This window comes from Cynocephalus volans, chromosome 3, assembly GCF_027409185.1.
Source record: "Cynocephalus volans isolate mCynVol1 chromosome 3, mCynVol1.pri, whole genome shotgun sequence".
Lineage (NCBI taxonomy): Eukaryota > Metazoa > Chordata > Mammalia > Dermoptera > Cynocephalidae > Cynocephalus > Cynocephalus volans.
Genome location: NC_084462.1, coordinates 142,331,479 through 142,455,519, shown reverse-complemented (window position 1 = coordinate 142,455,519; position 124,041 = coordinate 142,331,479). Strand labels below are relative to the sequence as shown.

The following is a 124,041-nucleotide window of genomic DNA, read 5'->3' as shown; positions in this document are numbered from 1 at the left end:
ACTATAAATGAGCCCCCCCCCCCCCCCGCTATACTGGAAATGATGCCTTAGTTCTTAAGCATTTAGGTTTTCAGGTCTTAATGGGGAAAAAAAATAGTGTTAATATAAAGAGAAAGTCAGGCCTTATAAAAAAAAGTATATAATTCTATCCAGAGGAAAAGTGTAGGTTAAAGAAATCACGTCGAAGAAAACCCTATATAGTATCAATGATACACTTATGCTTGTCTTCAAGGACGCAATTTACAGATACTTTCATAGTTTGGTGTCTTCACAATTTGATAGATAATGGGAAAATGTGGTCTTGGTCCATTCATTGTGTTTAGCACTCAAGACAAGCTCAGTCATCATGGGTCAGAACAACCCATTAAGCATCTTAGAAGCATCAGCTACGGCTGTGAAGTCTGAGTGTTGTATGGTTAGGAGTAGGGACCCCAGGGTCAAACATCACCACTCACTACTTGTGTGATTTTGGGGTTACCTAATTTGTCTGGTGCTCAGTTTCCGTATCTGGTAAAATAAGGCTAATAATAGATTTTAACCCACAGAGAGTTATGTAGATTGGATAAAATCAAATCACTTGGCACAGTAACTGGCACAGCTTAAGTGCTTAGCAAGATGAGCTATTATCTTTAGAGAAGTTGCATTCACGATGTCCATTCTTTTCACAGGCATTACATATGACCCAACCAGTATTAACATTTTTGTTGTTGAAATACCTGCTGCTGTTATTTGTTTTTCAAATATATTGTAACATTGCACTTCCTTAGAATAAAATTAGTAAAGTTCATTATACTACAAGGCCTTTGGTTATTATTTGGGTATTAAGTATTCATTCAGCATTTATTGAAATAGTGAATAAACAGTGGTTCCATAATAAACAGTGCCAGGAACCACATTACTTGCAGCAGATACAAAGTCAAATAAAATGTGATCCTCAAGGAATTTACTAAAATATAACTTGGGAGACCAACAAGGACATCAGTAACTATAGAGTGTGTGATAAACAGATATGCACCACGAGCTGTAGAAACAGAAATGGGATACAAGTCATTCTGGGGAAATTAAGGATGGCTGCAGGCTAGTTTTAAAGGACAAGTAGAAGTTATTTGGATGAAGATGTGAGAGAGGAGGTATTCTAGGTAGGGAAACATTCATTCAATAATTCATTTAATAAATATTTAGAGAATACTTAGAATCAGGTGCTTTATGTACCTTATTTAATCTTAACCTTATGAAGTAGATTGTTGTTATTCTCATTTCAAGTATAAGGCATCTGAGTTTTAGAAAGGTAAAATAAACGATGAGATCTAAAGTTGAGCCCGTATCTGTATGTCTCCAATATTCATCAAAACAGATCAGCTACACGGCTGATTCGCATAAAGTGAAATAGATTATGAAAAATCTGGAGCTGCTGCTTTAGTCAGATAAAATGTTTAGCCAGGCATTATCATGACATGCCTGTTTTTGTGTAACAGTAATGACCATTTGCAATTCATACTTAAGTTATTTTTCTCACCAAAAAGTAAAAACAAACAAAAAACACACAGTCATGAAACTCTCACTGTGCCACATTGCCCAGATACCACTGGCCAGAGGGCTCTGAAGACAATGCAGAGGTGCAGTACTGAGTATGTTGGACTAAAGAGGAGGTTAAATGGCCTTAGGGAATTAGAAAACTGAGTTCTAGGGCAAGGAATTAGAATTGCTAGAACTTGGTAAGTGATTGGATGGAAGTGAGAAAATGGGGGAAGTAAGGAGACCCAAAACGAAATGATGAAGGTGAGTCCAACTTTCAAGCTTAGTGAGTACAAAGTCTGAGGTAGAGTAAAATAAATAAGCACAGGAGAAAGAATAGCTTTGGGAAGAAAGATAATGAATCCACTTTGAGATGTGTTTAGGGGCTGGTGGGATTTTCAGGTGGATATGTCTAGTTAGTAATATAGGGTTGGACCTTGGGGGCGAGGTCAAGACAGATCTGGGAGTATTCTACAATTAAAAAAAAAAAAGATAGTCAAAGTCATGAGATTGGAAGAGAATGCCAAGGTTTAGATATTATGGGGTTAATGAAAACCAAGAAAACTATCAGGAGGGAAGAAAGGAACTATAAAAATAAGATGATTGATGTCTCTCATGGCTGGTTGAAATTCATATCACTGCTTTATATCACAGATCATGATATGCATATAAAAACAAATCATGTGAACGAGCACGGTGTGAGTAGAAATTTTGGGTGTGGTGACACTGAGTTATGAGGATATTAAAGACAGGGAGTGATTAATAGTTACACAAAGTTTCATCTTGAAATTTCCTTTAATATAGGAAATTTCATATCCTAAACCATTTATATCCCAGAACCATTAAATAAACAATACATAATATAATTATAGTTTTGCTATTAGTTGGTTTTAAGCTTTATCATAAGATACAGTGTATTTCTTTTAAGTTACAGTTCTGAAAAATTTACAGCAATTCCTGATGGGGAGTGTAGGGTGAAAGAATAGTTTCTCAGATTTTGGTTATGATTAAGAATTTTGAATTTCCTTGTATAGCTGTTAAATTTTACTGTTATTTTGCATCAATAACTATAGGGGTGTTTCAATTAACATTTTCGAATGTTATCATTACTGGGAACTTATTTTATATAGTTTAAAAAGAACACAGAGTTATTGGTAGACTCAAAATCAGTAAATTGGAATATTTAAAAGGATAAAATTTCATTTTAAAAATTATGCTACATTCTGTAAAACTTTGTGAATATAATTTGACTGAAAAATTAAATTTTGAGAAATTTTCAGAACAAAACTGTATAAATATTCACAGGCATAGTTACAATTTGACTCTACAAAGATTAAGTTACATCTGAGTTGAGTACAATGATTCTCCTTATTTTGGCACACATAATTGAGAATTGACTATGCAGATTTCCTAGTCTTTATCCTTGCAACCTATATTAAGGTTGGAAAATCAATTAACCTCTTCTATTGACAGTTGCCAAAGAGATGATGTCTTATTATTACTAATAATTTCTAAAGCTAGAACTGGAGTTTGTAAATGTACTAACCGTTCAGTATCATGTGAACATTATTTTCACTTTCCTATAGAGTGAAAATATATCTTCACTTTCCTGTGGAATTCCTTTTCCAAGGAATTGCTATGAGCAAATTAAATGAGAGAATTTCTGTTTGGGAGGAAAGTTATAATTACATAAGAATGGAGAGTTAAGTGTTATTTGCCTAATGGTGGAGGTACCCTCCTACAGTCTTTCTAGCCTCATGGTAATATTACTGTAAAATAGAAAAGTCCACATTGTTTAGAATTACTTCCTACAGTTTATATAGTAATGTCTTTTTAATTGTATACAATATAATATATAATAATATAATTTTGATCAAAGTTCAAAATTCGAAGTACTGTTTCTACTGAATGCATATTGCTTTCACACAATGGTAACGTTGAAAGATGGTTAAGTCCCCATTGTAAGTTGGGGACCATCTGTATTTAAAACGTATGAAAACTTGAGGTTATTTACATTAAATAATTATTTAGGGGAAACGAAACCACATTTAGCAAATAAAATGTATGCATAAAAAATAAATAACAATAACAAAAACCAATGTTGGTGGGATTGTATGTTAGAGGTACATTTTTGAAACTTGTCTTGGCTCTATATAAAAAAATTTAAAATGCAGTTCACTTTGACACAGAAATTTCAACTCTAGAAATACAGCTTACGGAGATCTCACCTAAGTGTGCAGCAATATTTGTACAAAAAGGTACTTAGAATATTAGTAATAGCAAAACCACAAAATGCTCTTCAATAGGGAACAGGTTAAATCAATTAAGTAAAAAAAGAGGTATATCTATATTACGTCTATACAAAGATGTCCAATTTATATTAAGTAAAAAGTTAGTTTGTACAGTATGATTTTATTTATGTAAAAACTGGATGTAGGTGCTATAACGCTAGGGTTAAGGGTTCAGATCCCCATACTAGCCAGCTGCAAACAAAAACAAAAACAAAAACCTCCCAAAACAAAACAAAACAAAACAAAACTGGATGTAAGCATGAGCATGCTTTGTACATGCTTATTTCTGAAGGATACATGAGAAACTATGATAGACATTAACCTCAAGAGGTTAACTCGGGTTTGATTGGAAGGGTAACTTTTTCTTTATACCTTATACTCTTTTGTGCTGTCAATATATTTTTTTAAACCATCAATATGTATTATTTTTATAATCTTTAAATCATTAAAATTACAAAAAAAAACCCTAAATTGACAAAAATCCTCTTCTCCACCCCCCCACAAAACCACCAGGGCATTAAATGGTTTGGGCACTATGTTACTAGTAAAAAGGTGCAGTGGATTTTTGTTTTCATAATAGTACCTTTACCCAGAAAATAATTTGGAAAATACTGCTGTTAGTTTTTCTGAATAAAGTAATTATAGTTTTGATGCTATCATACAGAGAGAAATGCTATATTTTTAGTGTTATAGTTGAAAATTAGTGTAGGTTATTTGGTGTACCAGTAAATTTTGAGCTCTGGTAATATAGACTGCTTAGATCCTGGACCACTGCAGTATTAAATCAATGGGTTATCATTTGAAATCCTTAAAATTAATTCATTTTATAGTAAATGAGAACATTTACTGAATTTATGTATACATTCTCAAGATTATTAGATTTTTCAGTGTTGCATATAAAATTCAGATTTTTAGTATATATGTAAGTGGACATATACAGATATATATATATATATATATATGTAAAATATTTGTACACATATAAAGTATATGTTATGTATAACATGCGAAATAAAATACATGGAATCCTTTTTCGTGGAACCAGCAATTAACTAACTATCAAGGTTTGATAATTAAATTATAGTATTTTCCCTAGGTTGAATATAATACAAACATTTCATATGTGGTTTATATTTAGCAATATAATTTTAAAGTATAATCACTTCCATAAAATTTATGGCAGTAGTTTTTTAAAATTTTATTTTAATAGAGCTGCTTTTTATGCTCTTAGTTTAAATGAAAACCAATGTATAGAAATGAATAGTAGAATTATTATTATTCCTACTGAATTTTAAAAATTCTGGTATTTATGAATTTCAAGCCAAATATTGGATTCATATTTTTATAGAAATTTTCCTCCAAGACTTTGTAATTGACAGAAAATGTATATCCCAGTAAGGAGCAGCATGTACAAAGGAGATGCATTTACTTGTATAGATAATCATATAGTAGGAAACAATGGATCATTTTTATTTGTGACTTTTATATAAAACTTGCCTATAGATTTTTTTCCTGTGAATTTTTTCCCCTATAACTTTTTTTCCTGGCATCGTAATAATAAAAAGAATAAAAGTTTAGAGGCAAGCTTTATATGCTCTGCCTAATACATGTAATAAAATCACATACTTATAAATCAAACACATTTTTTAAAAAATTCTGAATGGTCCAATTAGTGTAGAAGGATACACTCTGAATTCTGTAATTCAGTATCCCTGGGCAACTTGTTCCTGTATCATTGGGCTAGAAGGGTGGGCTATGAAAACTTAAAAGCTATGTTTACTCTTATGAAAAGACTTCCTTTATTCACCTATGCCTCCTTTCCCCCTTATGCAAATTATTTTAAAATATAGTACATCTTAAAAATACTAACCTGAATGTAATGTTGAATCTTTCAGGAAGAATTTTTATTCCCTTTTCTCCTGATGCACAGAATGAATAGTGCTTGCCTTAAGAGTCAGTGAACAATCTTTATGAACAAGGAGGGCCTTAAGCCTATTTTCCCCTCCTTTTGATTATATCACCAACAGCCCTTCCATTACTGCCTCCTCCCAAAGAGAATGACTCCTTCCATTCAGACACAAAGGCATCCCTACCTGAGAACACTCTGAAATATTTTGTCCTCTTGGCATGATCTCTGTTTACTAGACCAGTACTTTCCTCATTTTTTATCAAAGCATGAACTCAATGACTGATTTGATAATTTGATATTGGAGAACTTAAACTCTCCAGACCTCAGTAATATTAAGAGATTGGGCTACATTTCTAAATTTCCATATAACTCTATATTCCTGCTGTTCTATTATTTTTGCATTAAATTTATTATGCTAAGGGTAGAAATAAAGACAGTCTACAAAATTTTTTTATGCAAAAAATTTTTCAAAGTGCATAAAATTTCTAAATAACATATTGAAACCTAAGAGTGAGCTTCATTTACTGCTAAGCAGACCTAAACAAAGTATGGCTATCACTGGAAAACTAAGCTCTGTTAAGTATTGACCACTTTTCCTCGGACAGTAATTTCTGTTAATATTAACATCAGATAATGTGACATCTTAATCAGTATTCATTAAGTTCCAACAATTATCTTCTGTGGGCTCTTTCTTTAAGGTCAATTAAATAAAAATGTTAAAGCCAGTTGTGAAGATTTCTGCCGTGTAATAGTCAAATTATTTTATGTTTAGCCTGTTTTTGATTAAAAGTAGCGGTCAAGGATGTTGAAGCCCTTGAAGGTGATTTTGAAGATAGAGAAGTGCTGGAGCTACACAGGCAGCAATCAGAAACAATTAGAAAAAATGGACCAAATGCTTCATTTTTTTTCTCTAGGCTGCATGGCAAATTACATTTAATATTTCAGGCTGTTGCATTTTAAAATAAGGCCTCCAACTAAGCAATTTTCAAGACAACTCCAATCAAAAGATATTGCTTAAATTTTCTTATTGCTATAGAAGTGAAAAGTGATTGTCTATGTTGATTAGCCTTGAAGATTGCTTTGGAAAGAATTTGACAGTCTAGTAACATTGCCATTATGATTTACAATCTGTCAAGAATTGAATACTACATTGAATATCAGGATAGTTTAAGGCTTCCTTTTTATCTGCCAATTTTATTCTACTACTTTAACATAAAGAGGATCCTTATAAACATGTATTTTTAATGCATATCTAATTTATTTTTATGATTGAGATTATTTGCAATAGAGCAAACAAAAATAGGCATAATATAATGAATATATCTGAAATATTAATTGATGCCTATGTGCAAAATATTGTGCTTATCAGTTTGGCAGATACAGAGGTGAAAAACTTCAAAGAGCTTATGGTTTAATGAATAGAAGATTCACAAAAAAGTAATAAAATAAAGCAAGAAAAATTTAGAACCAATTGCATTTTAGTTATGATGACTTGAATATGGCTGATATTATTTCATTTGCTTATACGTAAGTGCTAAATAGAGGTTATATCTACCTGATACCACAAAACCTGGAAAGTTAGGAAAGTGATCCCACAATAATATTTTACATAAAGAGAGAAAGGTTATAGTTGAGTGAAATTACATTACACTTGGAAATATATAGAAACATGTTAAGTACTGAGAAAGACCTTTATGCTGGTGAGATGACTCATTTTTTTATGGGCCTTCTCATTCAAAGGCCACGTTTTTAATTGCTTTAAGTAGTTTTAAAATAGCCTAAAATATACTGGCTGTTTTAAATCAGCAAACAAAATAAGTTTCAGTGATAGGATTAATTTATCGTATAATGGCATTCTCATTTATTCACTCATGAATTCAATTAGTGAACATTTATTGTGTGTTTTCCAGGTGGTAGGCAATTTGTTAGAGGACCAGCGAGGCATAGAAGACTAACAGTACCTCTTGTCAGGAGCTCCACTGGTGAGAGTGCTGGGGCAATACTAACCTATATGATCACTTTAGAAAGAAATTTAAAGATATTTATCAGCAGCTATCTAAAAATGTACATACCTTTAAACTGTTAATACTTTCTAGTGAAAAGTATTCAAAAGAAAAATAATTTATGCATATTTCTAATACTGGAAGATTGGAAGCAACTTGAGTGTTTCAAGGTTTGATAATTAAATTATAGTATTTTCCCTTGGTTGAATATAACACAAACATTAAAATGATAATTATGTTAGCTCTGTAATACCATAGAAAATGCTTAGATGTAATGTGAAAAAAACAATAAAAAATGTATAAAGTATGACAATTTTGGAAAAATATACAAATAAGAAAAATGATACTTGTATTAGCATAGTGGCATCCTAGATGAGATGATCATCTCAATGCCTATTTTCTAAACATCATGTATTATTTTATAACAATAAAATATTTTAATGTATAAGAGTCCTGATTGCAACCTTTGGATATTGCTGCTGGGAATATAAAATGATGCAGTTGCTGTGGAAAACAATATGGCAGCTCTGCAAAAAATTAAAAATAGAATTATCACAAGATTCAACAATTCCATTTCTGAGTAAATACCCAAGATAACTGAAAGTAGGGACTCGAACAGATATCTGTACACCCATGTACATAGCAGCATTATTCACAACAGCTAAAAGGTAAAAGCAAACCAAGTATTCATCAACAGGTCAATGGATAAACAAAATGTGGTACCATACATACATACAATGGAATATTATCCAGCCTTAAGAAGGAAGGAGATTCTGACACATGCTACAATATGGATGAGGCTTGAAGACATTAAGTGAAATAAGACATTCACAAAATTATTACACAAATATTCTAAAATTACATTTATAGGAGGTACCTGGAGTAGTCAAATGCATAAAGACAGAAAATAAAATTGTGGTTGCCAGGGAACTGAGGGGACAATGGGGAGTTATTGTTTAATAGGTGCGAGATGAAAAGAGGTCTGGAGATGGGTGATGGTGATGGTAGCACAACCATGTGAGTGTTCTTCATGCCACTGAACTGTACACTTAAAAATGGTGAAGATAGTAAATTTTATGTTACGTGTATTTTACTAAAATTAAAAAACTAAATATGAAAATGATAAATTTTACGTTCTGTATATTTTACTGCAATATTTTGAAAAAGCAGTCTGGAAGCTATGGATGGATTTCTGTATATGTATCAGAAGTTGAAAAAGGAGCTAGTTTGTAGAGTGAGAGTACAGTTCCATGAAAAACTGAAATGCATAAAGCAGTCTGAAAAATAATTGTAAGGACAAATATCAGCAAATTATATTCTGTATTAGACCGAAATTTGTGATTTGAAACTTGTTCTACTTGAGTATTTTTCATGCCCTTTTTTTTTCCTGAGCTCATGTCTGTAGGTAGTAGTAAAAAATGTAATTGTCAGACTGAAGTGAACTTTGAATGGTCAGTCACAATATTAGAGGTGAAAGAGATGCTTGCTTTAGAGGTAAAGAAATGAGAGGTCCAGATTATATGGGGACATCAGAAAGTTCATGGAAAGATTTGTGTTATCTTTCAATTCTACTTTCTACAAAGAAAGATCTGTCTTCTCTAGAAGGATCCTGTGACTTTATTACAGTGTTATTTAGGCTTTACACCACCTCAAGCAGGCCACATTCTAATCTTTAAAAGTAAGCTTATGAAGCATTAAATTATTTCTTCTCTATTAGGATATTCTTATATCAAACATGAATTTCCTATGCTGTAGCTTACATCTACATCTTTTCCCCCTGCTTTTGATTTTTTAAAATATATTCTCAAGGAATTGTTAGCTTCACAGCTTTCTCTTTTTCTCAAGCCATAGTTTCTTTGATCCTGAGAGGCTGCATTTTTTTAACTTTTAAGAATAATCTATTTTATGAACTATTGCCCAAATATCCTTCCTACCCCACTCTTATCTTGAACTGTATTTCCTCAAGTTACTGTAATTGTGGGACCCAAAACAGGAATGATATTATCTTCTTAGATATTCCTTATTATCTTCTAGATATTATGCATTGCTCTAAGTCAGAACAACTTTTTTTTGGTTGCAAATGACAGAAATCCAGCCCTTCAAAAAGGATTTATTGGCTCATATAATTGGGAAGTCTGAGGGTTCATCTTAAGAAAAGACTGCATCTGGAGTCTCAAATACTGCTGTCAAGACTTTCTCTATCTCTTGGTTTGCATTGCTTTTTTCTTCAAATAGATTTTCTCCTGGTAGCAGGCAAATGGCTGCCAGAGGCTTCAGGCTCAAATCCTCCCAGTTAAGCAATGGAGGAAATAAACCAAAGAACTCTCTCCCAATGTCCATATCTCAATTTTAGGTTCTGTGCAACTTCAATACATAGAGTTGGGGAGGAGTTTCCCAAAGGAATCTGAAAAAGAGAGTGAGAAAATGAGGTAGAAAAAAAGAACAATTCTCGTAGTCTTCTATACCAATGTTTTTCGACTGTATAGTGAAGCAACTTTTTTTTATTCTTGATACCTGAATGTTCTTGTTCAACTCTGTTATAATGTTTTAAATTATTTAATGTGCTGCATACTTGTCTCCTTTTGGCTGCCCAGCATTTGAATCCCTTTCCTTTGTGGAATTTGCAACTGTGAGAGCTTTAGTGGGAAAGCAGCCACGTTTCCCACCACGAAAGTTGAAAAATACAGATGCTTTTCTTAGACTCTTGTAACTAAGGTTCTGGAAGGCAATGTGACTGTCTTCTTCCTGGGACTTTCAATGTAGAGCATGGGAAGCAAAGAACAGGAGTAGTAAGAATTGATTCTGATGGCAGCAGGAACATCCAGGGCCCAGTAGCACACATGTAGCAGCACTCATGTCTGGGACAGCAGCAAGGCACAGGCACCCGCGAGTTGTTCCTGTGGCATGACACTGCCTGTGATTGTGGCTACCCAGCTCCCCTTGATCTCATTCTATAAGCCTGGTATTCCAGTTTTTCCTTTATGTGTAATATCCAATATATGCAGAGTAATTTTTCTTTTTTTACCTTTTAGCCAAAACCACTGATGGGTACACTCTGCTAATTTTTAGCCAAGTTATTCTGAAGTACAATTATTTTCTCTAGGATGGAAAGGATTGGTGAATTTAAGTATGATTCTTTTTTCATCTTCTTGATGTATTTAACAGCTTCAAGTTCTAGAGTTTATTCTTCCATGGCCCCCTTTTTATGTTGATGTTAAACCACTTGCAGTGACCACCTAGTATGGCTCATTCAGAACCATTTGCTGCCTTCATTTTGCCATCATCCATTTTATAATCTTCCCTAAAATCTACATTTTTCCTTTGCTCTCTTTCCCATTGAGTTGTATATAATTTTAATTCAAAAATCCTTTATATCTCTTTTTTGGGAATGTTCCTGTATCAGTTAGGATTAGATTGAGCTGCATGTAACAGGGAAACTATAATAACAATGGTTTAACAAGATATAAATTTATTTCTTGCCATATAAAATAAGTATATAATTAGTATAATATGTATATGCATAATTAAGTATATAATAAGTATAAATAAGTATAGCAGGGTCAGTGTGGCAGTTCCATGGACTGGTGGGGCAGTTCTGATCACTATGTCTTCATCTTTAGGGTTTTTTTCCTCTTGTTCCAGCCATAGGTCCTCCATCATATTCCTATTCCAAGCCACAGGATGAAGAGAAGGGAAATTGTTCTTCCTTTCCTTTTTAAGGACATGTCCAGGAATTTTCCATATAGCACTATCACGTATATGTCACTGGCCAAAATAAATGGCCGCATTTAGCTGCAAGGGAAGCACTGTGTTGAGCTAACAATCAGGGTGCTCTTATTAAAGGATAATGACAGGTCAGACCCTGGGAGGCAACTAGTTGTCTCCTCCACAACTGCTACTTCTTCTGCCTATCTTTCAATAATTTCTCATCTTTCTACCTAATACGTAGCTTATTTTAGTTTTAGGACTACTTTGTACATTTTTAGCCCAGCTAATTTGTATATTAAAATTTTGTAACAAAAAACCCTAAAATAGTGCTCCTAATCTTAATTCTTTTGTAATTATACAGTTTTTATTGTATAGTCATTTTATTGTATAGTCATTTCAGTTGCTTATAGTGGGTTAAGTTTTCTTCAAAAATTCATATTAATTCAATTATTTTCAAGATATGATGGCTCCAAAATGAGTTAAGTTTTTATAAAATGCATATTTTAAAAGTAAACTAATTCATATTACTTGTGGATTGTGATACGAAAATGAAATACAGAAGACTCTTAAGACCTTCCTGAATCCCCAAATTCATGAAGACTTTGTGAAATAAATTGGTGGTTGGGCTCACTCCTTGACAGTTTTGCTCGTACACTTGAGTATCTGTAAAATGATCATTAGAATCACGAACACTGAAAGGAATTTACATTTCAAATTCCTAATTCTTTTTTTTTAAAGACATAATTTTTGAACATATAGAAAAGTTTTTTTTTTTTTTTTGTCGTTTTCGTGACCAGCACTCAGCCAGTGAGTGCACCAGTCATTCCTATATAGGATCCGAACCCGCGGCGGGAGCGTCGCCCCGCTCCCAGCTCTGCACTCTACCGAGTGCGCCACGGGCTCGGCCCCTAGAAAAGTTTTAATAATAGTGCAGTTTCCTTCACCCAGCATCTCCTAATGCTAACATTTTACACATGATTTTATATAACAGAACAATTATGAAAACCTGGCAATTAACAATTATAAATACTGTTAACTAATCTATAGACCTTATTTAAATTTCACCAATTTCCCCACTAATGTCCTTTTCTGGTCCAAGATCCAATCCAGTATCCCATCCCTTACACTCAGTTGTCATGTCTCCTTAATTTCCTCAGTCTGTGACAGTTTCTCGGTCTTCATCATTCAATGCCCTTGATCCTTGGAGATTTATTGGCCAGTTATGTTGTAGAATGTCCCCTAGTTTGGGTTTGTCTGATATTTTCTCATGATCAGATAATGATCATTTACATGATCATAAGAATCAGATATAATTTTGTGGTATTTTTGCCAAGAATAATATTGATATGTCTTATTATTGGTGATGTTAAATTTGGTCACTTTGTTAAAGTTTATCAAGTCTTTTCATTGCAATGTCACTATTTTTCTATTTGTAATTAAGAAGTATCTTGTGGGGAGATCCTTAGAGCCCATGGAAATATCCTGCTTATACTGTCATCTACTAATTTTATTATCCACAGATGATTCTTAACCTCAGCGATTATTACTTTGGTGTTTACCATAGTCATCAATATTTGTTAAACTTCTATTTACTGCAAGAGAAAAGTATGTGTTCTGATTAGAAACAAAAATCTGTAAATGTGAACTTGATTGGAAATTCTTTTGATCAGTAGGTAAAGATACAGTTGAGAAGCTCAGTTAAAGTTACAGGGAAAATTGTGTTTAAATGTTAAATTATTTGTGACATTTTCTACTTCAGTAGAGAAGAGCACAGTTACTTGATCCACCTGTTTTTATCTGTGGTGTCAGTGTGATTCCTGATGGTACCAAGGAACTTACTTCTGTGTTGACTGTTACTTCTATCCTACTTTCTCTTTTTTCAGAATAAACCTCCTTCACCCATAGCGAGGGATGCAGAGTGTTATTTAAGCAACAAGGAAGTAGAACCCTCTCCATCCCAATCGTTTTGTTTTGTTTTGTTTTGTTGTTCTGTAACTAATTTAAAAAATATAGCTCCCAGAATTCAAGACTACGTTCCATGTTACACATCACAACTCCAACCTAACATTAACATCTTGCTGTAGAAGAAAAAGGTGTCACCTGTCCAGTTCAACACCACAAGAGTAATGGGTTATAAAAGAAAACAATTAGATATTTCAGTTTTTCCATTAGCATTTTTTCCATTTTGAATTTAAAATATAATCCCCAATATCATACATGTTTGTGTCATGTAGATACTATTTATGTACTAGGGTCTCAGCAGGAAGCATGTGGCACAGTCAAATGGGGGCCACTGAGGAGTTTAATGAAAGGACCATTCCAAAAGTGTGGATAGGATGAAGGTAAACAAACCAAGATTTGTGAGGCACCTGAACCCGAAACACCTATAGGCCTGAAGGGAAGAGGAAGAGAGTCCACAAAAATCCGGAGTTTAGGAGAGCCCAATAGGAACTGTGTGGCCCTGGAGAGGAATGCAGTTGATGCTGAAGCCCAAATCTCATTCTTCTCCCACTCTTTGATCTACTTCCAGCATCTTCCATTGACAACCCAACTGCTAGCTAGAGAGACAAAGGAACCTGGCTGATATTGTCATCAAAGGTCAGTCTCTTGAGTCACCGAGGAGGAGGAAAAAGGTGGAGAGTACATCAGGAAGGGCAAATGGAGACCGTCTGGCACATCGTATTTCAGTAAAAGTGCAGTTAATTCTATTTTGGGCTGTTAATTTTTTAAGATAGCTGGCCTCCTTCATTTAGGTTTTGTGGCAGTTTCCTGAAGTCTTCTAAGTTTGCAACTCCTAGGGGGAAATAATTAGATCCTGGGGGTTGATTCTGATGTTTTCTCTATTGCACTGATATATTCAATTGAATATTTGATAAGAGACTGGACCTAACTGATTTTTTGGTCTCGTGGAAAGTGACATATACATCTTTAATAAATATAAAAGAAGAATAAAACTATACTGCCATGAAATGGAAGTGATCTGGTATGTAGTAGCTCTTTGACATTCCTTTTCTTAGTTGTGTATCCTGTTTTCTACTATAATGTTATTCATGTGTTTACCTCTTTAATATACAGATCATTTAGCTATGGTAAGCTTAATCCCACATATAAATGAGTGAGTTTACATCAAAGGAATAGTGCCAATTTTTAAAAACATACAAGCCCATACGTTTTTAGTGTTTTTACACAATTTTGTACTTTCAAATTAAAGTAGTGCATGGATTTGATTTTAGAAGTAAAAAAAAAAAATCTCTTTAGTTCTTTTTTCCCCCTAAACATCCTGAAAAGACTCATTATAAACATAATAAATAAAACTACAAAAATTCAGTGGGAAACAAACAGTAGATAAATATTACTAATTGATAAAAAGTACAGTAACTTAAATGTTTATAATCCAGTAAGGGAATTCAAGCTTATTTTTAACCAAATAGGAATAAAGTTACTCTAGAAACATTATTTATGCTTTATTTTCATTCGATTGTCCCCATCTAGTCTCAAAATAGTATTCTTAATTGATATTTTGAATATAATTAAAAATAACTGATCAAAAATTTGAAGGCTCTAATATTAAAAACAAATATCTCACTTTTTAAAATTGTTTTTGAGTTACAAGAGAAAAGTGGTGTCCAACCAAAACTAATTTTTGAAATTTTTGTTCTCCGCATAAAAACAATACTCTTTAAAAAGTTTGGTTTCTATTATCTATAAAAGCTGTTTTTGATGGTTTCTCTTCTAAATATTAAGGTGATTGGAATACTCATGTTGTTAAGTACAAATTTCCATTCTTATTTTCCTACAAGGCATTGAAAAAAAAGTCCAGAAATAGCATTATGCTAAAACAATTCCATGATACTAGAAATCAGTTTCTGAAATCTGTTATAGGTGTCATTTAAATTCTTGATAATGTCAACATTAACCCATTAACACTAGATCTTAAAAAAATAAATGGGTATTTAAAACATTTAAGAACTGAATTATTAAAGGATGACAATTATGTGATTGACACTCTTACAGTTGTTTTTTTTTGGGAGTTAACAATGGCCCAAACTGTGAATACTAAGAGATGTTTGGCCTTTACTTTTATTTAGTTTCTATTTATAGAGGTTTTAAAACATATCTGTTTCCATAAATATACTATGCCTTCATTCAAAACATAATTTAACAATATAGTAATGGCTCAATTGATATTAGAACCTTCAACTAACTAGAAAAATTATATCGGCATCAAAATAATTGAGGGAACACACAAAAAAAGCAGGTCAGAATACAAAAGCACACATCAGAGATCTTGGCCATAAAAACTTGCAATATTATATCCTAAGTCCGGGAACTTTTCTTCAGCTACATTTCTCTAAAATTGTAAAACATGCACAACTATGACCTTGAAGCACTATAAATCACTGAAAATAAAATTTTATTTGCTTAATTTTCTCTGAAGCAGAAAAGTATATCAATACATTTAAGAAAAATTTTCCCAAAATGTATGAAACAAGTTTTCTGATTGACATTCAGTTGATTAAAAAAGTAAACCATTCCATCATTACAGAGTACTCATTCCAAAGTACTTACAGACTATGGGTAACATGTATTATTTAGTTTAGTTTTCTATTTCAAGTTTTTATAATTGCACATTTGTGCCTTGGCCGCTAAATTTAAATTAGCCTTTTTTTTTTTCTGAGGGCAGGAAGTTTTACATAGTGTATTGATTGTTATAGACTATAATATTAAGTTGTTACAATTATATGAGACTTATAAATACGTTGTATTTTTACATGCAAGCAAAATATGAGTATTATAAAATTCAACAGATGTACGCCATTTTATTCAAAAACTTCAATGGTGGCAGTTTAAAGACTATTTTGTTGGCAGTAATGGCTTAATACCTAAAACAGGACAGAGTCCTTCACAAGGTAAATTAACCAGGGAAATATGCCAATTTTGACTTCATTTCCATCCTGTCGAATGTCTGTATTCATTCTCTTTAGGTTTAAAGCTCTTCATTCTACTGTTCCTCAACAGTCTTTATAGAATTCGAGCTTGCTTTTCACCTATCTTTTAACAGTTTAACATAGATGGCTGGATCAAGTCTATTGTTCCAATTGTATGTAGCTTAAAAGGCTCTGCAGTATTTTGCTCTTTCCATTGTATCTGGCTTCCCTGAGTGCTCTGCTCACTGCATTTTACTCCTACTCTGTTTTCTAAACCCATTTATGCCTATTCTTTCCAAAGACATTTGTTCATCTGGGAGCTCAAATTGACTTCTCCCATTCTATTTCCTTAACTAAAAATGCACCATTAAGGTTGATTGAACTCTTTTAAAAAGCACTTCATAAAAAATGAAAGGCCATAAGAAAGTAGGCTACTAGTGTTTGTAAATACCTGTTTTAAGCCAAATTGATAGGAAGGAATAAAAAATAATGGGAAACTTAAAATTGTTATTAATATACGTTTTTACAGATTAGTCTTTTTCATTATTCTTTGAGAGACACACTTGTAAAACATTCTGGGAGGGAGGGAAGTGGGAGGGCTAATGTTATAATTAAAAATGAAACAAACCACTAAAATTATTGAAAATATTTTCTAGAAAAAATAAACTCGTGTTTTACAATAAGCAAGATCTAAAACGTACAGGTCATGACTAAAATCTACAGCTTTTAAATCATAACACCTTAATTACTTTTCTATTTAAAAAATAGTTATTGTTATTTTTATGGTTTTCGAAAATAGTAAGATCATCATCAAACTTTTCTCCTACTTGTCATGTTTAAAAATAACTGCTGGTATGAAATATTTTAAAAATTTAGAAGTTAATTAGAATTATAGAACTAAAAACCAGAAGATGTAGAATACTATTTGTGAAAAATACCTCACATCTATGTCTATTGTTTGATCAAAATGTAACCTATTTAAAAAACTTATTAAAATATCCTAATGTATTTTTATTCAGAACATATGAAAATACTGTTATTATTAATGATACAGTATAAGAAAAAATCTGTTATAAATTTAAATTTAGGATTTCAGAATCACTGATATCTTATATGCAAAATAACAATGTTGATGAATTGGCTTTTTGATTTGCCTAAAAGAGTATACAGTTAAGGTAAGGCCTAATAAAATATAAAAGATAAATAATTTGATTTCAGGTAATTAATATGAAATGAATGATTAATAGTAAAAATATGAAATTTTGCAATCTAAAAATAGACTATGACTGCATGCAAAATAAGTCTATCAAGAAATTTCCTGGAAGCAAAGAAATAATACTTTTACTATAGAAATTATATATTTTTACCTAAGCTAAATACACTGGAAAAGAATGGATAGTTTATAGTCTTTACATAAATTAGGGTTCTACAACAGCTGATTGTAGCTCATTAATTAGCACATTGGTAATAATTAATTGCCAATTCATTTGTAATTAAAAAGCAATAAATTTGGATTTGAAAAAAAATCTAGGATTAGGTGTGTTATATACTCTTTTCCTTTTTAAGCCACAGCTTCTTTATATATAAATAGAGTACATGTCATGCCTACTTCATAGGGTTATTAGGATAAATAATTTAAAATGTGTGCCAGTAGTTTGTAAATTTAAAGCACTGCATGTCTGTTTTGTTGCAATCAGTTGTAAAGCGTGTCACAAATAACTTGTAACTATAACTTAAAATTTCAGTTTGTGAATTATTTACTTAAAAAATAATTCAGAGCAGATCTAAAATTACTCCTGTAAAAACATCTCATATTCAATGGCATTTTCATTTGTTTTGTTCAGTAGGAAAGGGATGGAGTTACAGCGATTACCTTATGAATTGCACAAAACCAACAGCTTAACCCGTGAAGGTATTCCTGGGGTACCTGTATATCACATCAGTGTCATCTCCTATCATAGCAGAAGAAAAGTCAGAACTGCTGTGCCAAATCATGTTAATAATCATTCCCCTCATTGCTTTTATATGAAATTGTTTATTGTATATTTAAATTAAAAGATTCTTGAAGGTTGGGTCTCTGTGTGTACGTATTCTGTAGCACCTAGCAATGCTTAAACAAATGTTTAGTATTATTCTTACTATAACTATCAAATGATGTATTAAAAATTACTTTCAAGAAGCAATTCAGATGTAATTAAAATTTAGTTAAAAATTTATAAGTGAATTATAAAATATATCGAAAATATGCCAAAATGTTAAATGGATGCAGTATAATCAGTTATGTTTTTTCTGCTTTATGTTTTTCTATCCTTAAATATATTTCTCCAGTGGAAACCTGTTACTTTTATTTTTCACACTTGGTTTATTATTTTTAAAGATACTTTTTATTACTAAAGTAACACATTCAGCATTTGATTTATACATAAACATACAAGAAAAAGCAGATAATACCACTTTAGTAATAAATAGTGATGAGCAGACTGTCACCACACTATAAAGAAATCAACTGTCATGGGCCACAATAATCAACCACATTGTATATTGACAAAATAAAATTAAATAAAAAAAAAAAGAAATCAACTGTCAAAACTAAAGGGCAACAAAGACATCTTCTGGACATCTTAAGAACTGCATAGTTGTTTTTCAAACCTCCACCTAAGTGTAATAGTTGCTCAAAAACCACACATAAGAAGTGCAAAATCAATCTGTAATTAGGTTTGAAATTTTAAATATTACATGATTAAATTACAAATATATAGTATTTAAAGAAGAAAAAATACAAAATTGTTGCATACATATTGAAATTATACTGTTTCCAAAATACCTTTCAAACTATTTCCAGATAGATTATAAAGCATAAGTATTTGGGTAAAAATAATTTATTTTCATGTAAGGAACATATAAAATCGCATGAAAATACATGCAGTGTTGAGCCAATACCTTAAAATTTTAAATAGAACACTTCATGAATCATAGAGCTTATATCAAAATATGATTGATAATTTAGTAATCAATTTAAACAACTGTATTCAACAAATAAAGAAGCAAATTCAAATCCTCATTTGATTACTTTGTGATATGTTCAAGTACTATGTGATTTAATAGTTTAGAAAAATTATTTCCAGTGAAATGTAATTATTAAAGGTCAAAATTTTAAATGTGTCCACTCACTCAGTTTGAACATGTTTTCTTTTTAGCCTAAAATTGCTTGTAAAATTATATTACTTCAGGCACAATTAATGATTTACATATAAAGTGGGATTCTTTTCTCTTAGAGCATGAATGACTAGCTGCATACACAGTTAGCCACATTTAGGAACTACTCTTGATGCCTACAATTTGCATTTCTGAACAATTTTGAGGGCAGACCTGGTTCGAAGGTATTTTTTTAAGTATGGTCCTAAAAACCAATCTGTAGTTTAACTGCAGAACTCATCTTGCTTCAGTAGTAGTTCTATTTGGTAAGAAATGTATGCTTTAGTTTTATGTAACCCCATATGAAAAAAATAAAAACATGCTTAGTTCCTAAAATTACCTTAATATCTTCATATGACAGGCCATAATGAGATTTTATGACTAATTGCTTCCAATACCAGAACTAAGCATTTGATTCTCTGGACTTTCTTTCATGTCACTTTTGCCTTTTCAAATGGTTGTATGAAATAATATGTCATGATTTTTATAATATAGAAATTCAAACAAATATTTAAGATAACCATAAAGAAAGTTTAAGAGAGGTGATATTAAATCAAATTCATCAAGTGTGAAGATAGATTATTTTCATATGGAACTGACGTGCTTTAGTAACATAAGTAACATGATTATCTTATTTTTTTGTTTACTGACCACTGTCTGCTAGTTTTTACACAACTGCTAAACAGAAGTAGGTTTCTTAGGTTATTTTCTCTCATTTCTCCTTAGGCAGTTACATTCGATTTGATCTTGGAAAGTTGCTCCCAGGAATTCTGTAAGAAATATGATATTTATGAGTCAAATAATGGTGACTTAATTTCTTAATGAATCAGCTAATTTAAGATAATTCTGCAGTAAATAATTTCTGTATTTTTTATGTGTGCAAACTCAATTTTTGATTCTATTTTTGGCTATTTAAAGATTGGGATATCCTGAGGTGGTCCACAACTGATTATAGCAGGGGAATCAGTGCAGCAAGAGCCAGTCCTAAACTAGACCTACTGCTTGGGTAGGTCATTCTAACACATGACCAGGAGCACGGCTACAAAGAAGCTGGGGACAGGTAATACTTGGAAATCTAGACAGACAGGTGTTGAGCAGCAGAGTGGATTCTTAATGAGAAGTAGCAAGGTTCTTAGGTATTGGGCTGGGCTGCAGGGATAGGTCCAGAGCAGAGGCAGGGGCAAGTGGGAACTTTAAAGAAAGTTTTGGGAGTTCCCGGGCGTGTGGCGTGAGGTGGCGTGAGGCGAGGCAGGGGTCTGGCCCAGTGACACATCCTGTGGCCTTCGCGGGAGTTTGTGTGCAGGCAGGTGAAGAAAATAGAACACAAGGAAGAAAAGAAGATATTTAAGGACACATGACTTCAGATAGTAGATGGCGGCGGCTGCGGCGGCTGGCGCGGAGTAGCTGAGGTGGAAAAGGTGGCCACTGGGCCTCAGGCAGCCGGGAAACTTGTGGACCTTCCTCTGGCCATCTCTTAAGGGAGGACTGCAGCTGCTGGCCGGTCGTGGGGGCTCAACGCCACTTTGCCCCCGGCAGGAGAGGCTGCCTCATTTACAGGCAACAGCTTTGAAGTGTGGAGCAGGAAAAGAACTGATTCTTAGCTGCAAAAGCGAGTCTTGAAACAGGGAACACGGCGCCAGGGCTGCTGTGGATGCAGCCAGGATCCCGGAGGCTGGGGCCTCACTGAAGGCGGCCAGCTGCCCTATTCAGGATTCGAGGTTTCAGGCCGGCATTAAAGAAGATTCCTGGGAGCGCCCGAGCGGCGCTGCGACTGAACAGCCCGAGGCGGCAGCGCCGAGAACACGGAAGGCAACAAACCAGAGACAGAGCGAGCGCCCGACCTGGCACAGCACTGTGAGTGATCCCTGGCCCACGCGGCTCCCGCCTGCACCACCAGGCCACTCACTGCCCCGGTGCTGCCTCCATTTTCCCAGGTGCGGGCAGCTCCGCCCTGCTCGGCCATCACTGAGCCCATTTGCTTGGCCTGGCGCGGGGCTTTCCGGACCCTGCGGGCCGGCCTCCTCTCCCACTCCCTCCGCGGTTCTCTGGCGGGGCTGGGGGTGTGGGGCGTCCCGACCAGTGTTGGGAGGGCTAGAAAGTACGGGCGGGCCGACTGTCACTCCACCACACCCTGGACTCCGGCCCCGGTAAACTTCCTGTTACTGGGAGGCAGATAACATCTCTGCGACCACCAGTTTGGAAAAAAGCCTAACGAATTTCTGGTTGGGAATAGTGTGGTAGGAGAGTTCCCAGGTCCGCTTGAACCTGCCGGAGAGCAGGTTGCAGGCAGGCACTAGACTCGGTTTATACCGGGGGGATACAAAGGTGAACAAGACCCGAGAAAGATCTACACAGTGCTACAAAGGCACCCAGAGAGACTGGTTGTCTGTGCCTAGCAGAAACCTGATAGACTTCCTGGGCGAGGCGGTGCTGAGCAGGGTCTTGAAGGCCCAGCTGATAGACGAGGGGTGCAGAAGACACGCCCCAGCCCAGCACAGTGTGCACAGAGGGGGGAGACTCGACAGAAACCACACACCCGGTGGGGTCGCCACTGCACGATCTAACAGCCTGGGCCAGAGCACACGGAACGGGGAGAAGTCCTGTACAGAAAGTGAAAGCTCAACAGAGATCACACACCCTGTGGTACGTGATCCACCAGCCCAGCAGAGTACAAGCTGACCAGAAAGGTGGATCCCCGGAGAAGCCCAAGACCCGAGGCAACCACACACACAAGACACTAGAGGCCAACTGAGCAGTCACGGCGGGAGCCATACCAAATTGGCAACCACAGCAACATCCTAGTTAGTCATTAGTCTCAAACCGGTGGACTGTGAAACCCCCTGCCACAATGAATAAACACCAAAAAAAAGACACCAGAAATACAAAAAATCAAGAAAGTACACCACCAAAAGTTAATAAATCTCATACTCTAGATCCTATAGAACAAGAAGCCCTTGAAATAACTGACAAGGAATTTCGAGTGATAATTCTAAGGAAACTGAATGAGATACAAGAAAACTCAGTTAGACATCATGATGAAATGAGGAAAAGTATACAGGATCTGAAAGAGGAAATATACAAGGAAATCAATGTCCTGAAAAAAAATGTAGCAGAACTTGCTGAACTGAAGAAATTATTCAGCGAAATAAAAAACACAACGGAGAGTTTAACCAGCAGGCTTGTCGAAGTTGAAGAGAGAACCTCTGAACTTGACGATGGGCTGTTTGAAATAACACAAGCAGACAAAAAGAAAGAAAAAAGAATCAAGGACATGGAAGAAAATCTGAGAGAGATATCAGACAACCTCAAGCGCTCAAATATCCGAGTCATGGGTATTCCAGAAGGGGAGGAAAATGGAGATTCCATTGAAAACATATTCAACAAAATAGTGGCAGAAAACTTCCCAGGTATAGGAAAAATCACAAATCTTCAGATCCAGGAAGCTCAACGATCTCCAAACGTATTCAACCCAAAAAGGCCTTCTCCAAGACATGTCATAGTCAAATTGGCAAAACTCAGAGACAAAGAGAGAATCTTAAAAGCTGCAAGAGAGAAGCGTCAAATCACCTATAAGGGAGCCCCAATCAGGTTAACATCAGACTTCTCATCACAAACCCTAAAAGCTAGAAAGGAATGGGATGATATTTTCAAAATACTAAAAGACAAAGATTGCCAGCCAAGAATACTCTACCCTGCAAGGCTATCCTTCCGAAATGAGGGGCAAATAGTATATTTCTCAGACAAACAAAAACTGCGGGAGTTCACTACCACAAGACCACCCTTACAAGAAATCCTCAAGGGAGTACTGGGTTTGGTTCCCGAAAAATAACTACCACTGCCATAAAAACCTAAGAAAAATCTAAACCCGCTAGTACAATAAAAATGGCATTCATGAAGAGAAAACAAGCTAACAAAAACACTATCTACAACCTAAGGAACCAACAAACAAAGAAACCAAACAGTAAATCAGAAAGCAAGAAACAAAAGACACCTAAGACAACCAAACAACCAATAAAATGCTAGGAATAAATCAACACCTTTCAATAACAACTCTTAATGTTAAAGGCTTAAATTCCCCAATTAAAAGACACAGACTGGCTGACTGGATCAAAAAGCAGGACCCAACTATATGCTGCCTACAAGAGACCCACCTCACCCATAAAGATTCACACAGACTAAGAGTGAAAGGATGGAAAAAGATTTACCATGCAAACAGAAAAGAAAAACGAGCAGGAGTGGCTATTCTTATATCTGACAAAATAGACTTTAAACTAAAAACCATAAAAAGAGACAATGAGGGACACTACTTAATGATAAAAGGACTGATCCATCAAGAAGACATAACAATCATAAATATGTACGCACCCAATGTTGGAGCAGCCAGATTTATAAAACAAACTCTATTAGACCTAAAGAAGGAAATAGACACTAATACCATAATAGCAGGGGACATGAACACTCCACTGTCAATATTAGACAGATCATCTAGGCAAAGAATCAGTAGAGAAACACAAGACCTAAACAAGACTCTAGACCAATTGGAATTGGCAGATATCTACAGAACATTCCACCCAACAACCTCAGAATATTCATTCTTCTCATCAGCACATGGATCATTCTCCAGGATAGATCACATATTAGGTCACAAATCAAGTCTCAATAAATTCAAAAAAATTGGAATTATCCCATGTATCTTCTCAGACCACAATGGATTAAAACTAGAAATTAATAACAAACAAAACTCTGGAAACTATGCAAACACATGGAAATTAAACAGCATTCTACTTAATGACATATGGGTCCAAGAAGAAATCAAGCAGGAAATCAAAAAGTTTATTGAAACTAATGAAAACAATGATACATCATACCAAAACCTGTGGGATACTGCAAAAGCAGTATTGAGGGGAAAATTTATTGCATTAAATGCTCACTTCAGAAGAATGGAAAGATGGCAAGTGAACAACCTAACACTTCACCTTAAAGAACTAGAAAAACAAGAACAATCCAATCCTAAAGTTAGCAGACGGAAAGAAATCATTAAGATCAGAGCAGAACTGAATGAAATTGAAAACCAAAAAACAATTCAAAAGATCAACGAATCAAAAAGTTGGTTTTTTGAAAAGATAAATAAAATTGACAAACCATTAGCATGGCTAACAAAAAAAAGAAGAGAGAAGACTCAAATAACAAAAATTAGAAATGAAAAAGGCGATATTACAACTGATTCATCTGAAATACAAGGAATCATTCGAGACTACTATAAAGAACTATACGCCAACAAATTTGAAAATCTGGAGGAAATGGATAAATTTCTGGACACACACAAGCTCCCAAAACTGAACCGTGAAGACGTAGAAAATTTGAACAGACCAATAACAATAAAGGAGATTGAAGCTGTTATCAGAAGGCTCCCAACAAAGAAAAGCCCAGGACCAGATGGATTCACAGCAGAATTTTACCAAACATTCAAAGAGGAATTGACACCGATTCTTTACAAACTATTCCAAAAGATTGAAACGGACGCAAATGTCCCAAACTCATTCTATGAAGCAAACATCATCCTGATACCAAAACCAGGTAAAGATATAACCAAAAAAGAAAACTACAGGCCGATATCCTTGATGAATATAGATGCAAAAATCCTCACTAAAATACTAGCAAACAGAATACAGCAACACATACGAAAAATTATTCATCATGATCAAGTGGGATTCATCCCAGGGATGCAAGGTTGGTTCCACATACGCAAATCAATAAATGTGATACACCATATTAATAAACTCAAACACCAGGACCATATGATCATCTCTATAGATGCTGAAAAAGCATTTGATAAAGTTCAGCACTCATTCATGACAAAGACCCTCTATAAGTTAGGTATAGAGGGAAAGTATCTCAACATAATTAAAGCCATATATGACAAACCCACTGCCAATATCATCCTGAATGGGGAAAAGCTGAAAGCTTTTCCTTTAAGAACAGGCACTAGACAAGGATGCCCACTCTCACCACTCCTATTCAACATAGTGTTGGAAGTACTAGCCAGAGCAATCAGAGAAGAGAAGGAAATAAAGGGCATCCAGATTGGAAAAGATGAAGTCAAACTGTCCCTGTTTGCAGATGACATGATCCTATATATCGAACAGCCTAAAACCTCTACAAAAAAACTGTTGGAATTGATAAATGATTTCAGCACAGTAGCAGGATACAAAATCAACACACAAAAATCAGTAGCATTTCTTTTCTCCAATAGTGAACATGCAGAAGGAGAAATCAAGAAAGCCTGCCCATTTACAATAGCCAACAAAAAAATAAAATACTTAGGAATTGAGTTAACCAAGGAGGTGAAAAATCTCTATAATGAGAACTACAAACCACTGCTGAGAGAAATTAGAGAGGATACAAGAAGATGGAAAGATATTCCATGCTCTTGGATTGGAAGAATCAACATAGTGAAAATGTCCATACTACCCAAAGTGATATACAAATTCAATGCAATCCCCATCAAAATTCCAAAGACATTTTTCTCAGAAATGGAAAAAACTATTCAGACATTTATATGGAACAATAAAAGACCACGAATAGCCAAAGCAATGCTCAGCAAAAAAAATAAAGCTGGAGGCATAACACTACCTGACTTTAAGCTATACTACAAAGCTATAATAACCAAAACAGTATGGTACTGGCATAAAAACAGACACACTGACCAATGGAATAGAATAGAGAATCCAGAAATCAACCCACACACTTACTGCCATCTGATCTTTGACAAAGGCACCAAGCCTATTCACTGGGGAAGGGACTGCCTCTTCAGCAAGTGGTGTTGGGATAACTGGATATCGATATGCAGGAGAATGAAACTAGATCCATACCTCTCACCGTATACTAAAATCAACTCAAAATGGATTAAGGATTTAAATATACACCCTGAGACAATAAAACTTCTTAAAGAAAACATAGGGGAAACACTTCAGGAAATAGGACTGGGCACAGACTTCATGAATACGACCCCAAAAGCACGGGCAACCAAAGGAAAAATAAACAAATGGGATTATATCAAACTAAAAAGCTTCTGCACAGCAAAAGAAACAATTAAAAGAGTTAAAAGACAACCAACAGAGTGGGAGAAAATATTTGCAAAATATACATCTGACAAAGGATTAATATCCAGAATATATAAGGAACTCAAACAACTTTACAAGAAGAAAACAAGCAACCCAATTAAAAAATGGGCAAAAGAGCTAAGTAGGCATTTCTCTAAGGAAGATATCCAAATGGCCAACAGACATATGAAAAAATGCTCAACATCACTCAGCATCCGGGAAATGCAAATCAAAACCACATTGAAATACCATCTAACCCCAGTTAGGATGGCTAAAATCCAAAAGACTATGAACGATAAATGCTGGCGAGGCTGCGGAGAAAAAGGAACTCTCATACATTGTTGGTGGGACTGCAAAATGGTGCAGCCTCTATGGAAAATGGTATGGAGGTTCCTTAAACAATTGCAAATAGATCTACCATACGACCCAGCCATCCCACTGTTGGGAATATACCCAGAGGAATGGAAATCATCAAGTCGAAGGTATACCTGTTCCCCAATGTTCATCGCAGCACTCTTTACAATAGCCAAGAGTTGGAACCAGCCCAAATGCCCATCATCAGATGAGTGGATACGGAAAATGTGGTACATCTACACAATGGAATACTACTCAGCTATAAAAACGAATGAAATACTGCCATTTGCAACAACATGGATGGACCTTGAGAGAATTATATTAAGTGAAACAAGTCAGGCACAGAAAGAGAAATACCACATGTTCTCACTTATTGGAGGGAGCTAAACATTAATATATAAATTCACACACACACATACACACACACACACACAAATCGGGGGGGGGAGGGAAGAAGATATAACAACCACAATTACTTGAAGTTGATACAACAAGCAAACAGAAAGGACATTGTTGGGGGGGCGGGGGGGGAGGGAGAAGGGAGGGAGGTTTTGGTGATGGGGAGCATTAATCAGCTACAATGTATATCGACAAAATAAAATTAAAAAAAAAAAAAAAAAAAAAAAGTTTTCCAATGTTTCCATAAAATGACCATTTCTAAATATGTAGTTTAATGGTCAAAAGAAGTTCAATAAAAGATTATTAATTTACAAATAAAAAAAAAAATAAATAAAAAAAAAATAATAAAAAAAATAAAAAAAAAAAATAAAGAAAGTTTTGAAGAATTTACAAAATTTTCAGCCTTCACAATTTCATTATAGAATTCATGTGCTGTTCAATGTATAAATGAACTGCTCTGCATATTGAGTGAGTAGAGTGAGTTGGGAGAGAATGAAAAGAAGTTCCCATGTAATTATTTCAATGTTCTCTCACTGGTGAGCACTAGTACTCTTTGAGCACTGTTTGTTCTTGATATTCAATTTGAGGCCTTTTTGAATTATGATTTAAATACACTGGAATTGGGAAAAGTTTGATGAATGTAGGAAAAGAAGCATATGCTATCTGACAGCTTTCCCCAATTCCCAGAGTAAATATATAATCGTATATTTACAATATTTCCTTTTTTTTATAGATGACTAGCAAATATGAAGAGTACTTTTTTTAAATTAACAATTAGAAATGACATGGAAACACAGAATAACTTTACCTTCCCTCATCTTGGTTGCTCTGGTACGTTTGTGCAGTTGGAGATGCAATATTCTGAGGTGACAGGAGGGATGAAGAGAGATTTATGCCTCTGAGTTGCTGAAAAGCTATTTCTGCATGGATGCTCCGAGGATTATTTGTCACAATCCCTGCATTCTTGTTTTTTTTGTCTGAAATTAGAAATTCAGAGTTAAAATTATGAAACAATGAGAAGGATTAAGTAATGTAAGCATTCAGTAATAGTTTGGTTGTCCCTCAGCTGAATGTACACTATACATGTTACATAACAATAATTAAAATTTCCAAATAAAAATATAGAATTGGAATATATTTATAGCACATAATGAGGCTTAAATTTCTGTGAGCTAGTAAATCAATTTGATCCTCTCTAGGTAATTTAAAAATATATAAATATCCAGATATGCATGCTGTAATAAATGTACAAATAAAATGGCCATACTTTTTAAAATAAAAATTGGGACAGCACAGTCAGAGATAAGGAAAGAAGTTATAGAACTTTTCCAGAAAAATACTAAAAAAATAGTTCCATAACAGATCTTGAAGAAAAATAACTGAGAAGGAAGTTATGGAGATAAATCGAGGGTTGAACAAATGTGGAAAAAAAAAAATGCATTCCTGAAGATGACATTATACTGTTAAGGAGGCTAGTAACAATTTGGTACAATTGGACAATTTTGCTGATAGTTATACCTACTGGACAAAAGCATAACAATCCTCATTACGATTAAAACCTTGAAGCCATAAAGTTGTAGAAGTATAAAAAATAAGTTAGACAAAATATAACATCTTAACAGGGGGAATTATTCTGGGTTTCTTTCAGCTGGGTTTCCTTTGAAAACTTTACTTTAACCACATGGATCAATTTACTACTCTTAGTAGGCTCTTAGATCATTTAATAATTATTGTGATGTTCAGAGTTTTATTGTCTAACAGTGGTTTGAAGATAAAGTGGAAAGTTAAAAGGAATGGAAGAGGTGAGCCCTCAGAGGAGTAGCTACCCCTCATTTTGCCAAAATAATAGCCACTGAAGATCTGGAATTAGGGAAAAGGTTTGTTTCAAATCTCAATTAAAATGAATATAATAAGCCATTTGTATGCCCTGTCCTTTTAACACACTACCTCATGTAAAGCTCTACCTCTTGACTACTCCTCTGGTACTGGCTTCATGAATATTTACTTGTGATTTCACGAAAAAAGTATGACCTCTTTGTAAGATATCCTTCAGACCTCAAGATTCTGTTGTTATATTTTTAAACCTCTGATTTCTACTTTTTAGCAGGCTGTACTAGTAAACTGGTTTTAGTAATTGTTTGCTATGACATACATGAAATGAAATAAAAGCTTTGAAAAGCAATAAATCAGGAAATAATTGTGCAAGTATCACCAAGTTTACATTGTAAGTGAACAGATGTTTAGTTAAAACATATTAGTAATTAATTAGAACAAGAAATACTACAGTTTCTGAATTCAGAATGACCATAGGAAACTTGAACAAACATGCAGTTTTAGAAAATGTAAATTTAAAACATGCAATTTTAATATTAGAAATCAAAGTGAGATTTTTTTTGTTTGTTTCAAATGAAGTATTTTTTATATTCTCTCTAAACTCTTTGTCTAAATACCTTCAACTTCAGGAGTTAAAGTGAAATCAGATGCCAAGTAATGGCTAAATCCACCAGGAAGAACTACATTTGTTATCTTTACGGGAGGAGCTTTCATTTGGCCAGATGATCCACCATCCATAAGAGAGCTGGTAACAGGAATAGACTATGTAATAGTAACAATAAAAAAAGTAGTTAAGAATATCTCACCTCCAAAATTCAGATCAATAGGTTTAGTCCTTATCATAAGCTCCACCTTACCATCAACTTAAAATTTTTTCAGTCATAAATTATATGCTTGCTTAAACTCAGAAATGGTACTAGGTAAAACCTGTGAAATTGACAGACCCTTTTGGGCAGTTAACCTCCCTCAGAGCTTTATTTTCTGTTTTTGTCAGGCTGCATTGTACTCGCTGGAATCTAGTGCTTGATGGCACCTCCCCCTTTCCAAAGAGTCTTAACAAGGTAAGTGTAGAATTAAGAAAATGAGAATGAAGTCTTTTCCCATTTGGACTGGAAGGTAAGAGCTATTTCTTCTCCATCTTTGTATTCCTCATGTCAGATGCCTTGCAGTTAACTAGCTTTTCAAAAACAAACAAGTAAATAAAATGGAGATTAAGACAAGCATCTCATAACAATCAATTTTAAGGAACATAGTAAAACTTTCTAAATAGTATTTACATTTTAGGTTTAAGAGGCTTTTAAAAAAATTTTCAGGAACCACCAAATGGAGGATAAAAGTATTTTAGGCAGAGAAGTCTTGTTTTCCCTAGAAATTTAAGCCTGCTCTGTTTCATTAAGACTGACTTTGACTTTGTTTACACTTAAAAAAATATGAATTTTTAGAGGGCCAGCCCGTGGCTCACTTGGGAGAGTGTGGTGCTGATAACACCAAAGCCATGGGTTTGGATCCCTATATAAGGATGGCTGGCTAGCTCACTTGGGAGAGTGTGGTGCTGACAACACCAAGTCAAGGGTTAAGATCCCCTTACTGGTTATCTTTAAAAAAAATAAAAAATAAAAAATGAATTTTTAGCATATGATTTAACTCATTTAAAGATATAGGCTGTTGCCATTTATGTAAAATTACTGATTTACCTTATGCACTTCACTAAGTGTTACCAAGAATGTAGCTTTGTAATGAATGCTAAGGTATCAGTCCCAAATTCTCTATTTCTTTTGTGAGAGTTTCCTCCCATCTCTAATGTAGAATGTTGTCAATTTTTTTTCTGAAACCAAACTACTAAAATGTTTTGGTTTAGAAGACAGTTTTAGATTTCATTTACTTCTTCCTTACCTGCTCTTAAGAACAGCAGCAATTAAAATAAAGAAAAATACATTAGACTGAACTGATAAACTTAGAAAGTTTTCTGTTCTTGTGTCTCCTAAACAGCTAAAAGAACTACTAGCTCAATTTTGTTCTAGCCATGAAGATAAGAATTATTGTTGAATCTTAAAATATATTCTCTAAAATAAAGACTTTAATACCACCTTTATTTTACTAACCATGTATAGATGAACGAAAAATAATTTTAAATGTTTACATACAGAATAACTAAGTGGAAAAATAGGTATATTTTTATATATAGCATTGATTCAAATGTCAAGAACATATATCAAGAATAACTCAAGATGACATCATGGTATAGTAATGGGAAAATCTGAGCTCACTACATGAGAAGTAGAAAAGAATAGCCAACAAGCAAACCTTCTAGTGAAATATTCATCATTGACTGAAGTTTGAGTTTATGTACTTTTTCTGCTGAGTTAAGCCAATTTTTAAAAAATTGTATATAGAAATTAAAATATTTAAAATTGTTCTAAGTGATTACTTCATGTGTTTCAAATTTAGCCAACATTAGAATATAAGTTCTAAATTTTAATGTGATGGTAATTTTTGTAGGTCTGTCCCTGGAACCCTCACATATGTGGTACAGTAGGAAGAATAATGCCCCTGCACCAAAGTTGTCTACATCCTAATCCTAAAAACTTGTGAATACTTTACCTTAATGTGGCAAAGGACTTCATAGGTATGATTAAGTTAAGAGTTTGTAAGATGAGGAATTATCATGGATCTAGGTAGAGGGAATTAGAAGGGTCAGAGTGAGAGAAGGGATGTGATGATGCAAGCAGAGGTCTAAGTGATGTCACTGCTGGCAGAGGAACATGAGCCAAGGAATGTGAATAGCCTGTAGAAGCTGGTATTGGCAAAGCTGGTATTCTTTCAAACAGCTTCCAGAAGGAATGCAGCCCTGTCAATACTACTGATTTTAGCCCCTTAAGACCCATTTTCAGACTTCTGACCTCCAGAACTGTAAGCTAATAAATTTGTGTTACTTTAAGCCACTCAATTTGTTGTCATTTGTTGCAGTGGCAATAGGAAACTAATACATGTGGCATGTTTTTCAAGAGGTGACTTGCTCCAGGAATATAAACTAGTGACAAGAAAAGGATGTTTAAATCATTGAACTAAATTTTATTTGGTCATTTTCTTTCTTCTGAAAGACTGGAACCTGTGACAAGAATTTGAGTAAATGACATTAGATGGTACTCTTAGTTATATCATATAGATCAGTGGCTAACATTTGTTAGAAAAATTTTTATAGATGTAATTCACAAATGAATCAATTTCCTTTGCCTAACTAACTAATCTTTATTATATTAACATTGTACAACTTTAAGTTTCACAGATCTCTAGCTACTTAGACCTACAATAGAAGACCCTTGGTTAATCAAAAGAAGTCAAAATTAATCAGAAAAGTTAAGGTTAATCAAAAAGTCAGGGAATCATTAAGAATCATAAGTGTAATTCATATTCATCTTTTGAAAAACTTGAAAGCATATAAAAGTACATGCATTAACCAATCTTTTGAGGAAGAGCCAAGGCCTTTTCTGTAAGCAAGGGTCACATGATTGATATTTTCTCTGATTGTGCTTAGATAAATCATACCCTTATGGTTCTACCTACAATTTCCAGTTTGGGTTTCCTTAAAGTGGCAAGACTTTAAAGACATGCAAAGAAAAGCTGAACACAAGAATTTGTCTAGATTTTTGAAAGTAATTTTCCCAGGTATTTTCTCTGAATTTTTTATTATTTTCTTCCATATTTTACAGTTTTTTCTTCCACACCTAATTTGACATTATGTTTGTTTGTGTTTGTTTGTGTGTGTGTGTGTTCATGATTGCTCTTTATCCAGACTTTCCAAAATATCACATTTGATTTTCACAGAAGCATGGAAATAATAATTTTAAAATTGCACTTATGATTCACTTGTTTATTTAAGATAACAAGAACTGGCATAACAGGACTTTAGAAAAACACGGACAACTCTTGATAAGTATGTGAATCTACTGCTGAAGGGAGAAGTGGACTATATAGGAGCCTACTAGTATCAAAAGTTTAGTGTGTTCTGGGCATGTTTGTTTTACAGAGGGAATGGAGAGTGTCAGTTAATCCAGTAAATTATGCACAAGCTTATTAGAAGGACATCTACAATAGTCTTACCTCTTTTTTCTTCAATATAAATTTTGTAAAGTAACCTTTGTCCACTGACTCTAATGTCCTTGGTCTCTGGCTTTAACTTGCATCTGAGGTTTACTTACATTCTCTACCCTAGTCCAGGTTTTCATAATATCTCTCTTGGATTATTCTAAAAGCCTCTTAATTACTTTTCCTACCTCCTCCAGTCTTGTCTTCCTGAAATCTTGAAAACACAACACTAATGTTACTTCTCTGTTCAAAAACCATAGATTTTCTGGGTTAAACTTAGTCTTTAGAGGATTTTCATAAAGAAACAGGGTGGTCAATGACAGAATTTCCCAATGATATGCTTTTTGTGGTTTCTTCTTTCTTTCATCTCTTTCTTGCCATGGTCAGATACATTCTAGGGCTGATAGGTAAAAGGCCAAATTATCCTACCAATCTACAAGAATAGAGGCATACATCTCCCTTGCTAAATGAACTACACAGTCCAGAGAGCTGAAGTCCCTCCTTCCCTTCTCTGCCTAAATGGAAACAGTTTTACTGTTAGTTTTTATTTTTAAAGGTGATATGTTATAGTTACCTTCTAACATCATCTGACATATTGAGCACACAGACATTAAATAATTTGCCTCATGTCAAAGTGCATTATTTGGAAAAGGAGCTTCCCGGCCTTGTTTGTGTGTGTGTGTGCACACGTGCATGCACATGCTCTATTCACCAGATCAAGCTGCCTTTGATAGTTATCACTAAATAGATACTAAGATAATCTACTAAGACATCATGAGTTTAAACACAGAAATCAAAATGCATGAGATATAACATTCATTTGCTAATAATTTATATGATTCAAAAGAAAGTGTAAATAATATAATTATTACCAAATTTTTCTTTGCTTGTAGTTCAGAGAAGTGAAGTTCAGCTTTTGCCCTATCATCTGAATTCACAGGAATTCCATCTAACATCTGTAAATTAGGCAGTCGAAATATGAGCACGTGGCGATGTAGCATTTTTCTACAAATCTGAATAAAGTTAAAATAACAATTTATTTTTAAAAAAAACTTCTACCTCAAAAATTAAACTTCATAGAGAAGGAAATTTAGCACAGGCAGCAAAGATGACAGATAATAGCTAATTTATAGTATTAGATGCTACATATATGAGCTCCCTTTTTTGAAAGATTCCTCAATTTCCTGTCATGACAAATGAAGATAATTTTTTTTTAACTATGGCTACCATTCAGAGGTTTAGTGTCCTTTAAAAGTAGATAGTATTGTTAATTAACTACAGGCAATCCCAACTCATGAATAGGATTATCTTATGAAAGTTCATTTATAAGTACTTAGTTTGAAACCAATATGATATTCCATAGGCACTATATAATTTAAGTCAATACACATTTACTGAACTGTATGATCCATCCCTTCATAGTGTCAACCTACTCTAAAAAATATTTGTATATGTGCATAAGAAGGTGTGTAGAAAGAGTTAACATAGTAGGACTGAAGCTGTTAACTTTAAAAGGATCTGGTTGCAATGATGGCTCTTGTCTTGTGTTTGGTACCTGGATTTCGGGAGTGTTCCTGCCATTCCATAACTGATAAGGGCAGTTCACTATGCCTAAACTATTAATACTAAAAATATGATTAATGCTCAATCTGTTTTCCTTCTGGGAGTCTGGAATTTTGGCACATGAGAGGGTGCCTATGTGATCAGCCCTCAACAAAATCATTGAATGTTAAGTCTCCAATGGGCTTCCTTGGGTAGAAACAACACACAAGTTGCTGAGTTTTTGTTGCTGGGTATAGAGTGTGCTCTGTGTGACTCCTTGCGGGTATAAAGAAACCTGCACAAGGATGCTTCCAGACTCTGCCTGTGTCTCTTTCCCTTATCATCTGACTGTGTATCCTTACTATGTCACTGTAATAAGTCTTAGCCATGAGTACAACTACTGTATATTCTGAGTCCCTTGAATCCTAACAAATCCCTGAACATGGCCATGTGTGAACACAGGGATTACTGACACAGAAAGTATGCATGCGTTGTTTGTAATAGCAAAAAAAGGTAAAGAAACTATTAAAGGGGAATGAATAAACAATTTTAAAAGAAAGTAGCAGATAGCTATATAACTATATGAGAAAGATCTCTAACAAATATAATTGAGTAAAAAAAACCCAAAACTGACATACATTCTAGACCACAACGCAAGTTTCATAAATATCAAATAACATATAAATAGACTTTCCTCTGACTAAAATATAACAACATTACAAATAAATGACAAAAGGACATCTAAAACCACCCCCATAGGTTTGAAATTAATACACATACACATACACACAACCCTCAGTAATTCATGAGTTAAAGAAGCGATCTTTGGGAAAGTAGGTTTTAAGAAATAAAGAACAGTAAAAATACTATATGTCAAAACTTTTAGGATGTTGCTAAAGCAATACTTTGTAAACTAAAATTTATTGATTCAAGAAATTTTGAAAACTAATGAACTAGGTATCCTACTTAAGAGTTTTTTTGAAAGTAGATTCCAAGAAACTAAAAGAAGGAGATAATAAAGGGTGGAAATTAATGAAATAGAACACAAAGAAATAACACACTTGATAAAACCAAAACACAGTTCTTTGAAGAAACTAATAGACAAAGCTTTAGCAAGATTTATCAAGAATAAAAGAGGAAAAGCAAAAATCGATAATTTGGGGTATAAAAAAGGTGACAAAAATACAGACATAGAGGAGATTTTAAAATTTCATGAGAGTACTATGATAGCAATACATTTAAAATTTAGATAAAAGAAGACAATTTTCTAAAAAAAGATAACTTCTCAAAATTGACTTTTGAAGAAATAGAAAACATGACTAAATTTATAACCATTAAAGAACTTGAGTAAGTAGTTTAAAATCTGACCTCAAAAAATATTAAGCCCAGAAAGTTTTAGAGATAAGATCTAATTATCCTTCAAGGAACACTTGAGTCTTCTATTATACAAACTAATCCATAACTAGAAAAAGAATAAGAGCTCCCAAATTTATTTTATAAGGCAAGAATAACCTTGATAGACTTGAAAAGAATAATATATGAAGATAAAATTACAGGATAATTTTACTTATTTCCATAAAATATTAGTAAATTGAATCCAGTAAAATTTAAATATGACCAAGTACTCATTCCAGAAATTTAAGGATGGTTTAATGCTAGAGAATTTATTAATGTAATTTATTGTATTAAGAAATTAAAGAGAAAACTATATTATCAATTAATCAAAATCCAATGTTCATTTATGACCAAAATAGATACTAAACTGTAAGTAGGAAGGAACTTCCTTAAACTGTTAAATGTTACTTTCCCATAACCTACTGCAAACATCATATTTAATAGTGAAAACTTAGAAGCATTCCTTTGAAGTCAATAACTTACTATGAGTGCTTCTATTCAACACTTCACTAGAGGTCCTAGTCAACACACTAAGAGAAGTAAAGGAAATAAAAATATAAGGATTGGAAATAAATAATAGTCATTACTTGCAGGTAATATGATAGTCTATAGAGAAAACCTGAAAATTTATAAACCATTAGAACTAAAAGGAGGGTTCAGTAAGTTCCTAGGTAAAGAGCAATATACAAAAAGGAGAATTTCTACACTCCAACAATTAGAAAAATGTAAAAAGATATGATTTAAAACAATAATTAAAAAAAAAAAACAAACAATAAATCTAACCAAAGATGACTAAAACTTTTATGGAGGAAATTATTAATGTTTATCAGAAGACATATAATAAATGTACATACATGTTTAGACGGGAAGGCTGAATACTGTAAATATTAGGGGAGACTGCTTGTTGCTCTTTCCCTCTTGGTGGAAATAACTCTATGATGTGGCACTTCTGGTCTCTCTCACCTCCTTCATTCCCTCTCCACCACCAGAAGCAGAGTGACTTAACTGGTATATGAGGGAAAATTAAACTGGACATGCTTGGCTCCTATCTTTCCTCTTGGGAAGCTGCTTTCCTCTTGGGAAGCTTCTCTGGGAGGTTCTGCTCCTCCCAGAGAATCTCTCTTCCCACATGGAAAGGCTTCAGTCTAGTATTTCTTGTTTCTGGGTGATCATGATTGCCTCTTTCTGGGATCTGTTGGCATGCCCATTTTGCTTTCTCACTAAGCTAAGCAGATATTTTCACCTCTCCACTGTCATATTTCTCAATCTGTTCAGCTATTAGGTGAACAAGAATGCTACTCATCAGATCCCCTCACAGGAAAGGTGGGAAATTTCTCCTAAAATTATTTTATAAATTGAATGCAATTCTAATTAAAACATCAACAAGATTCTCACATAACTTGAGAAGTTGTTTCCTAAAATTCGTAAAGTGTAAAGGGCCAATAGCCAAAGACAGTGAAGAAAGAGAAATACATAATGAGAAAGAGAAGGAGGCAGAAGAAAAGAATAATTTGAGGTGCTTACCCTACCAGACATCAAGTAAAATGTAAGTAATTAACACAGTATAACACTGGTACAGGGGTGGACAAATAGTCCAATGAATATAATGTAGAGCCCCGAAACAGACCTTCTTATATAGGATAATGGCAGTTTGCACTATAATCTGTTGGAAGAAGACACTAATCAATAAATTTTGCTGGGATAACTGGCTATGCATATGGAAACATATAAAATTAAATCCCTTCCTCACACCATATAAAAATAAATCATATACAACTATCAGTAAATTAACTAATATATTAGAAAGGTAATATACTCACTGGATTGCCATACACTGTAAGCTCTCTGAGAGAAGAGATAACGTCAAGTTTTTCCAGTTCAGCAATATCCTATTCAAAAGTTATCAATAAGTTATTATTTGGTTAGACCCAACATCTTCAAATATAGAATAATTTGAAGTAATTATACATAAGTGTTGGATTGCAGCTAGCTCACAATTGAATTCTCTGAAGTGAACTTGATTGACAATATTTGTATAGTTGAATAAAGGCAGATCTGGGTACTGTGGATTCCAAATACGTGACTGGTAAAGATGACAGTCTGACATGGAAAATGGGCCTTAGAGCAGCACTTTCAAAAAAAGACCAATTTTTTTCTCAGAAGAGTTATAATCTATTCTAGGACTCACATGATATTTGGTTAATTCCTCCAGAGTATTGACCCAGAAGTGTGAAAAAGGTGAATACGGTCTAAACCATTTCAAAGGTACATATTTAAACACAACCTTAATAATAAAGAAACGTGATGTTGAGTGGACTGCAATCTTGATATACTTGCTGGGAATATATGTAGCTGAAAAACTGTTTCTCTAGTTAAATGTTTTGCCTTCCCTACTGCATAGAATTATTTATCCATTTACCATTGTTGGAAATTTGCAAACACATTTTAGTTTTTGAAAAATTATTTCTAAAATGGTATTTTTGACAATATTTAGCCAACAAGCTCAGCTTAAGGTTGTTGATAGTTCACAACGATACAACAAAGTTAATGATATGTCCATATTCCTATTTGGAATTAAAAATGTACAGCACATATAGCCAATTCATCTAGTAACTATAAAAATATTTAGACCTATTTTAGATCACTTGGAAGTGGAACTTTTTTTTAAATGACTGATCTTTACTATTTTGATTTTAAGATTATAATAAAGGAGGGCTTTTAAAAAGCTCTAACATCCAGTTACTACAGAGATACTCTGCATTTTTACCCACAGGCAGTCCTATTTGTGGAAGCAAAGTCTTACTGGAAGTCATGATCGTGTGAAAAGCATTATATTATTTTCTCAAATTAAACAGTGTATAGCAATGTTCACTAGTGAAATATTTCTAACAAAATGTTCATTTATCATAGAAAATGTTAACATGAGATAAAGACTATTAAAGACTCCTTGGAGGGGATAATGCTGGTATAAAGTTTTAAAGAGACCTCAAGCAAACTAATATGTCCATAATTGGAAGGAGAGGACTGATCGCTTCCCATTTTAATACAGGGTATTTTTTTACTGTGATGTGCTGGAGTTACCTTTTACTGGCTTACAGAAGTTGATTGGTAAATTTTCAGAAATTTTGTGAGATGGTGTTTTAGCTCGAAATTGGCTAGGGTAAAAGAAATTACACCATGAAAATTGGCAAATGCTACTATTTAGGCCACCCCCCTGCCCTGCCAGGTGTTAAACATTAACCAGCACACTAATGGTTGTTAGTTTGTACATTGTCAAAATAGCACTTAAGAGAGTCATTGTAATAGTTAGGTCTGGACTGCAGCCTTCATTTAGGACAATAAATAACAATAGACTATTTCCTGCAGTCATTTCCAGCTGATTATTCAGATGTTTAAGAGTAGACAGAGTAGATGGGTATCAGATTGGAGAATCATTTAGACACAAGAATCAAACAGGACTGTAAAGCTGAATTAAATAACTCATCCTTCAGTTGTGTTTCGGTGATTCTTCCCACAGAAGGAAGACTAGGCAACAATTTTCCAAATCTACATTATTGAACATGATGGCTAAATCAAAGTGACACAGCTGAATCTGTTATCAAGGACATGCAGCTTCTGAAAGACGTTAAAGCAGGTCAATGGGGGACTGCATATATTTTCATTTTAAGTATTGTTGTTTTGATCACTTTTCTAGGCTTTTTCCCTCTTATGCTATCAATCTTTACCAACCCAAAGATTGTAATCTGATTGCCCAGTTGCAGAAATTAATGCTGCTATCAGCCTGCCCATGTTGGTATGAAGCTAGAGATGAACTCTCTCCCAAAAAAGAAAATTTGAAGGAGTTGAGAATTTTGAAGAACACATGTTTTCAGTAGAATTAAGCAGAATCTCCTTAATAACTTAACCTTGTTATTCCTCTTAGTTCATTCCCCTCCACCCCCCAGTTAAATGTATGGTCACATTAAGGTACTAAAATATTAATGGTGAAAATAAGTTTAATGGGAAAATGATCAATCTAAATTCAATGAAAAATACAATTTCAAGGATAAAAATAAACAAAGATCTGATCATTAAATAATCAATAATGCTCACCCCTTCATTCAGTGATAAATATATATGCAGAGTCTTCAAAAAGTTCATGGAAAGATTTATATTATCTTTAATTCTGTTTTTCCATGAACTTTTTGAAGTGCCCTTGTATAATCTTGCATGATTTATTATACAGGTTGTCATATAGCTATATTAGATTTTGATTATAAATAAGCTTGACTGGGGATTCTTCTGCTTAAGTTGCTAGGGAGGAAGTTGCTATACCAGCTGATCTGTCATCCATTCACTCTCTTAAGAGGGATTGGAGGTAGGATATGGTGGGGTGGGGACACTCCTGGGGAAAGGCAGATTACCTGAACTAATCTTCTAAGTATGTTGGTAACCAGTTGTCTTGTCAAATAGAGCGATGGTATTTGCTAGGAAGAAGGTCCTCATTTATGATATTGTCTTAGCAGAACTCTCTGATTAAGGACTGCTTATAGTAAATAAACCTAGCATCTATAGAATTACGAGGCATGGATCCCTATAAAATATCACATAAGCTCAAGTATTAAATGGAGATGTTTTATAAATGAGACACTCCCGTGTTGCATGTGATCACCCCAAAAAATCCCACTTGGAGACCTCATCTTCTATTCAAAGCTCGATTGCATGTATGAGATATGGAAAGGAAGGACCTGAGAAGGCACTGGAATGTTCTAGGTCCTGTGTATCCTTGAAATTATTAGTAAAGAAAGCTTGATACCAGGTAAGATTTCTGATGTGTATAAGTATGATTTGACAATCCTTTGTGTTGCTCAGTTGCTGTCAGTGGAAAGATTTTCCATAGCATAGCAGTTTTCCTAATTTATATTTCTTCTGGATAAAGCTTTGGAAGAATTGTTGCCAGTTTTGGCAGGCTTTTCTTGATGAATGTTTGAATGTGGATAAATTAGTCACATACTATTTTTCTCTGAATGCATATTCCCTTGTTGCTATATAGAAAGGGGCACTGGTCATGATTTCCTTTAACCTCGGACAGGACTTTTATATCACCCTAGAAAAGTCTTCCTTAACTCTAGCATATGGAATCACAAACAAGTATATGTATCAAGTATCTACTGAATACCAGTCACTAGGCTATACTGATACAAATGTGGACAAGATAGACTGCGTCCCTGTCCTTGGTGAGTAGTCCAGAGTTCAGTCTGTCTTCAAGGCTGTCTTAGAGGTATAAGCAGAAGTAGTAAAGTTGGCAAAAGGAGGGCTAACAGACCATCACCAAAATGCTGAGAGAAATGTGAGGGATGTATAAGGTTATGTCTCCAACTGTCTTATTTGTATACTATCTCGGGAGAGAGTCTAAGCAAGCTCATTTGGGGCAGTGGCCTAACCGTAACAGGTGAACTCTGAGCAGGTAAAACTAACGCAGGATCCTGTCTAAGGCACACTTGAGTGGGGGAGAAATGTCATATTAAAGCCAAGTCAAAGTCCATTATTAGGAGTTGATTTAAATGCCATGTAGACGAAGAACATATGCCAAGTTTAAAGGACCAGAAGAAGTATGGAATTGAGATTCAGAAACAGCTCAGGTCAAGGGCAGTCAAGGAACAAAGGAGATCTCTCAGAGAGCCTTAGAACATTTAGAACTAACCTTTATTAGTGGGCAGGTGCATGTGGGTTTGTCCAGTCTATAAGTCCAGAAACAGGGTGAACATCTCTGCATCACAGAATATTTATATGCCTTGAAATATACATGGTATATAAATGATAAATAGCACATTAGCAAAATTTTCATTGGTGTGTTTGGAAGCTTTATGTTAAGAACTCAGAGGAATTAACGGTTGTAAATCTCATAACAAAAAACAAAATAATATTACCTGTATTTTATTATATCCTAGGAAGAGTTTCTCTAGTTTTACCAAAGGTTGTAATTTGCTCAGTTTTCGCAGTCTGTTTTCCTCCAGGTGAAGTGCCAACAGAGAACTTGGTTTGGCAAAAGCACTGTCATGAAATGCTCTGATGCGGTTATGGTCCACTACCAATTCTTGAAGGACTACTAAATTGTCAAGCCCTTCAACTTGACTAATTTCATTCCCTAAAAAAAAAGATAAGTCATAATACTTCAAGTGAGCCAAAAAAATCTACCTTCATTTAAATATTTTTATCAAACTTTTTTAAAGCTAAGGTATTTTTTAAAAAACTTTTTCCAAAGAGAAATTGAAATGTAACTTACAGGCAGGTGGCATCACATCAATAATATTTGTTAAAATTTCTCCTTTGTGTTTGAAAGATTAGGTTGTGATGTATGCAATGTACTGAATTGACCCTATCTGTCTGCTCAGTGATTAAATACTAAAATAGTTGGTATTGGAAAAAGTAGATGTATGAAAGTGCTGCAAAAGATATACTTCCTGAGTATATCTGATTATTCTAATAGGTATTCTAATAGGTGTATCTAATTATTTCTTAAACTAATTCATTGTATTAAGTTGGTAGAATACACATTAATTATGCTGTTCTTACTATATTTTTGCACACATTAAAGTATATTGTAATCACACTAAACAAATTAGAGTTTATTTCATTATTTAAAACTCTAAATCCTTCCTTATAACCGAATATTTCTCTCTAGTGTAGCAACCAATAGCTTTATAAGTATTAATGGTAACTTTTAAAAGGACTCTTGAATTTATACTATGCTTTTATATGTATTTTCTGTTAAAGTCTCAAAATATGATAGGAAAAATACTATTTCTTCTTAATAATCAGAAAACTGAGGGTCATAGAAGTTAAGGAACTTGCTCAAAGACATAAAAGTGGCAACCCCAGGCCTAACTTAGACTTTTATATTTTAAACTCAATGATCTTTCTAGTATGTCATTCTGTGTTTCATTCAAAATTCATCCTTTTTGTTACAGGCTGCAGTGTGTCCCCCTCATATTCATATGTTTAATTCCTAGCCCTCAGTTCCTCAGAATGTGACTGTATTTGGGAGATAGGGTCTTTAAAGAAGTAATTAAGATTAAATGAGGTCATTAGGATGAGCCCTAATCCAATCTGACTGCTGTCCCTATAATAAGTGGAGATTAGGACACACACAGAGGGAAAACCATGTGAAGACACAGAGGCCATCTACAAGCCAAGAAGAGAGGACCTCAGAAGTAACCAGCTCTGCTGATAACTTGATCTTGGACTTGCAGCCCCTGGAAATGTGAGGACATAGGTTTCTGTTATTTAAAACACCTAGTCTGTGGTACTTTGTTATGGCAACCCAAGTAAATGAATACATTGTTGAGCACATGCTCCCATAATCTTGGAATTCTCTTTGAAATTTAACTTATTTTATCGAATTGTTAGAGACACCAACCATTGTTAAGATGTGTCAATATTTTATGTACACTAAGAAAGAAAAAAACTCAGCTAGGTAAACTATGACATGCCATCAATTAAGACATGACTAGATTTCAGACATGTTAAAATATGAAAAGTGGGTGTTTCAGAATTGATGAAATATGGTAAATTTACCTTATTTTGTTCTATTCTTGTAAAGAAATCAATAACATCACAGCCTTCATTAAAATTGCTTACAGACCTAAATCACAGACTTTGAAACATTAGCAAGTGCCTTACTTATAAATGAAAAGTTTACTAAAGTGAGACTGAGAAAAATGACTCTGTTGTGTTATTATTTTTACAAAATTGTGCACTTAGAATGTCACTTTAAATATTTTAAGTATAGTGGTATAGCTTCAAGTGCTGAATAGGGCTGATCTACAGTAGCATATTTTGGGCCATTATTTATTTTAGAATGTTCATTAAATACACTTAAGAAATAAAACTCTAAAACAAGTGTGTTGAATGTGATTTCAGGAATTTTATACTTCTATAACTAACAGCATTTATCACTGTTTGAAAAACTCTCCCTTATGCAACTAATAAATTTTAGATAAATCTGACCCTTAATCCTTAAGATTCTAACTTGCTTTCCTACACCCCCACCTAGCCGTTTACCAAAGACTCCATCTTCCCCACCTTCTTGCAAATGTAATGTAACACCTGAAATGCAGGTTTGTAAGGCTTCTAATGGACACTGGCAGGGCCTCCTTGTATCACTGCCTACACATGTGTACTCCCCTACAACTTTCACTTCCTTCCTACTTTAGACCTTGATCTCAAAATTAACTCCTCTGGTTCAAGATCTTTAACCTAACTCACTTCTTTATAAACCTCTAAATATGATCATACTCTCACTAGCCACAGTCCAATCTCTTACTCTCTTTTCAGGGACAAGCTCCTTGAGTATATGATCTCTATGAGTTGCCTTACTGCCTATCCAGACACTTCTCTCTATATTATTTTCATTTTGACTTTTGCCTTCATCACATTTCCAAATATGATACCCTGAAGGTTACCAATGGTCTCCTTTTTGTTGAATCCAATTTTTCCCCCCACAGGCCTTATTCTTTTTATCATTTGACTTTGAGGCCATTCATCCTCTCTTTCCCTAACATTTAGATTCTGCATTTCTTGGTTTTCTTTCAAAATTTCTTATATGACTCCACTGTTGGTTATTTTCTCCTGTCTTCTTAATGTGGCACAGGATAAGGGTGTCTCTAAAGCTCTTTTTGGCCCTTCTTCTTTCTCTATACTTCCTAAGTAAGCACACATATTTATGACTTCATCTGTCACTTCCACTGGGGTCATTCTAAAATATAAATCTCCAGTTCTGACTTACGGTCTTGTACTACTACCTGAAAAAGTTTCCATTTTTATGTTTCAAAATTGTTACAACACACATTGATTTTTCCCTGTCTCCTATGAGCAACCTTTCCCAATGACTTTATCTAGCTTTAGTACCTTCTCTTGCCCAATCTCCTAATGAAATTATGAAAACATCTTGGACTATTTTCTCTCCTTATATATATAATTAGTCACTTAAGTCCTAATGAGACAGGATAGGGCTAGGCCTGTGAACTAAACCAACTCCATTTTCCCCACAGAGGACATTTTATTACTTTTCCACTCCTCAGTCATGAGACCCCAAGGTCCTGATAAAAGTAATTACAAGTAATGAAAGTTGGGCATAACCACACTGATAAAATAAACTGAGATAAGAGAACAGATATTCACTGAGTTGCAAAACACCTTCTCCAAGGCTTGTTAAAAATACAACTGTTAGCTTTGTTTAAAACTTACTATTATCTACGCATTCTTTCTTTTCTAAAAATTAAGTTACTGATTAACCTTAAGGCCCCTTTGAGAGTTCTCATATGTGCAGAAAGCTTCAAGATGACCATTACAACAACCGTCCTGGGGTAATGATAATGAGCAACACCACCATCTTGGACCTACTGAGCAGGCACAAGAACCTAAGCCCTAACTGAGCATGCACCCATGATGCAACCAGGAAGAACAGAATGGACCACTCCAGAGGCATGGAATGATGACATTGGCCTACACCTCTTGTCCCCTTGCCCTATAAAAGACCCTGAACAGCTCTCCTCAGGAACTAGCTTCCCTGTAACTCCCTTAGGCATAAGTCTTTCTCTTCTTTTAACAAAACACAGCTTGTTTTACTGCTGGGTGTACTGTTCATTTCTATGACTTTGGGATCCAAGACCCTAATTTGGTAACACTAATATTTCCTCCTTTTAAACTGCCTTTTAGACTTACCTCTTACCACTCCCACTGATACCAGTCTAGTCTAGGCCCTTACCATGTCATTCATGATGAATAGGAAATGCATGTGCTTTGGAGTCAGATAGACCCGGCTTTGACTCTGTACCATAACACACACTGGCACAACTTAGGTGAATTATTTAACCTCACTGAATCTCAATTTCTTTTTTGTATTTTTTTTTGGAAAATGCATATAACAATACTTAACCATGTATGGGTGCTGTGAAGATTAAATGGGATAACCTTGCCCAATGACTTCACTAATGGCAGCCAAAATTATCAGAGTAAACCGCTTCATTTCCTGCATAAGGCTGCCCCACTCCAATCTGCCATGCTATCCATGGCAAGAGAACATACTCCCCCTTTACATTATTAGATTAAAACAGACCTTCCAGGGTTAGGTTGTCTGCTTTTTTGTATGTCAATTTATCTTTTGATACTTTTTTTTTTTTTTTTTTTTTCTTTTTCTGTCTTTTTGTGACCGGTAAGGGGATTGCAACTCTTGGCTTGGTGTCGCGCACACCGCGCTCAGCCAGTGAGCGCACCGGCCATTCCTATATAGGATCCGAACCCGCGGTGGGAGCGCCACTGCGCTCCCAAGCGCTGCACTCTCCCGAGTGTGCCACGGGGCGGCCCTGATTCAATTTATCTTTTAAAAGATGTCATTGTTGTGCTCAATTTCTTGTTTTCTTTAAGGCTAAGTCTCCATGTTCTTGACCTAAATCACAAGTACCTTTGGTAGGCAAAAACATGCATTAAAATTCTTAAAAATATGGTCTAGAAAAGCCTGTCTTTAATTTCAGAAAAAAGTTATTATGCACAGATCAACTATCCAGATACATCCCTGCAAGTCTCACTGTCTCACTGATGCATCTCCTAACCTTTCTCCTGTGTCATTAAATAATTATTGTTACACTTATGTTCCAAACCCTTTGTTTTTCTCATGCCGCTTTTGTAAAAATGTACAGTTCCTTCCTATTGTTGACAACATCCTGTCCAAATTTCTCTGCCTGGCTTTCCATAATTCATCCTGCTCTACATTTTAAACTTCAATTCTTCACTACCCCACAAAATAAAAAATGTTCCTATAAAGTAATGAGTCTTACTTAAAACCAAATTAAATAAAACGAAGAGCTCATCTATCAAAATATCTAATATATCTAATTCTCTAAGAGACCTGCAGACACTCTGTTTACATTAAGTTGGTCTCTTTTCAATGTTGGCCCACAGACACCACAATCATGCCCTGTGACTCTTTTTCTCTCCCTGCTGTTTGCAAATCTCTCAGTAATACTCACTTTCAATTCATATTCTGTCAGTCCTTCAAAGAGTCCTAGATATATAGAGGAGTGAATTTTTCAGTTTCTCTTTTCTCTGAACTTCTATAGTACTTAAGTTAGTAACACATAGTCAGAACTTTGTGTTATAATAGTTCAATACATCTTTGTTTCAGTACATCTTTACAGATAGGCCTTAAACTACTTTAGGTTAAGAAACTCAATTATATAAAATCATATTAATATAGTACTTTCATATCTTCCATAGTACTTAGCACAATTCTGGGCTTAATAAATACTTGTGAATTACTCACTGGTTACTTTTTATTGTTTTTTTAAGTTGAATATGATAGAAAAGTAAATTATGATGTAATAGTGTATATAACCCCAGAATATTGCATTTTCTTGGAAATATGTAAATAACTGAAGAAAAACCCATTTGTGATTACTAAAATATATTTGTCAATGAATCTGAGTAAATGTTGATGCTTATATTTGCTTATGAAAACAGGATGATAATCAAGTCAGTTTTAAATAATAAAGACTTAGACACTGACAGTGTTACTCACCCTGTAGAAAGAGAAATTTTAAATTTCTTAGCCTGTTAAGTTGTAGCTGGATTAAATTACAAATTCCATTGTAGCCCAAATGAAGAACTTCTAAACTGAGCATCACTGGAGGTAAATTTTCACTGCTCATTGTATCTCTGAAACACAGAAGTAAATTTGAGGCCGTAAACTTAATTTCAAACCAGCTATATCATAAAAAAAAAAACAGTCTGGTATGTATTTACTATAAATTGAAGTTAAGGAAAGATAAATAAATAAGTTTATTAATATATCAGAATTAAGCTATATGTAGTCTCTATATTTTATATAACTTTTTTTATTCCTTAAAAAATATTTTTGTATGGTAAAGAATAAAGAAATACAGAAAGAGTTACAATTAAAAGCAACAGCCAATGCAGTTAGGCCAGAAAAGGAAGAAAAACACATCCAGATTGGAAAGGAATAAGTAAAACTGTCTTTATTCTCAGATAACACAATCCTGTATTTATAAAATCCTAAGGGATCTGCCAAAAAACTACTTGAACTAATAAATGAGTTCAGCAAGGTCACAGGATAAAAGATTAACATACCAAAATCAGCTGAATTTCTACCAGCAATAAATAATCTGAACATGAAATTAAAAACCAGTTCTATTTACAATAGTATAAAAAAGAATAAAATACTTCAGGATAAATTTAACAAGAGAAGTGAAAAATTTGTACATGGAAAACTATAAAGCATTGATAAGAGAAGTTAAAGGAGATCTAAATAAATGGAGAAATATTCTATGTTCATAGATTACAATATTTGATATTACTGAAATGGCAATTCTCCCAAATTGATCAACAGATTCAATACAATCTCTATCAGAAGCCCAGCAGGCTTTTTTTTTTTCCCCAGAGAAAATGACCATCTTATCCTAAAATTTAAAAGAAAATGCAAAGAACTCAGAATATCCAAAACAATCTTGAAAAAGAACAAAGTCGAGGGCTTAAATCCTTGATTTAAAAATTTATTATAAAACTACAGTAATCAAACTAGTCTGGCACTGGCAAAAGGACAGACATATAGATCAATGGAATAGAATTAAGTCCAGAAATAAACTCTTACATTTACGGGCAATTGATTTGCAGCAAAGGTGACAAGGCAATTCAAGGCAGAAACAGATAGTGTTTTAACAAATGGTGCTTAGACAATTGGATATCCACACGCAAACAGATGGATTTAGATCTCACATCTTACCTCACAACATACACAAACAACAACTCGAAATAGATTATAGGTCTAAATGTAGAGAAAAACCATAAAACTTTATGAAGAAAACATGAGAAAATCTTAGAGACCTTAGGTTAGGCAAAGAATTCTTAGATATAACACCATATTCATAATCTTAAGAGAAAAAAATTGATAAATTGGACTTTATCAAAAGTAAAATTTCTTCAGAAGACACCATTCAACAAAATAAAAAGACAAGCCACAGATTGAGTGAAAATATTTGTAAATCATTTATTTGATAAAGGGTTTATATCCAGAATATTTAATATTTATTTAAAATATTTAATATTTTAAATAAAAGGCCAAGCAACCTAATTAAAAAATAAGCAAAAGATTTGAAAAGACAGTTCACCAAAGAAAATATATGAATGGCTGATAAGCTTTTGAAAAGCTGCTCAACGTAAGTCATTAGAGAAATGTAAATTAAAACCATAATAAGACATCACTTCAAATCTACTAGAATGGCTATAACATAAAAGATAGGCAATAACAAGTATTGGCCAAGGATGTGGAGAAATTAGAATGTTCACATACTGCAGATGGTAGTGCAAAATGGTTCATCCACTTTGGAAAACAGTTTGGCAGTTTCTTAAATAGTTAAATATTAAATTACTGTATGACCCAACAATTCTACTCATGGGTATCTCCCCAAGATAAACATAATAAAAATATAAATGCCCACAAATTCTTGCCTGCAAATGTTTATAGCATTATTCATACCAGCCAAAAAGTGGAAATAATCCAAATGTTTATCATCTGGTGAATGGATAAACATAATGTGGCATATCCATATAATAGAATACACAATATATTCAGCAATAAAAATAAATGATCTATTAACACATGCCACAACAAAGATGAACCTCAAAAACATTATACCAAGTGCAAAAACAGATGCAAAAGACCACATGTTATGTGGTTTCATTTATATAAAATGTCTAGAAAGCATAACTCTATAGAATGTGGATTAGAGGTTGTCTGGGGCTAGAGGACGGAAAGGGAATCAACTGCAAATGGACATGAAGGATCTTTTTGGTGTGATGGAAATGTTTTCAAAATTGTATTACAGTAATGATCATACAACTGTATAAATTTAGTAAAATTTATTGAATTATACACTTAAAATGAATGAACATGGTATGTAGACTGCATTTTAGTAAAGCTGCTGGAAAAACCAAATATCAATAGTCTCCAATATAAATGATGTGTATAAATGAAATTTTCATAGCATCTTTAATCATAATAGCCTGAAACTGGAAATCCAAATGTCCATCAATGATGAATGGATAAACAACTTGTCATATGATCCATATAATGGAATACTACTTAGCAATAAAGTGAAATGAATTACTGACATTTGCAACAATATGAATGAATCTCAAAAGCATTATGCTAAGTGAAAGAAGCCAGACACAAAGACTACTTACTATATAATTCCAATCACATAAAATTCTAGAAAAAGGCAAAATTGTAGTGATAGAAAGTAGATCATTGTTGCTGGGGGCCAGGGTATGAGGGGAGGGGATTGCAAAGAGATAGGAGGGAACTTTTTGAGAAGGGAATATTTTGTATCTTGATTGTGATAGTGGTTATATTACTCAGTACATTTGTCAACATTCATTAAACTGTATACTTAAACTGATGAATTTCATTGTATGTAAATCATCAATAAAGGTGACAAAAACACAAGGAATGTTCTTCATTGAGAAAACTGAAACGAAAGTATTCTGACTTGGAGATATATATCTATATATCCATATATATCTTTATATTCTATCAAAAAGGTACAGGCAGGTAGGAGGTGTGTCCTCAACTTTTCATAAAGTATATTTTCCATTGGTGCTGAGGCATTAAGTGACCAGATAAATAATTTAGAAATAAAAAAAAAATGTTGAAGGAAACCCAAGTTCATGCTACTAAGTAAGGGGTTCCTTTGTGGGGTGATAAAGTTCTGGAATAAGTGGTAATATTTGCACAACTTTGTGAATATACTAAAAGTCACTGAGTTGTACACAAAGGGTGAGTTTTATGGTATGTAAATTGTATCCCAGTTTTTTAAAAAAAGAAACCCAAGCTCATTAAAAATACAAGCCTTTTTGATTTTTAGTTTTTTATCTTTATTTACAATATAGGTATGAAATAGAGGAAGTAAACAATAAAAAATGACAAAGGAATATTTTAAGCATCTTTTTATTTGTGGTTTATTTTTGCTGTGTAGCTATTAAATAAAATAAATATGAAAATAAGCTAAATGTATTTACTGGAATGCGTTACTATTTTTGTTAATGTGACTAATTACTTTTTAAATTCCCAATCAAATTTCTAATTATAAATAAAAAGAATAGTACCTGTTTTTTTGTGAAGTTCCTTGCTGTCCATAGCCACTTGAAGGCACTTTCTGGTAGAGTAGTTGCCTGTTAGTTAAGTGAGTCTGAGGTTTTAGTCTGGGCATGATTGATTCAATATGATTATTGTTGAGACATAAGACCTACAGAAAGAATATCTTTTTAATCAGACACCTGAGAAATTATTAAAAATGGTACGGATAAAACATAATATACAACACAATTTAATAATATATTAGTGTTAAAAATAACGTAAATTTTTATATCCCAAATTATTTGAATTTAGTTCTGAATGTGTTTTTTTATTATCTGACATGCTGGGAAATTACAACATGTCAAATAAAATTATAATGAAGACCCCAGAAAGTTACTCAACTTTCTCAGTCTGCACTCCTGACTTTTCCAAGCTTGATATGAATGAATAACTCCTTGGTTGAAGAGACAGCTATTTTCCTATGTTCAAAAGGCCTTAGTAGATGGTCAAGTCAAGGCAACAGGAAAGGAGGCAAAGAGGCTGCTTTAAACTTAGTGTCCTCAACTTTATTCCATACCTGCTCACTATAGAGGCAGCTTTCTAACCCATCTCCTACTGCAGAGCAAAATTTACTGCATACAAGACAATCACATAAAACTGAGGTCAAATCAAATAACTTTTTCTTGCTTAGTCAAAAACAAAACAAAAATCTTTAGGAATAATATCTCTACTTTAATAACATGGAAATACATTTTGATCCAAAGTAAAGATTTCAACTCGCACTGACAACCTTGAAAGAAAAAAATAAAATTTGTAATTGACTCACCTTAACATTAGGCAGATAGATTAATCCACTGAATGAGGTAAGATTATTGTTCTGTAGATTCACATTACACACATTTCTAAATCGGTCAACTGGAATCAAATCCACAGTTCTGAATTTAGACAAAATAAATACAGTATTATTTATTTTAATAGGACAGGAAAACATAGGAAAAGGTGAGTTCCTTCACGTACAATCCCCAAAGGCATTAAAAAAAATCTCATCTGAATAATGCTATGAAAAATAATTACCTTAATGTAAAGTGCATGAGTCAAATGATTGGTTAAATATACATTTTTTTTTTGTTGGGCACATGTGTAAGAGAATGATATAGATTTTGATTGCTTTTAAAAAAACATATCTATTACCACATAAATACAGTACTATCATAAAAGAAACATAAAATAAACATCACCAATTTCTTTATAAATTCACATACATGCTCATGAAATCATAGTGAATTTGATATGGTAAATAATAAGATTTTCAGGTTCCAAACTTCAGAAGATATATGTGAAGTAGGTTATGTTTGAAATGCCAGGGAGGGGTTACGGATAGAAAAGAGAACAAGAAAGCAGGAAAGGTCTTTGAAAACAGACTACTGCGGGATCTCCCAAAAACTTTTATGGCATTCCAAGAATGTTTTGGCAATTAAACAAAATGCTTGATTCCTTGTCCTTAGCTATGTGACTGTTCTACCTTCATTTGAGCCATAATAGAGAAGAACATAAAGCTAAATCACCTTTCCCTAACCACTTCTTTAAGCAAATCCTAAACCTGAGGTTACAGTTATGACAATTTCTTCACTAATAAGTCATTCATTCAACATATTTGCATTAGTATTTCCTAAGTGCAGACAATGTGTTTGAAAAGGCTATACCAAAAAAGAAACTGCTCCTGCCCTCAAAAAGTGGAAGCCAGAAAAACTAAAATAAAAAGGAAAACTGCTATAATAGAGTCAGATGTAATGGCATTTTTGGTAATGAAAACACTTTTGAGGAAGTCAAAGATTGTGTTACAGAGGAGAAAGATCTTGAGATGAGATTTAGAAGATTTGTAGGTATTTGTCAGGCAAATTAGGAGGAAAGAGTTCCAGGCAGTGAAACAGGCACAAACAAAGGCAGAAAAATGAATCAGTATCTTCCGACTGAGATTCAGAAACTAGAATATTTCATTATTTCTGAAATATAAAGTGTCATGGGCAGAAAAGGTAAGGATCACAAGAGATACAAATGGATAGGCAATAAAGGGTCTTCGATGCCATACAAAGGAATTTTAAATTTTATTCTGCAGATAACGGAAAGCCACTGAACAATGTTGAAAAGGGATGTAATCTGATAAAACTCACATCTTAGAAGGCAGTATGGATAACAGATGGGTTTTCAGGGAAGATTTGTTCATATAAGACAAACAACAAAAAGATCACTGAGAGAGCTTCTAAAACAGTCTACTGCCCAGCCTAGGCCAATGGTAGTGCCTATGGAAAGAAGGAAGAATTATGAGACATACTTAGGACATGGACTCTGTAGAACTTGGTGATAAAATGAAAATGGAAGACAAAGGAGAGAAAGAAATGACCCAGATTTTTCTCAGATTTTTTTTGCTCGGGTAACAATAGGTAGATGTTGTTTCCTAGATGTTATTACTCTAGAGAGCAATTAAATACTCAGGTGGAAAACCTAGGTTTGGGCTAAAAATGATAAATTTAGGGATCATCACAATAAATTAAAATTATGGCTAAAGATAAGGCTGCCCATGAAGAGTACATTATAAGAAAAAGATGAGAGCAAAGAAGAGGGAATACAGGAGAGGAGTAGAGAAGGGAAGACAGAGGAGGGGGGGTCTGAGAATAAAATTCTGAGAACATCAGAAGGTAAGAACTGATAAAGAAACTTGAGAAGTTTATAGAAAAATCAAGAATGTGAAATTACAGGTTAAAAGGGGAGACAAGTACAAGAAAGGAGGAGTCAGCCAAGTTAGATAAGAATTAAAAATAATCTGGATTTATTAACCAGGAGGACAGTAATGATGCTCAAGAGAATAGTAACAGAGGAATGGGGGTAGTGGAATAAGGTTGCATTGGATAACAGTGATAAGATGTGAGGAGCAAACCTAGTGTGTTCTAACTTTAAAAGCTTGGCTGTAAAAGAAAAGAGAAACACAAAGTCCAAGAAAGAGATTGATGACATTTTAAACCAGTTGTTGATGGTAAAAATTATTAATGCATTTCAAAGGGTGCATGAGATTTTGAAGTAGTGTAGATGATTTTCTGAATTACTGGTTATATTTAGGTAAGATGTATAAATGTATGAACTTCAGAAAATGATAATAATTACATGTGTAATTATAATGTCAAAAAGCATATAATAAAATAATTATACCTGATGGATGATGAAGTCCAATTTATTTCTTCCATTTGGGTGAAATTTGAATGTCCCTGTCGTTCTGCAATCATGTCAGAAGTAAGTCTGCCACCAAATAAATCTTTTGCACTCTCAGTCTCCAGTGGTTCCTATATTAAGACATTTAGAAATTGATGTTCTCTCTTACAGATGACTAAATCACATTAATTCTCTGGTTTTAGGTAAAAATGGAGGGATTCATTTCTCCCTATTTCTCCTACTAAGTACAGCTAAAACCCCTGTAAATTATATATAAAACAGACATAAGAATATAGAAAGGTATAGAGAAAAAGGTAGACCAGCTAGGGACCTTGGTACCTGAGGAATGACACCCTGTATTTTCTTCTTGCTTTATATGCCAAGACTGGGTGCTGGAGAATCCAGAAACCCAGAAATGTTAACAGGAGAAAACAAAATAAAGTCCACAGAAAAATCCTGCTCTTTCTAGTCAAAGAACAAGGAAAGGGGGATCCTAGCAAGAGGAAAAACTTTTAGACAATAATAGGTTTACTCCGGCTAAACACCACATTATGAATGGGGGTCCACCTCCATCCCCACCAGTCAAAGCAGAATGGACTTCCACCCTCGTCCAGCTATACCAAGGCACTCCGTCATCCCTCTGGTGGGTGGGAGCCTGACATTTCATCCCCTCTGTATTAGTCTGCTTCTGTTGCTTATAACGAAATACTCAGAACCGTGTAAATTATAAGAAAATAAAATTTACTGCTTACAGTTTCTGAGGCTCGTAAGCAGAAAGTTCAGGGAACAGAGCTGGTGAAGGTCTTGGTGGTGGTGACAGTGATGGCAGGGCATCACATTGTGAAAATGGTGGAGCAGAGAGACAGACTCTCCTCTCTCTTCCTTTAAAGCCCTCAGAACCATGCCCCTGACCACCAGTTTTAAGCCATTCACTACTACACGGTCCTACATCTAATCACCTCTTCAAGGCTCCACCTTTCAATTACCATAATAGGATTTCCCACCCTCTTAACAGTCACAGTGGGGGCCAAGTTTCTAATACATGACACTTGGGGGACACAATTCAAGCTTCAGTGAGTTTTGGGGGGACATAATTCAATCCACTACACCTCCCAGCATTAATTCCCCCCAACCCCCTAGTATTACTGGAGACCACACGAGAAGCCTGGATTTCCACTTCTACCCAGTAATAATGAGGTGTCTGTGCAGCATTAATGAGGCACTCCTGCCCCTCCCAGCCACAATGAATCAATGGAGGTCTGGTGGGGAGCTTGAACTCCTACCTCAGCCTAGCAGTTAATGAAACACACCTTCAGGTGGTTGGCAGAGGCCAAATGGGAGAACTTGGACTTCTATCTCCCTCCCACCTGACAGCAACAAAGTGGTGCCCCATCTTCTCATTGGCACAATATCAAGGAAGTCTTGCTAAAATAGAATATTTAAATAAGACCCATGTTCTGTGATATTATACTCAAAATGTCCACAATAAAACAGAAAAATCTCTCATTGTGCCCAAAACCAAGAAAATCTCCACTTGAATATAAAAGGACAATCAACAGATATCAACAATGAGATGACACAGATATTTGAAATTATCCATCAAGGAATTAAAAGAGACTATCACAAAAATGTTTCAACAGGCAATTATGAATATACTTGAAAGAAATGAAAAAAATAGAAACTTTCAGCAAATAAGTAGGATGCATGAAGAAGAATGAAATAGAAATTTTAAAATTGGAAAGTTCTGCAACAAAAGAAGCACAATACATGGGCTCAATAGCAAAATAGAGAGAACAGAGGAAAGAATCAGTAAACTTGAAGATACAACAGTAGAAATTACCCAATGTAAACAAAAGAGAGAAAATAGACTTTAAAAAAATGAGCCTCACCCTACCAAGATAGATCATATCCTGAACTGTGGGACCATAACAAAAGGTTTAACATTAGTATCATTGAATTCATAGAAGAGAGGAGAAACAGTCCTGGCTGAAAAAGTATTTGAAGAAATAATAGCTGAAAATCCCCCAAACTTGGCAAAAGACATATACCTACAGACTCAAAAAGCGAAACAAACCCCAAACAGAAAAACCCCCTAAAAATCCATGTGAGGACACATACTAATAATGATAATCAAATTTCTGAAAACTAATGACAGAAAAAAAAATCACGAAATCAGTGAGAGAGGAATGAAATCTTACCTAATGGAGAAAACAATTTGAATGACAGATTTCTCATCAGAAACCATGAAAACCAGAGAATGTGACAGCATTTTTCAAGAGGTGAATGAAAACAATTGTCAACTCAGAATCCTATATGCAGAGAAAATATCATTCAGAAATGAAAAGGCAAATCAAGACATTTTCAGATGAAGGAAAATTAAGCAAATTGTCACTAGCAGGCCTCCCTAAAAGATGGCTAAAGGAAGTTTTTGAAACAGAAAAAGAAATAAACAAAAAAAGTAATCTTGAAATACCAAGAAAGAAGAAAGTGCAATGGAAGGAGTATTAATGCAATAGACTTTCCTTCTTCTCTTGAGTTTTCTAAGTTATCTTTGATTGGCTGAAGTAAAAAAGTATAATATTGTCTGATGTGGTTCTCAATGTATTTAGAGGAGATATTTAAGACAAGGGAGGAGAAATGGGCTTAAGGGAAGTAAGATTTCTATACTTAACTCAAACTGGTAAACATGTCAACACCAGTTAACTACAATAAGTTATGCACATGTAATGTAATACCTAGAGCAACCATTAAAAAATCTACATGAACAGCTACACTTAAAAATGCTATCAATAAAAATAGAATTCTAAAACATATTCAAGTAGCCTACAGTAAGGCATTAAAAAAAAAAAAGAAAAATGATAAACAAAGGAAAGAAACAAAAAGCAAAAAATAAAATAGCAGACTTAAGCCCTAAGTACATTCACCAATTAAAAGATAGAGATTTGCAGTGGATAAAAAACATGATCCAACTGTATGTTGCCAACAAGAAATTCATTTCAAGTATAATGATATACACAGGTTGAAAGCAAAAGGATGGCAAAAGATATACCACACAAGCATCAATCAAAGGAAAGCAGGAGTGGCTAATTAACCTCAAATAAAGTAGACTTCAAAGCAAAGGAAGTTACCAGAGACAAAGAGAGACTGATAAAAGTGTCAATCCACCAACAAGACATAACAATACTAAATGTATGTGTACCAAACAACAGAACTGTAAAATATATAAAGCTACAGTCCCCAGTTATTTTATCACCTATACTAATGTAGGTGTTGCTGTGAAGGTATTTTGCAGATACTTGTATAATTAAAACTTCTAATTATTTGGCTTTCAATAAAACGATCATCTTGGATAATCTGAATGGGCTTGATTCAAGCAACTGCAAGGCCTTAAAAGCAGAGCTGAGGCTTTCTGAAAGAAAGAATATAATCCACCTATGGATGGCAGCTTTGGTCCATGCCTGTGAGTTCCAGGCTGCCCATAATCTTCCCTAATGGTCTGCCCTATAAATTTCAGACTTGCTCAGACAGCCCTCACAATTGTTAAGTATTCCTTGATATACAAGGGTACTTCAGAAGGTTAAGGAAGGATTTATATTATCTTTTAACTTCATTTTTCCATGAACTTTTTGAATTACTTGTATATATATATATATCTCTCTAACTAGTTCTGCTTCTCTGGTTGAATCCTGAATAACATAATCTCAAAATAAGTTTAAAAAACACATTAATTCAGCCTTAGAAAGCCATTGATTTTGCATTTTTCATAATTAGACAAACAACATTTGATTAGTGTCCTTCTAAGTCAGAGGTCAGCAAACATTTTTTGTACTTTTCCCATAGGCTTTCTGGGCTATAGGTTCTCTGTTACAACTATTTAATTTTGCCATTGTAGTGTAAAAGCAGTTAAAACTATACGTAAACAAACAGGCATGAATGTGTTCAATTAAATTTTATTTACAAAAACAGGTGGCAGGCCACATTTGGCCCAAGTGCCATAGTTTGCCCACCTATTTTAGACAAATGGCTTGAACTTGACCTAAACAAAATGGATGTCATTCGATCTACTTTTACTCAAACTCCCTTCTTTTTCTCCTATTCCACTAAAACTTCATATCTGAATTGAGAATATGTACATGTATTCTTAATGCAAATATAATCATTTAAAAATAGAAGTATGCATGAAGAGGAGATAAAATGAAAACACAGCTACCCACACTACCCTTTGATTCTTCATAGTCTCTCCTTTGGTTTCCGCTCCCACTCCAAAGAAGGCAATATGATTATATGTTTAGAGAATTTTGGACAAAGAGTTAAAATCGTCTGTTCATGACTTATCATTAAAGAAGTGTGTTACTTGGAACAACTTATTTAACTTTTCTGGAGTTTCTTGTGCTCATTCATAAAATAAAGGATTTAAACTATGTCATTTCTAAAGTCCAATTACATTTCAAACACTCAAGTATTATATTGCTCTTTACCTTCCTCTGTAGCCACTTTTTGTGGCTTCTCTTCCTCTTTATGTTTCCTAATTGAAAGTATTAAACCCTTACTTAGATTTCTTTACTTTCTCTACTCACCTTCTTTAGAGAATATCATGTATGCTTTGGGTTTTAACTACCAACTCATAAAATTACCTCCAAGTCTAAACAATGTAAATTTACATATCTAAATTTAGTCCTATGATTTCAACTGCCTGCTTGATATCTTTAGTTATATAATCTATTATTATATAAAACTTAGTATGTCCAATACTAATCATCTTTTCTGAGAATTACTTTTCTTTCTATATTCATATTCTGTTCTGGTATCTTTATTGGCATAGACTCAAATCTTGTAGACATCTTTTACTCTTTACTTTCCTTGCCCTTCAAATCCAATGGTTGGCAAATTCTGTCAGTTCTCCCCAGTATTTCTCATGTATTTCAGCTCTCTTGTTTTAAAAGTCTCTTCCCCCAGGTTCAGGTTCTCATTACGTCACAATTAGACTATTCTAACAGCCTCATATTGGTCTCCCCTCCACCACTGTAAACACGGCCGTTAGATTAAATTTCTCAATATGTAGTTCAGAATATGTCATCTCCCTACTAGAAAATCTTCAATGCATTCCTATTACCTCTCATTTAAAGTCTAATTCTTCAGTCTCGTCTTCATGTCCCATTATTAAATCATATACTTATATTCTATCTCATTTCACAAAGAATTTATGGCAGCTTACAGGAAACACATATAATCAAGTAGTAAAATACAAATCATAGATAATGAAAATCAAGACCAGGAACAATATAAGTTAGAATAGATAAAAACTAGGGTTAGGGACAGACACACTACAACATCCTACAGGGTTTCTATTACTGAATTATAAATTTGGCCCTGAGCTTTTAGGTAGTCAAAGTGAAAAGGAAAATAGTTAAATAATACTCATTGTCAGTGAGCAGAACACAACTTTTCCTTATGGAGAAAAAGCTTTCCCTACACATCTTTAAACATACTTTCTCATGTGGCCCTTCAAATGAGGGAACATAGAGATAGTAAGGATAAAATCCTCAACAATACCTTGAGAGCAGTTATAGTACTTGTTTCATAAGACAATTTTCAAAATATTTCTCAATAAAAGCTAACAACTAAATAAAACCCATAATACGAGATTCTAGGGTATTTGTATGTGTTGGAGTGAGAATATTTTAGATTCTCCATTCTGAGAAGAATCCTGAAAAAAGCAGGGCTAGGATTAGTAATCTTCTCATAGCACCTCCGAGTACCAAATTATCATGAACTGTCTCTCAATTTTCTAGAAAAGTTGATCAGTTTTGTTGTGTGAAGGGAGCTAGGAAACATTACACAGGAAAACCTTATATTCTTCACACATTTGGCACACGCTTACCCTGCTACATGGAAATCAAGAGCCCTATACAAATTTCCTTGTCATACAAAGTCTCCAAATATTATTCTCATATTCAGTCCTCAGTTCTGTGTATTGTTTTTTTTTTCTTGACAGTTTACTAGTAATATTGACATACCATTTTTGTTGGTTCAAATATATTTTTCTTAATTATTAACGACTATATTTTTCTAGAAATCTTGGGCCTAATAAGAGGATGGTAGGGCCCCAGAGCATAGTTCTTCTATCCCGTCACATAAAGTTGTTCTCTTTATTTTTTAGACATTGAATTCAATGGGTGCAACTGGAAGCATCATCTTCCCTCCCCTTCCACCTCAATTTAGACAATTAAGAATTGTCCAGATGAGAAAATTTTAAAAAAACAGATCTAAAATGAGCTGTGGAGACCTAAATTTTAATAAATAGTAAGTTAGAGTATCATGCTAGTGATAAAGCAATATTCAAAATGATTATAGCCTATGGATATCTTAATATGCAGCTTGGACCAAATGTTATAAGTCATACAACAACTTACAATTGAGACTCCATCCAAAGCTTTCAGTTCTGGAAGATGAAATATTACAAACAACCGATAGTTTTCTTGATTCCATATAATAATGTTTCCATATGTGTCTAGAATGACCAAGTTGCATAAACCCTAGGTAATAAAAACACACATATATATATATTTATATTTCTGTATCTATAGCTACATATATCACACCCCAATAAGTTTTTTTTCCTTTAAAAGGTTAATTACCCTTGGATTTTAATATTTAAATTATCATTTCATAGAATTTGAGTACTTTCAAGTGCAAGGGATACTCTTTCAGACTCCTAAGGTACAATTTTGTGCAATATTACAGTGGTCTATGTTATATGATCAGAATCCCTTTTAGGATGCTGGTGCTAAATGTATTATCTATCAATGGTAAAGGCTTAGAGGGAACTTAGCTATGTTTAAGACAATATACTTTGTTTATCGAACAATGGGCTATTAAATAGTATATATGTATAAAGACAAGATACAACGAGAATGAAAGACACTGCCATTTTAAAGGGGATAAAACTGAAGACGACTTCTGCCCTCTGAGAGGGTAGGAGAATTCATATTGAGGGAAAATGTGCTTTATTATTACACCAGAGACTTTAACGTGCCTTTGCTGTGCAGGAAGGGCCCTGAGTAGGTGTGGATGGGAGAGGTTAAGACAAGAGTAAAACTACTCTGCATCATAATGTAAAATGGCTCATTCTGTTGCTGATATTGCTGTTGATTAGTTTGCCTCTGTAGCTTCAGAAGTAGTAGTTACAATATACTGGGGGCATAGGATGGGGAGAAGGCTGAAAGTAAGGAAAGACAGGAAATGGACATAAGTTTCTGGTAGGAGATAAAATCCTAGCATATAGTATCAGCTAAAGGAGAGACCAGCATAAGTCTCACAGTGCTAGGAAATGGCCATTGAACTTTAGAAACAATGAAGTCACACATTACATTTGAAGAGAATTCCTATTCTGCTCTGTAGAAACCTCAATTTTGCTCAAACCTTCAGTAAAGCCTGTTACACAGAAGCCTTGAGTTAGTGGATTCTTTGGGGGAACTAAAGAGAGCAAATCTGAGCAAAAGTGACCAGAAAGAGTTGGAGCCACTGCTAAGAACAGTGAGAGACAATCACGAATTGTACTGAGAACAGGAGAATGTGAAAGAATCCTACTACCCAACCAGGTTTGGGAATCCTTGGAAATACTGAAGAAGACACTGGTTAGGAGAAATGGGTTTGGGTTATTTTATGTGAGTGTTAAAAAAAGTTACCCCAGCAGGTTATCAAATTAGAAGCATTATGGTTACACATACATATGTCTGTATGTACACATAAATTAAATGAAAATACATTTTGATAAACCTTGTTATTTTTATTTTTATTTTCTTCTTTATATTTTTCTACGTTTTCCAAATTCTGTACAGTGAACATGCATTACTTTCATAGTATAAAGAAACAAAATTTTTAAAAACAAGAAAATTATTGCCCCAATGGTCACCTTTAAATTGTAGATCTCCTGATTGACAGTAATATAGTTATTGCTTATGTATAATTCAATTAGAGTAAAAGTTTTTTGTAAACCAATCAATGAAGTGATTTTGTTGTTCCCAAGAGAAAGGGAGTGAAGATGAAGCATGTCATCAAAAGTATGCTTTTCCAAACCAGTGAGAAGATTATTATTTATGCTGAGGCGGGTTAATTTAGTCAGCTTGGAAATGCCTAGAAAAATAAGCAAATTCAAGAAAAGATTCAGACACCACTTAAAGGTTAGTTTAAAAAATAACTGGCTGGTCATTTTATTGTTACTCTTTTTCTAAGTTAAAATGGGTTTTAAAACTCTATAATATTAACCATCATTGTTTTTCCTTTTGTTTCAGAAGGATATAATTTTGTGTATAAAGTCCCATCTCATACATTAAATTCTAATTTTGGATTTCTAAGTAGATTCATTCTAAGGTGTTAAGGAAAGGCACCATGTACAAAATATTGAATTTCTATTTTAAATAAACTTAAAATGATAGAATTAAGATTTTCACCAATATGACAACACAAAGCTCTTCACAAAGCTCAAAATAACCACCACTCCTCATTTTAAAACATTATAGGTAAGGAACTAGAGTACAACACTCTGAAAAGTATATAACTCATTATGGCATCATTTGTATTAAGAAGAACCATTTACCCTGATTCTACCTTTTATGCCTAGAAGTCCCCTAAGACAGAAGTTTAGAAAATGGCATCACTCACCACAATCTAACCTCTAGCTGTATTATGCACTGTAGGCACTTTATAACTGTAGGTACGATGGTGCAGTTGAAAGATAAGAACTTTGAAGTCATAGTTGGTTTCAAATGTATCACTACTAGATCTGAGATCACAGTTAAATTATGTAATCTCTGAGCCTCAGTTTCCTCATCCATAAAATAGACATACTGAAATCTACTTCTAAGGGGTTATAGAATTAAATGAAATGATATTTGGAAAGCATCAGGTATAGCTTTTGGCAAATAATTAGTCCTCCATACATTTTATACATTTTCCCCATTCACACCAGCCCTTATCAATCTAGGGCAAACTAGGATAAAACCATCAAAGTCAAAATCCTTAAAAGGATATTAAACCTACCCATTTTTACAGAAAAATAAGAGAAAATTCTGTTAAACTTTAGAGGAGTAGCTACATTCTTTGAAAAGTGGGTGTAAGAAAAATACATGGAGCTGATAACAACACCAAGGTCAAGAGTTTAGATCCTCTTGCCAGCCAGCTGCCAAAAAAAAAAAAAAGTACAGAATGGAGGATTCTTCCCTTTAATAGGTTTAAAGGAGGAAGACAAAAATAAAATAGGGTTCTCAATTGTATATACAAAGCAAAACTAACACTGTTTTTGTATGGTAAGAGAAGATTGGCCATGATTCTAGACACAAATGCTTGAACTACTTTCAGGTTTACTCAACTGAAATCTATAGAGGAGAGGTCTGTGAATCTGTATATTTAGTAAGTATCCCATGTGATTCTAATGATCAAGAAAGTTTTAGAAACATATTGCTAACAGCTATTAAAATAAAATATAATAAATGTTATACATGCTGTTTTAAAAAATATTTAATATTTGCTTTTATGTATACAATTTTTTGAAATCAAATGTTCTATTTTCTGAAAAAGGTAGTATACACACATGCTAAAAATAATCCAATTCAAAAGTGAATAAAGTGTAAATTAAGTCTCTTTCCCAGCCATGATTTCTAATTTCTACCTTCCCTCCTTGTAAGGACGACCATGTTACCAAAATGCACATCCAGAAATATTCTTTACCCAGATAAGTATGTATGTATGTATGTATGTGTGTGTGTGTGTACATGTATGTGTATACACACATACATATTCCCCTTTTTAATCAAATGGTGCACACTTGTGGGCATATTATTTTTTAATTCCCAGGAGTTAGTAACCCCTTTGAGTAGGTGGAGAAGTAGAATAAGTGGAAATTGTTAGCAAGTCATGGAAGGTTTCTTTCAATTTCTTTCCAGGTTCAAAGCATTAAATAAGGGTAAGAATAAAATATAAAGCTGGGAAGGAGTCAGAAAATATTTACATTAGTATATTGCAGAACATGCCCTCTAAAATCCTGATTTTGAGCTGCAGATAAGCATAGCCCAAATGAAGAATCTAAGAAGCTTCACAGAGAGAAGAGAGGAAAAGTCTCTTATTCTCCCTGGTCTAGAAAGACATTTTTTAATACTGAACTTTAAACAGTCAAATAAAATATACTGCATTGGTCTCATTATTATTGACTTCAAAGTTCTCAAGGGCCTTACCTTCTATCTTTGAGATGCAGTTTCCATCTAATATTAGCTCCTCCAAGTTAATACAGGATTCTAATCCTTCTATTTTAGTGAGATTATTATTGCTGAATGATGCCCATTTCAAATTTTCCAATTTTTCTAAATTTGTGATTTCAAAGAGATGTTGCCCATCTAAATTTAAGGCAGTTATCTGTAGAATAATTCACATTATAAGTTACTTCTGAATATTGTAAATAAATTCAACCAATGTTATGAGATAAAAAAGGCTAATGAAATAACTCAACTGTGCTAAGTAAACATCAAAAGAATTCCTTTAGGAAGTAAAGATATTGTGAAGCTCTTAGTTTACAAAACAGTAAAATTTGAGAAGACTATAACTCCAAGAGGGGTTATATGGTATTATAGATACTGTGAGTGCTAGTCAGCTTCCTACTGCAGTGAAGAACTTGGCCCAGCTGCAGGGAGTGCTGTTGGCAGAGCACCGTTAGCTGTCAGCCCCATCAGGGCTGTCATGCTCCCTCCCAGGTTGGTCCATAGCCAATGATGGAAAGATATAAAGGTCTGGTCATCTCAGCCCAACGTGGGACAAATTCAAAGGACCATTCTAATTCCAGAACTCCCCACGGGGTCAGCGAAGGCTGGCACTGGGCCTGCATCTCAGCTCAATGCCTGTATATGAGGGTACTTCAAAAAGTTTGTGGAAAAATAGAATTAAAAGATAATATGGATCTTCTCACACATTTCTGAAGTATCCTTGTATAACCCATAATAAGAACAATGCCATTAATATCTTCCATTTTCAAGTGTCATCTTCTTTGATACCGGTTTCCATCTTTGGCAAGAGGTATAAGGGCACCTTATGCCTTAAGAAGCTGCTGGTGCTCTATGACCTTTTCCCTTATCCTTGGCTGAATTCTGACCAGTTCCCCCATTCCTTTGCCAGGAATCCTGATCCATTGCCATCTAAATTTTGGTTTGATCTCTGGCTCTGAAGCTTTAATGTTTGCTTGCCCATTTTGACATATTATCAGAATCTACCCTTCATCCTAAATCTTCAATTCTGTGGTGACCACAGTCGAGGCCTACCCGCCGTGACATAACTACTTACAACTCGACCTCCCTATTTCATTTCTATTTTTTGAAATGTGGTAAATTTATTACTTTTTTCTAATAACAACAATGTATTTTTTAATTTTTTCCAATTTTACCGAAGTATAATTGACAATTTAAAAGGGTACATATTTAAGGTGTACAACTTGATTTAATAAGTGTTTACATTGTGAATTAAATATTTCATGATATCAACTAAATGTAGAATCTAAATAAGTGAAACTTATGGAAGCAGAGAGTAGAATGGTGGTTGGCAGGGGCTGGGGCAAGAGAAAATGGGGAGATACCAGTCAAGGGGTACCAAGTTTCTGTTATGCAGGATGAATAAGTTGGAGATCTAATGTATAACACTGTGCTGAAGTTGATAATACTGTATTGCGTGCTTGAAATTTGCTAAGAGGGTAGATATTAAGTGTTCCCTCTCTATTTTAATTCATCTCTTCCAATTTTCTGTCTCTTACCTATCTGTGCCCTCTTTATACTACACAGACCGAGGCTGATTAAAAGATCAATTTAAAAATTAAGCTTTTATATCAGGTTTAATAAAATTAGCCTTTACCTTCAAGTACCAGTTTCCACTCGGATGTAAATGTGGTCCTAACTTTGAAATCTGTGTCAGAATTTTGGCAGAAGGCCATATACTAAGTATCCGTGGTCTCTCCTCCTCAGTGCTAGAACGTCGTAAGAGAGATAACTAATAAAATAAAAAATATGTGATGAATAAAGGAAATAGTTTACAAAGGTTCATTTACACATAGTTAAAAGTATGGTTTACTAGGGAAGATGAGTGGCCCAATAATTTCAAAATATGACATTTCCTTTGCCTTAAAATGTTTTCAAAATCTGGATACATTTTAAATTTTTCACTTTTTAATTATTTTAGCAAATATTGAACCATTAGCAGATCATATTTATGACTGCAAAAGGATTACTATAATACAAACACCCATATAATCCATCCATGAAACCAGCTTAAGAGCTAGAATATTACTAATACCCACAAGGTTCCTGTGGGCCCCACCTTAAGCCTTTTCCTCTCCTTCTCCTTAGAAGCAATCACTTCCTTGAATGTTTTGTCTATCATTCACTTCCTTGCTTTATACCCCTGTTTGTGTCTATAAACAATATATCATTTAGTCTTTAACATATTTGAACTTTATATAAATTGAATAATATGTATATATTCTTCTATGACTTCTTTTGCTCAATATCATATTCATGAGATTCATCTATGCTTCTATGTATAATGATAGTTCATTCATATTTCATTGCGCTATGGTAGTCCCTTGATCACTGTCTTATTAATGAACATTGGGGTTGATTCAGTTTTTTTCTGTTATAAACACGGTTGTCATGAAAAGTCTTGTGTATGTCTCCTGCTACATATGTGCAAGTTTCTTTAGAGTATATGCCCCTAAGTAAAATTGCTTGGTTGTAGGGTATATATATTCACTAGATAATGCCAAATTGTTTTCCAAAGTGTTTGCACTAATTATAACATTTACTTTACATCCTTGATGAAATTTGATATTGTCAGCCTTTAAAATTTTTTCCAATCTGTAAAACTGGCAAAAAATTGATAGGTCATTTGCTTTTAATTTTCATTATCTGTCATACTAACGCTGGAGCATTATTTCAGAAGTTGTTGTTCTGATTTCCTCACCAATGAAGTGTCTGTTTGAATCTTTTGCTCATTTTTCTGTTCAGTTAGTTGCCTTTTTCCTTATATATTCTAGATATATAAAAAATATCTTTTGTCAGTTATGCTACAAATTTCTTCTTCCAGTATGTATTTTGTCTTTTCACTTTCTTTATGGAGTCCTTTGAGGAAAAGATATATTGATTTAAATGTAGACAAATCCAATCTTTTATAGTTTATGCTTTTTGTTTCTTGCCTAAGAAATGCTTCCCAGATTCAAGGTCATAATGATCATATCTCTGATATTTTCTTTTAAAACATTTTTTGGTTTTGTCTTTTACAGTGAAGTCCTTAATGTACTTCTCCCAGTGCCTTTTATTGAATACCCACCCTGATCTGCAAAGGTAGGTTTGTTATTTATCGTGTTTCCACAGACTTATGGATCCATATTAGTCTTTATTCTGTTCCACTGGCCTATTTGTCCAAGTCTGTGCCAATACCACATTGTCTTAAAGGATTTTAGAAGGCTATGATTTCTGGTGCAGTAGATTCCCAAATCTTCTTTAGGAGTGTTAATTATATATTTATCAACAAAAAAGTTTTTTTCCTTCATTTTGAATAGATCCAAAATTAAATATTGCATTGTTAAAGAAATGAATATGCAAATACCCCACAAAAAGTAAACAGGTAGATAACTAGAGTGGAGATATTTAGGATGTTAAAGCTACTCTGGCCAAAGTACAGCATTCTTAATCTGAATAAAATAGATATTTCCCCTGCCCTCAGGTTAATAGGTTTTGTTATTTTCAGCCAGACACATATAATGTCAATACTAAGTAAATAATTCGTTAAATGCTTTCTCAAGTCCTCTAAGCTTACCTTATCCTCAGAAAGTTGCTTATTTTCATGTAGGCTCTAGAAAGGACTCTGGTGAGTTCAAGTGACTAGGAAAAAAACCAGTTACCCTAGAGGTATTTTTTGGGGTGGTGTTCAGGAATGTGTCAAGATAATCCATACAACCAGTTGGTATTTAAATGAGGTACATTTAAACAGAAAAGAAATCAAGTGGTATGATTGCTATATATTCATTAATTTTTTATTAACATGCTAAGAGGGAATACAATATCTTAATGACAGAAAAAGAGAATGGAAAACTTTGTTTGTATTTTCTAAATAGCACAAGACATAGTAAATAATAAAATCCAACCTGAGTAATCTTTGTTCCAGTAATAAATTTCATAGCTGCTGTTGCTTCTTCTTCAGAAATGAGGAGTCCATTTAAGTGAGTAAGAGTCTTTAATCGGCCAATAACACTCAGCCTCAATGTGGCTGGCTTGGGAAAAACAGCAAAAAGTTAATTTTCATGAAACATTATATATGTTATGGCATGGAAAGGAATGCTTTTTCATTCCTTTCTATGTAATTCAAAATTATGCATCTCCTTGTTTTTTTATATATGTCTAAAAATAAAGGCTTCACTTAATTATTTAAATAATGGTTGGTATTAAATTATATTTAAGAATTAATCTGTTTCGTTTGAAGGTGGATGATTCTACTCTTATGAAGCGGGGAAATCCCACAAGCTGTTGAAAAGTGACTGTGGTGAAAAGTGTTAAAAGAACAGCTGCAGTGACTCCTGTTTATCTAGATCAGCAGTAAGGCAGTAAACTCTATGTGTGCTTCAATATGGATTTTTAGCCCTTGACATTCAATTTGGCAACAGGGAGAGCTGTGCTGCGATCATCCAGGAAGTCTGCTTTGGCAAAAGAATAATATTTTTCAATTTTACTCAGCAAAAAAGAAGAAATATGACAACATAAATTTAGTAATATGGCCAATTTAATAGAACCAATCATGCTTTAGTCCCTTTGTAATATTTTGAACACAGCCTTATATACATCTTTTAAAAGTAGAGAAAAAAAGATTCTTGAAATTATTAACATGGGGCTTATTTTAAATACTTGGAGATCACTGAATATTGAAATTACTTAGCATTAATCTACATACTTTTGTGATGAGAAAAAAATGTTCAATTAAATTCCCTTTCATAACAGAACATAAAACTTTGCAATGCAAGTTTATGGGGGGTGGGGGTGATTTCTGGATTTAAAATAGAGAATAATAATGCAAATAATGCAAAATGAAAATACAAGTGTAAAACATGTTTCTCAGCTACAGATTAGGATATACTATAAGTCAAGTTATGTTTCCTCCTCAGCAGTATAGTTCTCTTACCGTATTATATTATTATCGGTTCCTTTGCTTTACTACAGTAGGGTTTGGAACACTGAACTATATAAACTCTGGAGGTTTGCAATTGGCAATGACATCAATCACTCTTAAAGCAATAATGTTCTCAAACTATTAGAGGTTACAAAAAAACTGACATGAAATTATAGCCTTTTCTTAAAGTAACACTTAATTTATTTGATCACTACATTAAATTCAACTTATAAAAGACCTTAAGGAAGTCTAGAAAAACAAAGATAGTTTGCTTATTTCCGGTTATATTGAATAGTAAAGTACTGACAAAATGGCTTTAAAATAAATGAAATAAAAATGAGAAAATAAATAAAAATGTTTGCTTTCTTATAAACATGTCTGTTGCATACCTTTTGCCATGGATTATGTTGAATATCAAGAGTAAGAAGGCTTGTGGTATGTTTGCATAACATATTTATTTCATCGCCAGATTTTTTCAGTTGATTCCAACTCAAGTCTAAGTGCTTTAGTTTCATCAGACCTCTAAATCCCTCAAGGGTTATCACATGGTTATGGCTTGCATCCAAATATTCAAGGTTATACTGTAACACATACAAATTGAAGTGATGGGAAGAGAATCATGGCTTGTATTTACACAGTTCTTTTCTCTATGGTCTCTAAATACTTTATATGCTTTCTGGTAATCCTCACAGAAAACTTAAACAGTAGTTATATTGCAATAATGGCATCAACATATGTATTATCCTAAAGGGCTACAGGTATTTCATTTTAGTCATTCTCTCTTAAGTCACACTTCACTATTGTAACATAGAGTGGCAGTGTTTGTTTTCATAGCAGAGAAGACCAAAAGAAACTGGCAAAATAATTTGTCCCCAAGAAACAAAATACACTTCTTAATATCTAGGCTTCTGGTTTATACTGTTTAAGCCACAGCCTGGTTAAAAAAGGTTCATCTTCAGACGTAGAAACTAAACTTATTAATTCTATAACATAATTTTCTTTTTAAAAAAATGTAATAATTTTTAATATTTTTTTGAATCAAAAAATTAATGCATGTTCTTTCTTGGAAATTTGGAAAATATAGTAAATAAATTAAAAGAAAAAATAGAAAGCATATATAATCCTATTGCTCAAAAGAATCAATGAAAACTTTCTTTTTTATTATATCACATATACTTTTTCTTATGTAAGACAGATATAAAGAATTTTGAATCCTTTTAACATTTTCACATATCATTAAATATTCTCCAAATTATTTTTCATCACTGTATAATATTCTAGTATGTGAAATATTATAACTGTAAACATTTTACTATAGACTCTTACATTTCTAATTACTGACAACATTGTGATAAACATCTATGAGCATGACACTTTAACTACAACTGTTTTTAGAAATGGGATTACTGGTACTAAGAATTTCTGTATTGTTGAGAGTCTCGATAAATACTGCCAAATAGCTTTCAAGGAAGTTTGTACCAATCAATATCTCTTTCCAACAGTAGTATATGACAATGCCCATTTCCTCAAACACTCACTAATCTGCCTGCCTTATTTTATATTACATTGTTTATTACCAATAAAGTTGAACATCTTTCCATGTGTTTATATTATCCATTTTAAAATTTCTTTTTGTTTTTATTGTCTTTAGCTACTTATCTATTCAGATCTTCATTTTACTTGTTTGTAAGAAATCTCTAAGACTTTAATTTGATACTTATTTGTTGCAAATAAAATTTGCATAACTCAGACCCAGAACAAAGAAGAGATAAAGAAAACTTTAAGAAGATACTTTCCAACATATTTTTTAAAATAAAAAATACTATAGATTAAAAATGAACTTGATTTCTCCACAGCTTAATTCAAACAACTCTTTGAGTTCTGTATAGAATCAGTCACTCCTTTATAATGCATAGCTCATATTGTAGGAATAGCACTTGTTTTAATGGTTTAGGTTTCAAGAGTTGAATGCACAGATCATTAAACCCTAAAAAAACATTTCTGAAAACCAAATAAGGTTACTGACTTTTTATTCCCATAAGTAGGCATAGAAAAACAAAACAAGAATTATCACTTACTATTATCATTATGTCATGAACAAAAGAATATTTGGCAGTAAGAAAGTATGAACGGCATAGCTTAGAAAGAAAGAACAGTCTTTTAAATAAAATCAATTTAGTTTTATAAAAATATAGTAAGTCTTGTTGGTCTACATTGTCTATTTTTATACAATGCATGTGTACCACCTCTGTAAAACAATAAGCTGTTACAAATGAAACAACTGGTTCTCAACAATAATAACAAAATAAATAGAGTACATTTTTTTAAATGGCAAAACCAAACTATTGTGCCAGGGATGCACATTTGGGTGATAGAACTATTGGGAACAAGTGCGGGGAGAGGATTACTGCTGAGGTCAGGATAATGATTTCTTGTTGGGAGAGGAAGGAATGCGGCACATGGAAGGGACTTTTGCCGTAGGCAGTAAAGTTGTGCTTCTTTTTTTTTTTTTTTTTTTTTCGTGACCGGCACTCAGCCAGTGAGTGCACCGGTCATTCCTATATAGGATCCGAACCCGCGGCGGGAGCGTTGCTGCGCTCCCAGCGCAGCACTCTACCGAGTGCGCCACGGGCTCGGCCCTGTGCTTCTTAATCTGGGTGTTAGTTACAAGCATGTTCACCTTACAACAGTGTACTGAACCATACATTTGTAGTGTATAGTTTTCTGTATCTGTGTTTTATTTTTCAATAAAAAATTAAAGGTACACATTATATCCATGTAGATGGAGTATCTCCTCTCTTGGGCCACCTCTAACATCCTTAATAGTAAATTTTAGAGATAAATCAGATGCTTGACTTTTGAGAGGTCTACCTAGCTATCTTTGCTAATCCTAAAATTTGAAATATACCACTTGGGCATAAAATTTACCTAGTTCACTTAACTGTAGAATGACCATGGTAATATTTATCTAACAAGTAGGCCTTGAGTGAGGCTGTGATGATGACAGTAATTTTTGTATTAAAAGAGAACAATATAAAACCATGTTGTAAAATAAATGCTAGGCAGCTGGCTAAGTTCACTCAATGTCTAAGTGCCTTGTATGACTTACAGTTTACCCTTTAAATTTGTGCCTAAGCAAAATTATAATGACTGTCATAACCTTTGGAACTGCTAGCAAGTCATTAGAAAATAATTAAATAAAAATACCAATAATCTACACACAGTGCTAGGATCTCTATGAAACTACCCTTTTTCCTCAGCTGCATATTGAACCCAAACTATTAGCGATTCTACTTACTTAAAAGGACTTGGGCCTGCCTACCAAAAGAAACAAGAAAGGGGGTTTAATACTAAAACCTAAGGCCAGGAAGTAAAGTATCTCCTACCATAGGGGTAGAAGCTCTAGCCACCATGGTAGAAGAAGCAATGCAAAGGCTATATTATATGGTTGCAAGGAAGTAGACAATGAACAAGAACCAAGAATGATGATATATTCTGAAAAGGTATGTGACTGACCTGGGACCATGTAAACAGGGGATGCTGGGTTGAAGTTCTGGAACCACATAGGTAATTATTTTTGTTATGATATATAACAAGGAAAACAAAAGTCAGACAAGATCCATGCCTATGTGTACATGTGCATTACTGTTGTTCTATGACATATGAGAAGGCAAATATAAGTCAAATAAGATCTGTGAGTGTGACATTCAGGTAGAAAGGACAAGGCAGAGAAAAAGAGAAGAAACTTGGATAATGAGAACATGGGAAGAACTGACAGCATTAGATATGAAGTGGTGAACTAGAAAATGAAGAAGAAATAGGGGATCTCAACAAGGAGGAAAAGAAGAGTGAAAAAACAAGAGCAGAAGAAAATGGGAATGACACTTACCAAAGGACACTTTTAAAACAAGTCAGAGAAGTTATTTTAATATATTTATTTTAAAGTAGCTAGAAATCAGATATGACCATAGGTGTATATTTGGCCAGCAAACAAAATCTATATTTAAGACGTGCTTTAGAGAAAGTAACATAGTATAGTGTATACATGATTTATTTCTGATTTAGGCTGTATAATCTTACGTATGGTATATATGAAGTCATAATTACAAAAATAATTTACTCATTAATTAGTTACTTTATTTTACTTTATTTTCAAAAGGAAAGTTCTTTGTTTTTTTTTTTCAAATATTTGTTCCAATTTATCATTTATCCTTTGACTTTATGGTATTTCTTTGCTACACCAAAGTTTTTCCTTAAATATTAAATTGACTGATTAAGTTTGAATATATTCAAGGTATACAAAATGATGATTTGATATATGCATGTATTGTGTAATGATTACCAAAATCAAATTAATCAACACATCCATTACCACCCATGCTGTACATTAGATACCCAGAACTTGTTCATCTTAACAGCTGAAAGTTTGTACCCTTTGACCAACATCTCCTCATTTCCCAAACCCTGTAAGCCCTAGAAACCACCATTCTACTCCCTCCTTCTATGAGTTCAACTTTTTAAAATTTCATAAGAGTTCTTACCAAGTGGTATATATCATCTAAACAAGTAAATTCATTAAAGCTAATATTCAGTTTTCGAAGTCCTGTTAACTTGGAGAGATCTCTCAATTTACTCAAGCTGTTTCCATGTAGATTCAGACTCTGAGTAGAACAAAATATAAATAAAAAAATAAGACAGGTTACATTCTATATCATACTGAAATTTTGATATCTAAAATATTTAGAACAATTATGTGATTCACTATAATATAGAATGAAAAATTTATTTTAAACAACATTAAGAGAGTGCCACTAAGAAAAAAATCTAATGTATGATTTTAAAAGGTAAAACTTTTATACTAGCATCATTGGACCTATTTCTTGACTGATAAGATTTTCCACTTGGTCCAAGTTGATCAATAATTGGTATAAATTCTTTTTACAAAATAATTAAATATATGGGTTAAGATACTAATTAGGGCAAATCTATTTCTCAGGCTAGCCAGTGGACAATGTAGGCCTTAAAGATTTTATATATTAGATAGGATGGCTTATGGGAGACAGATGGAAAGGGTACACCTTGCTTGAATGAAACCGTATGAGGGCACTGGACCAAGGAAGACAGGCTGAGGGTGTTGAAGTAGGAGAACAGACATTGAATAAGGAGGTGGGAGAGTGTCCAAGACAATATTTGTATCAGAACTTGGCCCAGACTTTCCCTGTCTATTTCATCCTGGACTATATAAAAATACATGTTATTACATTTTTATATTTAGGAGATACCCTGATGCCTACATATTTTTCTGTCTTTAAACTACACCACTGAGAATGATATCAAGTGAAAACTGTTATTTATTGATAGCCTACAAAATAAACAATGGCACAAGAAAATTTATTAATACAAGTGACTACATATGGTATTCACAACAAACAGGTATTATTATAGTGATAAAATCAGGTGTCTATCTCCCAGCCCTCTTCATTCACTATCACCAACTTAATACCTTATACTGTGGACATAACTAAGTTCCTGGAAAAGAGAAACAACTAAATTTCTAACAGCTATCAAAACTAGCTAAAACTGTTAAGAAGGGCCAATTTACGCAGACTGGTTAGTTTACAAGTCACATACGGGTATCATCCATGATAGATTCTACAGACTCGTCAAACTTAACATGTTCACAACTGAATTCGTCATCTTCCCTATGGGTCTCCTTCGCAGCCTGAATGTTCAATCCAGATCAAGAGTTTCACTGTCTAACATAATGTTGATCACCTACTTTCCCTCTTTTCCATATACATTTGACCTTAGGAATGTTTCTCAAACCAGCCGTTGCATTGCATCACCACTACGAGTGCCTTAGTACAGACTATTATTTCTCCTTTGGGCTACTGCAGTAATTTTCTACTGGATTTCCATACCACCAGCCTGACTTCAGTTAAATCCATCCACAAGCTGCCGAAGTAAGGGTCCTCAAAAACAGAGAATAGAAGAAGCTAAACTTTTTAATTCAGCTTCCAAAATCCATCCTAATGTGGCTACAACATCCTACTCTTCCAGCCTCAGCTTCATGTATCTCCCTTGAATTCCAACTAACACCTCTGCCTTCCAATCCTATATCCTAGTCACACTGAATTTCTGTGTTCCCTGAAGACACCAAGATTTTTCAAAACCATGGGCCTACATAGATAGAATATTTTCAGTCTAGAAGATGTAAACAAATTTCTCATGTCTTTCAAAAAATCTACTTAAAATTCACCTCTTTCAGTGAAGCTCTCCCAGCAACTCTAAGATTTCTATATTTATTTACATATCTATATCTTCCACCAAATTCATATTCTTGAGGCAGGGATATTAATTTATTCATTTTAAACCCCCAGTACTTACCTCATTACCTAAGATATAGCAAATTTTCAGTAAATTCTAGGTGAATAAACCAATGTAAATGCCAGACTTCTAAGTGATTATTCTAATTTTTAGTATTTAATTGTGCTATAATAGAATATAAAATTATCTTACATACTCTGGGGTTTTAATTTCTATATTTTGTTTATTTTTATGAATGTCCTCATAAAATCTAGTTGGGAAGCCTGAAAAGAAAATAAGAATGTACCCTGAATTTCTCTTTTTGTAATGGCACAAAAGAAGGAGTACAAAGGCCATAATGTCTAAACGTTCTTGCTGTAAGCTCTAGTATTCTTACTGGAATCCCTAGGAAGTTTACTGGATTTTAAGCAGCACAGGCAAATTTAAGATGAAAAAAACCTCTCTATTCATGTTATGAATGTTGATGAAATTAATGCAAAGTAGGGGTCACCAGAAGGACAAGGTATCGTGAAGTCTTCTCCTCCTCCTCCCCATTTTTTTAGTTTATAAACCAAAGATATACAAAAGACCTACTTTCTGGAGCTGGTTTCTTATTTTTATTTAATCCCTTTAAACCTAAGGAATACATATTGTAGAAACTCTATTCAATCAGAACACATTCATTTTTTAAGACATTTCATTACTAAAGCATTATATAAAAATTTTATTTCTCAATTATTAAATCTTAACATTATAATGCACAGACAACAATTTCTCAGTACTCTCAGCCATAAGGTTGCTCTTGTAATCACTATACTGCACATTTATGATAAAGATGGTGATACCGTCATTATGTTATGAAGTTTTCCTTCCTCTCTAATGATAACTGGCTAAGGTAAAGACTTAATTTTCTCTTTATTTCCTGGACTGCAAGATACGGTGGATGGTGATAATGTAGTTTCATCAAAGCCATCTCATAAACTTCTTGAAAAAGATGTTTTCTGAATTATTTCAGAAGCTTACTTAAAATTGTTGAACTCACTTATTTTAAAAATATTTTTTACATTTTCTTTCTCTTTCACAGAATCACTGTGAGAAATATTTGTCTTGTTAAATAATGGATCTAGAAACATGTTGATGGAGCAATGTAATTCATTTCTGAATTTTATCTGTATTTCAGCTTTTATTGCATGCATAAAAGATAGTGTCATGTAAGAATAACTTGTCTTCTCAAGGCATACCAATTCGTTTACTAGTTCTGAAGTTTCAAGCAACAACTCACTCTACAAAAACCACTGACTGTTTGAAAAAACATTCTTTCTTTTTAAACAAGTAGCTAAGGAGATCTAATGTGTGCCAAGTATTGTACGAGGTACTGGTGAGGGTGATGCTAATCCATATACTGCTTATGGGTAAATTAGAAAAAGACATTCTTTCCTTAAGATACTTTAATTTCTGGCTTTTAGAAAATTGTCACAATATACTTTGTCAGAAAAATTTTGCCAACAGTTGTCAGAAAATTGTTGTAGTAAATATACTACTCTATGATTAAAAGGTGCTTCTCAAATTCAGCCCTCTTGTGCAGTGCACCCTGCACACCCTTATGTTGTTATGTTATCCTGGTACTGGGAACACAGGTGACTAGGAACAGCTATAGCATCTGCCCTTATGGAATTTGCAGTCTAAGAAAGACACAGAGCATATAACAAAGATAACTGACCTAGGCTTAGAGGTAAGAAAAGGGTTTAATGTTTAAATATAAAACTAAAAGATGTGTAGGAGTTAACTAGGAGAATGGGGTCAGGGGAGATCATTATACAAAGGACTAGCAACTGCAGAGGCTCTGTGTTGGCTGCAAATGTGGTGCATTTAAGAAATAGAAAAGAGGCTGAGCACAGAGAGCTACAGGGAGAGTAATGTGAAAAGAGTCTGGAAAGGTAGGCCAGGGGCCAGGTCATGGAAAACCTTAAAGACAATATTAAGGACTTTGGTTTTATTTTTAAAGCAATGGAAAATCATTTAAGGATTTTAAGTAGAAGTGGTGAGGAGTGACTGAGGTGACATGATCAGATTTGCATTTTAAAAAGATTATTCTAGCTTCAGCATGGAGAATGAATTGGGGGCTCAAAGTGGAAACAGGACAAGGCCCTGCTGTATAGCTCTAGGAGGGACCCTACCCCCACCTTGTATTGAGTTCTATTCAGTTCTATAGTGAATGGCATCCCAGGTGCACATAACAGAATATAATATAAATGGTGTTTCCTGGAGTTGTGCAATATTGCCATGGTAGAGTTAGGGAGCCTAACTCTACCATGGTTAGAAGGCTATGGAAGCAGTTTAGGTGAGAGATGATGGTAGTTTGAATAGACTAGTAACAGCAGATCTGAAACAGATCTGAAAGTCAGATATGGAGGTAGGCTTAACATCTAGTAGAATCACCTCAGCATAAAGTAAGTCACCTTAATAAGTAACTCAAATTCTATTGATTAATTTTGTACAGATAAAGCTCCCATTTTTCTATGTTGATTAATCCTAGAAACTGATTTGAAAGCTATCTGCCTTCATCTTAATCATTTAAAGAGAGCTTATTGATTATTGAGGAATAAAATCCCAAGTTAATTGGAAGGCTATCTCAAGTGGCTATTGAGCAGTTGAAATGTGGCTAGTCTGAATTCAGATGTGCTATGAATGTAAGATATACTCCAGAATTCGAAGACTTAAGATAACATTATCTCATTAATGAATCTTCATAATGATTGCATGTTGTAATGATAATATTTTAGATATATTGGGTTAAGTAAAATTTGTTATTACAATAATAAATAATTTAAATAATATTAAAATAATAATTATTAAAATAATTTTATTCACTTTTTTTAACATAGCCACTGGAAAATTTAAAATCACCCATATGGTTCACATTATATTATTACTGGAGAGCACTGATCTAGTCCATGTAGAAGGAGAGGGCTGGGCATTTTAAATTAGGTAGCATGATACCCAACATCATCAGATACGTGGTTTAATATCCTTAGACTTCACATGCTAGATTCTGCTTTTAAATTCAAGGTTCCTATCTCCAAATTTTCTTTCTCATAATACTTACCACAATACGACTATAAATGCTAGTCTTGGCAATGGAAAGTATTGTTTTATCATCCAAACTAATAAGTTTTGGTCGGGGCTTAATCCTGGGCTCCATTTTCATAACTTCATCATCAAATTTCAAATCTTGGGACAATAATGATCCTTCTGAAATTTTTTTGCTTTCTTCTACAATAATGTTGTTGAATGAAGAAAATAAAGACTGAGGCTTGACCTAAAAAAATTATTTAAAATATTGAAAATTTGGTTGCTGTATTTATCATTTTGAAAAACAAAAAGGCTGTGTAGAAAAGATAAATTTACTTTTTTCAGTTATACAGTAATATCTGTGATGATCAGATTTCATGATTAGGAAATCTATGAGAGTAGATTAAGATTGTTGGCTAAGCAAGGCTGTCTACATTCCCACCCACTGGAAATTTCTTAAAACTGGCAAAAGGAAATTTTAAATATTTTATAACATGGAAAGGGCACCAACAAAGGACTAGAAATTGTGCCACATAAATCAAGAGAGGCTGAACTGACAGACAAATAAGAGCAAAAATGTAACCTCTAGCCAAAGCATATGTGGGAGATAACAACTTTGAGGATCAGATCCAGAGAATCTTGATGTTCAGAGTGAATAAATAAAAGAGCAGGCAGATGCTCTAGGTAATTATCAAGTAATTAAGTAATTATGGTAAGAACTGTGAGTGAACAAGAGATACATGAACAAACAGAACTTGTTCTAGAAGAAACCAAAATGGCTCATCAGAGATTTCTTAGAAATCTAGGAGAATAATGCATTTATAGTAAAAGATTAGGCTTCTATAGAAAAGAATAGCGTAAATACTTCAAAGCTAAAATAAAAACAATTTGTGATCACAAGGAAATGATAAATTTTTGCAGTAATGAATGTTAATTACCCTGATTTGATCAGCACACATTGTATACATGTATTGAAATATAACTCTGTACCCCATAAATATGTACAATCAATACATGTCAATTAAAAAATAAATATTTTTAAAATATTTAATAAATGCTCTGAGAATTCAAATGGATATGGCATTAGATTAAATCAGTAAAGCAGAAGCTAATACTGAGAAAATATTCTAGAACAAAGAATTAAGAAATGGACTTGTAAAATTTGAGAGAAAAAATTAAAAGACATGGAGGGTTAATTCAGAAGGTCCAATGCCTAACAACAGAGGTTCCACAGGGCTTAACAGAGAATGAAATAGAAGAAATAATCAAGAAACTAAGAGAAGAAAACCTCCCAGAAGTAAAGAAAGAACTGAATAATCAGATCAAAATAGCTCATGAAGTGGCAAGCAGGATGATGATGGAGCTAAGGTCAGTGCTGACATCACTGAATAATCACAACAGCCAGGGACTGCCCACCTCTTGGCTTCTTATTATGTGAGTTAAATAAACTTCTCCTTATTGTTAGCCCGAGTCTTTTACTAAAAGCATGACTGATACAATTCCATTCATGATAGCAATACAAAATATAAATGCTCAGGACTATACTTAAATAATGTTGAAGATCTATATCAAGAAAACTGTAAGAGAGGACCTGAGTAAATGGAGTAAATTACCGTGTTCCCGGTACGAGAGGACCAATACTGCAGTTCATCCCAAATTAAGTTTTAAGCTCAATATAATTTGACTCAAATCCTAAAAGGACTTTTAAATAAAATGTGACAAGCTGGCTTTAAATTTTATGTGGAAAAGAAAACGTTCAAGAATAGCCAAGAAAATTTTTAAAGAGAGGAATGGGGACAAGGGAAGCAAATTTTCCCTATCACATATCAAACCATATCATCACGTAGCAATAACCAAAATAAACGTAGTAGGAGTCCAAGACTAGACAAAGAGATCAATGGAAAGAATAGAGGTTTATAAATAGAGTCTTTATGTATAAAAATAATTTTAATAATAAAAATGGAATTTCAAAATAGAGCAAAAAAGATAATGCTTGAACAAGTACATAACCATTTTTAAGAAAAAAACAATTGTTTGACACCCCTCCCACCTTACATAATATAAAACAATCTCCAGATGTCCAGATGGATGAAAAATGCTAACAGTCTTAAAACAAGCTATCTAAGTATTGGAAGAAAATAAAAAAGAATATTTATTATAAGCCTTTTGAAAGAAGACATAAAATTCAGAATCCAAACAGAAAAAGATTGAGAGTTGATCTCTTAAAAATAAACTTGTAAATTATGAATTAAAATAACAAATAAGTTTTTGTTAGAAATAAAAAGACAAGTAAAGAAAAATCTTCTCAACATATGATAAAGGACTAATATTGAGAATGCATGTAGGGATTTTTCAAATCAATATGAAAAAGATACAGTCTAATGTCAAAGGATATAACAGGTGATTCATAAAACTATAAATAATTTTAAGCATATAGAAGAATGAAATATCCTGTTTTTTGCCCATCAGATTGGCAAAAAAAAAAAAGATTGATAATGTCTTGTGTTGGTAAAGATACAAAAAAAACAAGCACTGTCACACAATATTGAAAATCTATAATATTTCAAAGCCTTTGAGGAGAGAATTTGGCAAAATCTAACAATATTTAAAATGGATATATCCTTGGACTCCCCAGTTTTCTACAAATCTATCCTGTAGAGAAACTTCCATGTTTGTAAAAAGATGCATCTACAATGATGTTCACTGAAATGTTGTTTTAAATAGTAAAAATAAAACAGAATACAACCTATATATGTTATCAACAGGGAACAGTCAAATAAATCAGAGTATTACTGAATAATATGCAGCCACCATAAGAATGAAATGTACATGTACATGTACTGAAGTGAAAATATGTCCAAAACATATTGTTAAAGGTAAAAAAAAAAAATGACAGAATACTTAGTACTTGATTCTACTATGTAAAATGGTGTATGCTGTTATATATATATAAATGCATAGAGAAAGGTCTGAAAGCAAATACACAAAACCTTTAACAGTGGGTGCCTTGGTGAAGGGAGAGGCGGTGGGGTTAATGTAAAGGCAGATTTTCATGTTTATTCTACAGTTTTCAATATAGTTTTAATCTTTTCCTGTGAGAATACAGCCATATATTACTCATGTAATGTATGTGCCTGATAAAAATACTTAATTGTCATAATGACTTGTTTTGAAAATTAACTCCTTTACAGAATAACCATTATACACACACACTCATACATATATATATAGCATAAACTTGACATAACATTATTAGGCTTCAAATTACTGTTTTGTTCCCATTTAAGAAATTTCAGTTTAAAAACATATAATAATTCATACCACTGTAATGTATTCAAATTCAACAATGTATTCTGGCAAAACAAGGTCATGATCAAAGACAAACCACTTGCACTGCCGAAAGCCACAATCACAGTTTCTTTGTCCCAGCATGGAATCTAAAGTAAAAATAAAAATAAGCAAAACAAACACTCATCAATGTGCAACATAATACAGTCCTCTGTATCTATGGGTTCTGCACCCACAGATTCAACCAACTGCAGACTGGAAATATTTTTAAAAATACAATAAAAAATAATACAAATAAAAACAGTATAATTATTTACATAGCATTTCCTTGTATTAAATATCATAAGGAATCTAGAGATTATTTAAAGTATATGGAAGGATGTGCATAGGTTGTATGCAAATGCTATACCATTTTATAGAAGGGACCTGAGCATCTGAAGAGTTTGGTATCTGCGAGGGTCCTGGAACTATGTATATCTTCATTCCTACATAGATTAATAAATAACAAACTCATAAATTACAACATTTAGATTATTGAGGGCTTTTTTCTTTTATCTCCCACCCCAACAGCTTCTTAATTCTATAAATACTCACTAATCATTCTTTCACTACATAGAATAAGTAATAGGGTTTAGTTTAATTTTATTCATATCCTTTTCCTTTTCATACCTTTTCACTTTTCTATCCAATGTGTAGCCATGTATTTTTGACAAACATATTACTCTAAAACTTTGTTGTTAAAAGTTGGGTGGTTTTTTAACCTTTGAAAACTAATACATACATACATGTATATGTATACATACACACAAATATACAATTAATTTAAAATTCGCAAAATAAACTATGCACACACATATCTAAATGTCATTGAGGTAGGGAATAGAAAAATTATTAGTGGCCAAGAACAGATTTTTGTTAAATAGCCTACAAACTTTGTAAGGTAGATATTACATTATAATGATCTGTATTAAATTACAAACATTTTGCATTCGGAGAGATGAAAACACATTTCTCTTTATGGCCAACATACTTAATAAATATTTCCGAGGAATGAACACTGAATTAACCATTGGATAGTTGGCTTGATTGATGGATTCTTGTTCACAAGCCTGAACACTCTGGCCAAGGAAAACCTTTGTAATGAGTAGGATGCCTAAATATGAAAAAATAGAAATCATATTTAACAAATAATTCATTTAATAATTTTCCAATATAGCCTTTTATATTGGCCTCAGACTTGACTGTTTGTTCTGTAAAGGCAAAGAACATGGCTATCTTGTTCGACACTGTTTGGTACATACCACATTGCTTGATCCAAAATAGGAGCTCAGCAAATATTTGTTGCATAAATGAAATGATTATTAAAGAGGAGTCCTATGATTAGATCAAGCAAAGCTTTACAGAAAAGGAAGAAGGAAAGAACATAGTAATTTAGCAATATTTTTTATTAAGTAGTTTAAAATAAAAAAGTGGTTTGGTTTTTTTGTTTGTTTGTTTGTTTTTACTTGGTAAAAATTCGCCTCTGTATCTAGCACACAGCTTAGATAACAGCAGGCACTCAGTACGTCTACTGAATGGGTGAACATTTTTCTTCCCTTTAGATTCTCAAGGATCCTTGCACTCACTAAATCCTAAGGATCTCTAGGAGTCAATGAATCTGAAAAAATAATTTCTAATCACTATGTATAAAACTTTCAAATGATTTTTGTTTTTACTATGTGCAAGACATAAAATGTAAATTGGGATAAATTGTTCCTAATTGTTTTGGAATACATATTCTGTAAGGGTCTAACAGAACATCAAGAGTATTTCTTAAGATGGGAATGGAGAAAAATGATTAAATAGCAGCAAGTGGTTTTTTCAAGTAAGGAGTTCTTTCTAGATTCAATAATCTGCTTAATTTTCTGATTATTAATATTAAGTGAATAAAAGACTGCAAAGCATGCATAATTTAGTTCACAATGAACTAATTATTAGCAGAACTATAGTCTAGAACCTAGAATGTCATTCTTATGGAATTAAGTTAACCAAATTTCTGACTACCCAATTTTCAGTAGATTGGATGGCTGAGGCTAAAGAATAGGTTTTCCTCACTCCTGACCTGATCTATGCTCCCTATTATACATTCTTTGGTACTATGCATTAATACTTCATATTTATAAGCCCTGATGATAACTGTAGTTTTACATTTATTTGTTATTATTAATGTTTGTAAACAAAATAGAGGAGAAACTGTCTAGTCTGTATACACTGTATCCCTATCACCCACCTGTGCCTAATGCATAATAAGCATTCAATAGGAACTTGGGGAACTGAAGAATGGACAATGGAAGAAGGGAAGGCAAGAGAGGACATGATGAGCTGGTCTTTTTCCTCAATATGTGTGCACCAGGGAATCTCTCCCAGAAGCGTACTACAAATTGCTTAATGTACTTTTATATACTCAAGATGCAAATAAAGTACTGATAACTGTGAATAAATTAAAATACCACAAGTATATCTAGTTCTATAAGACAACATATAAAGTGATTTATACATTCACAATTTAGGTGATTTTAAATTATAGCCAGATTTTCTTGTTATCTTACATTATGAAGATTCAGGACAAATAAGGCTTCCCTTTCAGAGAGGTTTATAAGATTATTGTATATATGGGCCAAGTTCTCTTTCCCTTTCCTGTGAACTTGCTGTGTGTGTAACATACATATGTATATATATATGTTGAATTTATTTTTACAATACAAAATAATGAACAAAAGTTTAAATATGTTGGATTAAATATCTGAGTAACAAATGAGTCTCTTCCTATTAAAGCTGACATACAGTAATCACTCAGTAAATGTTTGTTAAAAGTGTGGCCAAATTAATATGAGAAAATCAAGTATTACTACATTGGTAAACACGAAATAAAATGGTTTGAAGAGAATCTCCTACATTGATAAAACCAAGTGTCAAAAATGATATGAAAATAATTAGTGAATCTGAAGGTTTAGAACTTAAAAGTTCAGAAACACCATATATTTGTATTACCATGTCTGAAGAGCTCATGCTCAAGAGAGTTTTTCTTCTCATCCTTGTACTTTTGCTGTAGAAATTCAATTCTGGGACACTCACATATACTTAGGTTATTAGCAAGAACAACGGCTTCTTTTCTGAGAGGCAGCTATAAAGAAAAAACAAAGTCTGAATAGTTTTACAAAATTAACAATTCTCAATACAGATGGTTTATTATTTTATGTTTATGTCACAGGGCAAAGAAATCTGCAGGCCAGACTCACTGAAAGGAAGTAGATAACCTTCAGGTGCAACTTCATTCTGCAAAGCCATTTATACATTTTAAATTCATGTGCAAATAGGTTTATAAAAGTGATAATATAAAACAAAATTTGCTCCTGGAAAAGCACCCAAAGTCAAGACTGACAACACTGTATGGTGCAGAAGTAACAGCTTTCAATGAGTACTCCACTAACAATCTTGCTAACTTCAAAAAGAAAATCCTGTGGGAATCAAACATTACATCAGTGAAGGTCCTTACTTATATCAAAAATGTTTGGTCTAATAATTTACATTGTTTTCCAGAAACAAAACATTTCTTACTGTGTTAATGCTTAGAAATTGTAGTTTGCATTGTAACTAGCTTTATTTCTTGGAAGTGTTGTATTAGTAATATTCATATTATTTGCTGTGAAAGTAGCTGTAAAAAGCAAACAAAAATCTCTATTTTTAGTAGTAAGAAAACTAGAGCTAAAAGAGAGTATATGATCTGTCCAAGAACAGAATGAGAAATTGACAGTCATGATTTGAACTGAGGTCTACTTGTCCTTGTAACAATATCAGAGTTTTGAAATTACTGCTAATTTAATACCAACAGCCAAATTATTTAGAAGTATATCTTTTCTGTAAATGCTGAATTTCCTATACATATTTTTTCTTATTGAAACCTGTTATCCAAAGAAGTTCTTAAAAAATAAATACTCAAATGTGCTCATATGACCACAAATTTCACAACTCAATAAGTAACCTCAGAACATCACAAAATATCCATTAAATACAATCTGGGTGCATGGCATTGTGAGGCTATAGCATTGTTTTGGGCCCCAATTAAAAGAGGGGAAGATAGGAACTATACCTAATAATTAAAAATACAAGGCATCTCAAGATGTGTCACATAAGGTATCTTTTTTAACCAAAGTGATTAGAAAAGAGTTTGCAGAGGTAATGGGATCATGGTTTGGCCCTGACGATTGAACATAACTCAAATGATCAGAATTCAAAAGGAAATTACTTTTAAGAGGAGAAAAATATACGAAGATATAGAAATAGGTGTGATCGACAACCATCCATCTGCTCAACTATCCATCCATTCATCCACCAGACTTCTACTAAGAATCTACTCTATAAACAAAGTTCCAGCCTTTAAGGGCTAGTGGAGAAATGCACACAAACGCACAAATGCATACGTTTCAATATAACGAATGTATTACAATAGAAATTCTCAGTTGATCACCACTTAATTAACTAACACAACCAATTTTCAGGATTAACTAGTATTTTCCATTCTCTCTATAACTCACAGTATGACGACAGTTCAGGTTAAGGTTAAGGTCAAGGTTAAGATGATGCTTTTTAAAACACTGAGGTACTTTCTACCCAGTCGAACTGTATACTTACCAAGAGTCAATTAATTTCATCCCCAAACTTGTTTATGCCAGTTGTACTTGTTATTGAAATTATACACATTACATAAAGCAATGAAATAGAAAGAAGGACAGTTGTTTCTTGGAAAACCGAATGGAAAATTGGGCAAAATTCAATAGAGGGCAATCATTAAAAACTTCTCCCAAAGTATGTATGTGTGGGGAAGGCAAATGCAATAGTGTGATGGTAACAGGGGAGACAGACTAGATGGGTTCTTGCATTCAAGTTACTTTGCAAGAATCTTAAGTGTGTGTTCAACTTTAAGGAAACCAAAACTAATAGGAAATATGGTTGTGGCTGATACAAGAAGACTTCTCAGAGTTCCAATTTCATAGTCAAAGACCTTGGCCACAAATAAATGGAAATCTATGTTTGAAGTTACATTGAAGGATTTGTTAAGTAAATCATTTATTTACCGTTTTCCATTTTAACTGAGTTTTTTGATTAATCTACAAACTAGATAAGAGGACTCCTACTGTTTGAGAATTCAAGAAGGGCTTCACAGAGGAGGAAAACCTTGAGCTGAGAGTAGAAGGATGAATGAGTTTGCCACAGGGAAAAAGTAGGAAAGAGCGTTTCATCAAAGGAAGACATGGCATTGAGTTGTGTTTAGCAGAATCACAAGTACAGTACAAACTTCATTTGGGACAGTTGGTGTATTTAGTAATAGGGAGTTAGGTGGCAGCTAGATTGTGAGGGTTCTGACAGGCCTCAAATGCCAGGCAGAGGAATTTGAACTTCAGCATTATAAGTAATGGGAGGCTAAAAGGTCTCTCATGAGCACAATGCAATGTGCACTATGAACATAATGTTTTAGGAAAGATTGATCTGTCTGTACTGTGAAAGGTGGAAGGGTTAGAAAAACTGACCAAGGGCAAGGTTGCCTATTGGAAAACTAATGACAAAGATTTGAAGGAATGTTTTTAGGGCTTACTGTGAGGGCAGGCAATGGCAATAGGGAGGGTGAGGGAGAACACAATTGATACAGTAAAGGAAGAATCACTAGAAATGGTAAATGATTAGATGTGCGGATAATGGAAGAAGGAGGAGTTGAACAGCCTTGGATTCTGGTTAGTGGAGGGAATATTGTCAGTAGAAATCAGGAAAGATGACCAGAAGAGAGTGGCTTAGAGGCAAAAGATTAAAGGCTGGTTTTATACGTATTATATATGAAGATAAGGCAGATTAACCATGCAGGAATGGCAGCCATGGGTGTCACAGCAGAGATCAGAGGATGGGCTGGCTGAGGATATACATTGGGGAGAAAGCCAAAAAGTAATAAGTGATACTCCTTATGGCTACTGACCAATTCATTGGTTATCAAAGAGAATGTTTGGTAGGGCATGAACTTGAGCCACGTGAGTAGATTTAGTGATGAATCCGTACTCTGTCACCCTCAATACTGAGCACTTTATCCTGAAGTGACAGAAAGAGCTCTTTCCTCTTCAGTCTAGAGGTGGATTTACGTCAGATGTGTTTTCCAGTCAAATAGTTCCTTCTTTCCCACACTAGCCAGCCCTCTGCCTTACAAAGACACTACCAACCTCAGCCAAACCTCTTTTCTAAACTTCTTACACAGCTGCATTTTACATCAGAGCTTACCTCTTAAACAATACAGAACATAAATATCTATCTTTATTCACTGGGCGCACATCATTGCATAGAAATCTAGCTCATCTTTTACATGCTACACTGTGATATTTCCCCCATTTCTAGGACCTTAACAATGAGAGTAATTGATGGTATGCGGAGAAAGAAGGGCAGATCAGTAAACTTTAACCTCGTGGTATTATGTTTAGAGGCAAGTGAGGAACAAAAAGAAACAAAGAAAGGACAATCAGAACAGGAGGATAATGATAGTGTAATAGTAGAGTTTCAAAAAGGAGAGTAATCGATAGTATCAAATATTTCAGGCAATAATGGTAAAAGTATCAAAAAGTTTCTGTGTGCCAGGCACTGGTACAAGAACTTTTTTAGTAAGTTTTAATAATACATTTTATTTAATCTCATATATACAAAATATTATCACTTCAACATGTGTGCAATATAAGAAATTATAGTCTTTTTTCCATACTAAGTCTTAAGAAACTGCTGTTTATTTTAAACTTTCAACACACTCAATTTTTTTTTATTGAAACATAACTGATTATACACATTGGTGGGGTGCAGAGTTGACTATCAATGCTTGTGTACAATATGCGGACACTCAGTTTGGACAAGGCACTTTTTAAATGCTCAGTAGTGACATGCAGGTGGTGGCTACCCTATTGGACAGAGCGGCACAGACAGCTGCTGGGAGAATTAAAGGAGATAGTTCATCCCTTAGGAGATGCAGGCAATAAGCACTCAGCACAGTGTCTGGTAGGTAGAAAACACACAGAAAGTGTTAGCCCCATTCTTGCCACACCCTCTGTGCTCATAATGGTTCACAGTGCTGTGGACTACATGTACGCACTTCACTCAGCCTTCCAATACCCCGAATTCCTCACCTCCACCTTACTTCTCTTCCAGAAGTACAATGAGGGCACTCTCACTGCAGCAGCTCCCCCATACAGCACCCTCATCATCTGCTCCTGCTCCCTTCAATCTGTTCTCCACTGAGTGGCTGGAATGCTTTTTTTGGTTTATAGTGGTAAAATATGCATAAGATGAAATTTACCATTTTAACCATTTTTAAGCATACGATTCAGTGGCATTAGGTACATTCACATTATTATACCATGATTACCACTGTTCATCTCCAGAACTTTTTCTTTGCCCCAAACTGAAACTCTGTACCCATTAAACAATAATTCCCCATCCCCTCATCCTGTCCAGCCCTGGGTCACCTCTATTCTACTTTCTGTCTCTCAATTTGTCTATTCTAGGCACTTTACATACATGGGATCATACAATATTTTTCCATTTGTGTCTGGCCTTATTTCACGTAGCATATAGTTTTCAAGGTTTTTCCATGTTTGTTGTGGCATGTATCAGAATTTCATTTCTTTTTGTGGCTGAATAATATTCCATTGCATATATATTTTACATTTTGTTTATCTATTCATCTATTGATACATATTTGGGTTGTTTCTACTTTTTGGCTATTTGAATACCGATGCTATTATGTTCATATGTGTACAACTATCCAAGAATGTTTTTATGCATTATCTCACTAAATCCTAATAACAAGTCTGCAAAATAGATACTATTATTATCTTCACTTTATAGATAGGAAGAAACAGACACAAAGAGGTAAAGCCACATGGTAGGTGGGTAGGAAAGCCAGGATTCAAATGTGGCAAAATTACCACTTTATGTATGCCATAATGTGAAAAGGGTTGGGAAGTACTGCTCTATTCTAGTGTGCTACAGCTGCCTCATCAAGAGGATGGAAGACTGAGAAAGGTCGCTCGGATATTTTGAAGCTCAGGAGTGACGAATAATAAAGCAGTATGAGTAGCAAGGTGGGGACAGTGAAGTAGAGAATAAGGAAATGGTGGCAGTAAAAGGAAAAAGGAAACAGTAGGACAGCTAGAAAGATAGAAAGTACGGCAGAATTAAGTGAATAAATTTTTTTCAAGATGGAAAGACCTGGAGAGTTTAGAACAGATTAAAGATTTATAACAGATTTATAGCCAATTAAAGAAGTTGACTTCAAAATCATCAATAGAAGGATCACAACATGAAAATAGGATGTCTTGAAGGATTAAGTAGAGTCAGGCAGATAAAGTAATTAATGGACTTAACTCTGGTATAATCCAAAGCGGAAAGATGCTATACTTTCCATGATAACACTAGTCTTTTTGTGAAACAGCAGTAGAAGTTTGCTATAAATATGGGTAAAAGGATTGGGAATCATGCTTAACCAGCGGCAGAGCTCTACTCATTAGGAAGAAAGCATTATTCCAAATGACATTTTATACTACCTTGCTTGTTTCACTCTCTTTGAATCCTTTTTCAAGTATTTGTAGCAGATGCTTTTTCTTCACTGTAACTTCGGGATCAAAAACATAAAAAAGGCATTCCAGCATCTTTCGATAGCTCCTTAAGAATAATTGAAAGAAAAAATTTAAGAATTGATTTTACAAAAACTTAGCCATAGATAAGATAGCCATATGCACTGCCATGGATATTTTCCATTTACGTCAGATGTTCCAGCATCATTATTAATATCTCCATCCACCCGCCTTCCACTCTCAAAAAAAGGCACAGTGTGAATAAATTATGAAGTCATCCTAGCTATGCGAGAAGCAAGAAAAGGAAACATTTACTAACAGGATGTATTTTCAATACTGTTAACTTTTAAAACAAAGACTTTTTTTTATAAAATAAAGTCAAACTCTTATAAAATTGTTCCTTAGAGAATTCAGCTTCTTACTCTGAATCATGCATATCTTCATTGTCCAAAGACTTTTGAAATTTCTCTTCAAATTTTAGTCTCAGTATACGATTGTTGACTTTAATGACACGTTTTACTTTTACTCCTGTAATACCATACGTTCTGAAGTCCCATGTACAAAAACGTGATAGGATTAATTCATTGCAGGAATTAAACCTATGTGGGAATACAGAATATACATAAACAAAATAACAGATCACCCTTAAAATGTTCAAGAAAACAAAGTTACATATGATAAAATTATAGCTCATATTTTGTGTTTTTTGCTACAGATATATAATCACACAGTAGCTCTGCTTTGGTTCAAACCGGGCAGACTTATTCAGTCAATGAAAGAGATGCTAAATTTTGAAATATAGTAAAAATAATAGCTTTTTCATTAACTATTTGTTATGTATTTGCTCTGCCTAAAAGATATGTTGGTTGAGGAATCCTTCCTTTCTGAAACTCTTTTTTTTTTTTTTTGGCTTCAGTGAAATTACATATTCTTGGCTTTCTTATTGACTGCTCCTCCATAGCTCTCTTTGCTGGTTCTTCTCTGACAGACTTCTAAATATTGGATTGCCCCAGGGATCAGTCTTTGGTCTTCCCCTTGTTTCCATGAACACGTTCCCTCGGTGATTTTATCTGGTTCTCTGGGTTTATACATATGACGAAAAATTACAACATTTTATTTCTAGCCTTGATCTCTACCCAAGTAAGCTGGATATAGGCAGACTTGAATATCCAACTTGATATGTCCACTAGCATATGTAATAGACCTCTCAAGCCTAATTTATCTAACACTTGCCTCCAAACCTGCTCCTCCCGAGTTTTTCCCATCTCAGGATATGACACTACCATCTAACTAGTAGCTTAGAACAAAATTGCAGGAATAATCTTCTCTTTTCTTTTTCACCAGTTATCTAATTCTTTAGCAAGTCTGTTTAGCTCTACAACTAAAATATGAGGGTACTTCAAAAAGTTCGTGGAAAAATAGAATTAAAATATAGGATGAATATTTCCATGTACTTTTTGAAGATCACTTGTACATCCTGAATATAACCATGTTTCATCATCACCACTGTTACCTTCCTAGCCCGAATCATCATTATGTCTCAGTTGGACTATTGCAATAACTTCCTGTCTAGGGATATAGAAGTGAAAGAGGCAGTGTCTCTGCTCTCATGGGGCATATATTCCAAGGGGGTGGACAAAAGATTAATGAGAGGTTTGGAGTAAGGAATGCAGAGGGGACCTACTTAAGATATGGTCTTGGGGAAGACTTTTCAGAGAAGATATTTGATCTGAGAACTGAAGGAGGAGGGGCCAGCTATGTGAAGATCTCAAGAACAAGTGCTTGTTTCCTCTGCTGCCCTCACCTGGCCATGATAAGAAATTCTGGTCCTGTCTTAAAGTAGCACAGAATCTAGATTAAGATAGAATGAAAAATGGATCATTTTGAGAAGGAAGTAAGTGATGCTTACTTACTTACAAAGGCAAATGGATGCATTTGCCTTTGATGACACTTCTAGGTCTTCATCTACATAATCAACCAGGGCATGAACATGGGTGTGAGCTATGATCACAGATGAGAGCTTCCTGATGGATGGTCTCTCCCTGAGCCTAATTTCTGAGCTCCTAACAGAGCATCTGCCTTTCTCACTGGCAAAGGTTTAATCACTGCAGCTAGGAGCTGACCGATTACTCATCCCTTAGAGTTGAAAGTGATCTGCCCAAACCAAACTAATCCCAGAGGGGCTCATCGTCTGGTAGAGGATGCAGATAAGAAGTGTTGCAATCCAGCATGATGCCTGCTAACCAGTTCAGAGGTTGTTAAACAGCCACATTATCATTTGGGGTGGGAAACCTACTTCTCTTCCTATAAAGGCATCATTTGCTGTGCCTAAATCAGTCAATTCTCCCTAAATCATACATCCTGGAATCACTGAAGCTCTCATTTTTATACTTCCTGAACTCTGATAGAAACTAGTGCTTTAGGAGTTTTAGATAAGGTTTTTGTTATATAGCGGACATCTCAGTAGGGCTCGAGGGTTCTCGAGAATTGGTGGAAGTGATGAATAGACAATACCTAGCTTCTAGTCTGGTCTCAAGAATGCAGGAACCAGGAATAGGCACAGGAAACTCCAAGAAGTGTAATCCTTTCATAGCGCTTTATTTTGCCCTGGAATTTGGCAGCTGAGTGATGGTGAAGTGAGGGCGGGGGATGCAAAGGCATTCTGGGTGAAGGAAGCAGAACAAACAAAACCACAGCACCAGGTATGCTCCAAGAGCAGTGAGGCACTTAGTTCAGCTGACTATAAAAGGTCTGAAAAGGAGTTATGATAGTTTAGAGACAATACAGTGGAGGATTTTGAATCCTCCGTTGCAGGTGAAGAGTTTGAATGTAATTTGGAAGGTAACAGACTGCTACAAAGGCCTTTATTTTCTTTTGTTTTTAACAGAGTGCTTTCTGTGAAGGAAGCATGCTGGCAGGGATCATATGAGAGACCATTTAGGAATCTTTACTGATTGATTAACAAATTCTGAGTACCTACTACATGCAAGCACTGTGCAAGGTGGGAAGTTGCAAAGACCTGTGTGAAGGTGATTTTAGTAACAATGGACAGGAGAAAATGAATGCAAATAATATCATGGACGAGCACCTATGGGCTCGGCCCCTGATGGGATGTGGAGATTGAAGGAGAGAATGGAGTCAATAATGGCTTCAATGTTTGTTGAGTCTGGATAACCAAAAAGATATCAAAGCAAACAAAACAAAAACATAAAAACTGAGAACTAAGTATTTTCACATTATCTTGTCTAATGCTACCAGTAACCTCTTGAGGTAGATTATTTTTCTCATTTTACAGATGAGGTTCAGATGGGTTAAATGGTTGTTTCAAGATCATGCAGATAGAGTTTGAACCTAGGTCTTACGTCTCTAACTTCTTTATGTATTCTATTACTTCATAGCTGATTCCCTTTTGAATGTGTTGTTTGCCTTGCCAGTTGGACATCCAGATAGAAATGTCTAGAAGACAGGAATTCAGGACCTCAATCTAGGAGTGAGGTTGTAGCTATAAGTAATTATGAAAGTGCAGGAGTAGAAGAGACTGGCAAAGCAAGGTATAAAAAGAAAATAGAAAATATCTAAGTACAAAAAACAAGTGAGATGGAGTTACAAGAAAGGAATGGTTAACAGTGTCAAGTACTTCTGTGGTCCGAAGAGCGAGGGCCCTCATTTCACTGGGTACCTCACTCATTCAGTGGGACCTGAGTGGAGAAGCACCCACAATTACACATCGTTGACTAAGGTACCGAGTTACACAGAAAGATGTCTACACACTTTTGTTACTATACAAATTATGTATTCATTTAGCAAATGTAGAATTCACATGTTTTTAAATGGTTAGAGCTTAAATCAAATCTATTAAAATGCACCTAATAATCCTAGACAAGTGTTTAATAAATACTGTTACCTGACTTGCTGACTTAAACCAGCATTTTAACAGTATAAAACAAAAAGTTTGTGCCGCTGTAGTTCCTTGAAATAGTACAGCATGAAATCTTTTTTACATAGTTAGAATAATTAGTGAAAGCCATTATATACACAAAAGTGAAAGTGTTAAGTGACTATCTATAAAGCGATACGGAAACTTCACTTGATCTTAACCAAAAGGCCGAGAAGCAATGAGATATGGAGACTTCAATTAGTAATTATCTATTGGGCGATGGATTCAGTCCTGTGCTGAATTAAATAAGGCACAGGAAACATCAGATACGTCCCAAAGGAGCTTATAGAGTCACTTATATATTGTTTTGTGGTGCTTCATTGTAAATATAGTATATATAACCAGGCTGAAAGCTTCTCAAGCACAAGGATAGCATCCTTCATGCTTTAGAGTCCCCATTTGATAATTGTCTGATGTCAATGGGTAACTCAATTGGTAATACATAGGTAAATAATATGAATCTGTAATGATAAAGTTGTAGTGGCAACAATACACTCAACTGGCAAGTTTCTGTAAAATAAGGATTTTTTAAAAATTAAAAAACATAGTAATTTGATTTCATAAAAGAAATGAAGCTAAGAAATATTGAATGATATATAATTAGAAATCTGCAATGCTTTTTTTGGTGAAAGAAATAAAGCCTATTTTATTATAAACATTTCTATTTGACTCCTAGCTCTGCTTAAATACTTTCATTCAAATGCTAAATCCTTGGCCTTAAACATATTAACAAAAGAGAAGTCAAGTTTAAATAAAACAACTAGAAATGTAGCACACAGTAATTTAAAGCACTTCAGTAGTTATTTTTTAACTTACATAAAAAGATCAGAACTAAGATGGCTGAGCTTATAGTATGCTAAAAGTAAAAAACAGTCCTTGAAATTCTGCCAACATATATTTGATTTTCTCCTTAAAATGGATCAAGGTTATTTATTCTTATTAAAATCAAGCAAACAATTGTTAATGCTTATCAAAACCTATCAAAAAAGCTTTCTAGTTTACTATTAGGCTGACATAGTTATCTAAACGGCTTTTTAGTCATTTTGCTTTTACATTTTTTTTTATTAATCTGTTCATTTTGCAAAGAGCTTACTTTGTAATAAGTTAAAAAAACCAGAAATAATTAAAAAAATTCTGCTTAGGTTGTGTGCATCTAAATAAAAGACTGAAAAATTATTTGTGCCCCCTGCAGAGAGACACCATTCAGCTTTTGCACTTGAAAAATCAAGCCCTTTACTTGTTTACATGGGAACTGGGATTAACATCTTTTTTTACCTTTGTACATAAAAATCAAATACTGTGGTTAAGCAAACAGTGGTAACTGCTGGGCAAATGGATGCAATGATACAAAAGAAACTGTTTTAAAAGGTCTCATTCGCCTTTGGAAATAGCCTCTCACACTTTTCTATCAAAGTACCCCAAGACTGTTGAAAAGCTTTTTCTCACAGAGGTGAGTAAAAAGCCACATCTAATAGAAATCAGGGGTCTTGGTTTAAAGTAACCCATAACAATCACACCTTTTTTTTCTTATAAAGTTAATGTGAATTTTGCATTCAGCTACATAAATATCAGTATTTGTTTTGATGCTGACTTAGAGTGAAATCATGCTCTAGGGTGATGTGCTAAGTCCATTCCATAGTTTTCTGTGCTTCCTGGTATATCTCCTTCACATACCCAAGTTCCCAATACAGTTCTAGAGCCAATTTTGGCTGTTTCAGAGGCTCCTCTATTTTGAGAAAATGACTTCAGAAATGTGAAAGTCACAATAATAATAATATTTTTCAAAACTTTTCTTTTTCCTTTTTCTTTTTAAGGATCATTTCTTACTGTGCTTCTAGTTGAGGCAACATATCACTTCCTTATTTCAACTAGTTGACCTTGGTTCTAAAGCATGGATGCCTGCTATCAGCTTCAGTTTCTGGTTGCTCTCTCCATTTTTGTCTATATGAGCTTTTGACCTAAATTCCTGGTTTAAGCATATACCTTATTCTGACATGTAGTGTCCACGTGTACCCTGACTGTAGCTAACTCTAAACAACAGGCTTCTCTTTGACCATGGGCCTGCAAGAGATTTGCTAAGGGACCTCTTCCCATGTTAACAACCTGCTGTTGCCAATCCTGCTTTGTCATTCCTGATCTGTTCTGGCTTCTCAACCAATATTCAGAATCCAGGGTTATATCCAGTCTAGAAATAAATAGTATAAACATCCATAAAAATTAATACTTGACCACAAACTATTTTTTCTAAATTATATTCTGCTCTTGGGCAAAATAAAATTGGGTAAAGAGCAATGATATACCATTAGGATGTCTTCAACGTTGGCTCACAGCAATGGGGTAAACAGAGAAATGTATAGGTGGTAAAGTAAGTAACTGCCATAGGTCACTGCCAATTTTCAATAGATGAATATTCTGCATGAGAAATGTTTTGAAAATGGGACATTTTCAGATTTTACAAGTTGATATTCAAGTTGGTAATCCTAAGAACTTAAATGACTTTTAAAGCTATACCTAAATTTCAAATAGATTTACCAGTCATCAGATCGAGTGCCTTCTTCAAAATGGATATTTCCCACAGTCTCCAACTCAATTAACAAAAATGGGATCAATAAGCCATGGCTTTTCTTCTTTTGCTTTACTTCAATACGATAAATTGCTTCAATTCTATTAAATATATATATATATAGTATTAGAACGATCTAAAAATCACAACATTAAAATTCGTGATCGATTTTCTTAACTAATGTTAAAATACAAGGCTTCTTTTCCATATGTAAAAAAGGTATAGTATTAATGCTTAAACCAAGTAAAAGCAATTCTACTCTTGGCAATTAAAATCACCTCATATTTTGTTAACCTCAGAATATGTGAACATTAGAAGACTATCTTGGCTTTACCACTCTCAGACAGGTCACTTAAAATTTTTATGCCTGTTTACTCAGTATAATAGCAATACTAAATGTACCTATGACTAAGAAGACTATTTTGAGGATTATATGCAAAATACATGTAAAGCTCTTAGCAAAGAGTCTGGCACAGAATAAAAACCCAATAAATATTACTATTATTATTGTTAGTATTATTACAGAGCAAACAAACTTATTCACTTAGTGCCTTGGGAAATTTTTTTAAAATTCACAGTTCTTACTAAGCCTTCTAGTTGATATTACTAGTTGATAACTGAACCTGAACTTTTTTCTCCATGATTCCAGACAACTGTGTATGTATTTTGCTAGATTTCATCTATTTGGTGAGTTTCTGCACCAGTGGCAGCTCTATTGTTTTTAGTCTGCAGACACTAGAGCAGTGATGTGACTGACAGGAAGCCACTCAGAGAAGTTGACTGTTCCTAACTAAGAACAGCCTCTGCAAAAACCTGTATGCCGGCTTCGAACCAATGATGTCTATCTGTACTAAGAACCGGAACTAGGAACACGTTTCATGTTTTACTTTTTACTATGGTGCTTTTCACTCCTGAGGATGGAAACTGATGGCTCAAAACATTTGTATTTTCTCATGTTTCAAATCTGAACAACTAGACAATTCATTAAACATACTCATCTAGTTTTTTGTTCCAGAATGTTACCCTTTCATTCAAGGCATTTAGTTTGGCCTGTATCATTTGCTGAAGACTTGGTTCTTCTGTGACAGTTTCACAATTCTTTGATTTTTCAAGCTCAGTTACTTTATTATTATTGGATTTATCGTTGTGCCCTTTGCTGGAACCCTTGAGTTCAGCCAGTTCTTGTTCCAACTGTTGAAAACAATGTACCAGAGAGCAAAATAAAAATACAACAGGGTAAAGGCAAAGTGTGAATTCAGATATTAATTTTTGGTGGCATCTATTAAATAAATAGTTACTTTAAATTAACAAAGTAGAAATCTAGGTAACACATAGGCCAAACTGCATAAACACATGTCAAATATGTGATTTCAAGTTTGGTGCAAGTTCAGTCAGTCAATTTCTCTTGACCAAGTGATAACCTTAAATATTTCAAACACGGCAGTCTCTCAATGGAAAATAAGCAAAAAAATAAAAAAATAGAAAATAAGTAGATTTTGAAATATTACTGATGAGTTTGCTTGTATTAAAGCCAAAGTGAAATTAAAATGAATGCTAGTTTTGGCTTTAAAAAATATTTAAACTTCAAATAATGCTGTGATTTTTAACACACCTACTTTTCAATTTTTTCAATATTTTAAAATTACTTTGGTGTTCTAGAAAAAAGAATTAACCATAAAAAAATACACAAAAGTGTATATATAGGGGTGTACACTTTTCCTTTTGCCACAGTCTCCTACATGGCTCACCATAGCAATGGTTTTTATTTAAGATTTTGATATTTTCGTTTTTGTTGTTGTTGTTCATATAAACATTTTTGTATTAGTTTGGACATTTTTAAATATTGCATTAAATTTTGTCTTGATCACTAAGGTTTGGGGCACTCCCTCAAATTTTGGGCCCAAGGCAAGAGTCTCACTCACTTGCCTCACTTATAATCCCAGCCTTATAAGATTTCAAGATAAATCATATCATATGAGAAGTGTATATAAACAGAAATTTACTAATCATCTAACACCCTCTCTATAATAGCTACATCCAGCTATTAAAAAACAAATTAAGCATATTTATAAAAATGTCTATAGTTTATATAATCTATAGCTATTATTTTTACATTTGCATATTTTACTTATACATGCATTAGCACATGAAAATAGCAAATATAGACTGTTCCATAGACTGTTCTCTTGTGATTTATACTCATATAAATAATATAAATTTTATTTGTTTTACTTTAAAAATATCTGATTATGATTAAAATCTGCTCATTTTAGGAAAAAAACATCAAATATATTTCAAAGCCTTGGTTTTAAATGGATATATACTATTCTGTCTTAAGAATGAATAACTCTTCTTTTGTTAAACATTTAGGTAGTTTCCAATTTTTTGTTGTTATTAACAGTACAGTGATGAATAGTGTTATATATAAAATCTTTTGCATAGAGTTCTAGAAGAGACATACTGAGTCAAAGGCTACGAGCATTTTTAGGCTGTTTATATACATTACCAAAGTTACACTCCCACCAGTGATGTGTAGTGTGTCACATCCATCTTCACCAGCCTGAGTACTGTCTTGTGTTATGCTTTGACAGTTTTATAAGTGAAAACAGTTTCTTGTGATCTTAATTAACATTTGGAAATTAATAATCAGGTGGAGCTCTTCTTTGGAATGTTTATTAGTCATTTTTTATTCCTTCTTTTGCAAAATGCTAGCTTATGTACTTTGCTCAATTTTTCTATTTGTATATTTACTTTTTATCTTGTTTTACTTATGAGTATATTAAGGATATTGACCCTTTATCCACATGTTTGTTGGAAATACTTTTTTCAGATTGTCACTTGTTTACTTTCATTAATGATGCTTTTTAGTATAAAAGCATTTTATTATTATTATTATTATTATTATTATTATTATTATTATTATTGCAATCAAATCTACATTTTGTTCCTTTGTGATTTCTGGTATTCCTTTTATCTGGCAGGCTGAGGAGAGTTAAATATGTTCATCTATGTATTTATTCCTCAATTTTTTCATGTTTTTATTTTTACATTTAATTCTTTTTTTCTCATTGGTATTTACTTTTGGTAAAGTATAAAATAAGAATCCCCTACTCCCAAATAGTTTGACTATTTATTCCTCAGAAAATAAATATAGTAAGTTTTATATATACAAGTGTACTTCAAAAAGTTTGTGGAAAAATACAATTAAAAGATAACATTTGGGCCGGCGCTGTGGCTCACTCGGGAGCTGGTAGTGCCGAGGCCGCGGGTTCGGATCCTATATAGGGATGGCCGGTTCACTCACTGGCTGAGCGTGGTGCAGACCACACCAAGCCTGGGGTTACAATCCCCTTACCGGTCAAAAAAAAAAGATAATATTAATCTTTTCATGAACTTTTGGAAGAACTCCCCACACAAGGTTCTGCTTTGAGGTAAATAATCCTTAAATTTTCAGGGCCTAAAAGGAAATTCAATTTATTTTAAATAAAAAAGTACATATTATATACTTCTAAACTATAGCTTGATTTAAAGTTCTTACTTTGTTGTATAACTTAATAGTATTAGTAAAAGAATATTTTAGCACTTTAAAAAAGAAAATGAATTTTGAGCACGGCCTGCTGGTATTTAATAAAAATGCAGTTGAAATAAGTCTAACAGATCTCTGTAACTCTGATTTATATTTAATCACATGACTTTTTAAAAATTTCATAACTAAATAAGCCTAAACCTTTTTTCAATTGCAGATTTCTAAGCAAAGAATGCAGCTTAATTAAGTACCTGGAATCAAAATATATGGGAGCAAATGACTTGAAAGTCAGTATTAATTTTGTATATTATAAATTTTATATATAAATTATTTTATAAAATATATCTATATTAAATATATATAAAGTATTTATAATTTTATATATATATAAAATTTAAGAGACATTGCTATTTTATCTGGCAGTTTTCTTAAGATGCGGCCACTGAAATTTTACATTATTAAATCTTACATTTTTTTTCACAAAGCTCAATAATTTTATCCGTTCTTCTGGCAACTTTTGTAATTTACATTTTCGATCATTCAGTTTTTCAAGATCTTCATTAAGATGCCTCTGAACAGTTTTTATACGCATATTGTAATACATTATTTTTTTCATTGCTGTGGTCTAAAAGTAAGAAAGAAAACAACAAAACATTACCTAAAACAAATTATAGATAATTATTAGTTATATGAGTATGACGTGTTCTACATAGCAATTTGAAGATTTTGCATGCTCAGTTACTAATACTAATGACAGCGGGAGTGAATGGCTACACGGAATTCTGTATTTAAACTTAATAAGCAAAATATAAAGTTCCATTTCTCTGTGGATAAGATTTAAGTGTGAGTCATATTCACATTTATTTCTGGGATGACAACATAAAGAGACTAGAGATAGAATTTAATTTTTAAAATAGTATCATTTAGCTGATGAGACAGTACTACTAAAGCAAATACATAACTACATTGTTACCATTTGATTAACTCAGGGAAAAAACAGATAAATTAAAAAGAATTAATAACAAATGTAGGACTTCTGATCAAGATGGTGGAATAGATAGTACCCAGCTCCACTCACTCCCACAGTCGATCAATTTACAACTATTAAAAAGCATCAACTGCCAAGCTGGGGTCGCTAGAACACAGGGGAAGAGGAGGAGAGACCTACGGAGTTCATAAATGTAGGAGAAGCCACAATGAGAGAAAGAAAGGACCACTCTGACCATTTCGAGCCCCAACCACTTCAAGACTGGCCCTGACAGAGCAAGAGCTGGCAGTTGCTTGGAGGCTGCAGGGCAAAAGAAGGCCTTGGTGGCCCCAGGCCAGCAAGACCACAAACATGGTTCCTGTGGACCTACATAGGAGCAAGGGGCCACAGACAACTGAAAAAAGGAGCCATTCAGAGGCCGGCAAGTCATCGCAACAGACCAGCACATTGCCCATCCCATGGGAAGTGTTTGGAGCGCAGGAGGTGGGGGAGACTGGCACACCAGAGGAACACTGGGGCACAGCATGGACAGCTGATCTGTCCTCCAATCAGCACAGGATCACTCAGAGGAGACTGGTCAGGAATAGAGAACTGCAGGGGGTGCAGCTCGCTGAAAAGACTGAGGCCCAGGCCAGAGTTTCCACACAACCCAGGTGTACTGGACCTCACAAGACCTGCAAGTGCTTACGAGGTCAACAATTAAAACCTGAGCTGCACGAAAAGCCTCCCCAGAGAATCAGCAGCAAAGCAGCAATTTAGCTCAACCACAGAGCTCCAGTGCTGGTCCCCACAAGATGTTTCTCCGTTTTAAAAGTAAGCCAAGGACAACAAATTAGTTCCAGTGCAGAGTTTAAGTGGTGAGGGCAGCTAATAATCCAACACAGAACTGAAAGAAAAAACAAAAAACCCTCAGATCAGAGACAAAGTTGTGATATTAATCAGTAAAGGTCTAACACCACCAAAGAACACCTATAAAACTTAGAAGGACTGGAAGCCCCCTGGGCTCCCAAGTCGGGGGGTGGAGAGCAGGCAAAGGGCCTCAGCCTTGTCCCCACAATGTCTACATCCAGCCCAGCACCGACCACAGAACTGCTGCTGGAAGCAACCTGGGTGGGGGTCAGCCATGCCCGCCCGACATCCACCCCAGCAATGACCACCAGGCTACTGCCAGAAGCACCCTGGGCTCCCGAGCCAGGGTGGTGGAGGGCTGAGGGCCTCAGCCACGCCCCCCCAACACCTGCATCCAGCCCAGTGATGACCACCAGGCCACTGCCAGAAGCACTCCGGGTTCCCAAGCTGGGTTGTAGGGGCCGGGGGCATCAGCCATGCACCCTGACATTTACAGCCAGCCCAGTGACAACCACTGAGCTGCCACTAGAAGAGCCCTGGGCTCCGGGGGTAGGGGAGCGCCGAGGGCCTCAGTCACGCCCCCCTCAAAGTCTGCATCCAGCCCAGCCACAAATGAGCCACCTCCGGAAGCCCCCTGTGCTCCCCTGCCAGAATGAGGGGGGTGCCACGGGCCTCAATCATGCGCCCCCTCCCTCCTTCCTCCTCCTCTCACCCTATGCCCTTCCCTTTCCACCTCTCCCTCTCCTCACAACTGCTCTACAACATCTTAGAATGTAAAAAAAATATTAATAAAGTTTTTTTAAAAAATTTTTTTGAAGAGCAAATATAACATCACTTAATTCATTTTTTAAAAGCGTGGCCAAGAAATAGGATTTATTTTATTTTTTTCCAAATCTATAAAAGGATGCTCTAAATGAACTGGTTTTAGACTAAATTGCAATCTACTCCAATTATCTTTTGAATTCCTTAATAATAACAGATCATCCAGTTATTAGTGTTTGTCATGATGAAGTTGATTAAATCTACCATTAAGGAATACACCAGTCAGATGGTACTTGAGAATTATTAAATTAGTCAAAAAAAGAACTACTAGAGGAGAACATAAACAAATCAGGTGCACTATAAAAATGTGACCTACTTTTAACTGTTTACCTGAAATAATGAAGCATTTCTCTTCATCAGGAAATCTGTACCTCAGATAAGTTGAAAGTCTTGTACAGTTTTAGACATGTATTTTCTCTTTTTATGCAGGCTCTTTTTATATGATTTATTTAGTACAGAGTGGATAATCAAGATCCCAACAGAATTATTTGGCATAAAAGACAGAATAGAAACAAATATATGGCATGAGAACAGGCCAAAAGAATTCCTTTTCCCTGCACATATTATGAAGTTCTGGAACTTAAATCTCTAAATTCCTCTGCCAAAAACAGGCATTCATGACACAGAATAATCTTAAAAATTTGTTTTAGGATGATGATAAGCTGATTAAAAATCCCTGATAAAGACATACTTAATTAGAGGTGCAAATGAGTTAGAGGAAAACCTGTAACTTAAAAAATGGCAAATGGTGTTTCTTGATTTTTTGCCTATTTGGAGAAAATGGAAAATCCAATATAAAATTCTTTTAGTCAATGAGAGCTAAAAATTTTTTTTAATGAATTCTTAAGTCTAAAACAACAAAAGAACATAAGGTGAAGGTAGTTTATTTCACCAGGTAAAATACAAGATGTCAAGTTAAATTTGCATTTCAGAAAAGCAACAAATAACGTTTTAAATCATTTTTACTAAACTTACACTTATTTAATTATACTAAAACATTCTTTATTGTTTATCCAAAACTCAAATTTAACTTAGAGTTCCCCTAGGTGGGGGACTAAAAAAAGATTAAAAATACTACTTTTACTTTATTTTAAAATGTTTTTGAATAAGCAATATATTCACCTTTCAAAAACCAAAAAATTGAAAGATACACAGTATGATGAAGTCTACTTCTCACACCTGTTTCTATCTTCCCAGTTGTCCCCTTTCCACAGATAACCATCGATTTTAGTTTTCAGTGTATCCCTCCACAGTTTCTTCTACTTTATTTTTATATTTTATTAAGAATGCACCTATACTTTCATATAAGAACACAAATTGTGATATTTTACTTTTTCAACATCACTTACTGTGTTGTAACAATAAATAAGAGTAATCAAAAGGGTTTTTTTTGTCCTTGAGAGTATATACTAAGATTTTGAAGAAGTAGGGAAGATTGTCATGTAAACAATAAGTATACAGCAATTTAACTTTGTAGGTTGACTATATGCAATTTGCTTTTTGTGCTTTTTGTGTTTTTTGTGTTTTTAAGAATTAATGTCAAAGTCATCATTTTTAAGGATTTTGGTAGAATTACTTGCCTATTACCACAGAAAAGGTTTTCTAGGAAATTGGACTAATTATAATGCTAAAGACAGTTGCATGTTTGTACTAAGTTAAGATAAAATTTGATATCTTTGCTTCTTTGATGGTCAAAAAAGAATTAAGTCTAAACACTGTTATGCTCAACTAGAGTTTCATAGTGATTATTTTTATTATGCTTAACAGTTAAAATGGGCTTTTATGCATATGAACTCACTGGATCCCCACAACAATCCTGTGGCGAAGGGCAGGTACTATTTTCATCATCATCATTTCAACGGTACAGAAAACTGCAGCTCAGCAAGGTGAAGGGTCTTGCCTAAGTTACAGGTAGTAATGGATGCAGCCAGGGCTTGAATCCAAGTCTTCTGATTTGAACCCCCATGTTCTTCCCTCTGTCCCATGTTGACTCCCTGGTGGTCCTCCTGGTAGGTCCTGTCTTTACTTGCTACTTGTAGTTTACACAATCTACTTCACAGTGAGGGGTAAAAATTTGAAGAAGCAACAGCACTCTGTTCAAAACTTTATCACAAGAGAACTACAACTTATCTTCTTATGAATGGTAATGAAGAAAGCACTTTAGAAATCTATATCAATCTATAAATTAAAAAGGCTTTGAATATGAAAAATCATTTTGGTCTAAATCAAAAGTTGAGTTATATATTTTATTTGTGCCTTGAAAGGTAAAGGAAGGATAAATATTCTACAGCAAGAAAACTGATTTAACGAAGTAATTTAAGCCATCAGGAACGACAGTGTAACAATTCCTTATTTTGTTCCGTAAACTATACTACTCCTGACATACACAAAACTGAACCAAATGTATGAGACTCTCAGTCAGAAAGTCAGAAGAACCTGCCTCTCTTTGTACTTCTCAGTCTCCTCTTCAGGTTTCTCCTCATCTCCCCAGCCTATAACAATCAAGTGACACACTTCTCTATCCACACCATTCCCTTGGTGATTCATCCAGTCCACAGCTTTAAATACTATCTTTCTGCTTTCAATTCTCATATTTATATCTCCAACCTGGGAAACTCTCTTAAATAGCAGACTCATATACATATATATATTGCATGTTTAAAAGATTGTTCGAACTTTACACGCCTAAAATTAAATTGTGATTCTTCCTCCTAAACCTACTCCTTCCATAGTCTTCCTCATCTCATCAAATAGCAACTCACTCTTTCAATTGCTTAGGCCAACAACTTGGAGTTGTTCTCTACTTCTTTCCACTGCACCTCACATACAATCCATGAGCAAATTCAGATGGGTTTCACCTTGTAACTACTACCAGAATCTAACTACTTCTTACCACTTCCTCTACTAACATCCTATGTCAAACCATCCACATCATTTATCTAAGTTACTGGAATAATCTCCTAACTAGACTTTCTACTTTCACCTTTTCCCTCTAATCCTCTATTCTTAATCCATTATCCAAAAGGATCCTTTTAAAACATAAGTCTTCTTGTCCCTCCTCTGCTCAAAATTTTTTAAACCTTACAACATTCTACAGTCTCACATGATCTTGCACCCACCACTCCTGTGTTCATCTTATTTCTCTTGCTCTCAGATACTCAGCTCCAGCCACACCATTCTCTGTTGTTCTTCAAATACTACAAGCATGCTCCTGCTTCAGGGACTTTGCACATGCCAATTCCCCAAGAAGCTCTCCCCAGATATTTGTATATCTTGTCCCCTTGCTTCCTTCAGGTCTCTGGTCAAATTCTCAGCAAATCCTTTCCTGACAATTCTATATAAAACAGCCAACACCTCTTCCTCTTCTGCTAGCAATGATCCCTTTTCCTTCACCCTTGTTTTTTAATTTTTCTCCATAGCATTTATCACCATCTGATATACTAGTTGTTTACTCACTTAGTTGCTTATTATCTCTCTTCTCTCACTAGAATGTAAACTCCAAGAAAGCAAGGATTGGTTAGGTCACTGTGTATCTCTACTGCCTTGAACTGTGTCTGGAATATAATAGGTATTAAACATTTGTTAGATAAATGAACCAGCCAAGTAGTTTTATGAAGCATGTTTATTCTGTTCATATTTGCAGAATTTTGCCTGATGTAAAACTACAGAGATGACAGTGGAAATTTTAGAAATATAGTTGATACTGCTAAGTTATTTTTTTATTTTTTACTTAGCATTGTTGGAGAAGACATTCCTCCCTGACCCTTCAATGACTTCAAACATCTGCTAGTAGACAAGAACGCTAGCCCTTGCTTAGTATTGCAAGACAGTTCACTACTTAGATTAAAGATGTAGAAGAGGATAATCTCAGTCTTAGACAAAAGTGAAGAGAGAATGGTATTTAAGAATAAATCCTCAGGCTAACAAGAGAAGAGAAACAAGATAAATGGATAAAGGGCTTCCTTGTCTACGTTGAGTTGATGGATGAGCCACAAGGAAAAGATAGAAAAGCCTCATGCGGGGACATCCACCTGCTTGGCACACTCTAAATACTTAAAAACTATTTACTGGATGATTAACTGAATGAACAAAGAGTGGCAGCACTGGACTGGAAGAAGAAGTAGAAATATAATATGGAAAGACTATTAATAAGCATGGAGAATTCATATGAATTACATTATGAAATTATAGATCCCTTGGTGGCATTTCAAAGTGGCTCCCTTACTGGGAGGTTCACTGTCAATGGCGGCCCTGGAACAGTACTCTTCAAGATTTCAAAGATGTGAGGGCAGTTTACGGAGATCCACTTAAACTTTCAGGGAACCCAGAACCATATTTCATTAGGTTAAAATCTATATAAACCTTGGCATATTATGTAAACCATAGTTATTTTCTAATATTGAATATAATATTTCAAATAAGAGGCAGTTACACATTACATTTCTTTTATTTAAACTGTAATTTTTGTATATATAGCACTAGTCCAATTATTCTTGACACTGATGATAATTTTTCAGATTTCCTTCCTTCAATTTTGTATAGTTAATAAACAATGTTTTTCTATTATTTCACTTTCCAGCACTATCATCAAAATTGACATTCTAGTATGTGTTATTATTAGTATACATTTTTGTGAAATATCCAGCTCACTGGGGCAAAAGAAGAATTGACCTGATAATCCTAGCTACTATTTGTGGACACAAACAGAAAGAAGCAGTTAATTAATCAGACTTAAGTCACAGATACCGAAAAAAGGATGCACTTACATCTGCCAGTTCCTTGATTTGCTTTGCTGACACATCAAACGTGTCAAGTCTTTGAAGGCATGGCAAGTGATACAACATATGTGTAGAATAATTACACAGCAGACAAACTGGATTGCTTTTATATTGAGGATCATTCAGACATAAATCCTTTAAGCAACGCAGCCTGGTTAAGTTAGTGAGTTCCTAAAACAACAGCATGATAATGCTCAATTAATTAATGTAACTGTCCATTTCTAAAGGAGGCATTTGAACACTTAAGATAAGCCATAATCTAATGTAATGCATTCTAATTATGTGCTTAAATACATTAAAGTGATTTAGATGGCTAAAATGTTTCTCTCTACTGAAAAACATGCTAAATTCTGAAGAATAGATCGACAATAATTAGACAGCAGATTCCATACAACTATGCATTTTAAATATTTACCAAACCATGTAATTCAGCTGGAACCTTGGAGCTAGTCACATGAGCACATTTATTCATTAGGACATTGCTTCCTCTCCACAGTCCATTTTGCTATCAGTTGCCTCCATGGTACCTGTAGGTCTCTGCTTCCTGCAGGTCTCTGCTTCCCGCACTCCTGTTTTCTACACTTACCATCTAGCAACACTGCTCTCCATCTTCCTTGCCCTCCAGATCTGCTCTTCTCATCAAAGGCTATGAGACTCCTGTTCCATTACAATTACCATGGAATTTCTAATTTTTCATTTTTTTTTCATAAATGCCCTTTCTACCTATTTATGGTCAACTGAAACCTAGCTTTCTCTTGAGGGCCTCATTTTCCTCACAACCTATGGACGTGGAGGGGTTGATAATGTACTCCCAGACCAATGCTTCTCTTTAACCATTTTTTTATCCTGAAGTTTTATTGCTTACACTTTCCTTTATCTGGCCCTTGCTTAACTCTTCAAACCTGCCTCTTTCTGTTTAAACCCTAACATTTTATGTTTTAGCCAAACTGAACAACTTTAAGTTTTGGAACATGCCAGACCATATCTTATCTTTAGACCTTCACTCATGCTATTTACTCTGAGTGGACTGAACTTCACCCCCACTTCACCGTTTAGTATGTCAGGGCCCAATCCAGGTGTCATCTTTCTCTGGGAGCCTTGTTTCATCCTCCAAAGTTGAAAGAGTAACAGGTTAGCTTTTTCACTCAGTGTCTGTCTTCAGTCACTCTATATTCAGTAAGGAGCCCAATAAGAGCACATAGCTGATCCATGAAGGAGACTATGATTTAATTCCACCCATGTCACAGGTGTTTGCCAGCTCAGTTCACTAGTTAGCCAATCAGCTAAGTGCCAGCAATCCATCAAATATACAACCAAACACATAAAAGTATTAGCCTAAGTAGACAGTGTTCCATGACTATGACTCATCCTTCAGACATGGCCAGTCACAAGCCAATTTGCCTCCATGACAAATTAGGGCGGTTATTTTAGTCTTTTTCTTCCCTGACCTCTCTATCTAATCTAATACTGTGGAACACCCTGTTTAAAGTTCTCTTATCCTTTAGTGTCTCTGATGTAAGTCTTCATCTTCTGTCAGAGATTGTTTTTCATCTTTTTTTGGCTCCTTGTTTTCTCCTAATGCCCTGAATATATGCAAGGGTACAGATTTTTTTCCAATATTCATTCCTCATTCCCATTTAATCCATAGGAAATATCTTCTGATGACTCTTAAATTGACTACTCTAGCCCTGAATTTCAGCTCCTCATTTCCAACTATTTACTAGATCTTCACCTGGGTTGCCCTACTGTCGCTCCAAACTCAACATATCCAGGACCAAGTACATTCTCTTTCCTCTCAAACTAGCCACTTTTTCTGATTTGTGTATTTCTTGAGCTTGCTAAGAACTGTAATCACAGATACATTTTGGACTATCTTGCTCCTCACATTCTATTAGCTGCCAATCCTGCAAATTCAACAAATTCAATAATGTTCTCTCACATCTATTCATTTTTTTTCTCTCTCAACATCCTAATTCAGATTCTCATAATCTCTTATTTACACTAGGTTTCTGCTTCCAGCTGCTCCAAACCAACAAATCTAATTCCAGAATATTAACCCTAATGAAAATCTCTGATTGTATCACTTTTTTGCTCGAAAACTCTGATAGATCTCTGTTGTCTATAGAACATAGGCCATATTCAAGACCCAATTTACCTTTCTAATATTAACTTCCAATATTCTCATATGTACTATATATTCCAGTCAAATGACAATGCTATTACTCAAATATACCCCTTGATTTCTTACCTCCATACCTTTGTGCATATTGTTCTCTGCCTCTTAGAATGCCCAACACCCACTGCCCAGAAGATCCTCTTACAATGCCTGTTAAAATCTGTCGACACTTCAAGGTTCATATCAAATAATTCGTCTTGAATTTGACTACTATTTTGTTTATATTTCTTTTTAAGGAACTCATTCTGCCTTATTCTATAGCTTCTTGATGTCTTATTTTTCTCTGAGTAAAAGAATGCCAACTTTAATGCTGATCAATTCAAAATTATTTCTATAGTAAATTTATTCATCTTTCTTTAATATTTTCATTTTTGTTCAGTGCATTAAACAGTAAATCCCTTTATTTGGTTGTTTCTCTTTCATTCATGTTCTTGACAAACGTTTATTGAGATTAACTACAAGTCCAGCACTATTTTATGCATTGTGAATATAGCAGTGAACAAAACAGGAACAGTTCCCATACTTGTGGAGCTTGTATTCTAGTATGGGATGTGCCGAGAGGAAAAATAAAACAGTGAAAGTGTGATAGCGAGTGCTGTAGTTGGGGAGCGTGGTGGGGGTCATTGCTATTTTACCTAAACTAGGCAGGAAAAGTGTCACTAAGAACATAATATTTGAACAAAGACCTGAAAGAAATGAGGAAATGAACCATGCAGGTGTATACAGAAAAAATATTCCAGCAAATGTAAGGGCCCTAAGGTGTGTGTGTGCTAGGTATGTGAGGAGACAAGTGTGGCTGGAATAGAATGAATGAAGGAGAGAGTGGTAGAAGCTGTGGTCAGAGAGATGGGGGGGGGGAATATATTATGTAGAGTCTTATGAGCTATCGTAAGAATTGGCTTTAACTCTGAAAGAGATGTGAAACCAAGGGAGGGTTTTGAGCAGAAGAGTGACTTGATCTGACATATTTTTAAAGGCTCCATGAGGCTGCTGTGTGAAGGATAGACTGATAGTAGGGAAAGGATTAACACAGCAGAGCTGTTCAGAAGGTATTTTGTTTGTTTTGTTTTTTTTTTCAAATAATGCAGGTTAGAGACGATGGTGTATTGAACTGGCTGGTAGTGATGCAGGTGGTTAAAAAGGGTCAGACTCTGGACATATTCTGAAGGTAGAGCCAACAGAATTTGCTGATGGATTAGATGTGGAATATGAAGGAATAAAAGGAGTAAAACATGGATAAGTGGCTTAAGTCACTGGAAGAATAGAGATGCCATTTAGAGAGGTGGAGAAGGCCTCACGAGAAGGTTTGGTGGAGGCAAAATCCGTTTGAGTTAGAATTGGAGAATTGTATAGTTCTGGGGAGTTATCAAGGAAAGCAGAGGTACCAATTTAGGAGTAGTCAGTAGATAAAAAGGTATTTAAAGTCAGAAGACATAATACGACCCCAAAAGCACGGGCAACCAAAGGAAAAATAAACAAATGGGATTATATCAAACTAAAAAGCTTCTGCACAGCAAAAGAAACAATTAACAGAGTTAAAAGACAACCAACAGAATGGGAGAAAATATTTGCAAAATATATATCTGACAAAGGATTAATATCCAGAATATATAAGGAACTCAAACAACTGTACAAGAAGAAAACAAGCAACCCAATTAAAAAATGGGCAAAAGAGCTAAATAGGCATTTCTCTAAGGAAGATATCCAAATGGCTAACAGACATATGAAAAAATGCTCAACATCACTCTGCATCCGGGAAATACAAATCAAAACCACATTGAGATACCATCTAACTCCAGTTAGGATGGCTAAAATCCAAAAGACTGTGAACAATAAATGCTAGCGAGGCTGCGGAGAAAAAGGAACTCTCATACATTGTTGGTGGGACTGCAAAATGGTGCAGCCTCTATGGAAAATGGTATGGAGGTTCCTCAAACAATTGCAGATAGATCTACCATATGACCCAGCTATCCCACTGTTGGGAATATACCCAGAGGAATGGAAATCATCAAGTCGAAGGTATACCTGTTTCCCAATGTTTATCGCAGCACTCTTTACAATAGCCAAGAGTTGGAACCAGCCCAAATGCCCATCATCAGATGAGTGGATACGGAAAATGTGGTACATCTACACAATGGAATACTACTCAGCTATAAAAACGAATGAAATACTGCCATTTGCAACAACATGGATGGACCTTGAGAGAATTATATTAAGTGAAACAAGTCAGGCACAGAAAGAGAAATACCACATGTTCTCACTTATTGGTGGGAGCTAAAAATTAATATATAAATTCACACACACACACACACACACACACACACACACACACACACACACACAAAAACCGGGGGGGGGGGAAGAAGATATAACAACCACAATTATTTGAAGTTGATACAACAACCAAACAGAAAGGACATTGTTGGGGGGGAGGGGGGGAGGGAGAAGGGAGGGAGGTTTTGGTGATGGGGAGCAATAATCAGCCACAATGTATATCGACAAAATAAAATTAAAAAAAAAAATAATAATAATAATAAAAAAATAAAATAAAATAAAATAAAGTCAGAAGACATACATGATGATATTACTCAAAGAATGAACTCAGATGGAAGTGAGAAAAGATCCTAGAACTAACCAAGGGCAGTCAATTTTTCAGAATGTTATAAGAGGATGAAAAACCAGAAACTGAAGAGATATAGTCAGAAAGATCAGAAGAAAGCTATGCGAAAATGGCATCCTAAGAGGCAAGCAAATAGTTACTGGTTTTGTTTTAGTAGTGTCAGATCATTAAGGCCAATTTGGCCAGCTGATGCTCAGATTTCCATTTAGTATCAGGTAGCCCCAAATAATGAAATTATTCTTTAAAAGGAGACTATTAGTTCATTTTCTGCAATAAGATGGTTCACAAGCCAGGTTGATAAATAAAAGTGAATTATTTCACTTAAACATACCTTGAAGGAACATATTTGATTACCAGAAAGGTTTAATTTTTCCAGTTTCTCATTGGGGTCAAGACATCGACCTTTAATTTAAAAAACAAGATGAAAGAAAAATTAAATCTCTTGTTTTACCTCCTGTTCATATCCTGATACTTCTAAGCGTTTATATCCATTATTTCTTGCATATAAATAACATGAAGGGTATCATTGTATAATTAATCAATAACCACTGATTAATGGATAATAGTTTCACATCCTATAATCATACATTTAGAAATGCTTTGTCAAGGTATAATACAAAAAAGTCTAAAGGGAAGAAACCTAAGCATGCACATTTTTATACTGATAAAAATTTATTTTAGTATCTCACATTCCACGTGAAACAGTACATACCAATGCTGCTTATGAAATTTCCAGCAAGGTTGAGATCACTTAAATTCTTCAAAGTTTGCAAGCCCTAAAAATTTAGATAACATAAAATTTAGAGAAAAAAATCATTAAAATCTATATTTACAAATCATCTCTGATCAATCTGGTTAGTTCTCTGAGCATGGGTTCTGTGTGCTTCAAAAAGCACAGAGGGAAATGGGTGCCTCAATGAAGCCATCTGTCTTTCTCTATACCAGAACCTGGAGAAAACTACTGGAGCGGGGAACAGGGAGGCGAGTAAAGAGGAAAAGAGAACGAGAAGAAGGAAAAAGAACACATCACAAAGAGTGTGCTTATAATCTTAGGTAAGTTATATAACTTCTCTAAGCCTCCATTTTTTGGGTTTTTTTTCATCTTCAGGGAAGGAAAACAACACCTTACCTCTCAGGCTTGTTGTGAGGAGTAAAGACAATAACGTATACAAAGTCTTCTGTACATGATAAAACGCTGTATACATGTTAGTTATTTTTAACAACAATAATTGCACTAGTCATGAATATTTTGGCCCTTAACCATAATATGATCTTGGACACTGTGGTTTAAACTCCAGAGTAGTAACCAGCTTTACATATAAATAACTGAAATGATCTTACCTCAATACTTTTAATTGTATTGTGGTTCAGCCAAAGAACTTCCAATTTAATTAATTTCTCTAAATTTTCTATTTTGGATATTTTATTATAATATAAATATAGTTTTTCCAAATTTCTACATTCTTGAAGACCTCCAATTTTCTATAAAAAAAAGAAAAAGGAGATAATAGTATTAGTTTATAAAGTAGCTTTCTAAGTATATTTTCTTTCAAATATCACATTTTATTACAAAATCAATATCCAGTAAAATGAACTAAAATTTTTAAAAGGGAAAACATATAGCCCCTACATCTAAATATAACCATTTTCAATTTTGTATGCTTTCTTTAAATTTTAATTAACTATATACCTATTTTTATATGATTATAATCATAATGCATATACAATTTTTTTTACTTAAGGCCACCTAAAATGTTCTTATAATTTTTCAAGCTTTAATATTAAATAATTATATTTCATAATTTATAATAATTTTCTTAAAAATTATCCTGTGTGGCATATTTGTGTTTCAAATGTTTAGCTATTATAAATAATATTGTAACAAATAGCTTCATGTATATATTTGTTTTCTGCTGTTGAATTACTTCTTTAGGATAAAATATTAGAATAGGTATTTCTGAGTCAAAAACTGTACACTTCTGTGGCTCTTGATATGCTTTGTAATATTGCTTTTCAAAATAAATGTTAGAATTTCAACACAACCAATAGTGTCTAAGTAAACCAACTTTACTAAGCAATACCAGCTATGATTTGATTTGATTGCTAAAAAGTAGATTATGTTTATGTTTTAATTCCTTATTTCTATTTTTTCCTTTGTACAAATCAATTTCTGTCTTTTTGCTCATTTATCTGTTTCGACCCATGCCTCATGCATGTATTTCAATAAATTATTTTCACAACCAAGAATTCATGATAAAATACTTCATGTAAGGTTATATGTTTAGACTTACCTCTATGCAACACTCAGCAATCCAAAGTTCTTTAAGTTGTAAACAAGTCTCTAACCCTGAAATTTCTTTTATATCTTGAGCAACAATTGTAAGACTTGTTAAGTTAGGAAATAATGATAATCCAACTATATGGGGATACCCTGAGAAGAACATCTCCAGTTTTGAAGTGTCTGATCCTTCTTGTCCAACCTTCTCATAAGATAAACCATTGCACAAACACTGTTTTAAAAGAAAGAAATTGGGTTATTGCCCATTCTAAATATTAAAAAAAATGACTTTCCCATTAGAAATTATAAATTGTCAATTGCACTGATGCCATTTTTGTATTTTCACAAGAGAGAAAGTTGTACCACATATATTTTTTTTTCTGCTTTCAAAGTCAAGGTGTAGAAGAAATCACTAGAAAACTCTTCCAGCTCCAGAAAAGAGCATAAAAATATTCCACTTAATATTCTTGCAAATATTGTTGATAAGAAATTTGGCTTTGACTCACCAGTTCTTTAATTATTTCTTCCTGGTTTAGGTTTCCACTTTCAATCATCTTCCATTAAAAATAATGATCATACCAATATATCTGTTAAGGAAAATGAAAAATTGAAATAAATACTAGAGTTATGTCATTTCAAGTTGAAAAAGGCCTTAAAGCTATTTGGGTTGACCACCCACACCTGGCTTGAAATCTTCACATAGTATATTACCAAGTGTCTGTCTGGACCCCAAGATAGTCTATTCTATCTCTGAAGTTTTCTGTTAGAAAGTTACTTTTTATTCTATCTCTCCATAATTATTCCTCTTTTGTTGTCATTTTACCTCCTTGTTTCAACTAAAACAAGTATAATTTTCCTTCCACATAATGAGCCTTCAGTACTTGTAGAAAACAGTCATCTCTCTTCTACACCTTTACCTTGCTTCCAGTTCAAGCCATTTGGTTCTCTCATTAGATGTCTGTTTCTCTCCTTTGAATAGGCTCCAGTTTATCTTTGTTATTATACTGTGGTGCCCCAAACTGAACACAGTTCTCTAAGTGTACTTAGAAAACAAAGAGAAGAATACTCAGGGCTTAGCAACATAGCTGACATGGTAATAAATGCTTATTAAAATGAATTCACTAACTTTTCATTCATTCTAGATGATATGAACCAATTAATACCTAAATAGCCTCAATAAAATTTAACCCAATTTTCATAATTTTTAATATTTTCATATTATTACAGTCATATATTATCTAAAAAATATAGAAATTCTAGTTTTAATATGATGACAAAGCAAGATGTAGAAAATGGTGTACGTTATAATCCTATTCTTTATAATAACAACTCCCCCACAGATATGTGTGTACATGAATACATAAGTATATGCACATATGTGTATGCTTATAGAGGATAAAATATGGAAATACACAAAGTTCAGTTACCTTGGATATAAGGTGAAAGCTGATATGGTTAAAATAGGAATGAAAGTTTGGATGGGGATAAATCAATGCAAAAATGGAAAAGGAAAAAAACTTTCTTAAAATATTATACAATACATGTTTAGTATTGTATAATATAAATGTATAAACATTCATTTATTCATTCTACTGTTGGTACACACTTGGACTGTTTCTAGTTGGGGGCTAAAGAGTACTGCTCTGAACATTTTGTCATGCAGGCCATAGCTACACACTTCTTTTGGGTTTATAACTAGAAGTGGAGTGAGAAAGAAATAACTACTGTTATATACAACATGTATGATTTTAACTAACACATTTTTTTGAGCAAAAGAAGACACACACATGCAACGAACACATACTGTATGACTCAATTCATATAAAGTTTGAAAACAAACTAATTTATGGGTTAGAAGTCAGGAAAGTGGCTACCTTTCAGGGGTGAGTGACTAGGAGGAGGTAAAAGAAGGGCTTCTGGAGTGCTGATAAAGGTATATTTTTTGATCTGGGTGCTGGTTAAAGGGATGTGTTCACCTTGAGAAAATAAAATTAGATACCTAAGGTGTGTGTGATTTCTGTGTATATGTCATATTTTAATAAAATCTACTTAAATTTTTATTTTAAACGCATTTATATGCTCACTTTTATTCATTTATGCAAAATTATGTACATGTGCAGGTATATACATAAATTAAAATTTTAAGAAAAAAACATAGTGACTTTAGTCCATGTATTTACCTACCTTCCCTCCCCCAATCCCACCAGAATGACTAGAGAAATATGAAAATACAAAAGAAACATGTAGCAGTGCTAGTAAAAGAGCACTTATTGTCAGAAATATTGATGAAGTTCTTTTAAAACTGATGCAGACAGCGTGAGATTGAAAGAAAAGTCCAACAAAAGCCCAAAATTCAAGGTGCAGGGAAAGAAGTTTCACAGAACTATTCTAAGAAAATCCTCAAACTCAGAGCAGCAGTGGTTGGGAAAAGGGTAGCTGTGGGCCACATGTAAGGGACCAAATCAAAGGACTTTTAGATATGTACCAGAGAACTGCACACAGCCCATATCTGTACTCAAGCTTTATAAATTGAGGACATTGCGCCACCATGCTGAATGCTATAGTTTGAATATGTCTTCTCCGAAATTCAGGTTTTGCCAATGTGATAGCATTAAGAGGTGGAACCTTTAAAACCTCATCAGGTCATGAGGGATCCTTCCCTCACAAATGGGATTAGGGACCCTTATAAAAGAGGTTGACTAAGGGAGTTCATCCCTTTTTTGACTGTCTGCCTTCTGCCAGGTGAAGACAGAGCGTTCCTCTCCTCTGGAGGACGTAGCCTTTAAGGCACATCTTGGAAGCAGAGACCCAATCCTCAGCAGACACCAAATGCTGGTGCCTTGATCTTGGACTTCTCAGTCCCCAGAACTGTAAGAAATAAATTTCTGCTGTTTTTAAACTCCCCAGTCTCAAAGTTTTTTATTATAGTAGTCCCAAATGGACTAAGACACTGAGTCAAGAAGGAGGGCAGGGACCCCAGCTAGCACCACAAAGGAAAATACAGCCAGCGATTATCCTAATCCACTGAAGTCTCTGTCATTTATTCATTCATTCTTTACTATACGCATTGAGGGTTTAACATGTACCAGCCCGAGAATGATAAGGACGGGAGGAAAGACAAGACCTCTCTAATAAGGTGGAATCTAGGCAAATAAATGAAGAAAGTAAGGGAGTATGAGCCATGAGGGAATCTGGGGAAAATGCATCCAGGAAGAAGGAACAGCAGATGCAGAAAACAGGATGAGAGCATATTTGGCCTGTTTGAAGACCAGTAAGGAAAATGACGTGACTGGAGCACATCAAGGGAAATGGAGGCTGGTAGGATGTGAGGTCAGATAGGTGTTTTGGGGCCAAATCACATGCTATCTTGTAGGCCCTTGTTAGGATTTTGGATTTTATTATGAGTAAGATGGAAAGTCATATGAGGATTTTCAGTGGAAGAGTAACATGAGCTGTCATAAGTATTGAAAAGGATCACTCTAGCTACTCTGTTGAAAATAGACCATAGGGGTCAGCAGAAACAAGGAGAACAGTAAAGGAGCAGTTGTAATACAAGTGAGAGCAATGGTGGTTGGAGTAGGGTAGTAGTAGTGGGGTTGATGAGAGTGGTTAGATGATAGATCTATAGTGAATGAAATGCTGCTCATTCCTTCCCTGCTCCCATTGGCAATTACATCCTTACCCCATTCTTGGACAACTCCAAGATATTACAGCATAGGCTGCCGGCAAGGGAGCACTTGGTAAGGAACAATCTGAAAGAATTTAGATACTCCATCAAAGGCCCATATATAGATATAGACCATAGTCTTCCCTTCCTAGGTTTACTTAGATGGTATACCAAGTAAAGGAGGGTTTTGTAGCCCCTCTACACAAAGGAAGAGAAGCTCCTACACCATGACTTAGTTTCCTTTGGTGAACACCAAAGGAAAGCCTGGCTGCCCACCACCACACAAGGAGCAAAGCCTGCCCTCAGAACCTCCAAAGTCACCAAATGGTGATACAAATTGTCTAGTCTATTTTTTTTTTAATTTTATTTTGTTGATATACATTGTGGCTGATTATTGCTCCCCATCACCAAAACCTCCCTCCCTCCCCCCCTTCCCCCCAACAATGTCCTTTCTGTTTGCTTGTCGTATCAACTTCAAGTAATTGTGGTTGTTATATCTTCTTCCCCCCCCCGGTTTTTTTTGTGTGTGTGTGTGTGTGTGTCTGTGTGTGTGTGTGTGTGAATTTATACATTAATTTTTAGCTCCCACCAATAAGTGAGAACATGTGGTATTTCTCTTTCTGTGCCTGACTTGTTTCACTTAATATAATTCTCTCAAGGTCCATCCATGTTGTTGCAAATGGCAGTATTTCATTCGTTTTTATAGCTGAGTAGTATTCCATTGTGTAGATGTACCACATTTTCCGTATCCACTCATCTGATGATGGACATTTGGGCTGGTTCCAACTCTTGGCTATTGTAAAGAGTGCTGCGATGAACACTGGGGAACAGGTATACCTTCGACTTGATGATTTCCCTTCCTCTGGGTATATTCCCAACAGTGGGATAGCTGGGTCGTATGGTAGATCTATCTGCAATAGTTTGAGGAACCTCCATACCATTTTCCATAGAGGCTGCACCATTTTGCAGTCCCACCAACAATGTATGAGAGCTCCTTTTTCTCCGCAACCTCGCCAGCATTTACCGTTCAGAGTCTTTTGGATTTTAGCCATCCTAACTGGGGTTAGATGGTATCTCAGTGTGGTTTTGATTTACATTTCCCGGATGCTGAGTGATGTTGAGCATTTTTTCATATATCTGTTGGCCATTTGTATATCTTCTTTAGAGAAATGCCTACTTAGCTCTTTTGCCCATTTTTTAATTGGGTTGCTTGGTTTTTTCTTGTAAAGTTGTTTGAGTTCCTTATATATTCTGGATATTAATCCTTCGTCAGATGTATATTTTGCAAATATTTTCTCCCACTCTGTTGGTTGTCTTTTCACTCTGTTAATTGTTTCTTTTGCTGTGCAGAAGCTTTTTAGTTTGATATAATCCCATTTGTTTATTTTTCCTTTGGTTGCCCGTGCTTTTGGGGTCGTATTCATGAAGTCTGTGCCCAGTCCTATTTCCTGAAGTGTTTCTCCTGTGTTTTCTTTAAGAAGTTTTATTGTTTCAGGGTGTATATTTAAATCTTTAATCCATTTTGAGTTGATTTTAATATATGGTGAGAGGTATGGATCTAGTTTCTTTCTCCTGCATATGGATATCCAGTTATCCCAGCACCATTTGCTGAAGAGGCAGTCCCTTCCCCAGTGAATAGGCTTGGTGCCTTTGTCAAAGATCAGATGGCCGTAAGTGTGTGGGTTGATTTCTGGATTCTCTATTCTATTCCATTGATCAGTGTGTCTGTTTTTATGTAGTCTATTTTCAAGATATCTATTTCAGAAGGAATTAAACTGTCCTTTTTGTTATATACTAAATGATCACATATAGTTGGCCTTATTTTGGACTTTCTAATCTGTTCTTCCCTATCTCTATTTCTGTACCAGTATCTTCCTGTTATAATTACTGCAATTTATATTGTAAATTCCCACCTCATATTATTTTTTGGCAGTTTCCTGGCTATTCTCTCATATTTATTTTTCCAAATAGGATTTATGACTATTTTGTATTTAGTTTCTTTAAAATTCAGTTGGGATTTTGATTGAGATTGCATCGTAAAGTTTAGGGAGAACTGAAAACTGAATCTTCCTTGAGAAAAAGGTATAGCTCTTCACTTATTCAAGGAGACTACTTTTTCTTGGTAGGGAAATATGCATATTTGGATACCAAGCTTACCTCTCACTTCACCTTATTTTCTCTTCATAAATGCACTCATTTAGGAAAAGATTTTGTTCTAATTAAATAATTAATTAACAAAACAAAATTTCTGTAAAAAACTCCAAATCCTATAGTTTGTATAACCACATCTGAATTATGAGAAGCCTGGACCTTCCTGGTATTTACAAGCCTCAAAAGCTTTCTCCAGTCACTAATGGACTCAAGGTTGCCAGATGGACCTTCTAATTCCACCAAGAAGGGTATGTCCTGTTGGTCAGCTTGTACCCATTCTCCTGTACTTTGGGAAAGCTCTTTTCAGGACCTGCCTATCTAAGAGGCTGAAGGGCTTCTTTAGTTCCTCAGGGAACCAGATGCCACGAGGAGCCCCATTCAAATTGCAAATCTTGGATTGATCCATTACCCTCTCTTCTCCACTTTGGATTGCTACTGGAAAATCTCACATAACCAGCATGGAGCTGAAGTCACTACAAATGCATGGCCTCTTCGGCTGAATCTTCAGCGACAAACATTTAATATTTTCCTTTAATATTTTCCTTAGGACTAGAGATACAGGTTTGGGATTCATGACGTAGTGACTATTCCAAACTTTCGCCACTCTTCTCAAGGTCTCTCTCTCAACATATGATCTTTTTCCCATCTTTACATAGAACAGTGATGCCATCAGATGCACATTCTTTCAATTCCCTTTACCCTTGAAGACTCATTTCTTCCCCTTCTCACTCCTTAGTAGATGTATTCTTCATTTTGTCCCACACAAATCGCTCTTCCTGTGTACTGATCCCATCCTCTTCTGTCTCTCTCAGAACATTGCTCTGCAAAAATTTCCTTTTTCTCATTAATTCCCGTCTTTCCTTCTCTAGGGTCTCTTTTCCTTCTGTATATAAGAATATTAGTTCTTTAAAAAAAAAAGTCCCTCCTATCTTGTATTCTTCCATGAGTGGCTGTTTTTAAACACCTTCACAGAAAAGCTTTTGGATGATCATTAGCAACACTTCACTACCTCTACTCAGTCCTTGATCTACTGCAATCCAAGTGAGGACACCTCAAGCCATTACAGTTTCATTTTACCAAGGTCAACAATAACCTTCTAATTGCCAAAGACATGACATGTTTCAGCTCTCAACTCGACCTTGACATGGCATTTGACAACACTGATGACTCTCTCCTTTACGTTTTCTTCTTGCTCTCAAGAAGAAACTTTAACTTTTTTCTCCTTCTTGTTCTGAAGAAGAAACTTTAATTTTTTTTCTCCTTGTTCTCAAGAAGAAACTGCGATTTTTTTTTCTCCTGGCTTCTATTATTTCAAATCTACTTTACAAATCAGTTATTTCCTGGGTGAAAAATTACTAATGTTTATCTTCCTCTTTCCTGTGCAACAAATCTAACAACCCACATGGAAAGCTCCACTTTTGTGTCACAGGCATCTCAAAATCACGACGTCCATAACTGAACTCATTCTATTTTCCAAACAGTCTGCTTCTCCTAATATATGCCTTCTCTGATAGGTGACATCCCCATCCTTCTAATTGTCTAAGTCAGAAAACTGGCCTCATCCTCAACCAATCTTTTACTCGTTTTCCCTAGGTTCACTCACTCATTACATCCTTCTGTATATAACTTTTAAGTGTCTATTCAATTTTTTTTTCTACTCTCCATTCCAATTGTTTCTGCCTTGGTTCAGTCCCTCATCACTTCACCTTAAGTGGATATGCTCCCTATAATCTTTCTTCTCTCTAGTCCATCCTCTACACTCCTGGGACGGTCAGCCTCTTGGAAGGTAAGTCTGCTCATGCTACATCCCTTGGAGGGTATTCATGGTCTCCATGTACTGACTTCTGTCTACGTCTCAAACTCATCAGTCACAACCTCCGCAGACCACCGTAGGCTCTGGCCACAACTGTAGTTCTCTGAACTGGCTAGAATGTTTCTGTACTTTGGCATATGCTGTTTCATCTCTCTAAAATGTCTTTTTCCCTTGACTATATGGCATACTCTATATACCCTTAAATATTTAAACCAAAAGTCTTCTCTGAAGAGTTTAATTCCCTCTGGCAGTATTATAAACATTCTTTTCCTTTTGAGTCACACATGCCCTGTACAAAACACCTGCCACGTGGTATTGTGATGTTTGCAGGTATTTCCTCCCTACTGCGTTACATATTCATTGATGGCCGGAGCTATGAACCTATCACAATGCCTGGCATATGGTAGGTGTTCAATAAAAGTTTGTTGAATGGTTTGAATTAGTTGTCATGCCATAGGCTCCTATATGGTATAACTTAAAGAAATGTTTCCTGTACATGAGAATTTGGAGTATAATAATCATCAGAGTATAAAGAACCATGTTTCTGTCTGCCATGAGAGTTGTGTGGAGTGTCATTCTGAAAAAAACAAATTTCTTTTCTGCAAAGTAGAAGTCCTGTATGGGCAAATTGTTTCCTCCCTTGGGTCTAAAAAGATCAGAATCCGTCAATTATCACTGATGGTACAAACAAATGCCCTTCCCGCTCTAAATGAGCAGTAAAAGGTTTGGCAAGCGAGCACTTGGTCCTCCCAGCCCAGTACCTTACCCGGTGCGGTAAAGGCCG

At 34.3% G+C, this 124,041-nt stretch overlaps 1 protein-coding gene across 1 annotated transcript; it reads right to left on the bottom strand.

Annotated features, from left to right (window-relative positions):
- Positions 1-20,279: 20,279 nt before the first annotated feature.
- Positions 20,280-116,180, bottom strand: LRRC9 (leucine rich repeat containing 9). The gene is made up of 32 exons (XM_063091760.1): positions 116,133-116,180; positions 115,640-115,858; positions 114,690-114,830; positions 114,061-114,124; positions 113,680-113,750; positions 108,541-108,723; positions 101,585-101,740; positions 98,584-98,780; positions 97,559-97,690; positions 91,512-91,688; positions 91,060-91,177; positions 85,484-85,616; positions 83,484-83,606; positions 82,487-82,602; positions 79,200-79,412; positions 74,329-74,448; positions 70,177-70,368; positions 68,772-68,897; positions 66,485-66,619; positions 64,828-65,005; positions 62,511-62,731; positions 61,009-61,131; positions 54,596-54,726; positions 52,218-52,326; positions 51,421-51,560; positions 47,819-47,955; positions 42,171-42,388; positions 38,082-38,150; positions 34,197-34,337; positions 29,856-30,000; positions 28,214-28,382; positions 20,280-20,319 (listed from the first exon to the last, which is right to left on the bottom strand). The coding sequence occupies exons 1-32, from the start codon at positions 116,178-116,180 to the stop codon at positions 20,280-20,282; spliced, it is 4,485 nt and encodes a 1,494-aa protein (XP_062947830.1).
- Positions 116,181-124,041: the final 7,861 nt, after the last annotated feature.

Coding starts and splice junctions, on each gene's coding strand:
- LRRC9 (XM_063091760.1), bottom strand. CDS start 116,180: ATGATTGAAAGTGGAAACCTAAACCAGGAAGAAATAATTAAAGAACTG. Junction 42,389..47,818: donor AAAATTTCTCTTTCTACAGG/GTGAGTAACACT, acceptor CTTTTTTTTTAG/GGAATGAAATTAGTCAAGTT. Junction 38,151..42,170: donor TAGGATATAATAAAATACAG/GTAATATTATTT, acceptor ACTTTTGAATAG/GATATTGCTGAACTGGAAAA.